We start from the raw sequence: 144,179 nt of genomic DNA, 5'->3' as shown, positions 1-144,179 counted from the left end.
AAGTAAGAGTGAGAGGGGGAACTAGTCAAGGGCGGTCAAAGAGGGCAGGTCAAAGCGAGCCAAGAGGCAAGAAAGAAGGAGAAAGAATTCAAAGGATCCAAGCCCAAGGGGCAATTAAGAGCCGACCAAGGTGGGCAGATGGGGCAAATTCAAAAGAGGTAAGGTTAGGGTAGAAAAATAAATGAAAATAAAAATAAAAATAAAAAAGGCCTAGGGGGCACTAGCGATGTTGCTAGTGCACTCTCTCTCAAGCACAAGCCAAAGAGAGCAGCTAGAGAGCAAATGGAAGCAAAGTGGCTCCCCCTTCCTAAGTTTCCAAATTGGGATGTCAGATGGGCCATTTAAAGTACGATTTCCAAAGTTGAAGACCCCCTACTACAAAAGCCATTTTTTTTAATGAAATGAGGGCTTTTTTGTGTCATTGAAGCCTGCAGAGTGGAGTTTTTTGGCAGAAGAGTGTGCCTGTCAATACCCTTTGTATTTTCTCATGAAAATGGCCATTGTGATGGCATTGTGATGGCATTGCAAGCTTTTAACATGCCTCTTGAAGTGTAATCAAGCCACTATTGCCCAATTGTGCTATCATTTCCCCTTCCCCCCTTCTCTTTCTCCTACTCTTGTCTTTCCCCGCGGTGTCGGCAGTGTGGATGTGTGTGCCCCCCTAGACTGGTGGTGTTTCATGTGAGAGAGTGAGATTGAGCATCCATGTGAGTGTACAAGGGTAGGGACTGACCGTGGTAGTAGGTGTGCGTTGTGTGGTGATCTTGTGGAATGTGTAAGCATTGGGAAATGAGCAGGTGGTGGTCTGCTAGTGTGAAGTTTATTTTTGAAGGTGTTTTCTAAGAGGATAGGGGTGTTGTGGATACCGTGAGCTATAGAGAGGCCTTTATTGTTGTGCCGGGTGTGTTCCCCCATTCCCCCTCTCCATCTTCTGGTGCCCCCACGGAGGAGCACAGTGATTGCTCCCAGTTGATAAAAAAGAAGTGGTTTTTTGCGTTAGAAGTCATGGCGGATAGAAGCTATGGACATATTTTCACAGGCGAGGAGGGCCCTGACGAAAGGATGTCAGATTTGGAGCTATATATGCTATCATTTCGTATGTTGAACGAGGATAGCAAGATGCAAACTTTTCCTTTGGTGATGCGTGGAAAAGCTAAAGTTTGGTATGAAGCTCTAGAAGGCCAGCCGAGGCAAGTGTGGCCGGCTCTACGAGGCCAGCTCTACGAGCCGAGACAAGTGTGGCTGGCTCTACAAGCAAGGTTTCTTCACGACTTTCACAAGGAGGTGTCCCCACCTGAGATGGATGCGAAGCTAAAGGCACTTAAGCAAGATGTAAACTGAAGAGTTCAATTTGTTTTTGGGTCGTTTTGAAGACTGTTGGGTAGAATTAATGACAGCCATGCAATTGGCTAATGGGGATAACTTTAAGCTAGACAAATTCATGGCATGTTTGCACCCTTAAGTGAGAGAGAAGGTCGACTTTGACAGCTCAAAAAATTACAATGGTGCAGTGGTAATTGCACGGTCAAAGAACAAAAAGATAAAGAAGAAGATAGAGCATGGTGTGTCAGGCTACCTTCAACCGTAGAGTACAAGGGAGGCTATGCATGAAGAAAATTATGGAAATTGAGTTGTAGTTGTTGCGCCACAGAATTGGGTACGTACGATGTAAGATTTGTCCGAGTAGATGCAAGAGTTGCGGCTAAGCATGATGGATAGAGGAAAACCAAGAGGAGCAAGGGACAAGGCAAGGCCACTGCCATTTAGGTGCTACAATTGTGGAGAAGAGGGGCATTATGCGCCTCACAATCCTCAACCGCCAAGAGAGAGAGAAGGTATTTACCCGCTGTTGGTAGAGGTTGAGGTCAAGGGAAATTTAATGGTCCAAGAGAGCAAGCAACGGAGAATCTTGTGCAACCACCTTTGCCAAATGGAGGTGAAGTCCCAAGAGTGAATATTATCGGGGTAGACAAGCAGGATGTGAAGGTTTTGGCTACCAAGAGGGCAAGAGCTAAGAGAGAGAGATAGAGACAAAGCGTAAAACCAGAGCTCGCAAGGGCAAAGAGGAAGTGTACGAGGGAAAGGAGTAGCCTGAAACTAGTAAAGAAAGGAGACACCGCAAAATCAAGAAAGTCAATTTCCAATTAGGGCATGGCTATCCCAAGTATAACCTGGTAAGTAATGTGCAAAATAAGAAAGAAAACATTACTTTTGGTCATTTGTTGGCTTTAAATCCAAAGTTGAGGAGGGAGTGGTCTATGAGTGTTAGCACCAGGCTGCCAAGAGCTAAAGGGAATGTGGACGCGGTGCAAAACATGGCTTTGAGGGTAGGTAGCCCAAGCCAGAAAGGAGAATTATGAAGTGGGTGTTGGAGCTGCAAGAGTTTGAGTTCGAGTTCAAGGTAGATCACATGAGTCGGTCTTATTTGGCGGACATTCTGGTCAACAAGGCTGTTGATTTGCCAGCCTATCTAAGGGTGGTGTGAGATAAAGCTAAGGAGGAGCCTGATTTGGAGAATGCTTTTACAATGTGGTTCGACGGAGCATATCGAAGGGTAGTCCAAAAGGAAGGTGGACGTGTGGTGATACTTGACCCACACAGCAAAGCTATATTTTTGAAGGCATGTGATCTAAAGGATGTCCACACCAATTATAAGGTGGAGTATCTCACTCTGCATTTGGGTTTGAAGTAGTGTATAGAGTTCTGCATTTCCAGGTTGGTGGTGAAGGGCCATATGTTGCTAGTCATCAAGCAACTGTTAGGCCAATGGAAAGTAAAGTGGGATTCTTTGAAATCACTGGTTCTTTTCCATCAAGAAGATGCTAAAGTCTTTTGAAGAAGTTCAATTCAAGCATGTGAGGAGAGAGTAGAACCAAGGGGTGGACCAGTTAGCAAGTAGCAAAGTGCAAGTGCATGTTGCAGGCCTATATGTGGCCCCAACCACTTATGCATGCAGGATGACATTAAAGGAGATTGAAGGGCTTTTGAGTGTAGGGCAGTGTCTAGAGGGTTTATCCAAGTTGCAGAGAAGAAGAGTGGTGCAAAAATCCCGCAAATTCACACTGGTAGGTGAAGATCTGATGAACTATGGGCATGACGGAGTGCTACTTGGAGAGTACTGTATAAGGAAGAGATAGGTATGGTGTTGGAGCAATGCCATAAAGAGAGCGGACATCAAGGCAAAGACCAAGTTCTATTTTGAGTGCTCAGAGCAAGCTTTTGGTGGACTTCTATAGTGAAGGATGTGCATTATTGGTGCAAAACATGCCACGCTTGTCAGATTATAGGTGAAAGACGATTGATACCGAAGTCACAGGGTGACATATTGCACAAAGTGCTTTTGAGAAGTGGAGTTTGGATGCTATAGGTCCACTCTTGAAGTCTACAAGTGGTAAGAAGCATGTGGTAGTAGCCATTGACTACCTTACAAGCTTGGTCGAGGCCAAAGATGTGAAGGAAGTGAACGCTAATGTGGTAGCCCAGTTTGTGTTTGATAACATTTGTTGCTGTTTTGGTATTCCATGGGTGTTAGTTTTTGATAGGGTTCAGGGGTTTAGAAGCAAGCTAATGCGTGCATTATTGGACAAGTTAAAGATTCAACATCGATTTTCCTCACCCTATCACCCCCAGTGCAATGGTCTAGTAAAGAGAGCTAATGGGAAAATCGTCAAAATGTTGACAAAGTACGTGTATAAGCAGGAGACTGAGTGGGAAACAAATCTAGAGAAGTGTCTATGGGCGTATAGGATGTCCTATAAGGTGGCTACAAATTTCACTCCATTCGAGATATTCTATGGTAAGGAGGCTGTGTTGCAGCAGGAATGTATGCTTAATGTGGATTTTTAGGGCAAAAAAGTCTCGAGTATGATCTAGTTAGGATGACAAGCAATGGTTCCCAAGGTGCTAAGTCAGTTATCTAGAATGTGGGGTACGATATGCTCTAGAAGTCGGTCCAAACGGCTCGTCAAATAGAGCCCTAGTGTGCAAGATATTGTAGTTTGAAGTTAGAAAGTTTAGCAGATCCTCAATGAATAGGGAAGCTAGGGACATGTGGCCCAAGTGGATATCAGTGTTTAGACACGTAGTGCTTGAATTATGGAGCATGCTTGTCTTTTTGGATTGCGAATCAATGCTCTGGATAGCAAGTTATGGCCAGTTGAAGTTTTGTCGAGGGTTGGGTTTGTGCCCACTTGACCGCATGGGGGCACCAGAAGATGGAGAGGGGGAATGGGAGAACACACCCGGCACAACAATAAAGGCCTCTCTATAGCTCAGGGTATCCACATCACCCCTATCCTCTCAGAAAACACCTTCAAAAACACACTTCACATTGGCAGACCACCACCTACTCATTTCACGATGCTTACACACTCCACAAGATCACCACACAACACACACTTACTGCCACGGTCGGTCTCTACCCTTGTACACACACAATGCTTTCTCAATCCCACTCTCTCACACAAAACATCACCAATCCGGGGGGCACACACATCCATGCTATCGGTGTTGGATGAGTTAGCTATGTTAGAGTCTAAAAGTTGACAGTCACTTCATAAAAAACAAGAAAAAATTAACGTTTATGGACACTTTCCACTACCCATGTTGCATTTTGATTAGGAGTAGGTTAAATAGTCATCACGACGGATTTTCAATTTGTCTCTCTTGAAAAAGATAATCAATGAGTTTTTCTTTGAACTTTTAGAGTTTCATGTTCTGGACTCCTAATGTAAGCTTAAAAGGCCAGCAACAAGAGTTTTAGGTCAAAAATTGACCGTGTGTGGAAGTTGTAGAAGCACCATGGTAAGTCAAAACCAACATCAGAGAAAAGTTTCAAAGGTTTTCAGAAAAAGAAATTATAATATCTTATGTCCTTTTTGCATATAAATTTGATTTTTTAATGGCTAAAAGTGCTTGAAATACACTATAAAAGACTTGATTGGCTTCAATCTTCCAAAAAAGTGCAAGGTCAAACCAATAGATAATAATCACTTGCTTTCTCTAAGGCTGAAATTGAGCTTCGGCTCAAGGGTTTTCTTGACAAGTTAAACTATAAGAACTTTTGTGAAGGATCAAGTAGTTTTGATATCATTTGACTTGGAAATTGATGCCATATCTATTTCTACTTCAGACCAATTGGTAAGTGAAGATCAAAACTAATCCAAATTTTCTGAAACTTCTTGATAGGCCATAAAATACTATGTACTAAATGTGGAACCATCGAAAGTTACCATAGTGTATTGAGTCTATGATTTTAATTTTGGTGTCATTTGAAACTATTGAGTGCTATTTACGTCAAAAGAATTAATATCAGCTAGACAAAGTAGACTAGAAACTTGAAAATAGATCCAAATTCCATGAACATTGTCAAGTGACCTATTCATAGTATGTGCAACTAGTGTGGGTCAAGAAATTGTGACAAAATCTTCATCTTAGGCCTAGAGATAATAATCATGCTTATTATCTCCTATCCCAAAACTAAATAATTTTGAGTTTTTCTTGAAGGAATTTTGATCTATGATTTCAATAGAGTGCATGTGTCAAATTTCAAGCGATTTGGAAAAGTTTTAAGTGAGAGTGATCATTGATTTATATCAAAGTCTGCAAAGTATTGGAGCTGGTAAAAACTAATGCAAAACATGTCCTTTGTTGAAATTTGATTCAAATCTCTTTGACCATATTCTTAACCAGTGGGTATCGTGAAAAGTGCAAAAAAAAAAGCTTTTATGTGTTAGTGTTAGGTTCAAGCCCTTGTCGGTCATCTACTCGTGGGAAATTCCCTTGGAGCATGCAGAGGAGAGTTCAATTAGGAGTCGAGTTGTTTTTGCATGGCTACCCAAGACCCTCTTATATATGTAAAGTTCCACATAAGTAAAAAATAAAGCGTGTGCTTTTTTTGGCTGTTGTGTCGACCTACTCTCTCTTTCTCTCTCGCTTCGTCTCTCGTTCTGCAGCACACCTTCTTGCTCACCATGGCATCTTCAAGGTGGCACCCACCATAGGCCTTCAACCCATCAACTGGTATCAGAGCCCAGACGGGCTGCCAAAGCAAGGAGAGTTCTGGATGTTACAAACTGACGAGAGCTTGACAATGGAAGCAAGAGAGGACGAGGGGTTCTGTTAGATTGGAAAGCGTTGATAGCAAGATTTTCGAAAGAAAAGCGGTGGATCCTAGTGGCATACAGTTGCTACGTGCAAGTTGAGGTGAAGGAGATGGAGCAGCGGATGTTCAGCCGAGAGAAGCGTGGAGACACAAGCGGCAAGATGGAGATGGAGCAGCGGATGTTCAGCCGAGAGAAGCGTGGAGACACAAGCGGCAAGATGCTTGCAATTAATCAATTGCTCAAGGCTTCTTGGAAATATTTGCCAGCGCATAATTCAAATATTTTAACGAGTGCTACCGTGCTATGGCTGTTGGAAGAGCAGCTCCAAGGCAGAAGCAACAGCAAGGGGAAGGCTCGGCTACGCTAAGTCATGAAGTCAGAATTGTTTGTAAATGCCTATATATGGCTCATGTAAACCTTGTCAAGCAATGGGTGCACATGCATAAATTACAGATTTAAGAAGGCAGAGCTTCATCCTTGGAGTTGTTGACACACGATCATTATTCACCAAGTCGCGAGTCTTTTATCTTTTATCTTTTATCTTTTATCTTTTATGTTATATCTATGTGTCTTGTTGCCACATCATGCTATGTCAATGGGATTATGACATATTCGAACACATCGACAATTGCAAGCACAAAGAAAAATATGCTTCGAGCAAATCTACATCGACACAATTTCTATTTTGTCTTATTTTTATGAAATTTTTGTACAGTTAGTTGTTTGTTGTTGTCTTGTCACACTCAGTAAAATTCTTGTACGGGCTATAGACACTGCCACACATATAAGTGGTAAGACCTCCCAATCTCATGAGGTTACTGGGTACACCTTAAACCCAAGGTTTGGCAGTGAACCAAAAACTCCAATCATTTTTGGTAGCTAACTTTTTTGACCTATACCCTATCTATTCAAGGGGGGTTACTCACCTAGCACGAGGCTATGGATACACCACGTTGAAAACCTAAAACTCACGGTTGACGAGTACACCAAAAACTCGAGGTATCATGAGTTGCTTGTCCAGTTTGGGCTTGAGGGGGGGAATGTTGGGTTCAAGCCCTTGTCGGTCATCTACTCTTGGGAAACTCCCTTGGAGCACGCAGAGGAGATTCAGTTAGGAGTAGAGTTGTTTTTGCATGGCTACCCAAGATCCTCTTATATATGTAAAGTTTCACATAAGTAAAAAATATAGCGTGTGCTTTTTCTGGCTGCTGTGTCGACCTGCTCTCTCTTTCTCTCTCGCTTCGTCTCTCGTTCTGCAGCACACCTTCTTGTTCACCATGGCCTCTTCAAGGTGGCACACACCCTAGGCCTTCAACCCATTAGTTAGTAGATAATAATCGTACTTATTATCTCCTATCAGCTAGAGAGGGAATTTTGAAAAATTAATTGGCTGCTAAGGGTAGAGCACCTATCTTACATATAACTTGCAACATTGGGAGTCATTTGGATATTGTTTGCTACTAGAAACCAAGATTTTAAAAATTTAAGGTTGTAGGTTGGTCCTTTGGCTAGTTCTTCAATTTGAGACTGAAAATTTTTACCAACATTTATTGTACATACTTGTAGCTAATAGAGTGACTAGAAGAATAATTGGTTTTTCAAGACTGGTGAGATCAAGTTGGAACTAAGAAATAGATTAGATAAGGAGAACTATGATAAGGATTGGTATTGGATCAAATGATCATCTCCTCAATTACATTAAGCATTGTCAATTTTTATGTACCTTAGATCAAGCTGTATACTAGCAAACTAGGGTTTTAACCAAGAAACAAAGAGCATGGTTTGACTTGATCACCATAGTATTGAGTTCAAAGAGGAGGTTGGAGCCAACAATCAGGAAACCTTCTACGTGGATCAAAATGGAACACAATACTTGAAAATTGTAAATCCTAATATTGAATGGGAATTGGAAGTTGATACACTAATTCCAGATATGAACACAAGGAAGGACCATCAATACTTTAGTTGAAGGTATGATCAAGTTGATGTAAATCCTCTAAAGAGTATCTCAACCGATAACCCACAACTAGGAGTGTACTATTGAGAGGAAAACAATACTAGAGATTTATCGTGGATAGCTCTTGCCAAGCCACGTGGATTTAGACATTTGAAGATCATGTATATATTCAAGATTAGGGAGAAAGGAATTTGATCAGGGATATAATCATGGAAATGGAACATGAAACATATAAAAAGGTTGGGCCAATGGAGATATCTTTTGGTAGTATGGCTAATCAATGGGGTACTACGGCCCATGGAACTCACCTTAGGGATGAAAATTGGGTGAAGGGAGCTAAAACCACCTTAAAGAGAGGAAAATTGGGTGACACTAGAGCCAGTAAAGGGTTACACAAGTCACCACTACCGAACAACGGGTTTGAAGGCTTAGATGGAGGACCACCAGCTAGGAGAGTAGGTGTCAAGAATAATTGAAGAGTCAGACCACCAATGGGTTTGAAGGCTTAGATGGATGACACGCTAACTAGGAGAGTAGGTATCAAGTATAATCAAAGAGTAACACGAGTAGATTTTAATAAATGGGTAAAAAAAACAATGGATATAGGGATCCATATGACCACTGCAAGCTTCAAACAATGAGCTTCATGGAAGTGATGATTTCCATACTCTCAATTTGAGGGATTTGGAATGACCTTAGAGGATAAGACTTTGACTTGGTTTCAAACCATAGGTCTTGGATCAATTATAGACTCTAACAACACTAGCCAAGAGATTTATTGTTGCTTGCACAAAATGGGAATCAAGCATAGAACAATAGCAAAGTTGAAAATTCTAACTGTGGAAAAACTTGTCTCACTATTCCTTAAAGTTCCACTCAATAAAGACTTGTATGCTATGCTTTATAGCAAGAAATACACAACCTTGGAAGCATACATTCTTGATGCAATAGACTTGGGGGATAATTACAAAATCTTCAAGAAAGAAAGCACTATGAGAGACAATCAAAGTGAGAGGAATACATCTATTGTGCTAGCACATCTAGGGCCAAGTGTTCTAAATGCCATAGAGGATATACTCAAAAGGATAAGTGACATGATGAGAAACATGCAAAGAATGCCAGTGAGAGGGCCATGATAAGGTCTAAGACTATGTACCAATGAAGAAGAGCAAACACATGCAAATCTAGTAGGATGTCATTTTTTCCATGATAGCATGTCTAGAGCATTACTAATAGCTAGCATAATATGGTGACCAATGTTGTTTGTTAATGACAAGAAAGTTGTGAGGCGATTGGATACATGCCAAAGAGATAAGATACCCACTCGAATGGATAGCATGCCATTACAACCAATGATGGGAGCAAGGGTATTTGCAAAGTGACTTTGTTAGTCCTATACAACCACCCACCTACAAATCTTAGACACAATATATTATTATGGCCACAGACTATCTAACTAGTGGGCTGAAGCAAGGGTCACTAAAGAAGAATGATGCACATACCACGGTTGCATTCCAATATGGGGTGTGTTTTCATGACATATAGAATTTTGATCAAACTTGTGAGTGATTGGGATACTCATTTTCTCAATAAGACTAAATGTTTTTATGATTATCCATAATAAAAATGCACCATACCATCCTCAAGCTAATGGCCAAGTAGAGCATACAAAGAAATTTCTTAGCTCGTTGCTTACAAAGATTGTGAGCTTTGGATGCATTGATCAGGAGATGAGTCTTCATTCAAATTTGGGCTTATAGAGTTTTTAACAAAACAACTTTGAATGCTATACCTTTCAATCTGGTATATGGACTCATTGCAATACTACCCATGGAGATTATACTTCCAACGCTCTGAGCTACAAACGTGCTAGAGTGGACAAGTCACAAATTGTCTAAGCGATTAAAAAACCTTGAAACATAAAATGAGAAAGGGCTTACAACCATTGTGTACATATATGCTCAAACAAGAAAAAAAAAACCATTTTTTGACACTCATCTATTGATCAAAATTGTCAAGCAAGGAGATCTTGTGTTTGTATATTCTTTGGAATAGCACATTCCCAAATTCAACAAAAAAGGACATGCTCCATTTGTGGGGTTGAAAGTGTTTCACCTAGTGGGGTTGTTAAGATAGCCAATTTAGATGGAGAATTGGATAAATGAGTGTTGATTATATAAATATAATCTGCTACTAACCAATGAACTACCAGTCATGGAGAATCGGATAAGTGGATGTTGATCATGTAAATATAATTTGCAACTAAGCAACAAACTACTAGAACAAATGCATGAAACAAAACAAAGTAGGATTAAGCATTAACAGGTCGTTGATGAAGCTCAAGAAGAATCTTGCATCAGGGTATTGAAGATAAAAGTAGCTATGTGACCATCCCATGAAATAGTGTCAATTAGTGCATTGAAACTTCAAGCCCTATATTTTACTCAAGCCCTAGCCAAAGATTAAGTTGAGATAGATGATGAATGGTTGGATGGTCTTGACAAGAGAATCACGGTGACATTGAAAGATGGAATCAATGTCAATGTCTAAGTGGATACATGTGCTAGGATCAATGTGTTAAACTATTCCACTTACAAGAAGGCCACTAACAACCCTTGGAGTACTGCCAAGCTAGAGTGAAAGGTTTTCACAAGGAATTTTCTCCAATCCTAGGTGTGATCAGCCTCAACCTTCTAGTGCATGAATTTCTCTACCCACACACTTTTATCTGCATCCTAGATAAACATATGAACAAAGACATGGTATTGGGAGTTCCCTGGATGAGGACTTTCAGGATTGGGCCACTAAGGTCTTGGAACTCTCTCTTAAGGGTGGACAACTAAAAGTACCATTTGCCTATAGTAAAGAGGAATAAATGGTTGAAGTACGAGCTTCCAAGTCAGCAAAACCATGTCAAAACATCACAACTACATCAAACAGGTATCCACATGTCAATTTCTGTCACCACAAGACTAACCCTCATCAAACATGCATGCAAGGAATTAGGCAATGGTGGGTTCCAAAAGCTCAACTTTAGTCAAATGCTTGTAAGATTTGGGTGACCAAGGTTTATTCCTATAACAACCAAGCTACAAACAAGCCTCAGATTTCACCATATACTACAAAGAGCAACCAAAGAGTACAACCACTTGGGACCAGATGGGCCAGGAAGTCAACAAAGAAGAGGCCAATAGAGAGACCGCTAGTCAAATCATCTTCTGAGTGGGTGTCAAAGCTTTAGCAACCAAAGATTTGTGAGGCACGGTGTGGAGCATGCAAGTGCGCATGTGCAATACGGTAAGGAAGAGGACACACATGAACACAGAGATGTGGGTGGGGAGCTCCTTATTCTTTGTGTATATAAATAATAAGGCTAGTTTATGTACACAAACTAGGCAGCCGGACATTGGATGTCCAGCCCCACAAGAAAAGGCGCGCCTTTACCCCAAAAATCTCCCACTTAAAAGCGAATGTGTCGATAAGTGAGTCCTACTAGCTAAACTACTAGTATGTACAAGAAGATAGGTGAGAGACTCTCTCAACATGTGCCCACTCTCTTGCTTTGTCCATCTCCATGAAACATAATGGCTCTAGGGATAGGTGAGTGTGCGTATCCATGATAGAGCCTGCATGCAAATCTCGCACACAACTTTGTATGGCTTGCAAAGTCCACTATGCATCATGCTAGTGTCAATCATCGTACGATTGACAACCTACTACAAATGCTTCCATTGCAGATGCTAGGTCGGGCCTCAACACTAGCAGGTCACACATAAGATGCCCAAACACTGACAAAATCTACGGAATCCTAGATATCTTATCCTCCCATGTTCTATATGCATGTGCTGCATCATCACGAGTACTCATTGTGTATGGATGTGTAACCTCCGACACTCGGATGGCTACATCCCTCTCACTCATAGGTGGAACTGTGCATCCTCACACTAACTCATCAGCCTCTAGCATGAGCAAATCACAGAACTCTGTGTCGTCATCTCTATTTGTGTCTCTAGGGAGCAGACCCGCTCTACCTCTTCTTGCATAAATTCTGACAACACCTATTGTGTCTCACTAGAGCACTGTCACTCTATCTTTGTCTCTACAGAGTCTACTGGCACGTTTGTAACAACTAAATTCTCTATCCCTTGAGCATGGTGGAGCTCATTTGCATCACTTTTGGGGATGGCGAGCAAGTCTTACACACAAAAAGAATGATACTTTTAAAAATGGAACTAATTACAACTTGATAGAATATTCATTTGATGTCTATTTTGGCAAGCAATATCAATGGCTCAACCCCCTCTAGCTTGGACAAGAGGTCTCCATAGCTCGGGAGCAGCAAGCCATTTGATGATGGTCGGGTTTGACATTTGTGTGTGTTCCAACAATGTGTAAGCAGCCTCAATCTCTCAAAGATAGATTGCAAGGGGTCAAGGGATTTAAGTTTATCTTTGTCAAAGATCCATCAATAGCCTCTCTACCTCCTTAGACCGTATCATTTGTAGTTGCAAATCACTTCCTTTAACTATAGATGCTAGAAAAGTATAGTCACACCCTGAATTTATCAATATCCATATGGTTACCAATGGTAGCAAGTATATCTATGAAAAACAATCACAACATTTTCTAGAACTCTTGCCTACATTGGAAGCACTTCTTCACTTCCTTGATGTTGCAAATTGCAACATTTAATTCGCATGATTTCAATGCTTGTGCGTGTGTGTGTGTGTGTGTGTGTGTGTGTAGAGCCTTTAGATTAATTTTCAATTATACTATACAAAATAATAAAAATTGGAGCCATTGAGAAGGACTATCTGTTGGGGTATAAAGCCCAATGTGGTCGCCCAGGTAAGTGGGCGGGCCGCCAGGTATGTACACATATTCTTTTGTTAAAAACTAATAAGAACTCACTATGCTCTACACATTACAGTAGAGCGAGTTCACCATATCGTCGTGCTCTTGTTCTCGCACTCTCTCTCGCGTCGCACTTCCGCTCGTACTCCTTCAACTGGTATCAGAGCTCAGATCGAGGCTCGGGGCAGCACTGCAGGAGGCTAGAGTCACCAACTCAGATTAGAGTGAAATTCGACAGGCGAAGACACGGCCCCAAAATCTCGTGGGAGAGTCCGAAGGGCTTGGTGTTCTCAGAATTTCATTCTGAGGTCATCTCGGCCACCGTTCGGCTTCGACAAATGTCTGCGCATGCCATTTTCGACTACGTGGTCTCGACGGGTGCAGATCCGACTCTGCAAATTTGGGGTTTTCGGCCTACGACTGCAGGTGCTGAGGATATCGACACTCCCAGAGTGTTGATTTGTGGCTGTCTACACATCGAAGGACGGCTCACAGTTCTTGGAGGCGTGTCACATACGACACGGGCGCATCTACACACAGACTGTAGGCGACATCCACTAGTTCATTAGGTAGCTTGTGTTTGCTGCTTGATATTCCAGATTTCATCCTGACATTGCAGGTACTTCCACATGGGATGTATTGTCAGAGATGATGTATGTTTGTTGAGGGTTTGCTGGCTGTGAGTCACAAAGCAAACAACCGCCGCAGCGGTTACAGCATACAGTGGGAAATTTGTGGATGTATGACTTTGTGGGAAGTCTATGTACTGTCAGATTTACTGCAACCTTTGTTGAGGGTCGAGTGAGGTTTTATTGAACTGGGGGATTCTCGAATGTTGAGATCCTTTCGGTGATACAGGTCTTGGAGCGATCCCTCGAGCACCCTTAGATAGGCAGCTAGGATGTATTTACTGTGAGTTAGACAGTTGGGATTGCATCTTTGCTTTACTGTCGTTGAGGCATTGTCGCAGTTTATGCTTACAGGACAGTGACAGGACAGTCAGAGACAGTACATGTGCAGGACAGGTTTACCCACAGCTTACAGTGTCAGAGAGACAATGTTTTTTGAGTTGTTTCTTGGTCTGTTTTTGAGTACACCAGAACCATTTTACAAAGGAGACTCTGCCGAAATTTATGCAGAATCTGAAGCTTTCTTGGTTCATTTGACAGGTTGATATTGGTTCAGAGGTCAGTTTACAGGGGAAACTCTGCCGAATTTTTCCCAGGAAAGTAAACTACTGTGAAGCGTAGCTATGGCTGGATCACAGGACACTGCTCTTTACAATATCAAGAAGCTGGATGGAACCAATTTCCAATTGTGGAAGTAGTAGATTTGGCATGTGTTGGTACAAAAGAAGCAGATAAAACCTATAAAGCTCAAGGGGATAAAACCAGAAGATATGGACGAAGATGAATGGAGCGAAATGGATGAATTGGCACTTTCTACCATTATGTTGACTTTGGCAGAAAGCGTTTACTTCAATGTAGCAGACGAGATGTCGGCTTATCAAGCATGGTTAAATCTGAGTGATCTTTATGAGAAGCAGAGTGCAGCTTCACAGGTATACTGGCTTAAGAAGCTTGTTGACTTGAACATGAAAGAAGGGACACCTATGTCCAATCATCTGAATGAATTCAACACAATCTATAGTTAGTTGTCAGCTCAAGGTGTCAAGTTTGATGAACCTGTTAGAGCTATGTTCCTGTTGATCACATTGTCGAAAAGTTGGGACACTTTTCGCACAGCTTTGAGTAATTCTGCACCTCCAGATGGTTTGAACATAGCAGGTGTAGAAGGAAGTCTGCTTACTGAAGAAACCAATAGAAAGACAATGGACAAAGGCAAAGGAACAGCCTTAGTTGTCAGGGGAAGGACCAAAGAAAAGTACAAAGGTGGAAAGAGGAACCAGTCTCGTAGCAAGTCCCGCAGTGCTAAAGGCAAGAGTGACATAGAATGCTACCATTGTGGCAAGAAGGGTCACATGAAAAGAGACTGCAGAGAATGGAAAGCAGAAAAAGGAAAAGAGAAAGCTGAAGACCATGGTGAGAAGAACAAGTCCTCAGTGAAGAAATAAATGTGACAAACACTGTTGCAAAGGATGACAGTCTAGTGTCAGGAGACATCTACTTCTTGAAGAATACAATGGACTCAGCTCTTCTTACAGCATCTGATGGAAATGCACTGAGTGACTGGATTATAGACTCAGGGGCATCACTTCATGTGTCTCCAAACAAGGAGTGGTTTACTTCTTATGTGACCACTAAAGATCATGTTCGGCTAGGCAATGGGCAGACATGTGAGATCTTAGGTGTTGGAGATGTTCAATTGAAGTTTCAGAATGGCTCTTCTTTCACGCTGAAGAATGTGAGACATGTTCCCGCAATTACAAAGAGCTTGATCAGCACAGGTTTACTTGATGATGCTGGCTACGTCACCACTTTTGGACAAAACATGTGGAAGATATCCAAGGGTTCTATGACAGTAGCACATGGAGTAAAGTCTGGAGGACTTTACATGATTTATGTATCAAATGTCTCTAAAAATGTAATCAATGTAACCGAGCAGCCGAAAGTTTCTTTGTGGCATAGCCGGTTAGGACATATGTCCAAGAAGGGAATGGAAATCTTGTCTCGTTCTGGTTATTTTCCTGGCTTTTCATTTAATGATTTTTGAATTCTGTGAACATTGTCTGTATGGTAAGCAAACACAGCAGCCACATAAGCATAGAAGCAGTAGAAGAGATACACAGTTGGCACTTGTTCATAGTGATTTGTGTGGACCTATGCCTAACCTATCTCTAGGGGGAGCTTCTTACTTTATGACATTTATAGATGAATACTCGAGGAAAGTATGGGTTTACTTTCTCAAGCACAAGGTTGAAGCGTTTAGTGTTTTCAAAACGTTTGTGACACTTGTGGAGAATCAGAGTGGCAAGAAGCTTAAATGCTTACGCACTGACAATGGTGGAAAGTATGTTTCAAAGGCCTTTCAGGACTTTTGTGAGTCAAAAGGTATAAAACGTGAACTTACTGCTCCTTACACTCCTCCTCAAAATGGTGTTGCTAAGAGGATGAATAGGACCATACAAGAGAAGGTCAGAAGTATGTTGGCTAATGCATAGCTACCAAATGGGTTTTGGGCTGAAGCTGTATCAACAGCTGTTCATCTTGTAAATAGATCTCCTAGCAAGGTTTTGCAGAAGGATTCAGTGCCAGAGATGGTATGGTCAGGCAAAATGCCCTCATACAAGCATCTCAAAGTCTTTGGCTGTGAGGCATATACTCACGTTCCAAAAGGAATTTAGGAACAAACTTAAGCCAAAGAGTAGAAAGTGCATCTTTCTAGGCTATGGTAATTCTGGTGAGATGGGCTACAGACTTTGGGATCCCGAATCCAGAAAGGTTGTCCGCAGCAATGATGTTCACCTTAATGAATCCAAATATCATTCTAAACCAGAGAGGGTTGAGGAGATTAGAAGAGTTGTCTTCCAAGAAGATGGACCTGCACGTGCAAGACAAAATGTCAGGGCTCAAGAGGAGCAAGGACATGATAGAGTGGAACCACAGGTTGTGGTTGAGCTTGAGCCACCTATTGTGCGTAGATCTGGACGTGTCATGCGACCTCCTGATAGGTTTGTTCCATCTATGAACTATGTCATGTTGACTGATTGCAATGAGCCTTCATGTTACAAGGAAGCAGTGCAAATGAAGGACTCCGGGAATTGGCAATTGGCCATGCAGTCAGAGATGACAGCTCTGCATAAAAACAAGACATGGAAGCTAGTTAAATTACCACAGGGCAAAAAGGCTCTACCTTGTAAATGGGTTTACAGGTATAAGATCACCGCTCATGATAGTCAGCAAAAGTACAAAGCAAGGCTTGTTGCCAAGGGCTTTAAGCAAGAACAAGGCATTGACTTTGATGAAGTCTTCTCTCCGGTGGTCAAGATGACTACATTGAGATGCTTTCTTGCATTGGTTGCCATATTAGATTTGGTGTTGCACCAAATGGATGTCAAGACAGCGTTCTTGCATGGTGATTTAGATGTGGAAATTTACATGCAGCAGCCAGAAGGGTTTGTTGAGAAAGGCAAGGAAGATTGGGTATGCCAGTTGTTAAAGAGTCTTTATGGCTTAAAACAATCACCGAGGGCATGGTACCATAAATTCCACAAGTTTATGCTTTCTCAAGGCTACAAACGTAGTGAGTTCGATCACTGTCTATATACAAAGAAGGCTAAGGATGGTAGTTGGCTGATCCTTATTTTGTATGTGGATGACATGTTGATTGCTGGCAAGCACTTGGAAGAAATTTCAGCTTTGAAGTCAAAGATGGCAAAATCGTTTGACATGAAAGACGTGGGTGAGGCAAGTCATATACTTGGTATGCGCATTGAAAGAGACATGATCAAAGAAGTTGATTTGGTTATCTCAAACAGAGTATATTGACAAGTTTTTGCAACGTTTCAATATGGAGAAGGGAAAGGCACTGAGTGTTCCATTGCCACCATATGTGAAACTTAGCAAACAACATTGTCCTGTGTCTGAGGAAGAACAGGCTGAAATGGATAAGATTCCATATGCGTCTGCAGTGGGTAGTTTGATGTATGCAATGATTGCTACTCGCCCAGACATTGCATTTGCAGTGGGAGTAGTAAGTCGATACATGTCAAACCTAGGCAAGAAACATTGGGAGGCAGTGAAAGGAATATTGAGATACCTGAAAGCTACAAAGAGTATGCGTATATGCTATGGGAGTCAGGAGCTAAGTGTAAAGGGTTTTACAGACTCAGATTATGCAGGTGACTTAGACAACCGAAGGTCTACGTCAGGGTATGTCTTTACATTGGCTGGTGGAGCAGTATCATGGCGTTCTAGATTACAAGATTGTGTTACTCAGTCTACTACAGAGGCTGAATATGTTGCAGCATCAGAGGCATGCAAAGAATCAATTTGGCTTAATCGACTAGTAACAGATTTGGGAATCAAAGAAGAGATGCCTGTGTTATATTGTGATAGTGAAAGTGCTATACAGTTGGCTCGCAATCCAATTTATCACTCAAAGACAAAGCATGTGGATGTGAAGTATCATTTCATCAGGGAAATGCTCGAGGATAAGCAATTTCAGCTTGTCAAAGTTCACACCACAGAAAATCCTGCTGATCTACTTACAAAAGGACTTCCCTCAGAGAGCTTTGTGTATTTTCGCAAGCAGTTAGGTGTAGGGTAGTACATCACTTCTCTACATCTCTTGTATATTAGCTTGTATAGTAGCTTCTCTCACACTTAAAGTACCACATTGGACTTTAAGTGGGAGGTTGTTGGGGTATAAAGCCCAATGTGGTCGCCAAGGTAAGTGGGCGGGCTTCCAGGTATGTACACATATTCTTTTGTAAAAACCTAATAAGAACTCACTATGCTCTACACATTACAGTAGAGCGAGTTCACCATATCGTCGTGCTCTTCTTCTCGCACTCTCTCTCGCGTCGCACTTCCGCTCGTACTCCTTCACTATCAACTTTTGAATTGTAGATGGAGTGCTTTGAAAATTTGGTTTATGATTGATTGACTTGGAGCATTGCTACTCTAATGTAGGAACAAGGCCTAGTGCCAAGAAGTAGTACCAACAATGAAGAGCTTTAGGCCAAGGGAGCAGTGGGAACTCGGGCCAGGCTAGTAAAAGTAAAGGGTTTAAGAATGTGTCTTTGAATGGAGCGGGCAAACATTTGGACTTTAGTGAGATAGGGATCCCATGGCTAGCAATCCCTTTTCCAAATACTTTGAAGAGGTCTTTTGGCTTCAAGTACACACACTCACACATTCAAGGGACCACACACTCTTATATATGCATTTCAACAATGGCAATGAGAAGAAATCTTGGAGATTTTAAGCATAAAACATGAAGAATTAATCAAGATGCCATTGATTTGATGCTTGGATTGAGGCATGAGTGCACTGGTTGGAGAGCTCTTGACGGAGGCTTCACATGCACATATGCATAAATGGGTAATTTTGCAAGCATCAAGCGTAATCAATCAAGTAAAATGGAGAACAAAAACATTCATACAACGTAATTTTCAATCTAATTAATGCCAGCCATTGGCAAGGGTAGTGGTGCGTAGAAGTGCCCAAAGGCTAATGCTAGAGATAATTAGAATTGAGTAGCAATTAGCCTAAAAAGTCATGAATCAACTTAGTGCTTGGGGAGCAGGAGAGAGAGAGAGAGAGAGAGAGAGAGAGAGAGAGAGAGAGAGAGAGAGAGAGAGAGAGAGAGAGAGAGAGAGAGAGAGAGAGAGAGAGAGAGAGAGCACTATGCGGATCTAACCAATGCAATTAGGAGATACTAATTATGTGTTAGCTCTGATACCACATGTAAGAACTATGATGGATAAACCAGTGTGGAATTAATCATTGTGTAGGCACCATAGTGCTAGAGAATTGAAAAAATAAAAAAAGAGTGTACTCAATATAATGAAATACAAGCTTGCTTGATTGATTAGAGCTTATGGGTTACAATGTGTAGCATATGTGCATAACATGAGTAGCGTGTGTTAGGGAGTTCTACATAGGAGGTTGTATCTATGCATAGAGGTGCATGCATATATTATTGCCATTAGAGATTAATCACATTAGATTGTAAGCTAAAGGTTTACCTACCCCAACGCATTTGATTTTTACTTCTTCTTGTACACCTACTTGACACCAATATTCTTCCACTTTGGTGGTCGTGGAACTAACTCCATGTGTTATTCCTCTCAATGGAATCTACATGGCCTTCTTTAAGTTAGGTTATGAAAGGGCCTCATCAATTGTAAGTAATACTTTGTCCTTGCACTGAGGATGTCAAGGTATAGTTCACTTGTAATAATTCTCCATGTGTCTCAATAGTTAAAGTCGTTGAGACCGTACCTGCATCACACCAATTGGGTGGAGAGTTTGAATTAGTAGCATCTCACAATGTCTCCAATAGCCATACGTAGGTCACTTGATTGTTTGTCCCTAGAAGCGGGAGCTATTGTTGTCTCCTCCTCTTCATTTGCTCCATGGGGAGAATCATCGTCCACTACATCATCATGAGTCCATCACTCTTCAAATCTTGAGGGACACAAACCAGAGAAGAAGTTTCATGAATTGAAGGAGAGGAATCATGAGCTAGATCTACAAGAAGAGATAAATCAGGAGATAGTGTAGAAGACTTGGGAGAAAAAGCCCCTGAAGGAATACCCTTGTTGAGGATTTTGTTGTGCTTAGTACAATCTCCTTCTTCTTTGGATCATAACGTCAATATTTCTTGGAAAGGGTATTGTGGGTGACAAAAATCATCCAATTTGACTTTGAAATCAAATTTTTCATGTTGCTTCTTCAATACATGGACGTAGATATCTCTCCCAAGACTTGAAAAATGAGAGGCATTAGGTTTGCTATAAAAGGAAGCACAGAGTCAGTTAAGGAAGCAAAGCCATAGCATATTGATCAAGAGTATAAAATACTGTCACAACTGCCTCTGCCCACCATAAGGTCTTTGATAGATCTCTATGCTCGATCATTGTCCGTGTCATCTCCACCATAGTCCTATTCTCCTGCTCCACAACTCTATTCTTTGAGGGCGCTCTAGTATTCACAAGCTCCTGATTGATGCCATGGTCTGCACAAAAATGTATAAAAGTATTGAAGATAAAATCTCTACCCTTGTTTGCACAAATTATCTTCAATATTTTGATGCTTTGCTTCTCCATGTGTGTTCACCATTTCTTGAAAATCTCAAAACCCTCATCCTTGTATATGGGAAAGTATACCCAAGTAAAGCGGTTAAAACCATTCACTAGCAACATACAGAGCTCCATCTCAAGAAGAAGTCTACATAGGTCCACAAAGGTCACTGTGAACCAACTTCAAAACTATAGTAGCTTGGCTTGTAGAGTAGTTTGAAACAGCCTCTCTATGTTGCTTTCCACAAATGCACGAGTGATTTGTCCTTGCTTACTCCCAACATGTGGTAAGACTTCTAAAATTTGATTATGAAAATCATGACAAAGACAGTCAAAGCAATAATGTCAAAGATCACTTACAGGATAACGGGTAATTATTACAAAAAGATCTTGGAGCTCGTAAAGACCTTGCTCCATTGGGCCCCCTCTGACCTTCTCGGAGTCTATGTTCGGTATGAACATTGCATCCTTTGTAAAGACCAACTCCACACCTAACTTGCAGACGTTGTGCACCAATATGAGATGGAAATCCAAATTTGGAGCATAAAAAAAACTTGGAGGTATGCATATTCCCTCTGTGGTCTTGAATCAATCTTATCATACTCTCACTATGACCAAAAAATCTCTAATTTATTTCCAATAAAAATGGAACCACAGTGTCGTCACGTGTTGGATACAGATCCTTTGAAGGTGTCATGTGCTCTATATAGGATCCACCTACAAGAATCTTGAACCGCAAGAGCCATTTCAACCATCGATGTCCTTGGAGAAGTCTTTGAAGGTAGCATCTCCAAATGAACAAAGGCTAGGGTCTTTATTGGAATGGAAGAAGTGGAAGCCTACCCAACTTGCTTTGGACACTTCCACCAATAATGTCCTTTTTTCTCACAATCGTTGCAATGCTACTCAACTTTCAAAGCCTCTTTTTCAACATACATCTTCTTTGTGTTTTTGTTGCTTTTCTTCTTATCCCTCTAGTTGTTGTTGTTGTTGGAAGAATTGGTAAAGGCTTTGGACCTTGACTTCTTCCCTGCATTGAATCACTCCTCCTGGCGTATTGAGACTATTTTATCTCAGGATATAGTGTTCAATTGGCCATTCATAATCATCAAATAATAAAATTTGTCTTAATGGGAAGGAAACTGAGCCAAAAGCTGAATGGCCATATCCTCTAAATGATCTTCTTGCCCATATGAAGTATTTTATATTGGAGTTATTGCATGTTGTTGAGAGGGTCTCTCCTGGAACTTTTCTTGGTTCATCCAGGATCCACAACTTCACCTCCAGAGGCATCCGCTTCATTGGAGACACTTGATCATACAATGAAGCAAGTCAATTCCACATCATCTTCGTGTCCTTTATCAATCGGTTGTGACAAATGATAGATGGTACACTATTGAGGATATTAAATGATCCTTGAATGTGTGCATTGACATGCTCTCAAAGCTTTGCTCCCACTGAATCCTTTGGCTTTTGAAAGTAGGTACTAACAAAGACTCTGTTCACTCATGTGAGTAGAATTGGGACTGTCAAATGAGAATCATCACCCGACTTCTTTTTCAAGAAAATCTTGGTCTAGATTGAACAAATGATGATACAATGGATTTGGATGCTGAGATGTTGATGGAATCTTGTGGTAGTAGCTTCGATTTGCTAGCCTAAGGGCTGAAAACTAAAAACTCTAGGCTGATTTGACTTGGATCTACAAATTGACAAAAGGCTAAAGAGGCAAGTGGGACTTCCAAATTGTAGTAAGATCATGTCCCACTATTGATCATATTTGTGTAAAGACCAAAGTGCATTACAATCATCAACCAACCAACAGTCTTGTATAAGAGAAGCATAGATATGCAGGCATAAATTGCATCAAAAGGAGTGTCCCATAAATTCCAATCCTGCATACGGCATCCACTATCCATCGGCGGCAAAATGGGGAGGAAAACAACCAGCATATGCTAAAGCATGTTCCAAATCTGACGCGATAATGTAGACTAAGCCCAAAGTGTTCTATTGTGTGAGAAAAAGTAAAAAAAATCCCCAAATGAATCCACCACCTCATCCACCGTATGTAGGCCACGACTAGAGAGGAAGTAAGCTTGGCAAGGTGATCAATCAACCTAGGTAAGAGAGAACACCCTGAGCCAATGAATGCTTTCCAAACACAACAAATGCCCACCTGCTTGCTGTCTGCCATGCCAAGAGAGATGATCCGTAATAGCTTTCCAAGTAGAGAGCAAGCCAGAGGTTATCAAGCAACCAAGAATACGATCAACCATATTTCCAAACACAATCTCCCAAAGGGAAGTCTGCCAATGACCAAGACGCTTTGGAGCGCGAAGTTTCTCCATTTTAACAAATGGAGGCCTTCCTTATGAGAACTAGTGCACCACAAGTGAGATACAAAGCTATACATAAGCAATGAGAGGCAGGAGCAAGGCCAGTGCAACAACGGCCAATAAAACTAAACATATGTCGTCATGATACTTTGCACAATACAAAGTTGAACATGTAGCGGCCATGTAGACAGTTTCCAATAGTGCAATTTGACATTCAATCACTGCATGACCCAATCAATTTGTTGGGTATTAGTCATCTGCCAACCAATAGGATATCCTAAGTGCCTGACCACCACATGTGAATCAAGAATCTCACCAGGTCACAGAAGATGATTCCAATCACAAAAACCAAGAGGCAAGAGTTTGGATTTCTGAAAGTTAGCCATAAGGCCTACTACAAGGCCAAATGTATCCAATGCCTACATAATCTCATGCACATCATCCTAGTTATTGTGGGGCATGAACAACAAATCATCAGCATAGGTATGCCTGTGAAGTCTTTCCCATTGGCCCGTGAAGATGACCGAGCAAAGTGAAGTGATCCAAATACAATAACAAAGTATGAGTGGCAACAATGCACTGAGTTGGAAACTCTGTTTGATAAAGCATCCAAGAGGCCACAGTTCTGTCAGATCCCCATCAAGGAGGCGTGAAGTTGTACTATGAGCATACAAGAAGTATATGACATTGACCAACTTTGGACCAAATCCAAGGGTCGCATAGTAGCGGCATATCAAAATCCTTTTTAGTGTCTACCTACATTATCAAAACATCTTGCTGGGTATAGTTGGTATATTCCATTCCAATCAATACACTAGCCAGGTTATCCAAAAGATGGCGACGAGGAATGAAGCCATACTGCGTGGAATGGATACCAGAGATTTTATATATAACCAACATAAGAGGAATCGATCGCCAATGCAAGAGCTACTCACAAAGCTCTTGTTTACGCAACAACTGCAGCAAACCCTCTTTCCTAGACATCGGCAACTTGTGTTTTGCCCACACAACATTCATCATGTAAAGGTTCTTTCAAAGGCTCCACACTGACACCAACCATGTGAATGCCATCTTTTGAGAGCAAGCAATGCTAAGTGCAATTCATTTTCTGTAAAATCCACCTCTATGGCCAAAGCATCTTGAGGCAGGACAATTGAATGCATTGTAGATAACAAAAGCTGGCATGCATGAATAAATTCAGCAGATGCCGTGAGGGGAGCCGCAAAAACATTCCTAAAATGGGACACCATGACATCCGCAAGCTCACGCTTTGAGGCTTTGCGAGCTCCTGGTCGGAGCATAACTCGCTTAATAGTTTGAGAAGCCCTTGAATGATGCAAGTGCTTAAAAATTTGTTTCATCCCTTGTCCACAAACGCTTGATGGCGAGCACGAGTCTACCATTTGTCCAATTTTTGTTTACCATTATGCTGTAGACACATCGAAGGACTGTCGATTCACTTTTTGACAAAAAAGCATGTGTCAACTAAGAGTTGGATCTATTGATACACATGCTTGGCATCCTCAATATCACCACGCAATTGAAACATGTAATGCTTTCCATAATCCTGAATTACACTCTGCACACGTGCAACAAAGCGAACCCATGCAATATCAGGATCAAGATACATTTGGGCAACCAGAGGGGGAATAACATCACAAATCATCTCACAGAATGCTTTGTGCAAAAGATATGCATTATTGATGTGCAACAGAAATTTCTTAGAAAGAGGTTGATCATACTGTAGTTGCCCAAAGTGCAACAACATCAAAACGGGAGCATGATCAGATAAAGGCAAAGAATAGTCTATGCTCGTTTTGCATTGGAAAATCATCAAATTGTTGCATGTCAAGGAAATACCACCGATCTAATCTTGCACGATATGCAGAGAGAGAATTTTGATGAAATGTGTACTTTAAAACAACAAGATGCAATAGGGTCCACAAGTACAACATCTGTGTGCATGCAACGAGATCTGTCCAAGCCTGCAATTTGATGCTCAGCATGTGCGAATGTCCTGTGGTGTTGCGCGCAAGTGCGTGCGTGCACACACACACACACACACACAGAGAGAGAGAGAGAGAGAGAGAGAGAGAGAGAGAGAGAGAGAGAGAGAGAGAGAGAGAGAGAGAGAGAGAGAGAGAGAGAGAGAGAGAGAGAGAGAGAGAGAATCCTTTCATGTTTTCGAGATGATGCCAGGCTATGGTGACATTGTACAACTATCGCGATACAGACATATAGAAGCACCCGAGTGAATGTTGGGATGGAAATGGGCAAGGAGGAAATCATCTGGTCAATGGTGAGTGGGCAAGCCACTCTGCAAGGGGACTGCTCCAAGTTTCACAATGGCGTACCACATTGATGCATGCGCAACCCAACAATTGTTGAGCTTCTACCAAGGGTTGCTTACAACAGCCATATCTCAAACTTTTGTCAAGGAGACTTAATCTCGTCATTATGTCTGCAAATACCAATACCATGGTCAAGCTTCCCACGAATTTGACCCTCCCAACTCTCCGGGGCTTGGATACACTCGTGGCGAGCTTGTTTCCAGTAGTAGACGATAGAAGAAAGACTCAAGCTCTAAGTACGTAATCTTTTACTTTGCAAGAGGGAGTCGGTCATTTACGTTCTTCAACGTGCACAATATATAGTGAGGTTGTAGGCTTGTATGTATATGCTCTTTGAGTATAAGCATCAACACTAATGCTGAATGGTTATGTTTTTTGTTTGAGCTAGATGGGTTAAACAACATTACAATGTTGATCCTCCAATATTTTATGGATTTCAATTTTGTGATAATTTAGGCTTTCATGGTGTTTTAATAAAAAATGGGCATGTCTTCCATTGGGAATTGACTACAAACATGTATCTTAAATCAAAGGACATCCAAGTGGTTGTGAGCAAAACATTGATATGAAGAGCAAGGAATTGTAAATGATGTGGGCTACTTTATTTGTGCGGTGACATGGAACATCACATGTACGTACTCTCAGTTTCTAGCCTAGAGGGGTCCTAGTTGCTGTGTCTCTTTCTCCTCATTTTACAACGACACAATTATCCCATGCTTTGACATGTGCTTGTGGCTATCATACCAAAAACACTTACTATAAGTAAGCTTCTCTAGTTTTTCTCGTGCTCCAAATTTTTTGTCTGCTTAGTTGGATTGTGTCTTTCATAGACTTCTACAAGATATTGGTGCACATACAAACATGGCTGAAAATTTCTTTGCATCAATGCATTCTTGCAGTATTTCTAGAATTATAATTGGACCACATGCGTGTTAGATATCTAATACCAACCACTCCAAATGTTCCTTGCTTAGGGAAGTGGTCTCTACCCCCCTCAAGGCTCCCATGTTGCATATAGGGGTTGCAATCTCTCATGCAAACACAACACATAAACCCCAACAACAACACAAACCCAAGCACCACATACACAATTTGGGACCACCTAATTTTTTTTGGCCACAAACTAGGACGGAGAGAGAGAGAGAGAGAGAGAGAGAGAGAGAGAGAGAGAGAGTTTAATCTATCTACAATATACATAACACATGAGATGAACTACAAAAACCAATGTCTACAGTCAAAGTCCATAATCATGTATTCCTTTCGACTGAATATCTAAAAAATACATGCCAATGCCAAGCCATATTAGGGAAAGAAGGTCCTGATAAATGTTACAGTAGAAAGTATACAGCATTTCATCCTCTCAAATAGTAGCCAAGGAAAGGACACCCTTATCTGCATCCACAGTAAGAAAACAAACCATTCGTTAGCTTCCAAACAGCATTGCAGGTAACTGGGGTGACCTAGTTGTCATCCATGTCACCAAGGTACCAAAAGAGAAAAAAATCATGCTGCTAAGGTTTAGAATTTGAAAACAACTTTTCAGTTCTGGTTCAAGTTGTATTCTTTCCTTCCATTCTTTTAAGTGAAATTTTTATAACCCAGAACAATGTTCATGCTATTCCAATTGTTTCATATGTTAATATGTAGTCAGATTTTAGTGTTATCAATTAGATTTAAATAGTCAATGACAAGGACTGTCTTTTTCTTCCAGTACTTTAACCATCATAAAGATTTCAGAGAACCTAATTTTAAATAAATTTTAACAATCTTTTGAGCCACAGCCCCATTTCAAATGAAATTCACAATAATGATAAGAACCTTTTACAAGCAGCCAATCGGTCTAGGCAGCATTTTAATTCACCAGTAATCCAGTCAAAAAAGTCCAATAAACCTTTCCCATATACCACTACCATATACTGCCAGGAGTTGGCAAAAATTATCGGCAAAAAAACAGTCAAGACCAGCAAGGGGTATCTTGCCTTTACATACCTCAATCCATGGCAAGGATCTTCACGAAACTTTATACAATCATACAAGATCCGAGACCCAAGTCAGCCAAAAGTAGAACTTTTACTCGTCCTGCTGTCTAGGCAGCATTTTTATCCATCAACAAATCAATCAAATTAGCCAGTCCACTTACCAATATACCATTTACCAAATACTGCCAAGAGTCAGAAAAAACAGTCGGCAAAAAAAACCAGTCAAGACCAGCAATAGAAAGCTTACCTTTCCATCATCGGCAAGGAACCTCACATAGTCATACACTAAAAGTCAGTCCCACCACTCAGCATTATCAGATAATGCTAAGACTTAGGGTATGTCAGACCCCTCAAACTGAGAGGGAAGAGCAGTCCAGTAGCCCGAAACTGCTCTCTGTTTCACACTTTACTCCTTGACAGATAGAGTGAGCTATGCAACAGTCCGCACCTGAAAAAGTGTCTGCAAAATATCCATAGAAAGAAAGGCAATCCAAACTGCAAATTGGCTAAGACAACATACGATAGCATAAGCTATCCTATATCAAACCATGGCAAGGATCCGATCCTTCCTTTATTTCATCATTCCCAGTAATACACCCGAACTAAACCCACCATGCCATGGATACATGGTCAGTACCACCTTTAAAGCATATTGGATTGCTTGCAGGTTCCATTACGCTATAATGATTACCCGAAATTCAAATTACCATAAGTGTAATCATCTCAACTGTCTCTTGCTCGGCAGCAAATATATAAGCAAGCAATCCAGTCAGTCTAAAAACAACAGTCAAATAATAGTGCAAAAATAGTCAACCGTCTCTTGCTCGGCAGCAAAAATATCCGCAAGCATATACCCTCACTCTATCCAATATGCCACCAACATATAGTGCCAAGAGTCTAAGCATACTCATCCCAAACAGCCTATCAGTAGTGACTGTACAGCAACCCAGTTGGTCTAGAAAAACAACAGTCACAAAGTAGTGCGAAAAAGCCAGGTAGCATGATTAAAGCACAGAGAGATATCCATTCCCATACACGCCAAGGGTTAGGGTAAGTCAATCCGACCATAAACTCAAATATAGAGAAGACCAGATCCATAGCCGGAGACCCTATCCTCTCCAAATCCAAACCTTAAATTGGATACACAGAGGCATGCTACACCCCCGAACAATACCGTCCAGATTTTTTAATATAGCCTTTATAGAGAAATACTAACCAGTCAGCTTTAGGTAAGTACTTTAGAAAGCATGCATTACCTCATACCTATCACTCAAAAGAGCATCTGAAATCTATTCTTCTTGTAGTTAGACAAATGGTCAGTCGACAACTTCTAAGGCCAGCATAGAGTAGCTCCGAGTATGAGGTAATCATCGAGCATGTACAACATGGCACCGCCCCACAGTACTCTCTGCGGTAATCAACAAATAACTATATGCCATACCCTTCTTATCCTAAAGATTATTTACCAATGCAAAAAAAATTCCGCATAAGTACCTCTGTAGAGTCGACCTGTGCTTTCTTGCTAGGAGCCATCACCAAAATTGCTTGCAGAGTACGAAGCACACACCCGTTTGAATGCACACAACAGAATAAAGAAAAAAACCTTAACCGAATGGAAGCTAAGTGAGCCGCAGCTCACCTTATAAGGTTATTGGCTGTGGAGCCCGATCCGTAGTAGATGGCTCTGCACCCCTTGAGTATCCACCCACCAAGTCAGAGGATATGCGGCGGTGCCACTTGCAACAACCCCAGAATGGAGCAGGCGGCGATCATTTCCTGCATTGGCTCGTGTATCGCTGTCACGCCAGCATGATGGCCCAAAAAAAATAGTGATACTCTTAGAGCCCCAATAGGCGCCTTAAATTTTTAGTTATTCCCCCCATGGGCTCTATTCCCACGTATTATTACCTTTACCTCTCCCCACAAGAGCCATAGGCCTAGAAAAATGTACCAAGTCCAAAATCCCAACCTCAAGCAGTGCTACACAAGAGATATTTCAAAAAAAGTCTCATTAACCGGGGTACCTATCTGATAGTGTTTTCAATCCATACGGAGAGCAATCATACCCTCAGTAAATATGAGACATTATGCCATCTTATGATTGTCAAGGATTTTAAGGTGGAAATTAGTGATAAATTATGGCAGTAGAATATCTATAGCCTGATTGTTGTACAATGGATACCCAGATACAATGTGGAAAAAAACAAGAGAGATATTTTATCAGGGTTGCGAGAAGCCCAATGATACTTCACGATAGAATTCCCAATTATTCCTATCTGGGTGTAGAGGGAAAGAGAGTTAGAGAAAAAAAGATCTTCCCTTGGAAGTTTGCAAGATAAATTTCCAAAAGGGAGATATATCAGTGTTATCAATAGTATCGAGGGGTAAAAGGTACCCCAAGTATTTACCATAGATGAAGAGTCATCTATCCATTAGCAGGACACACACACACACACACACACACACACACACACACACACACACACACACACAGAGAGAGAGAGAGAGAGAGAGAGAGAGAGAGAGAGAGAGAGAGAGCAATGTTGCAATGATATCACTGTTAGCCAATGCTACTCAAAACTTCCACCCACAAGGAAAAAAATTTAAGGGCTATGGTTGATGTGAAGGACCATGTGCATAAAGAAATTAATAGTAAGCATGGCTCAACAAGAATTGCAATGCTCAAGAAGAGAATTCTGAGGCTAAAGGAAGGGCGATTGTTCTTTTTTTTTGAGCTTTTCATTTTGATCTTTTTCATGAAATGTAAAACTATTTTGAGCTTTTTCCTTATTTAAAGCATTTTTCCTTTTTATTTCAACATCTTTTACATTCTTGCAATTCACAGAGAAATATTCAACAGGAAAATATCACCTCACATTGAATAATTAAACACCTCAAACTTACTCTCTTTAAATATGCTAGGCTAGAGAGAGAGAGAGAGAGAGAGAGAGAGAGAGAGAGAGAGAGAGAGAGAGAGAGAGAATTCAAAAAAATCCTTATTCATACTTAATCTCTTTAAATATGCTAGGCTAGAGAGAGAGAGAGAGAGAGAGAGAGAGAGAGAGAGAGAGAGAGAGAGCATTTAAAGAAATCCGTATTCAAAACAAAGCTGAACAAGGTGTCTGCATTAGTGTTTGATATGGATGTTAGAGAGAGTAGATAGTTCACAAAAGCAATGCAATTAAGATCACTTCAAGAACATGCACAATAAAACCCTAGATGTCCTATGTCAACATTCTTGAAACAAAAAATAGAGAGTGGTGTTCAATAACTGTTTCAAAAAACTATGGATGTGATACTAAACTCTCTTTTCCACATATGGACCACAAACCACCTTTTTGAGACACTCCTCATAACTATGTCAGCCCCCTCCAAGCATAAACAATATCGATAAACCTCATCACATGCCTTGCCAAGACCTCCAAATCTTGAAAACACATCTAGCACATAATCTGAGTTATCCGTGAAGGTTGCCAGGAGCCATCTACATGTGAAAATATAATACATGTAAGTCATTTTTTCACTATAAATTAAATCTATGATTATCTTCTCACCTGTAGAAGTCTGATGACCTCTCTGCTCCACCTTTTAAAGGTATATCAGAACAATGGTGTGTTCTTGATGCTCCTCCATCAAAAAAGCTTTGTGATGTAGGAAACATGCGAGGAGAGACTTTCTCCCCTGCCTCCCTATTGTATGTGGGTATAGCAACATCCGCTCGACAAAAAACTCCCACCGTGAGCTCAATTAATTACCTACATATAAGCATACGTTGTACACACTTAAATCAAAATCAAGTTAATAATGCAATCTTTCACAACAACATGGTATTTGGATTCACCTCCTCTAGGGTATCTGGGTGTTATATCCCCCATTACACATGAGAGTCCATGTGCAATGAAGTCGTAGCCCAGCCTTTATAGCATGGGTGATAATCTCTCCAATATGTTGTGCAAGACATAAAGTCACAAAAAAACCTTCATCTGCCAAGAAAGATTCTGCTACATCCATCACACCTTGCACAAGAGAAGGAAAATATATATTCCATTGCGAATTTTTTTGGTTTAATCCACCTTCGAAAAGATGTTTAGAATGAGTTTTTCAAGTAATATGGATGAAAACAAAAAGCATCAACAAAAACTTTGAGTAACCTACTCGAATTGGGCCTAAAACATCCACCAACAAAGAAGTAGAAAAATCCGCAAAGATAAGACAAAACACCTCTCGACAAAGTGCTCCACAATGGTGATAGAAGCCAAGACTTTGAGTGCTCAAATGTTTTTTAATGCTACACACAAAATGTTTGTTTCTTCGTACACCATCCACACAAAACGTTTCCTGCTTTGTACACCATCCACCTTGAACATTCAATTGATGTTGATCACAAAATCTACAAAACCTTTCTTTTACCTTTGAATGGAAAAATCATCAACATTAGCCATATCAACTAGAAGAGCATCTACCACAATAAAAAATTGAAAGCCTCCACATTAAAAATTTATCTTAATTACAAGTAACATAGTATTGTTTTGCACTATCAAGAAAACAAATACTAACAAGTAGAAACTTACCAATATTCCATGAGGTTGGTCGCCTTGATGAAGTTGGTCACTCCCTGACTGACTCAACCACTACTGAAACGCTTTTTTCACTGCTTTCTTTAGGCATGTCAATCTTTCGCCCTCCTAATGCATAGGTTGTTTTGTTGTGGTTACCCATGTTTGACCCACTCGCATGATTTTGGTGCTCTCTTTGAGGAGGTAGTGAGTGATTTCTTTCTTTTTTTCTTTGTGAGCCCCCATCCATGGTCAAGTCATGATTGTGATCCATGTCTTTTAAGTGCTCTAAAAGAAGCAGATTGTTTTTTATCTTTGTCTTTATTATCTTCCAAATACTCTACCACAAGAAAAGTTTAATGATATAACGAATATTAATTTAGCATTTACAAACTCAAGTCATTTATAAAAAAAATAAAATATTTATTTTGCATTTTTTCATGCATGAGAGAGAGAGAGAGAGAGAGAGAGAGAGAGAGAGAGAGAGAGAGGAGGGGGAGCGAGAGAGATCAAATGCTAACGAGTTCAAGAATAGTGGACTTGAATGATAGAAGGGAAATTGAATATTATAATAGAAGAATATAATAATATGAGAATAAAGAAATTTTGAGAATATGAGAATAACAAACTCAACTTTGCTTAGAATCAACTTGATGTTAAAAAAAAGTGCTATACCTACTTGCATGTAAGTCTAGTTCTTGCTTTGGGATCACCCCCAAAGGGTAGTCCAACCACCATGGGCAAATTCTGCACTCCCACATAGAAATACCCTTCTCTACCATAGAACCGGGATACATGGTATTTTCATCCTCTAGCTTTGACCAATCTTCAGTAATCATAGGCATAGTAGCAAGTGTACCATTTAAAACACATTCGAATTCAATAAGAGCCAAAGATATTGTTGGTTCATGTGATTTCACCTATATAAAATCCATTTACAAGACTCTTGTAGCTTTGGCATTTTGGAAGAGTCTCCGACACTTTTAACATCTCCTATAAGTTGAGGAAAAGCTTGCAAGCCATGACTTCTTAATTCCACCTATGGTAGTCATTCAAATCATCAAACAATGCAATAAAATCTACAGTTATTAGGAAAAAATGACCAGTTTAGAAAACAACCTTGAAAAAAGCTTCAAATCCATCTAGCAATTTGAACTCTTCAACCTCTAGCCTACTTATTATCAACAAAGCTTCATCATGCATGTGAGCCCAATAAACTTCTTTTGTAGTGTAAGCCCTAAAGTGCTTCACATCAACAAAGTGGGAAAAGACTGGATCTTTGGCCTTTGTAAGACTCATCATCTCCAATATATATTTTTTCCTTCATTATAAACCAAAAATATATCAAAAACTTAAACACCATCTTATATAAGTATATTCATATACCATTCATGTAGAAATTCTATGCTTAAGTAGAAATTTAACTCTCTTTTAATGTCACTATTTTCATTAGAATTTAAAAACATAAACAAAATACTAATAAAAAAGTATTGAAAAGTGTGATACCTTTCAAAATGTAGTTTTGAGGAGCACAAAGCATTTAACTTGTCTCGTGTGATTTTTACCATGGATGGATAATCCCAGTTCACATCAAAGAGAAACTCAATAAACTCCTCGCCATGAGCTGGATTGGCAATTGTCAAAAAATTATAACCTCTATCCTTCAATCGAGCTTCTTCTTGTTTAGTTGCCTTTTGCAATCAGCTTTCAACCTCCACATTGTCTAATCCAAGAGCTTTCAATTTTGCAGTTTCCTTTGAAATAAATGCATTAAAATCATCCTGTGTAACCACGACTACATTCAATGATTGAATCGTAAACAATATGGAAATTAAATATAGTTAATACTTAATTCAACAATTCACCTTCCAAACTAGTTGAGAATCAACAGACAAGGAGAATCATACCAAGGAGGAACTCCTTGATATATTCTATTCTCAACTGCCATCTCTATCTCAGCCCACTTTTTGTCCTCTTGAGTGAGACATGCAAGAATGCTCTCTTTATTGGTGATACCAAATTTTTGGAACATGTATATCTCATGCCCAAGATTTGGTTTCACTGTTGATCATGAAATGCTACAATAAACGTATAAACAAATGGAAAATGATAATTTAAAATCAAGATTAATTTAGAAATACAAAAGACCACAAATTTACAACTTACACATTAGTGGTGTCAAGAGCAAGCAATAGTTTGGCCTCTTTTTTGTTTCTACTTCCAAAAATTGGCATCTCACACTCACATGATATTCCTCACTATCATGCCATACTTCACAAAAGAACACCAAAGTAGTCAAAGAAGAAAGTACAACTAAATCTAGCAAACAATTAGTGCATCAAGATTACTTCTTACCTTCTTTTATGCATCACATCCATGTTTTCAGTCAATGGTTTCCATCCCATACCAAAAACAGACGCCCTCGAAGCTCTTGCCACTCCTTATTTAGCTGATTATCAAATGCAACGCTCTTTACTTGCCAAGTAGGATCCCAACTACCTTCCAGAAGAGGAGGGACAGGCATGTAAGAGCTGAAGGAATCTTTCACCCGATACCAAAAAATATCCCATTGTATCCAAGTAAGCAACATTGTAAAAAATAGGAATCAACCATGATGCAAAATTTGTAGCCACTCGTACAGCTTCATGAGCCACCAAACGACATAAAGGTATAAGTAAATAAAGGGTTGCTTCTTTATTTTAAGTAAAATTTACTTAACACATACTTCATAATACCCAACGGGATTTTTTTCCCCAAGTGTCAAGAATGTTGGGCCACATCCACCTCACCGATCCCATCATACTCTGTTAAATCTTCATCTTTAGCATCCTCACATGTTTCAACCTCCACTGTCATCCCTCGAGACTCATCTCCTCTTACATCATCCTCACTCTCCAAATGGTTAGAGCCTTCCTCCACGGCAACTTCATCAACAAAGATTTCATTTTCTATGTCTCTTTCCCCCTCGTTTGAAATGAGGACTACGAGTACGTAGCAACTACATGAGAAGATGCCTCTTGATCAATTGGATGACTTCTCTTGGAAGGACCGGATCTCAAGGTCATGTATGAAGAATCAAATGTTCTCTTGATTGACTTGCTACCTCGTCTTTTGGGAGCCATGAATTTCTACATCAATAAAGATTTGAAAAAGCGTTATACATCATCATCATACAAAAAGCAGTATACATCATCTTCCCTCAATAATTTTTTTTTACTATGCTAACATTGGAAGCAGTGAGTGTTGCTGAGAGATGGAAATTTTCAACATGTAGCCTAAACCATTCGGGAGCTGTGTTTGAAGCTCCCTTTATTATTAAAAAGAATAATGTACACCACTCTAATAATTTCTCTAATGTACACAAAATTGGCAATCCAGTATAGGATGCCCTTGAGCAAAGTGTTGTGACCTCCCACAAAAAGCCCAAAGGTGACAACAGGATTAACATGGCCGCCAAAAATGTTAACTGCAATGGCTACAGCTACAAACAAAGTCAACCCATGACAAAGCGCCACTATCACAAGACCCTCGGGGCTCAAATCTGCACCACTTGTTAATGCGGCTGCATTTCATGCCAAACATCAGTGTTTTTTTTTTCTCTTTTTTTTTTCAGTACAGGCAAGAGAAATTTTATTGCAAAAGATAAAAAGAGGAAGAAACTATTAGCTTTTGAAACTGGTCTCTCACCTTGTGTGGGATCCCGCTATGACTTAGCTTGGTCATTATGGCTCACGCTAAGGTGTGTGTTACCTGCTATGAAGAAGGTGACGCACATCTTGGCATTGTTGTCACAAAAAAACATACCTAAGTTAATCTAGTTCTTTGGAATGCGAGCAAGAGGCTAACACCGTGAATTTCCCTTACAATTAGGTTACATTTCGAGTGCATTAATTAGGTTAAAAAGCCCCCACAAGCCTACACCTAGGCACACACCCATGTACATAGCTATGAGTACACTTGCGCACACACTTAACAACACGCATTTAACTGAACGATGAGAGTATTATGTCACTTCCATAGCATGTGAAAAGCTCCCACTTAGATTTGTGTGAACATAGCTGTAGATATTATGAGCAATTTTTTTTGAGCTTGATAGAGTGTGCATTGATGGATATCTGAGTGAAGAGCATATTTTCATTTCGAGAGAGCATATTTCATTTTGTTGAGCAATGACCATACCAAAATTTTGATGCGAGTAGGTAGTCCTGAGTTGCCAAGAGCTGTCTAGATTTGTTGCGTTGTCTAGATGTCTGCTGTATTGAGTTGATGCGCTGTCTAGATTTGTTGCAATCTGTCCAGATGCCGACTTGTCCAGTTTTTTGAGCTGTCTAGAATCATCCAGATATGCATTGTCCAGATCTATGAACAGTTGTGTTGAACTACAAGCTCAATTAAAGTGCTGAATTAAGAAAACAGAGAGAAACTAGAGCTCCTCAACCGTCAGCACACGCGCTTACGATTGGGAAGCTCTTGCATCATTTCGGACGCTTACAATAAGGGAACTCTTGCATCATTTAACACATGCAGCAAGAGAAAAAAGAAAGAAAAGAGCTCTTCCTCCTCCCCCGCACCCATGCCCCCACAACTCAGGAACTGTCAGCGCGCACACTAACTATTACCGAGCTGTGGGAGCATGGGTGCGAGGGAGGAGGAGTAGATGGATATATGGTACCTTGCTTCACGGAGGCTATTGAGCTTTTGGGCAGGAGATTCACGCAGGAGATGGAGCAATCTATTAAGCAGCACAAAGCAGGGCAACATTCACTCACAAAAGTTGCTCTAGGTTTTAAAAAAATCAATTTCGAGGGCTAGAAAAATACATTTTCCCTAATCGTGAAAATAAGGGCAACTTTATAATCTCTTGGTTTTTAGGTCAAAATTCAAAGCTTATAGATGTGTTTATGTGTTAACTTATATATTTACTCAAAAACCATTTGTCCACGTTCGCCGCCATATATTGATCTCCTTCATAAATACTTATTTCTTTGTATCTTCTCCACCTTGCTAGCATGGATGAAAGAGCATCCATCATCACTTGGACAATTGGTGACCAAGAAGTTGAACGAGACGTTCAACTTAGAGATGGAAAGCTCCTCCTTAGTGCATATTTCTTGCAAAGTCTACTACCACCTCACAAACAATTTCAAACATTGAATGCACTAATACAATTTGGATCTAAATTCACCTTTGTTGAAACACCATCTCACTTTAATATGGAGGGCCATCAACATTTCATTCTTGATGCCTCTTTATTAAAAAGATATGCTATGTTGCATACAGAGAAGGAAACCAATGATGTGGAAGACTCAAAGAAAACAAACTTATTGAATGTAAGCCTTTTCTATGATGAAGCTATCAAGATATCAACCCAAGGAGACTTGCACACAAATTTGCAAAAACAATAGGACAATTATATTGTCCTCGATAGCAGCGGTGGCGGTGATGAGAAACTGTCAAAAAAGGTAAAAAGTGTGGTGGATTGGATATATCCTTTTCAACATCTCACCAATTGAAAGGATTAATGAAACAATCTCATGGGCCTATGAAAGTGGAAGAACTACCTAGAGAACACAACAAGAATTTTGTGTTTGAAGTCCCATCAACTTTTGGCAAATGTAAGTCAATGAGTGGCATGGAGAAGAAATTTGATGGACATACATGGACGCACCCCCAAAAAACCAACATCTCCTTTGGGTGTCCAGTTCGGATGAGTTATTATTTGGGCTCCTTGGAATGTCATAGAAATGTTTGTCAATACTATCTAAACAATAAAGAATTCAATAATGCATATTTTCATGGATATTTAGATAAACCAATAGGAAAAGGTTACCTTGCTCAGGAAGACAGGACAAAGATTACATTTCAGTACTACGGTAAGGTTGTCACTTGTCAAGCAATATCTCCACGCATAATTTAGTACATTTTGCCAAGGGATTGCAACATGTCAATATTGGTAGTGCATGTAGGCCACCATGAGCATGATGTGCAGAAAGGTACATCTTGTGCCACCATAGAAAAAATTCGAGGATTAGTCCAAACAATGTTGAAGATCGACAGGCCTAGTGGTCTCCCTCAAAAAAATTAAATGCTTGTGGCTCGTCAAGTTTTGATGGATTCACTCATTCTTGACAAGTGACATTCTATGGGAGATGCAAAACTTCAAAACTTTCTGAAAGAGGTGATGCCACTTGTGCAAAACCAAAGGTAAGGATACATCATTTTTGCTAATATTTATCAGTATAGTACCTAAAATTCTTTTTTCTATTGCATTACAGATTAAGGAGTATCATTGCTTCGAAAAAACAACAAGGGTCAGTGGTAATGGGAGATGGATTTGACAATATTCTCTTACTAAAGAAAAAATGTTTGTTTCCATTTTTTTCATGGGAGCCATTTCCCTAGCCAAGGAGGACTTCATGATCAATGTTTTGTTTTTAAGATGTCCACCAAAGGTCCTGGTTTAGGAGTTGATTTAATAAAATGCATGGATCATTCTGGTCAAGGAGATTTGCATAATGCTTGGGTCCATTTTGACTATACGCATCGTGTTGAAGGATGGTCAACCATGTCAGGCTCAGTTTATGACCCAAGGTGATAAATTTCTAGATGTATTTAAAAGTGATAATTTAAGCATTGACTAATATGTCTTACCATGTATACTTTCTGTCTCAGCATGAAGAGCTTGATGGTTATTGCAATATCCGAGACCAAGGAGGAAGATACAGAGTCACAAATATTATTTTGGAAAAGTCTCAATTTTGCTATGGTTGAGAATAGATATCCAATTGCAAATTTCACTGCGTTTATGGCAGATGAGGCAGATGCCAATTGGAATGCTATTCGAGCAGTCTACAATGGAGGAGCAGACAATGTAATGGACGGGGTCGTGAAAGATCATGCTTGCTCCATTCGAAGCAAAGTATCCAAAAGAAAACAAGAGCACTCATTCCAAATGAAAAACAAATGGATCATTTTTTTTTGTGTGAAAAATGGCGAACAAGTAACACTTTCTTGGAAGCACAAATGCAAGCTAGGTCAATAAAGAGATGGTGGTATGAGAATGATGTTCCAATAGAGAATCTGGTGCCTTTGAAAAATTGGTTCTCCTGGTGGGAAGATAGAATCTCACATTGAGGGGGAATTTCCATAAATGTGAGTTTTTTTGGGGTATAAATCTCACAATTATGTAGTAAATATTGTGAACTAATGTTTCTAGTCTTTCAGGATGAGTTGAGCCCATGGGATCCTGCTGCTATCCCTACTACAAACTTATCAGAGAGTATACATGCAACTTGGATTTTGGAGAGGGAGGAAAAAAAAGATCACATTGTATGATGCTTGTGTTACAGATGTCATCAACTCCTATCTTCAATGTGCAAAGAAGTTGAGATACTTCACTGGACGATACATAGGTACTAGGCCAGACATAGATTCTCTCTTGAATAGAGCACAATCAAGTTTGACTCCAACCTCGGCTACGGTGACTCGTGTGCTACATGGAATGAATGATAATGAAACTAACTTCCAAGATCCAATTTTACATGGCGACAAAGAATTGGTGCAAAGAAAGAAGAGGTCAAACCTTGGCAATAGCTCAGACCGACCAGGGTATATCATGGAGTCACGAGATTTCTCTGCCAACACGGACGACCACAAAAAATTAACTTCACAAATATGAACAATGTGACTGTGGATAACTCAGCTAGATTGCAGGAAAATTTTGTCGAAGAAGAAGGACCAACTTACAATGAAAGTACAAAATATCATAGCATGGATAATAAAGATGGTGATGATGGTGTGGACAATGCAACTCAAATTTTGGAAGAGGATATAGACAGGTCAATGTGGGCCCTTAGGTGCATGCCAATTCATTGTTGTAAAAAATGCTTTGGAAGAGTAAAAGGAAAAAAATGTGTGAATGTAATTGAGAGTCGAAGTCCTGGGTTGGTCGCACCATCATTTCGGTCAGAGCGCACATACGATGGAAAAACATTTGCTCAATGGATGTGGTTTTGTAGCCACAATTTTGAGCACACTTGGAATGTTGACAAACAAGTCAATCATAAGCCAGATACACCTACAACATGGCCAATTCAGCTTGGTACCATGATTTCAAAGGAGGAGTATGCAGGCCTTTCAAAGGCAGGTTTTCAACTACGGTGTGTAATAGTGCCAAGAGAGGGTGAATGTACAACCCCTCCTCCATCATGCGAGGAGTAAAAAATGGAGGCATGGAATCTCAAAAGAAGCTGAAAAGCGCTTGGCTACAGCTGAGAGTCTAAGTGCAAAATTGATAGAGAAAAAATAAATGGTGGCACACAATCATGTGGTTTTTTGTCTTCTTACTAGTAAATGCTATGATGTTCATACATGAGAAGATCCTACATGCACTTGTTTAGATTTTCAAAAGAGGGAGAAAGATAAGAAGGCATTTCTAGGCTGTAAGCATCTTTACTATGTATATATACGTCCTGGGTTTGGAGTGCAATCAACACATGGAAATGCATCAACCACTACTCTCTAAGAAAGATTTAGCCTTCATACTTTCTCAACCTCATCTTTTAAGTCCAGTTTCAAGATAGTGAATAGCTATTTGATCTCAAACAGATGCTCAAAGTTTTGTGCACTCAACTCTTATAGTTTAGTGGTAATTTATCCCACCAAAAAGTATTTTGGCAACTTGGACTCCCCTACTAATTACCAAATTTCATAGTAAATTCTATTTTGTTGTAACTTTTTTGTGAAACCCATTATGGTATTCAGTGAAATTTTAACAAGAAGGATTTTTTGAGCTCTATCTTTCTAGGAGAAATGAAGTATTAGATTAAGGTACCATGTCCACATTGGCAGGTCCATGTGTTGGGCATATGGTTTAGTGGTGGTTTATTTCACTGCAAAGTGTTTTGGAATTTTAGTTGTCTCTATTAATAATCAAACCATATTTATAAAGCATGTTTTATTCTTATTACTTATCAAATTAACTTTTATACATGTATTGAAGGATTATTTGTATTTGTGGCCTTACTAGTAGGAATGGCTCTATCTTGAACATTAATGTTGGATACTATATCCATATTTTGTGGTCAGTGTTTTCTAAAATAGCTTACACTAAGTGGTGAAAAGCTCAATATATATGATGAAATATGCAAAAGCTCTAACTAGGGATTATAAGGCTCGAAATTGCAAGCTTGCAAGTTTAGAACCTTCAGAAGGGCAAGGGGCAATTGAGAGAAATACTCCAAAAATGGCCTGTCTTGTTTTTAGTTGAGGGGAAAAAATATGGGTTATATTGTCGATACAAGATCCCTTTAGAATCAACTTGGAATGTGCTACTTTTGCAATTTGCAAAAGTGAAACTTTCAACTTTTTGGCTTACATAAGGCCTAGTAAACCACAAAGTTCTTGGAAGCAACTATGGATCGATGGATAATGCTTAGTGATTGGAGCCACATGAAAAGCTAATGCTGGCAAACATTTTTCCTTTAATTTTCTTGTAAGAGGGGCATTAATTAAGCATTGTCTTATGTGTATGTAGGCCATGTGAGAGATTGTCAACATTTTGTTTTTCTATCTCTATATAGAGGGACAAATAGTAGTGGGTCATGCACACTCTTTCTTATCTTCTTATATAGGCCTTTGTGGTTTTTCACCTTGTTTCTTCTATAAAAATTGGCTTGTTTGGATTTTGATAGTAAACCTCCTCTACAAGCTTTAACTTTTGTAGTAGGTGTAGGGCATGCACCCCGCATTAAGACACCCCAGATTCATTGCACCACTCAAATTGCATTGGCATGTGAAGCAGAACTACCAATCGTTTTGGAGAGTTAAGCTCACGATCAACAAAACGCAATTATGCATGGGACTACACACAGTGGAATGTTGTGGTGTGGCAAATTTTGACAATCTTACTGATGTTTTTAGCTTCACTTACAAGAGCTTGAACCCTTATGGCATTGACTACAATAAGTTTAAAGGTATTTGCTATACCTTGCACTTGGCCAGGCAGTGATGGTTTTGAGTATGCCAAGAGGTTGTGTATGAGTATGTGACTATGCACCTTAGTTGGGCTTGTGGGAGAGAGAAAGAGCTCTCATGGAGGCTTGAATTGTTGAATAGTCATGGTTACTGAATGTGTGTGTGTGTAGAGAGAGAGAGAGAGAGAGAGAGAGAGAGAGAGAGAGAGAGAGAATCGACTTCTAAAAAGGGGAGCTAATACATAAACTAAGAATAAAAATTTCTTATTTACATAACTCATACACAAAAAGGAGGGGTATATATACAAAAGGTTTGACAACCAATATCCGACAACCCTCATCTCTAGGTGGCTTCAAAGTAGCCAAACACACATATTTATCTTGTCTCACTTCAAAGCTTGCACTAGGTGTAGAAGGAGCTCCCATGCCCACCTTTCAATCCTCTCCTTGGGCATGTAATACGTAATGAAGATCCATTTATCCACACAAGATGATGTTATCCACTAAGGATGACAAGAACTATCCATAAAGGATGACAAATAATACCTTCCCTTGAATTAGAGAAGGTAGAAAAGGATCTTCAAAGTATATCTATAACCCTGCTTTTTCTTCTTTGACTACATGAACTGCTCCTTTCATTGGCTTCTTGCATTTATTGTTGTTGTTCTTGTTGATGTTACCTTGATCCTTTGAATAGCACCTAGAAGGAGGATGTCCCTTCTTACCGCAATTGCTACAGAATTTATTAACATAAAAATCCTTAGCTACATGTCCCATTTTACCACAGTCGTATCACGTTTGAATGGTGGAATCTGATGTAAAATGGATGGACGATTTGCCTTCCCTTGCCAAAAAAACTTCGTTTGTTGATGTAGATGAAATTTTTTGCTTCTTTTCCTGTGCCTAAAGCGAGCTTACGAGATCTTGAAGTGCTAGGGGAGTTGGCTCCTTTTCTTCAAGAATAGTGACTATATGGTCATAGTTGGAAAGAAGTGCACTAAGGAAGACTGTAACTTTGTCATCTTCTTCTACTTCGCATTGGATGTAGGTCAATTGTGTGCTCATGCTTTTAAGCCTATTGATCAAATTGGCTATGTCTTCCCCTTGAGCAAAGTGAGGTTGTAAAGTTGCCTTTTTAGGCTAACCTTACTCCGTTTGTCTCTAGCTCTAAAATTCTTCTCCAGAACTTGCCAAGCCTCATGTGCATATGTGCACTCATCTCTATAAAATGTACGTAATTATCATGGAGTGCAGTAATTATGATGCCAAGTGCATGTTCATATTTTTCTTGATTAAATGCACTAGATTCCTGGTTTGTATGCCTTCATGATCACTGAGAGGTGTTTTTACTACACCCAATAATGTTTCTTCATTAAATAACCCCTTAGCTTAGTTTGCCAGGTATGGAACCCCTCCCCATTAAATTTTATAATTTCTTTTTCCTCCATGATGCAAGTTCTTATGAAAAATGCCAGGGACTTGGTCTCACCGACAGAGAAACTCTATCTATGGTAGTGTCTTGCCCAATTTTACAAAGAAAATAGTGCAAGTGCAAGCTTAATAATCTCGATTGTGAAGTCACTCTTCATGAATAAAAATCATGAAGTACCTCTTCATAGGAAAGGATTAAATAATTTTTGTGTGCTTTGAGAAAGAAAAAGGTTGGAAAGCTTGATTGAGAATAACCTTGCCAATTTTTACCTGCTTAAAACTTGAAAATTGATGGCGTCAAACAGCAGGCCCCGTAGATTTGAGGCATGTGTATGTGTGGGTATGTGAGCAATGAATGCTCTTTCTTGTGCTTGTCGGCACCCTCAAGAGGTTGTGTGCGAACACACCCTCACTCAGAAATAAAAAAAAATAAAAATTGATTGACTGTCAAAGCTTGCTTTCTTTGTCAAAAAACGGGCTCTGTCAGAGAAATCAAAGTCGAACTATGTGTACATTGTTGAAGCCCGCTAATTACAGAGATGTGCGCGTGTGTGGACACACACACACCCCTTTCGATTCGTCTGCTCGTCTTGCTACTCATTGATTGTGGTTGATGCTTCCGACTACTTGCTTGATTCTTGCTACACTCGCTACTCAAACTCTCACATCACTGCCCCCAATTGCCCTGTTCAGCTTGACTCCGCCTCAATACTATCCAATTTGCTTGATTTTGCAATTTCTTGCAACACACACACACACACACACAAGAATAAGAAGAGAATTTTGACGTCATAAGAAACTATCCAAAGAGACCTTAAAGATTTCTCCGACGAGGAGAGTTGAACTCAAGACCTGTTATGAGAGAGAGAGAGAGAGAGAGAGAGAGAGAGAGAGAGAGAGAGAGAGAGAGAGAGAGAGAGAGAGAGAGAGAGAGAGAGAGAGAGAGAGAGAGAGAGAGAGAGAGAGAGAGAGAGAGAGAGAGAGAGAGAGAGCACCTACATGTTTTGGAATAGTTAGTCAAATTGCAAGAGGATGCATACAAGGAGTGGCGAAATCCATGTTGAGTAAACCTCAAACTCATGCAATCCTGGAACACATCATCAAATTGCTACCCATCATCAAATTTCTAATCATCTCATATGATTTCAAGAACACCATGCATCTTCAGGATGAGAGCACTCCCTTTTGTAGTACCGAGATCGCCTATGGATAGATGGCAAGCACAACCTTGCCTTGACAAGGAAGCTTAAATACAATGTCAAAACCCCTCACAATGGAATGCAACACAAATAGCCAAAGCTTGTAAGAGATGCACCCACCAACTACTCATCATGGAACCTGTGCAAGTGTGAGTGACTTGATTGACTTTTACAAAGGTATATGAGTCCTTTTGTGTTTAGGCACACAAGGTCAAGATAGCCACGATGATTGATAGAAGAAGGATTGCAAACCTTTGACCTCCAATATGCCACTGCCATTTGGCAGTGGCATATTGACGGATAAGCATCAAGTGCAGGTAGCACACACACATCACCATTGAAATACACCTTTCTTGCAAAAGCCTATCCTTTCGTAAAAGAGAAGGTATTCTTGTCCTTTTGAAAGAGGATCTCAGACTGCACGTTGCCTTCTTCCCCCGCTTGCATCAACAAGTCATTGTAGAACTTGATGCCCCAAAACATGGCAGTATCATCTGCAAAAGAAAGGCTTAGCATAGATACTACAACAAGACTAAATTACGAATATAACACACACACTGCATATACAGATGTCCAATGTAAAATGCCCTAATGTACAATGCATGCCGTAGTTGAGAGATTTAGTTCGAACCCAATAATTACTCAGGTAAAAAATGCAACCACCCCTTGAAGAATTTATAAGTGTCGATGGATTGGAAAATATATCTTATCAATAATCCTGTAAGGATAGGATTTGGGGCAAGAGTCTTTTGAACTTTTTGATAGAAATGACAATTTACATGTATTTTTGGAAAATTTATCCCCCAAAACCACAAAATTTTGGGTTGATCTTTTGATAAGTGATTCTGTATAATGGCATAATGATACTAAAGACAATTTAGAATAGTCATTAGGCTACAAATAGCCCCTATTTTTTTCCTTGGTTTTGATACACATACAAGCATTATCCATTACCATGGTCATATTCACAAGACCCACAAAATAATTTCAATGCTAGACATATGACATAAATACATGTGAAAGGTGGTCATGGAAACTCCTTCTACACCTAGTAAAAGCATTGAAGTGACACATAATATATACGTGTGTTTGGCTACTTTGAAAGCCACATGGATATGAGAGCTGCCTGATATTGGCTGTCAAACCTTTTGTATATATACCCCTCCTTTTACAAATAAGAAAGTTTGATTCTAAGTGTATGTATTAGCTCCCCTTTTTAGGAAGTCGATTCTCTCTCTCTCTCTCTCTCTCTCTCTCTCTCTCTCTCTCTCTCTCTCTCTCTCTCTCTCTCTCTACACACTCAGTAACCATAACTATTCAACAATTCAAGCCTCCATGAGAGCTCTTTCTCTCTCCCACAAGCCCAACAATTGGTATGAGAGTGAGCCTTCCGATCCCAAGCCCCGACCTTGTGTAATTTTTTAAAATAAAGTGAGTGGGTGAGGCAATCGCTAACGAGGGCAGGGCTATTGGATTGTAGGCAAGGGGAGAGCATCAGGCGAGCGAGTGAGATTAGGGGCAAGGTGACAAGGAGGTAGAGGTTGAGTAGGGAAGCGACTAAAAATGGAAACTTGGTGATGTGGGGTGGTGGGCGAGTTAGCGGCTTGGGTGATAGGCCAAGGGCGAGCAACAAGGTGATGGACTAGTGGATGAAGCGGATAGGAAAAAGTAACGGGACGCTACAAGAGAGCACTGAAATACCAACGCCAAATTATCGACTTCAGTAACGGGCGTCAGTATATGCAAAGCTAACTATGGAAGGAGAACCAAAAAACAATTCAAATTCTAAATTTTTGATGCCTATTTCAGCACGCATATCGATGCCTATTTAGATGCATATTCCAACATTGATTTTGGCACGCGTACTGATGCTCCTATCGATGCCTGTACCGACGAATTTTGAAAAACAGAGGGTTTTTCCTGTGCATTTTTACCTATTCCCTCTTCTTCTTGCTTGGTCTCCTCCTCCTCACTTGCTGCAGATCTGTTTCCATAGGGCTTGCTGGGACTTGAGATTTCCATTCACACGCTCCCCAACATTCATCTGTAGATTCAGATTTTCAGCAAATCAGAGAATCGGGGGACTGTCCCTGAATTGTACCATTCACTCTAATGGAGGCTTGAGAGTGGGTCTAGTGCTGTGGCGTGTTGACATTTTGGGCCATGAGTAGCATGAGCGATTGCGATTGTAGAGCAGATGGTGGACAATGTGGTTTCTTGGAAGCGCAAATAGATGAAGCAAAGTACCAAGTGAGAGAGGCAATAGGGGTTGTCTCGTGAGGGCTGCAAGATAAAGGATCCAATTTTCTGAATCTGAACCTGCATATTCAACCTGACGCTGTTGAATCAAAATGTGAAGTTGCTGAATTCAACTCTATTTGTGCTGCTGAATCAGAACTGTAGCTGGGATTTATTTCAGACAACTTGCGCAGTGCAAGAATCCTTGAGAAGTTTGGAGTGTTTCAAGTAAGAGTTATTTCAAATTTTGCACAAAGTTTACCTAGATTTCTGATTTTAGAAGTTGTATAGCATGATGAAGCAACTATGTGTCAAGATGGGAGTGGATCTAGGTATTGTATCCTATGCTCTCCACTTTCAAATTACATGTAGTCTCAGTTCAGTGTGGTGCACTGAATATGAGGGCTAACTTGTTATGTGATTTCTGATTTCTGGAAATGGGTAAAAAGAAGAAGAAGAAATGTGAGGTTTGCATGAGTAGGCAGCATGAGGTGGATGCTTGTCCGTATGTGGTTGATGAGTGCTCAAAGGGAGAGAATTGCAAAAAATGGTGCATGTTCAGATTGTGTAGAAAGCTTCGCAAAGTTGTAAAAATTTTGCATAAAGCATCATGCTTTGAAGAGATGGAGAGGGCATTAGACAAGCTAGATGACCTAGAGTATGAGTTGGAGAGTGCATATGAGTGGGTTGCTGATCATAAAGGGGAAAGACGTAAGTCATGTGCAAGTAGGAAGAAAGTGAGTTGTTTGCCAGAAGCATGTCATAAATTGAGGGATGTTTTTGAGGAGGTGTTTGAGTTGAGCGAGGATGAGGATGATGAGTGGGAATACCCAATGGGCGTGTCAACATGTCAGGGAAAGGGAGTACAAGTGGGAGGAGTGAGCCAAAGGAGCCACCAAGGACCCATAGATACCCCTAATCCGACATCATAAATTCCACCAAATGGGAAAATTCTTCACCACATACATCCAAATAACAACCATGATGTTGAAAACATGTGTAGAAGCAATGTTTTTGTATAAGATTGTCTCAGATTTGAAAATTCATCTTGTAAACCATATCAGATTTCAGTTCCAAGTCCTCCTAGAGAATACTCTGATGTTGCAAAAACCATTATTTTTGCAAGTTTTCTTGACCTATTGGAGCAAGATGGAAACACAACATCAATGCATGCTTCCACTCACCAAGATAGGACTGAACATCACCAAAAATCAGATCAGGGGAGTCAATCTGAGTGTCCAAAATCAGATCGGGGCAGTCACCCTGAATGTGGAAGACTTCATGTTTTAAGTAAGGGAGATGGCATTGATGCTGATATGTTTGTTGTTGATTCTAAGCAAGTTTTTGATCCAATTTTGAAGCCTGAGACGTACTATGGAAGTGATCCTATGGACCAACATAGAGATTTTCTGATAGGTGGAGTGGAATTTTCTGATCTAAAAACAATGTTGCAAGTACTTGATTCGAATTCTGATGTGATGCAGCAAACTCCAAGATTTCTTGGAATGCAAAAACAGATTTGTTTGATTTGAGAGACAAACTCAGATTTTTATGATGTTTTTGGGGAGGAACTTGAACAAACTATTGTAGATTTGCCAAATTTGTGTGAGGATGATGCTACTACTGTGTTTTATCGCTCTGAATCAATTCAGATTAAAGCAAAAGAAGATCAGATTGGTTATTTTCTGAATTTGCAAATTCAAGAAAGTTGGTTTTTGGAGCCTAACTCAAATTTTGAAGCAAAGTATAAGTGTTCTAAGATGTTGCAGATGTTGACGACGCATTGCTTGATGGTTGCAAAGAGGTTTTTTCATTTGAACCAATTCTAGGTCATTATGAAGTGCAATTTGATTCGTTGGAAGTGTTATTTGCTGCAAATTGGTGGCTAAAGCTGATCATGGAGATGTATCTCAGCTGTATGAGCTTATTCTCAAAGTTAGAAGTTGCCGATATTCAAAATTTTGGAGTTTTTCACGATCAGATTTCTATGTTTGAAGTACATGTTACTGATGTTCTCAATGCAGAAGTTGCAAATCATATTTTGCAGATGCACAATGTTGAGGCTGATGACTCAATGATCCATATTTCATATTGTTTAAAACAGATTTTGCAGATTGATGATCAGGCAAAAACAATTTTTTCCTTGATTTTGCAAAAGTCACGTGGAAATCAAAGGGATATGAAATTTTGGATCCTTTTCATGACAAAATTACAGAGTTTGCTGAATAGAATGATTGATTCCTATGGAAGGAGTTGTTCTATCTCTGATTTACCTAAAATTCTTGATTTTGAAGAGAAGGACTTTATTTCAGATTTGGAGACAATGCTAACTCAATGTTGGAAGAGTTTTGTCTATTGGAAAAGTTTTTATGAAGCAGATATTGCAGATTTTCAGATGGATACAATATTTTGGATGCAATATCAGAATTCTGAATTTTTGATGCAGATATCAGAATTTGCAGAGATGAAGATGCTCTTGAAGCTGAATTTATTTTCAAGAAGATTCAGTATGATTGTTGATTATTGGTTTTACAAGTTTATCTTGTATGAGGAGGATTGGATGTGTTTGTATATGATGATGTCAGAGTATTGGCATGTTGCTATATATTGGTGCACAAGTAATTCACTTGATCTAGTGAGGTACTGCGCAATACTTTGGGATATCAATGTAAGTTTTTTGGGAATTATTGGGCGGTGTCTAGTTGTTTTGTATGGTGTATGTTGTGTATCTTGGATTAAGTTCCAGGCACTACACTTTGCATCATATAGGGCTATTAGCACTGATATTTTGGAATAAGGCATTTGACTTTGATCAAGGGATGTGTGGATCCGAGTCGAATTTCTATGAAATCCACCACCGGGCTGTGCCATGTGTTGACAGGCATATCAGAGTGTCAATTTAGTAGTTAGTCGGAAGTGCTTCATCGGATGTAGTCAGTCGGATCATAGTTAGTCGGATTATTGCCGAGTCTGATATTAGTCAGTCGGATCATAGTTAGTCGGATTATTGCCGAGTCTGATATTAGTCAATCGAAATCTCTGATTATCTGATTATCTGATTATCTGATGTCTGATTCTGGTAAGTCGGATTTTGGTAGGTCGGATATTGTTAGTAAGTCGGATTTTAGTAAGTCGGATATTGTAGTGTGCCAAGATTCAGGTTGTTACAACTGTATTCAGGCCGAGCAGTTCATAACTGTGGTTTGGTGTCTTTGTGAGAGAGAGAGCACGACTTGTAACCAAAAGTGCTGATGTTGTAAGCTTTCTTGAAGATGAATACGAGTTCTGAGTTTGCCATAATCTCTTCTCCTTGCTCTGTCTGATCTTGTCTCTGTGTTATTCTGCTGAGTCTGATTCTTGTATTAAGCCTTCTGAGGACTGTTTAGCTTGTTTTTCTTTATGTGTTGTTGAACCGCAACAGGCGCACACACATTTTCCAAACAACGAAAATTTTGAAAAAACATATAAGTTTTGTAATTTTATAAATTTTATCAATTAAAATTTATCATCATTAATAAAGAAAGATAATGTCATCCGATCATTAAAAAAAGAGTTATTTTGATTTATGTTATTTTATTATTATTTTTATGTAGATTAATTTAGAAATTAATAAATTATGTTGTTTTTTCTAGTTGTGACTTATCGTAGGTGTTGTAAATGTAAATTAAAATGTTTATAGTGTTAGGTTCTAATTACCTTTGATTAACTTCATGCATTTTGCAAATCGTCGATCGGCGTTGTTATGTCGATCGCTTATGAGAAATAGACGTTATGTCGATTGGGTGTAATTGCCCGCTTTGGGCTATTCGCTTAATTAGGGTCAGCCCCTTAAGGCTAGTCATTTAGGTAATCAATCACTTAACCAATTAAAACTAGTCCGTATTTAGGTTGTTGAAGGCTAGCTACTTAGATATTCAATCGCTTAGCCGATGTAAAACCACTTCGTACCAATGGCCTTTTTGCCAGGAGGCAAATCACATAAAGTCCATGTGTCATTCTCTATAAGTGCATCATATTCTAATTTCATGGCAGCAATCCAATTTTCTGAATCCTGTGCTTCATCAAAAGACAGAGGCTCCTCAACATCATGTAAACTAGACACAGCCAAAGCATAACAATCTGATGCATAAGATGCATGGCGAGAGCCTGAACGAGTACGACTAGATAAAGGTGCATCCAATTTACTGTCACGCAAAGTGTGCACCAGCCATTTTGGCATACCTCTAGCCTGCTCATTTTCAGCCCTTTCCTCATCAAGTACATCATGTACATCTGCATCAGTAATAGGCTGTTCTAAAACATTTTCAGAAACCCCCATAGGCTGTACATTTGCCTCATTGGAACTTACATTCATATTTCCACCACTGAAAAGAGGCAACAAAGTGTCATAAATGTCCTGTGAGCTTACATTACTGTCTCTAGTACATGACAGCAAGGGCTGAACAGAATCTTCCACAAACACTACATCCCGTGAAACCAGAATACGTTTTGTTTGCGGATGATACAACCTGTAACCTTTGCTTTCAGCACTATAACCAACAAAAATACATTTGACAGCTTTATCATCCAATTTTCTGCGCTGCACTTGTGGCACCAAAGCATATGCCAAACAACCAAAAACACGCATGTGCTCAATAGAAGGCTTTCTATCATGCCATGCTTCATATGGAGTAATAGACTGCAAAGCTTTCGTAGGACACCTGTTAAGTACATAAGTGGCACACATGATGGCCTCAAGCCAAAAAGAATGCGGCAAAGCTTGACTTTTGACCATACATCGTGCCATTTCCGTTAGTGACCTGTTTTTCCTCTCAGCAACACCATTTTGCTGAGGTGTATAAGGCACTGTACATTGGTGTTTTATCCCACGACTAGCCAGAAATGCATTAAATTCATGAGACATATACTCCCCCCCTCGATCGGAACGGAGGGTGCCCATAGTACATTTTGAGACATTTTAAGCCATAGCCAAAAATTGTTTGAAGCACATAAAAACTTCGGACTTCGCTTTAAGCGGAAATACCCATGCATGCCTGGAGTAATCATCAATGAAAGTCACGAAGTACAGGTAATTGCCCAAGGACGGAGTTTGCATGGGCCCACAAACATCACTATGCACAAGCTGCAACCTGCATGTGGCCCTAACTGAACCATCCTTTGGAAACTTAGAACGCTGCATTTTACCCAGAATACAGCCTTCACAAACATGTTTGACAGGTTCTTCAAGAGGCGGCAAAGAAGCAACCATATTAGATTTCTGCAAACGCAGCAAACTGGCAAAATTCAGATGACCAAAACGTGCATGCCAAAGTTTTGCATCTGAAATAGCCCTTGAATCTGCAACAGCATTTGCAAAATTTTGTCCACACTTGTCATACAAAGTGAGCTTATACAGCCCACGGCACAAAAGCCCAGATGCAACAATTTCATCACCAAAACTGAGATCATGAACTGTACATCTGTCATCCACAAATTTGACTACAAGTCCAAGTCTAGCAAGTGCGGATACATACAAGAGATTCTTCTTGATCCCAGGTACATAAAGTGCATCAACAAGTGTGAAGGAACTGCCATTAGCAGCAGTGAGCACAATCTTTCCAACTCCCTGAACTGGATAAGAGGCGTTGTTGGCACAAGTGACTGAATTCCCATGAGGGACAGACTCGAGAGAGGTAAACAATTCACGATGTGAGGTAATGTGCTTTGTAGCACCACTATCGAAATACCACACATGTGAATCTGTAGCAACTGACAAGCATGCATCATGGACAACAGGATTGTAAGTGCACTCTGCGCTAAAAGCCCCTTCTGCATCAACATCAGCATCACAATCTCCTTTCACAGAAGACTCAACAATGGCTGCATTTGTAGTGGAACCAGCATTTGCAGTGGAACCACCCTCTTTCTTCTTAGCCTCTTTGGCCTTCAACTTAGGACACGACTTGATCAAGTGATCATTGGCTTTACAATAATGGCAACGCATCTTCTTTTTGCCCTTATCACCAGAATTGCCAGACGAAGTGCTGCCACCAGAAGCATTAGGAACAGAATTTTTGCCACTCGCAGCAGAACCATAAGAAGTGGCTGCATTACTGTTACCACCCTTTCTTTGAGAAGCAATAAAAGCCTGTTCAACTGCACGCTGCCTAGTCCTGTTTTTTCTAGAAAGTGACTCTTGCAACAGCAATGTGCATAATGCATCAAACTTGACAACTTCAGGATTTCCTTGGGTCATCAGTCTCCAAGTACTAGCAAAAGTCTGGTAGGAATCTGGTAAGGCATCAAGAACAGTCTGCACAAGGGAACTGTCCGAAATGACTTCACCTGCAGAAATGAGTTGCTCATTGATATCCTTGACACTAGCAAGGAAAGTGTCCATATCATCTTCCTCATGCATAATCTTCGACTCTAGATCTTTACGTAGCAAAGCAATTTTAGCCTCATTGCGGCTTGCATAAAGACCTGCTAGAATATCCCAAGCCTGTTTTGCAGATTTTGCTGAACGGATGTGAGGAATAATGGTGCGCTTCACAGACAACGCAATCAATGCATGAGCCTGCGCATCCTTAACATCCCAACGAGCTTGTTCTGCCGTAGGCAAAACAACTCTAACAGCTGCAATCCTTGCAGCAAGACCTGCAACATCCTCAACATCGCCTACATCTTCAGAACCAGGACGTACATCAATGCCTTGCACAATGTTCCAGACACCTTTTGACACAAGAACATGTTGCATCATATAAGCCCACATAGGGTAGTTGTCCCCATCCAACCTGTCCTCAGCAGCAAACATCTTGAACACATCTGTGTTGTTGTTGTCAGCCATGGTAAATGCTGCACCTGATGTGAAAACTGCCCGAAAATAGAAGAAATGGAGCGGGAACAACTTGTGCTATATAGCACAAACCGTAGAAGACTATAAGGCACCTGTTATGCAGAAAACGGCACTGACAAAAAATCTGCACAAAATGACGAAATAGCCTGTGCAGTACTGCTCGTAGTGGAAACGGAGGCCGAAATGAGCCCAAATCAAAATTCTGAGCAGACCGAGCTCTTCGAGTTCGCCCAAAATATTTGTCAACCTGCGAACGCTCGCCAAAGCTCACTGAAATCGGAGAAAGTGAGCAGGCGTGTGCTGGAGCAGCTGGCGACTAAGCCCAGGAGGACGTGACCTGCTCTGATACCAATTGTTGGAATTAGGGTTGCAGAGAAACACACACAGCTTGGAGAAGACGAAGGAAGCTCAAGGCACACAATTGAGAGTGTGTTACTTAGTGTGCAATGGAAAGATAGATAGCCTTAGAGTGATGGGCGTATATACAATGCACGGGGGAAAAAACCTCCTAAAGAGGGAAAAAATGCCCCGGCGGTCCTAGTGTGTTCACACACATCACTACCACATGTATATGGTAATATTAACTTGTTGGGATGAATACCTCTTTGACATGTGATTTATTTGTTCCACACCCGTCTAGTTTGGCTTGTGGAGTTGTAAGTCTTTGGGCAACAAGTTTGGTTTCCACACCCAAACTTAGTGGATCTCTTAGTTTCGGTTCTTGGTGTAGAACATACTTCCTTGGCTATAGCATATGAGTTGATTGTCGATCAAATTTGACATTCATATTTAGAATCCATACCCTTTCTTAATTGTATCGAGCGTGTATCATATTTGTAGGCATCCACATTTATGTAGTTGATTGTTGCTTCACTTGTCTTTGTTGGGCCTTTTTCTCATGCTCGTTATTCATTATGGATCTTTGATTTCTTGAAAGTTTTTTCTTGACATGCTTTGGCCTTTTAGTGGTTTTGTTAGTTTGTTCTTCTTGTGGGGAGGTTTTGGTATTTCATATCTACTTTGAATTGTTCTTGAGGTATTCTTTCAAATTCCCAACCTGTTTGGTTACTTGTTCTTTTTGCTATGTGTGCTTGGATTTTTGCTGAACTTTGAGTTGCTTTGGTAGCAGACTGGGGTCTATAAGGGCTTTAGACTCTTGGCTATTGCTCATGTTGTTTGGGTGGATGCTTCTTTTGTCTCCTCTTGGTATTTTTCCATAGCCACAACACAATGGTTGGGGTATCAAGGTTGAAAGTGTTTTCTTGACATGCTTTGGCCTTTTAGTGGTTTTGTTAGTTTTTTCTTCTTGTGGGAAGGTTTTGGAATTCATATCTGCTTTGAATTGTTCTTGAGTTATTCCTTCAAAATCCCAACCTATTTGGTTACTTGTTCTTTTTGCTTTGTGTGCTTGCCCTTTTGTTGATCTTTGAGCTGCTTTGGTAGGAGATTGGGGTCTATAAGGGCTTTAGACTCTTTGCTATTGCTCATTATATTTGGGTGAATGCATTTTCTTGTCTCCTCTTGAGGTTTTTCCATAGCCACAGTGGTTGGAGGTGTCGAGGTTGAGGCCTGTTTTGGGGTGATGATAAGCATTGACAACTTATCTAGTTCCGTATATCCGTTTGGGTAATTGGAGGTGTCAACATGGGAAAAGGTCACATATGCTCTTTGAGTTTCATTGCCATACTATACCTAATCATTCTCTCAATTGAAAAAGGCCTTATATCATTGCTACCAAAGCTTTCGGAATATCACCTTGGAGAAAATTGTAGTAGGTGGCAAGATCTAAAATCTATGGCTACACACAATGCCATTGATTGACATGGAATGTATTCATATCAAAGTGACTTGGTGCTACAAACGAGAGCGCGAAAGGCCCTGCAAATACCAAGAATAATATATTTCAAACCATAAAATACACTAATCGACATACCTGGCAATCCCATAAGCACATAATCGCGTGATACACGAACAGAGAGAGATAGTAGACGAGATAGAGCAAGGAGAACGTGCACATGTGCCTCCTAGAGTGGAGTGCCACACCGACGCGGCAAGAGAGAAAAAAGGAGGGGAGAGAAGAAACACACAGGCACTGGGCACAATCTCCCCCCGTCCAAGAGTGACCATTTCCCTCTTGAACGTATTTGATTCATAGATTTCTTGAATGGTCAAAGTGAGTACAAACTGGCCGGTTAGTCATAAATGGCCAAAGCTCATAAAAGAGCACTTGAATAATAAAATATAATATCCTTTTGCAATAGCCTAGCTCGATCAAGCCTTTTCCACCTGTCATCTGCAATAAATAATAAAATATCAATTCAATAACATACCTCTTCGTTGGAAAGCAACTGTCCTCACTTGCAAAGATAAGAAATCTGCAAACGATACTTGTCAAAAACAGTGATTAGAAATCTGTGTCAAAAAATAACATATAGTAAAAATAATGAAACTAAACAACATTGCTTATGCGTGCCGTCATCCACATACTGCTTATAATGTCCCATACCACAAGAATAAGTAGTATATGTCATATCCTAATGAATCAAGATATCATTGGTCACACTCATCATTCAATAATCTAATGTCATCAATCTCAAGTGCACTTCCATAATTACTATTGCGACAGAATCATTGTGTACCAATTCCAAATCCAAATCCAAATCCAAATCCAATTATCCTTCAATTTGTGTACCCGGGTAACAAAATCATACCAAATACAGTGGTGGCCAGCCACTGTAGCATAATTTTGTGATCGGTGTTGCCTAAACCGGCGAATCTACACCCGACATGCTGCCTAAATTGGCGAATCAGCACTTGTGCTGCCTAAACCGACAAATCTGCACGGATATTATGTAAAGTTCTAAATTTGTTGTGTGTTGTGTGCTGCCTAAATCGGCAAATCGGCATAGGATGAAGTTTACACACTGCCTAAATCGGCGAATCTGTGTGCTTGTGACCAATGGACCAAGCAAGGCATAAAAGAAAGCATTTTCCACATAATTGACACCAAATTAGAGTATGTTCCAGTACCAAAGCACTTACAAACTGTGGCTCGATATCCTAGAGCACCCTAGTTCAAATGAGGAACACCATAGCTAATGAATAATCATGACAATAAAAATTTCATACAGTGCAAGTAGAAAGCCCTTATCGTAGCAGCAGTGGAGTATACAGTTGGCAAGACAATGTAGATAAATAAATTTAAAAAAAAGGTTTGAAGTATTGGAGGGACATACCTGGAGGATATTCTGCATCTGAAAATGTATGTACCTGTGTGTTTGCCTGTGGAGTGAGCTATAATTGAAAGAGTCATAAGTTGGATGAGGAGGGTGTTGCAAATAGAATTTCTGTATAAACTAGAGAGAGTTGCGACTAATAGACTAAGACCAAAACATAGTGAATGGGGGTTTGTGATGTGATAGCATTGTAGTGAGCTTTATCGGCAAAAGTTTTACTCAAAGAAAATTTACTAAAGGCGATTGCCGATTCAATTCAACAACAATTTAATCGGATAGTAAGGACATTGACATTTTAAAAGGCAAAATAATAATAATAATGTAAAAAGTGGTATTGGCTGCTAGTAAAAGAGAATGAGAGCAGTCAACTTTGAGTGGATAATGAAGATGTTATATAAAGTTGTAGAATGATTTGTAGGGCGGGGAGGATCGATATTGGTCGTGCTTCAAAGTGGTACTAAGTGTAACCAATAACTGTTGGAGTGGGCTAAAAATAGGTCTCGAATGAGTCTCCAATTAACTTAGAATGGTGCTATAAATAATCAACATGAACTATCACCCATTGTTTGATAGATTTGCATACTTGATGCATCCACGAGCACATAATCGACGATATACACGAACACAGAGAGAGCGAAAAAATACATGCAAGCACACCTCCTAGAGCGGAGTGCTATGCCGGATTGGTGCGAGAGAAGGGAGGAGAAGAGAGAAGAAAGACATGAACACTAGGTTCAATCTCCCCCCGTGCAAGAGTGACCATTTCCCTCTTGCACGTAATTGATTTATAGATTTCTTGAATGGTCAAAGTGAGTACAAACTGGCCGGTCGGTCATAAATGGCCAAAGCTCATAAAAGAGCACTTGAATAATAAAATATAATATCCTTTTGCAATAGCCTAGCTCGATCAAACCTTTTCCACCTGTCATCTGCAATAAATAATAAACTATCAATTCCATAACATCGACACTAGTAGGTCGCACATGAGACACCCCGAATGCTGGCAAAATCTGTGCAAACTTGGCTGTTCTAGCCTCCCTTGCGCTATATGCATGTATTGCATCATCAAGACTACTCATCGCATATGGATGTGTCAAGGATGGCTATGTCCCTCTCACTTATAGGCCGAACTATACTTCCTTGCACCAACTCATCAACTTCTAGCATGAGCATATCAAAGAACTCCATGTTTCTCATCTCTGCATGTGTCTCTACGGAGTAGACCCACTCTACCTCTACTTGCACATACCCTGAGAACACATGTTGTGTCTCACTAGAGCACTATCGCTTTACCTTTGTCTCTACAGAGTCTATTGGCATCTCCAGTACAGCTAAATACTCTGTCTCGTAAGCATGGTGGAGCTCACCCACAAAGGAGACACGTTTCGTCTCTTACTCAAAGCATGCCAACAAAAACGAAACTATGTCATCTAGAACCTCAAAAAGATGCATATGATATACCAAGCCACTGCGGGCTCCTCTTACAATGTAATCAGGGGGAACACTAAAGGAAAATGTGACATCATCTTCACTGGTATATGAATCCACTGCTTAGCACGTGTGAAAACCTCATGTGTATCACACATAGATCTTCGTTGTTGCCTCATATGTCTGAAACAACGGCATCTATTGTGCCTTGTGTGACACAATGCCAACAATGCATATATCGGCAACTACGAGACCGTCGTCTCTCATGAGTCATCACTGTAGACTCTAAACTCTCTCACATGTCTGCTAAGTGGATGCCAAGATATCAAACTATGGCAAGAAATCCTGGGAGACATCTGACAGAGTCTCCCCTCAAGTACAATCTCTACCATAAACCATGCCAAACTGGAAATAGAGTGGGAGATAACTCGACCACTACACAATCATGGAAACCATGATCAAACGCATCAAAGCTTATGCTCACATATTCATAATATTAGCTCCACAAGTTGCTATGTCTGCAAGCATATAATTTGGGACAAATAGCTCAATTGAGCATAAAGCACATAACCATATAGGCAGGTAGTGTACAAAACTAGCTCAATATGCATCCCACAAGAGGAACTGTCTGCAAAAATTTGCAAAAACCTGTGAAACCTGTGACTGGCAAAGTCTATAGCCACACGAGCATATGAAATTCTTACTCCTGCGAGAGTGGATACAAGAACACTTGGCCGTGTCCAAGCTGACAAAACTTGTCAAAGTGGGAGTCAAACTCAACCACTAAACCATTAGAGAGTAAAACTGTAGATACGCATAGAAAATGGCGAGAATTTGGGAAAAATTCGACAAAGTTTCCCATGAAAATTGAGCGAAAACTCAAAAAATCTCACCAATACCGCATAAAATCATAGACAAACACTCAGTGTCTCAGTAAATAGATACGCATATGGCATACATGACATGTACCATAAGCATGGCAACTGAGCTCACTACTGCAGGAGTAGCTTTATGGACAACTCCGCATGTCCGAAACACCTATATACTTGTGAACATGGTACATGTGTGATATACATAGCTCAAGTTGTATCTGTAAATGCATACATAGCATAAATGGCACAAAATTGTGCTAAAACTAGTCTCCGAAACACCCCACACAGTTATGCAATTTGTACAAAATTGCATCCAGATGTGTAACAATCAGAAAGTCACATCCCAAAGCATCACTTGTATACACAAAAGCAAGGTGAATTCCCTCTCAAATAGCCATACATAGCCAGATGCAAACTGCCAAGCTTGGATATATCAAGGTTGCTACAGGCTGCTGCAAAAAATTCAACGCTCAAAATTTAAAAATTTTGATATGAACACTGTATCTAGAACTTGCCAAAACCCTAAGATAGACTCTTGGACCACATATATTCGAGTCCGGGTGTGAGAGATATGCCAAAAGTATTCGTTTTCGGCCCAAAAACGCAACACAAACTTGCTAATGTTACACCTGCTATATTATAATCAAAATTTTAAAAAATGTACAGCACCATCTCATCCAAAATGTGCCAAAACCCCAACCTAGACTCTTGGATCATATCTATCTGACTTCGTATGACGGAGTTATGCAAAAACATTGTTTCGAGAGTCAAAAACATAAAAAACGAGCTGGAGCACTTCCTGCTCCTGCTTATGCTCTACAAAAGTCAGCAATGGCTTGGTACAAAATCCCTATTAAGATGAATATACATGCCTAAGCTCAGATCTGCAGTCTGGGCTTCTCTTGCACTGCAATCTGTGTGTACACGATGCCGGCATAAAAGCTTTCGTGTACACGAGCAAAATCGCTTGCAAACCTATGATGCACACACATTGCCAAGCTTCTCTCTTCTCCCTTTGCTTGTTGTTGCAAAGCCGTTGAGTCGATCATTCCACTACACCCACGCAAAACCGAAGCTTTGATCCTACTTGTGAGAGCTCTAGGTGCGAAAGCGATGCACAGTGCGTGCAGAGTGCGAGGGAGGAGAAGAGTAGAAGACACATTGTGTGGGTGGAGCAACCTCCAAGAATGTGGTGAGAAGCTCCTTATTCTTTCTGTATATGAAGAATAACAAATATGTATGTACGTACAGTGGGAGGTTGGACATCGAACGTCTAGGCCCAGGGCAAAGGTGCAATGCCTTTACCCCAACAAGTACATACAGTGGGTGGCCGGACGTCCGAGCAAAGGCGCAACTCCTTTACCCCCAACAAACCATTCCTTGAAGTAGATTTTGACCTTGTAGAATGGTAAAAAATGTGGACAACCCTTCACGGTTTTGTGATGAGGAAGATTATGATATAATGCCATTCATGATTATCCAACCTCTCATAAAATCAAGCTGTCTTTATATCTCCTAATGTGCTCGAACAAGATTTTGCAAAGAATGAGAAATAGGTGGAGGAATAGCGTATCCAAATAGACTTAGTAATGATACTTAAGAAGGTGCAACAACTTACTCTTACAAGGATCTTAATAAAATCAACAAGGACAGTCTTTGAGCTGGGGGATAATGAAGCAATGGATCCTTACATCTTGGCAGACCTAGCTAACAACAAAGTGCAATAGTATGTTCTAGTGGACTCTCGACCTCATGATAACATCATGAGCCATGAATCAAGTACTTGGTAGGAGTTGATCTACATCTAGAAAATATCACTATGATTGGCTTTGCAATAGAATGAACCAAGTGCTACAAACGGGAGTGTGGAAGGCCCTGAAAATACCAAGAATAATATATTGCAAATCATAAAACACACTAATCGACATACTTGGCAATCCCATAAGCACATAATTGCGTGATACACGAACAGAGAGAGATAGTGGGCGAGATAGAGCGAGGGAGAACGTGCAGATGCACCTCCTAGAGCGGAGTGCCACACCGGCACGACAAGAGAGAAGAGAGGAGGGGAGAGAAGAAACACATAGGCTCTGGATACAATCTCCCCCCGTGAAAGAGTGACCATTTCCCTCTTGCACATATTTGATTTATAGATTTCTTGAATGGTCAAAGGGAGAACAAACTGGCCGGTCGGTATGGCCAAAGCTCATAAAAGAGCACTTGAATAATAAAATATAATATCCTTTTGCAATAGCCTAGCTCGGTCAAGCCTTTTCCATTTGTCATCTGCAATAAATAATAAAATATCAATTCCATAACAGTTGAGGTCCGACCTAGCAGTTGTAGTGGGAGCATTTGCAGGAGGGATTGTTAGGCGCACGATGACTGGCACTAACATGATTCATAGAGGAGTTTTGTAGACCATACATAATTGTTTGCAGGATTTACATATAGGCACTAGCGTGGATACGTATGCTCACTTATCACTAGAGCCAATACGGATGCATGAAGATCGACTGAGCGAGCCAGTGGGTATAGGTTGAGAGAGTCTCTCACCTATTTTCTTGCACATACTAGTTGTTTAGCTAGTAGCACTCACTTATTGATGCATCGCCTTTAAGTGGGAGATAGTTGGAGTAAAGGCATTGCAGCTTTGCCTGTGGTCGGCGCCGGTGTTCGACCGCCTACTATATGTACTTGTTAGGGTAAAGGCATTGTGCCTTTGCCCGGGAGCTCCTCACCACATTTTGGAGGTTGCTCCACCCACATAGTGTGTCTTCTACTCTTCTCCTCCCTCGCACTCCGCATGCACCACACATCGCTTTCGCACCTAGCACTCTCACATGGTTCAAGGATTATGCTTCACCCCACATCGAGCGTTCTAGAACACAGTCCTCTTTTTGTACACTACCATTTTAGATGCTTTTCACATCCAAAGATGTATTTTGGTATTCATCCATATTGATATCTCGTGTGTCTGCCTTTTGGTCGAGTTAAAGTCTTCCCCATGGGTTTTTTTCTATATTTAGTGATTTCCTTTCAAGTTTGTGTGCGTAATGACACCCATTTTATTGAGGTAAATTTAGTCATAGTGCCAATCTTTAATCATTTTGATTTGATGCATGCATTGCCTTTTAATATGATATCATAGTTTTTCTTCCCTCAAAAGTCTACCACTACAAAGGTATGCTCATACTCAATACCACAGGAGGTTACGATGACTTGTTCCAATAGCCTCAATGGTATTTTAATGTAACCAACTACAAGCTAAAGGTTTATACATTTTGTCCTTAGTGCTGGCTTTTCCCATCTTTCCTGCACTTGTTTTGTGGCAAAGGAAACCCTTGCTCCATTGTTGAGTATTGCTAAAGCTTTCACATTGTTGAAATAAGCGGGAAAAGCTATGATATCATCTTCTCCCTTGCTATATTCTGCAACTTTGTTTATGGAAATTAACTATGACATCCTCTTTGGGTTGTCTATGTAATCCATCTCATTTTCAAGCAAACATATTCCTTCTACAATTCTCATTTCCCCGAGGTATGTTGCCAATTCTTTCCACAATTTAGGTTTTTCATTCTATAGATTCACTAAAGGAATTGTGTGTCTCACCAACTTTGACAACAACTCTTGTAAGTTCTTGAAATCCAATACTGGTGGTGCCGATTTTCACTATGAGGGATACATACATAAATGCATGTATATATATACATAGATACATACATACATGTATGCATGCATGCATACATACCAAAACGTGAGTCTACAAAAAAGTGCAATATGTTTGGCATTTTCTTGTGGGATTATAAACTCTAGGTTGGTTGCAAAGTCACTAAGAGAGATGATGTCATTCACTCATTAGACACTTCCTTCACTTGCACTAGGTCCACCCTCTTCAAATGCAAGAGCAAGATCACCATAAATATATCTATCTCTACCTTACTCAATTATATTCCTATTAAGCTCCATTCTACATTCATTAAGCTCGCTCCTAAGCTATCTAATTCTTTCTTCTTGACTTTGACTCTACTAAGACGTTATCTCTACAAATTGTTCATGCCCTTTGGTAGGAGTGCAATTGGCCTTTTTCTCAGTGGGGGAGGCATTTCCTCTTTGCAAGATTTTACTCATTCTCCACCTTGCCTAGGCCTATGCCTGCATTTTGTGTCCGGTCTTGCCAATCCACACGATGCTGCAACACCTGTTCCACGAAGCATTGTTGCCTTGAATAAATGGCTATTTTTATTTGGCATGCTTTGTTCTTAACAAATAAATTTTGTAGGAGCACATAGGGCGGCCATTTGTGTTGTAGATCAGAGAGCTTCAGTGGTGCCATCTCTTTAGCTCCCTGAAAAATATGAAAAAGAGTATCTTGAACGAAGAAGTGCACACGCAACTTTTACAAATCCTTGAGGCATAGTGGATCGCCTTCAAGCCCTTCATCTTCTTTTGCTTGGACTACAAAAGCAGTGGAATCTTGTTGATCATATCGGTGATGTTCCTCTTGTAACATACTTTGTGCTTTGACAGAGGGTAAAACCAATAGTTTAAGAACCCTTAAGTGGGAGCCCGATGCCTTTTTTGGCTGCTACAGGCTTTCAAGATCTATTTTGCGCAAGCGGTAGCATGGACGAAGGGCCACTTGCAACAAAAATACTGGCTGCGATGGTGCTTGACAACGAGTGCAGCATGAGTAGATGATGTCCTGTGTAAAAATTATAGGTGCTAGTAGCGAGACGACAAGGGGGATAATCAAAGACAATAGCGTCAGATGAGATTGAGCCCGTGCACTGTCTCATAGCAATGTGACACCTCTCCTTAACAGTGCCACCTCTAGGGCTTGCTTGTCTCAAAACGGGCACTTAAACCTATTAATTTTTGGGGCTCGTCCATCTTTGTAAAGGCAAACCGTCCCATTATTGGGCCTCGTTCCCCAGTGTATATCTTGGCTACCTTTAGGAAGGGGAATTGCAACCATTTTTTTTCCATCAAGGTGAGAGAAATTTAAACTAGAAAAAAAGAGACAAAACAACTATACATCATCATTCCGGTGGGGCATAGTACGTCCACAACATCATACTGGTTATCGAGTTTACAAAAATGTTCCGAAATGTACCAACTTAGAATGTTTGCAAAAGCAGCCCTTCATACAAAAAGGGAGTCCACCAATAGCTGGATCTTTTCCATGAAATTCCCTGCTAAACTGAGGGCTTGATACGCTTCTTGAATAGCTTCACGATTGGATGATAGAATTTACTCGATGGCAGGGAGCTTACCACGAATAGAATCTTCATCTTTGTCGACAGTAGAAGCTGGGAGTTTTGGCATCACACACAATCCGATTGTGCAAGTAATAGTGATTAATCTGATTGTCTTCATCTTGAAAACCTGCAAATTAAAATTACCAAACAATACTCTCAGGCTGGGAGCTTGGTAAGCCCTCTCGAAAAACATACAATTCCTTAATTTTCACACAATCCACAAGAATTCTCAGCTCTAGTCCTGTTCCAGAAGCTACTGAGAATGCTTACTGAATCCCCTAATAGTAGCTGCTTCTAAGAGACACTGACAACTGCAAATAGGGGGGAGAGGATCCAGCCAAACTGAGGACAGGAGAGAAATAAGTGGCACAAAGTTTCTACCTGGCGGCCACATCTACAACACACACCATTAGAGAGTCTGAGTTTCATACTCCTTTCACCTATCCAAATTGCGTTTTGGAGAATTAACCAGAGTAGAACATACTTTTTTAGTTGAATTGCACAATCCCATTTTTTAAAAAACTTAAAGTTCCATTGCCGTCGATCCAAATTGACTCCCCATCGTTTGTTCAGGGTGACATGAAGAGAAGGACTAATGTCATTGAGCGGGGCCTGGGGATGAATCAGTTTGAAACCTCCCTTCCATCCAAAGGCAAAAATATCTGATGAATCCCGAGGAGACAGCTTCCATTGGTTTACTTGAGGAAAAAGCTCCATTCTGGAATGGAGAAGGGTAAGTTCCCACGGTTGTTTGCAGACGAAATTCCAACAGAAGTTCCTCATCAAATTTCCATCGATGAAAAGGGGAGGACCAGAGGTCAGCCCACGCGGAGATGCCCTTATGTGGCATCTCAAAACAGTCCTTTGATGACGAGGGAGGATGGGGGGAATAGGGGAGAGGGGCCACTATATTGAATCATATTGCCTGACAGGGATAGATCTATTGGAGTTCCACAATACTCTAAGGTTTACTCGGAATCTTTTCCAAGCCCCCCATAGAGATTTGGAGAGGTCAGAACCTTTGGCTGAGAGTTGCACTGGTCCAAAAAAAAAAGTGATCCACCTTAGATTTTTCCAACCTTTATGGTCTGTTAAGAAGAAATTAGACAGGTTTCTAAAGAGCAAGATGGCCCACTCTTGCTTGGTGTTCATCAAAGCTCTGATAATAAGCTTAACTACCATCTTATTTGCCCAACCTTTTAGGTTGGGCACTCCTAATCCCCCCTTCTCCACGGGTAAACAACACACTTCCCATTTAACTCTAGCAAGACAGTGTTTGAAGGGATCACCTGACCATAGAAAATTGCTGCAATGTTTGCTGATGACCTTTAAGTGGGCATCAGGAGGGTGCCAACAACATAAGAAAAATAGAACATAAGTCATCAGGAAGTGATTAATGACTAGAACCTTGCCGACAATGGAGGATTCAAGACCTTTCCAACGGTTGAGTTTAGAGGTGAACCTCTCCATCACCCAATCCCACCTCTATTTGAGGGTAACTCTGAAGCCAAAAGGTATACCAAGCAATCGAAAGACTTCCCCGTTCGGAATGATTTTACAGCCTTGGCTGACTAACCACTGTGTAAGAGGGGACTAGGATGATCAGACACCTGTTTTGTGATGATTGACCCTAGAACCGGAAGCAATACAGAAGGTATCAACTGCCTCCAACAAGCACGCTAAAGAGGACTCCTCATTAGTTAGAAGCGCATTCGTGTCATCGGCAAATTGAGAAAAACATTGCTGTTTATTGGAGTTAGGAAGAGGGATACCCTTGATGGTACCTTCATCCATCTTGCCCTTAACCAAGCAATTGACACCATCATCACTCACATCGAACAAGAGAGGGATAGGGGGAAACCCTATCGAATGGAACGATTTACCTCAATTTTTTTTTGAAAGGGAACCATTAAGAGTGGTTCTGGCTCTTGCATGTCCGAACAAAGTAGCTACAAACTGGATCAACCCCGGACCAAACCCCATATGTTCCAAACTGAGGAGGATGAAGGACTATTCGAGGCAGTCATACGCCTTATCAAAATCAATCTTTACAAACACATAGTCATAACCCATGTCTTTTGCATGTTCAATGCCTTCCCAGAGAGCTACGACTGCCTCGATGATCCTCCTCCCCTTAATAAAACCCTTATGTTCTGTACAAATCCACTGCATTAAAAGGGGGGTGATCCGGTTTGCAATTACTTTGGCAAACACTTTGTAGCAAGAAGTCAGCATGGTCAGAGGACGCTAGTTGGACGGGTCTTCCCTAGCACCTCTCTTGTGCAGTAGTTTTATAATCCATGTGTTAATCGAGCCAGGAGCAATATCTGGCACTACAAAAATAGAGTTATCCCTGCTGAGTTTCAACGGCAGGCTGACCTACCAATATCAGTTTCTGAAATCAAGTCAACTATTGAGCAGCTCGCCCCTCATTAGTCCCCGGGCATTGACGGCCTTCCAGCTGAATTCTTTCACGTTTTCAAGGATGTTCTTTCTCCCTTCCTCCTTAAGGTTTGAGAAGAAGCAGCCATTTTTTTGAAAAAATATGTCAAAATAAAGTGTTTATTGAATTTAAGATCCATTGCTTGAGTTTCCCTTACTAATCAGCCTTCTCCACAACAATGTAGGCCTAGGCCTAGGTAGTTTTGCTCACATTCTGTTGCAGCTTTCCACCAGAGCCTATTTCACACGCACACGCGCGCGCACACACACACACACACACACACACACACTCTCTCTCTCTCTCTCTCTCTCGTCACAACCCATTAGGTAGTACCACGTGCACAGAGCAAGTGTGTGAAGTTTCTCTCACTAATCAGCTTTCTCCACAACAATGTAGGTAGTTTTGCTCACATTCTGTTGGAGAGTTCCACGGAAGGATATATGCTACTTCCTCGCGCTCTCTCTCAACCCACTAGGCTAGTAGGTGCTCTGTGTGTGTGCGCTCGCGCGCGCGGGCTATCTTAGCTCTATCACGTGCACAGAGCAAGTGTGTCAGAGAAGGGCAACACCATGTCTTGCGTGAGGCCAAACCACCCCAGTTCTTACCTCTTCGTCCTCTTAGTAGCTCTTCTACTGACCTTCTCAGGTGAGAGAGAGGTACCCCCCAGCGCGCACACACACACCCCACCCACATGCACACTCTCTTACGCATACCCATTCCCTCGAGAGACACACACACACACACTCTCTCTCTCTCTCTCTCACACACACACACACACACACACACACACACACACACACTCTCACACACATATTCACACGAGAAATCCAAAACATTCCATCCCTCTACTTTTAAGTGCCCTTGATGATTTTTGGACTGCTTTTTTGTGCCGCAGATGCCCACGACCCGCTGGACCCGAATGGAAACATAACTATCAAATGGGACGTGATGCAATGGACGGCAGATGGATATTTGGTTAGTACGAATTGTCAAACTTATGCTAGTTTTATGCCCCAGTAATTTCCTCTTTTGATTGATGGACTTGTTAAGAGTGGGTGAACTAAACTTACGACCTCTCGTGGTGAGCTTCCAACAGGGGCTCTCTAGCATAGGAGCGCTGCAATGGACATACCACCCAACCATAGGAGTTTTCTCCATATAGACCTACCGGTGGGCTACACACCCTTGTGGCCGTCCAGGCCTCCGTAGACCTCATGTGGATGTGGTGTGCTCTACGCATCCTATTTGTGCCTGCCATCTGTGCTCCATGGTCCTACTCCTATAGCTGAGTAACAATGAAGTTTTTTGAGTTGAAATCAGAAGGCCACATTTTATAATGACTACTTATGGCACAATACTTTGAGCTATTGTACTCAAATATTGCAGCTTCTTGGAATTTGCATTAGCCACATCCCAATCGACACACGATTTGAGATATTCGTCATCTTGAAGGTGAGTGTACCTGTTGTCGGGATCCCTGGAGCCGTCGACAATATCCCATAAGCCTTTTCGTGAGAACCAGAGTCGCATGATCAAACTCCAATGAGCGTAATTATTGCTGTTCAATTTGTTGGTGGCACTCGAGCAAGGGGGGCCATGTTGAAGTTGCAAGATTTGGAAATTTGGTAAACCTTCTCGCACTCCAAGGGTGGCCGCATGAACCAAGCCCGACCACTTCCCAAACCAATCCACTTGTCTGCTACTCCTAAGTTGCTCCGCAAAATCTGCTATCCCTCTCTCACCTTCTCAGGTGAGAGAGAGGTACCCCCCAGCGCGCAATCCAAAAGTTAAGGCACCGCACGACGCTTGACACCACCCTGATTCTGGAGTTCCAAGCCTCTCTAGGTGTAGGTCGCAATTAGCGTTTTGAAACGCTAAGTAGGCAACCATTGTTTGAAGCAAGGGAGCTAGTTGAGGGTGGGTGACTATTGTCAGACGGCGTTTCAAAACGCCATGGGTATTGTTGGGTGAGGACGTCGATAGAGGGATGCAATGGGTCGCGTATTGAAACGCTGGCGGGGAGGTTCAAAGTGACACGTCACTATCGGGGGGGGGGTGGGGGGGGCCTCGTTAGTCAAGTCGGGTGTTAGCGTTCTAAAACCCTGTTGCTGCCAAGGTGTTCGACTTCTTGCTAGTTGCGTTTTAGAATGCTCGCAGAAGCCACGCCCAAGGTTAAGCAAGCGCTCTCGACTAGCGTTTTAAAACGCTAGCGGCTGGAACCGCGGCGGCAGTAGAGGGGGGGAGGGAGATCAAAATGACGTTGAGAGGGTATCTGTTTTAGCACGTCGACAGTAGTGGGTGGGTATGGAAAGTTGCCGGCGACAAAGGGAGGGTCTCATCAAGCTTCACAAGTCTACTCCTCTTCAAAGGCTCAAGCACAAAGCTCCACCAAGGGCTTTGATACCATGTCAAAGGCGACGATGCGGAAGCGTAGAGACCAAGGGGAGAGAGAGAGAGAGAGAGAGAGAGAGAGAGAGAGAGAGAGAGAGAGAGTCTCTTGAACCAAACCTTGGCAATGAATAATTGAATGCGTAATTCTATGGAGGCAAGGGGTTGCTTACATAGCAACTTCAGTAAATTGCCCTGCCCTACCCAGACTTTGACAAATAAGTAAAATAAACACCTAAAAGCCAAAATAAGTAATGGGTTCACATTGGGCAGTTCACTTGAGATGCCAAAACTCTAACACGTAGGACCTGCATGTCCGGACAGGTACATTGGATTAGATTTTCCAGTTTTGGAACCCTGTTGCATAAATGGATTGTACAAGCGTTTTGACAGATGTTGTTACACTACGATGGGCATCTGACATGACGTGCATGTAGATCTAGGTTAGAGGAACGTGTCGATCTAGTTGGTTTGTCAAATGGTTCACAAAGCAGTGAATTATCGCCCGAAAACTATGGTGTGCGCACATTTGCACATTTTTCCCGACTTGACCTAAAATTCCCGACCTTGCACTCAAAAATCACTATAGAAGAAGAACATTTTGACATGGGCCAGAATTTTGCATAAATTCGGGGAGCGCCAGATCAGCCCAGGGCTTTTGCATCTGCATACCTGGCGTTTTTGCTCCACGTTGTAGATCAGCCCAGCGTTTTCCCTACAACAACAAAACATGTGAGCGTTTATAGTTTTCAGTCCTTTCTCTTGCTGGATACGGCTCGGATCTGCTAACGCTAGCCTCTTTGTTGCAGCTTGGTACTTCGGTAGCCAATTGAGCCTCTTGGCCATTCCTCGCCGCATCGAGTGCTCCCATCGCTGTCCATCATTGGTTCCATCATCATCTGCGTTAGTGGCCCTGCTTTACGCGATAGTTCGTTGCGTTTTTGCGTGCCAGATCTGCGTTTTTGCAGCCAACTGTCAGCCCTTCATTCCTATTACATCGGGAGTGCAAATCAGCCCCAAATCTATCCCTCAGTGGCCATCAACAACCCCTCATCGAGACGGATCCAAAGGTGCATCAAATTAGCCTCGGAGGTGCTTCATTTTGAAGAGTTACCGTGGCGACATTCTCCATTCGAGTCAGTAGAGTGTGCATCGAGGTATTGCATGTGTGTACATTCCGTTTATGCAATCAAAAGCAAATACCACATCGGCAACAATATGGGGGGCCCTTGAGAGGGTTGGTTGGGACCCAATCGGGTGTCATTCTCCTTCTCTCTCTCTCTCTCTCTCTCTCTTTGTTAGGTGCAGCGGAATTGAAATGGTGAAGATCTAGGTTTTACACTTTCACAAATCCTTTACTTCTTTTCTTTGCGTTAGTGATTCCATTTAGCTTGATTGTTGGTTCCTTTTACTTTCCTTGAAGAGAGAGAGAGAGAGAGAGAGAGAGAGAGAGAGAGGAATGAAGGGCTGAAAACGCAGATCTCAATGATGCCGATGATGGAGAGAATTGGAGCACTTGATGGCGGTGAGGGAATGGCCGAGGAGAGGCTCGATGGGCTGCCGAAGTACCCGACCGCAACAAGAATGCTGCGAACGCAGAGCCAAGCCGTTTTCCGGCGATGGAAAGGGCTGAAATCTGAAAACGTTGAGACTGATCTATCGGATCTAGAAACGCTAGGGCTGAATTGCACAAGCGCTGGCTGATCTGGCCCAAAAAGGCTGAAGCTGATCTGGAGTTGAAATACGCTAGGGCTGGTCTGCCACTGCAAAAACGTTGAGGCTCTCCTCCAGCTAGCGCTTCCAAATCTGTCTCAACTGCTAGGAGCTTTGCTCCCTTTATAGGCCACATTTGCTGATTGTAAACTCCTTAAGGCTTAGGTAGTGCAAAACCTTTGTCAAAGTTTTATAAATAAAATCAATAAAATGATTTATAAACAAGTTTGACGAGACTTTATTCTGGGTAAAACTGTCGCACATTGGCCACCCATGAATCTGATCGAGGTGGGGAATGGCTCGTTTGATTCCTCTAACCTAAACCTACATGCACGTCGTGCAAGGTGCCCACGTAGTGTAACAACACGTGTCAAAATGCGTGTAAAACCATTTATGCAAGAGAGTTCTAAAACTGGGAAATTAGCTCTAGAAGTCGATGAAGCATGTCCACGTGGCACATAGAGCCATGTGCATGTGACATTCCCTCTTGCTTAAGGTGAGGTACTGGTACCGAACTCCATGATTTCTTCGCATATTTCCCGGAGTTGTTGGCGGACTACTCGGAAGCCATGCAGCTCGGTACCAGTACCTCACCATGAAAAGGGGGGGATGTCACATGCACATCTAACCCTATGTGCATGTGGACAAGCTAACTCCTACTACTAGGGTTAGGACAGCCTAGGAAGTGTTCTGGCACCCTTGTGAGCCTGTATGCAGGACGTGCATGTCTAGGCACTTTAGATTAGTTGCGTACCCTCTGATTGCACATGAGCATAGCCAGTGTCTGCTACGTGTAGGCATTGGGCAGTGTTTCCATACAATTGCATTAGTACCTAGCCTAGGTATTTATCTGCATGTGAATCACCTCTAATTAGTAGTTCATCAACTTATTAATAAGTGACATTTGTGCATCATTTTAGAAATTGTGGGATTTTAAGTTGCACTGCCCGACCCAGCTTTTATCCCATATATAAGTGACCCCTTTCTCAACCATAAGTCAGTACCTGCAGTACAAGTATCAAGTACCTGCAATACCTCATCACCTCTTTGGCGTTTTGCACCAAACCAGCGAGCGTTTTCAGATTCAGCCTATCGTTCCATATCAACCAGCGTTTCCAGTTTTCAGCCCTCAGATCAGCCAGCATTTTTCAGTTTTCAGCCATCGCCGACATTGGCGATAGTAGATGAGCTCATAGCCTCGTCATCAATTGCAAATCCTAGCGAAAATCCCTAGTGTTTTGCATTTTCAGCCCTTAGCCTTGCAGAACCAAACACCTACAGCAAGAAAGCATCTCAACATCTAGGACCATTTGTATCAACAGTTGTGCAATCTAAAGAAAATACCTCTCTAATGATAGAGAGGGGGGCCCTTGGAGGGGGGGTTTGGGACCCCATCTGGTGTGAGTCCTCTCTCTCTCTCTATCACTCAGAGAACCTTCACTCACAGTATCATTCTCTCTTTTCTCTCTAGTCTTTGCACACCTCTCATGAGGTAAAAGGAACTATCTCATTTAGTATTAAGGAACCTTGAGTACGCATTGAGCACTTATCCTGAGCATACACCATCAATCACTTCCGCTGCACATTACATCTTCACTGACTGCTCTCTCCATTCTATCCATCCTTTGCGCTTTGTTGTCAGACTATACTAGTTGGTGGGCAATGCACGACGTTCGAGCTCTTGCCATTGCAGACGTTCTTTGTCCTTTTCGCTGCTGGGAACTTTTGCTGGATCAGGTCTTTGATATATAGTAGTACAATTTGCTTTTGGTAGAAAGTGCGTATCTTTCAAAGGTTGCTGTCATCCTCTCTCCATTTAGCTTGCCAAGGCACTTTTTACTCTCTTTCGGAGAGGCTTTTTATCCTAGCTTTCAGTTTCCTACAGTTTGCCATGTAGCTAGTTGTGTCCAGTTTTTAGAGTTTCCAGATTGTTGCCTTCGTTCCCGCTTGGTAATCAATGATATTCTTGCCCTCAAAATCGGCACCATTTGGACGTTCAGAGAATTTCTCAAGTAATAAAATTCAGTCGCGCGCGAGAGAGAGAGAGAGAGAGAGAGAGAGAGAGAGAGAGAGAGAGAGAGAGAGAGGTTCCAAGGGGAGCGACTTCCACGTGGTGGGCCGTGAACGCAGTGGATTGATTTTCCATTGTGACGAACAGCCCCCTACCTTAAGCAACCAGTGTACTTGCAGCCATTTGTTGAAAGGCATGGCTATTCGCCGAACAAGTGCGACTTTTGGGCGAAGAGACACATCCTTTTGAGAACAGGGGTCTTTGATTTAGTACGTCTTCGTATCTGTAGAAGATCAAGTGAAGAAGGTAATACAAAGACAAAGAATATGTCAGAATCGTGACAGCTGCCCTACTTGTTTCGGATTTGTTTTCTTTCTACTCCTTTTTTGTTTGTTTCTTTTCTCTTCTTTCCTTGTTTCTTGGTTGTTCTTGATTGTATCTTTTAGTGTGCGTGCGCACGCGTGCGTGAGTGCGAGTGTCTGTGTTTCGTTGCCCTGTGAGGACTTACTTTGAGAGAGAGAGAGAGAGAGAGAGAGAGAGAGAGAGAGAGAGAGAGAGAGAGAGAGAGAGAGAGAGAGAGAGAATGAAGTAAAATGAAATGTTATATTAACGTCTTCAAAAGGCCAAAATGACCTATGAGACCAAAAAGTTACAATCGGTGAATTTGATACCATGTCTGAGTCTGAGTATGGAAATTACAAAGTTACAAAGAACTAACACTAAAACACTAAGGAAAAAGGAAATAGGGGGGGGGGGGGGTTTGTGGGTTCAGATGAAATCTCTCATCGGTCGCTTTTGGATCTCATCGACATTCTCCATGGTGAGTACTCTGGTTGGGCGTCTTTCATGTCGAGATAGAGTGATCTGTATCTTCTGTTGTAGTCTTCGTCAGTAGTGGGAGACCCCCCCGAGGTCGTGGGCGTCTGGATCTGCCAAGCTCAGTGACTCGGTCAAGCAGCGTACCTCTAGTATGAGTAGGCTGTGAGATCTGCTGTAAAGATTGCTCCATTGGCTCTCCTCTGGCTGGTGTAAAGAAATCTGTGATTCGTCTATGAGACTGTCTTTCCCCTGATGTCCTCAGCAAGCTCTCCCTAAGTCTGCGCAGCTCTAGTAGGAACAATCCGAGACACCTCTGATCCTTGTATCTCATGACTCTAGAAGAAGGTATGAAACCTTCTCTGAACAGGAAGTAGAAGCGGCCGCGTATCTCATAGTATGCCGGGCAGTGACATGTGTAGTGCAGCTCTATCTCTGGCTCTAAGTTACATAGGTGACATATCCTGGCTCCTGTCGGCACCCCTTCGAAAACGGCCAGTCTTGATCTGAAGTTAATGTGAGGATGTGTGTATTTGTCCAATAGCGCATCTTATCCCATGAGATAAGTGTGTATCCATGTATGCGGGCCTAGTCATAAAGCCGTCCTCCGTGAGTTGGGAAGATGCTCTCTGTAGAAGGCCATCCTCGTGCCCAACTCCTGTGTCGGCTGTATCCATGTGCTCCTGGTATCAAGCTGAATCAGATCCTGACGTATGAGTCTGGTGATCTCTGTCCGTGTGAGAGACAAGGAGGGTGCATCCAGGAAGTATTGAAGCGGAGGTAATCTATCCATGTTGATACCATGCGACTGAGACCATTATGTCATCTGTCCATACCAACATGCTGTATCGCCTTGTAGAGCTAGTTGTTGAGATGACTCTAGGGCAAGCCGAGCGTATCTGTCCCTGGGGAGATCCCATAGACCGTGCATAAAGGATACTTATCTAGTCAATGCCTCCACCACGAGGGGGGTGGGGTGGCTAGCTCGGCTCGGATAATCTCATGTGGTATTGAGGCCTTAGCCCGAATCATCCGAGCGATCATAGAGACCAGAGGCCTCTCTATACATCTCCATCCATCTGTGTTCCCAGATCTCCCATGGTAGTCTACTGAGGGTCCCCACACCTGCACTCCGTAGAGCATAGCTGGAGTCACTAGAGTGTCAAAAAGCCAAAGCTTTGTTGGCGGTTCCTGAAACTGAACGTGCGAACACATCCTCTCCAATCCTCCCAAAGCTGCATATGCTCTCGTCAGTCTAGTCTCTGATGCTCTCCTTAGTGAAAACACCGGGTCCACCGAAGACTACCCCAAGATAAGTATATGCATCTGTGTACTCCACAGTCTCCTGGCCATACGTAAATGTGGGTGATGACCTCCTGCCCCATTGTGGTGTAGCGTTGAACACCATAACCTTGGTTTTTCCCATATTGACAGACAATCCACTGTCACGAGCAAATGTATGCAGAGCATCCAAATGACGCTGCATCCCCTCTGGAGAGTCAGAAATCAGCACAATATCATCAGCATATAGTAACAACGGAATCCATGTCTCTGCTAGCTGAGCCCCCCTGTCCCCCTGACACTCTACATAGTCCGAAAACTCATCCACATACATCCCAAAAAGAGTTGGGGATAGGGGGCATCCTTGCTTTACTCCAATAGTGGAGTGGACCATGTCATTAGTGGTGCGTACCGGCCCCATCACTGTCCTGTATAGAGCTAGAATACCCCATATCATCTCTGTAGGCACACCCATGTCCTGTAGTTTGCGTATAAGTCTGGCTCTTGGCACTGTGTCAAAAGCTTTGCGGAAATCCACAAAGCTACAATAGATCCTCTTGCCATGGTGTCTACCCTCCTCAATAATAGCTCTGAGTGTCAGAATGTGGTCAAGAGTGGAGAAACCTCGCCTGAAACTTGCTTGCCTTGGTGCTCTTATGCCCTCTCGCTCTGCCCATCTACTCATCTCCTGCTCAAGAATGGATGCATATAACCTAGCTAATGTGTGACCAACCATGATGGTGCGATAATTCGCGGGAATCATGGGATCTCCCGACTTGAAAATAGGCACAATCGTAGACATACTCCAAGTCTCCGGGAAGCCTTCATACATGGCTCGATTAAACATCATAGCCAGGAGCTCTGCAAGCATATCTCTGGCATGGATGATGTGCTCTGCTACTAGACCATCATGATCATGTGCTCTCCTTGTCTTCATCCTGTCAATGGCTTTCCTTATCCTCTCGGCAGTAAGAAAGAACATGTCTCTAGTGGGTCCGGCAGAGGTAGTTGCCCTGATGCTGTGTAGAGAGATGTTGCATATTCCCCCCATGCCTCAGTGGAGGTGACTGTTGGTGGTGGTGAATGCTCGTGGAATAGCCTCCATGCTTCGCCTGAGTCCTGACGTATAAATAACTGATACAGATCCCGCTCTAGCTGAGATAGGTAAGCCCTTTTAGGCGGCGAAAGATAATCTGCGGAGAGAGAGATATGATATGATATATTAACGTCTTCAAAAGGCCAAAATGACCTATGAGACCAGCTGATACAAAGTGGTGAAACTAGTACAATGTCTGAATACAAAAGTACAAAGGTACTGAATGCAAAATAAAAATAAAAATGAGAAGTGTGTAGTGACAGTGAAAATGAAGTGTAGAGTAAGTTCTCAATGACACTCCGGATGTTGTGCTATGATGTCCCTGATCCTCTGCTTAAGTCTTTGTCGATGGAGTGCGCTCCTGTGTCTCGGTCGTGGTCGCCTCGATCTCCCAAGCTCAATCGCCCTATCAATAAGGGTGCCTCTGGTATGCACGCGGCACAACTCTGCGCTGGTGGCTGCTCTCCTGGCTTTCCCGATCCAAAGAAATCTGTGATCGGTCTTTGTGACTGTCGTGTCCCATGTTTCCTCAACAGACTATCCCTATGCCGTTGTAGCTCAAGTAGATATAAGCCAAGGCATCTCTGATCCTCATACTTCATGACTCTATCTAGGGGTCCAAAGCCCTCCCCGAATAAGCAGTGGAAGCGCCCTCGTATCTCATAATACACAGTGCAGTGGCATATGTAATGTAATTCGGTCTCTGGCTCTGTACCGCATAATTTACATATCCTGCTCTCCGGTGGTATCCCTCTGAATCTGCCCGTCTCAATCTCCAAATGGTGCGAGGATGTGCGGATCTGACCTATAGCGCATCACAAACTATGAGACAGATGAGTGTCCATGTAGCTCGGACGAATCACAAACCCATCTCTCGAGAGTTGGAGAAGATGCTCCTTGTAGAAAGCCATCTTCGTGTCCAACTCCTGCACTGGCTCTACCCATGTCCTCCTGGTGTCCAACTGTATAAGATCCTGACGAATAAGTCTAGTGATCTCCGTCCGTGTGACTGGTAGTGAAGGTGCATCCAGGGAATACTGAAACAGAGGCAGTCTATCTAGGCTGAAACCATGCCTCTGAAACCAAGAGGTCGTCTGCGCATACCAACATGATGTGTCTCCTTGCGTCGCTAACTGTCTAGAAGACTCCAGAGCCAATCTAGCGTATCTGCCTCCACGTGTATCCCATAGGCTGTGCAAAAAGGACACTGATCTGGTAATAGCCTCAATCTCTATAGGAGGGGCTGCTAGCTCCGCTCGAATAATCGCATGTGGTACGGAGGACTTGGCTCTAATCATCCGAGAGATCATAGATACCAAGGGCCTCTCCATGTTCCTCCACCTGTCATGATCCACAGATGGTCCCCACACCTGTACCCCATAAAGCATAGCTGAAGTAACCAAAGTATCAAAAAGCCATAGCTTTGTTCGTGGTTCCTGAAACTGAACGTGCGAACACATCCTCTCTAGCCCTCCCAGTGCTGCATGTGCTCTAGACAGTCTAGTCTCTGCTGCTCTCCTCAGAGAAAACCTCGGTCCCGAGAATACCACCCCAAGATATGTATATGCATTTGTGTATTCCACAGTGTTCTGACCATATACGAGTGTAGGTGCCGATCTCTTGACCCATTGCAGAGTAGTGTTAAACACCATAACCTTGGTTTTACCAAGGTTCACAGACAATCTACTATCCTCCGCAAAGCTGTGTAGTGCATCCAATTGTCTCTGCATGCCCTCTGGTGACTCTGATATCAACAATATCATCAGCATAGAGTAACAAAGGGATCCATGTCCCTGCTAGCTGAGCACCTCTGTCGCCTTCTCTGTCAATGTAGTCAGAAACCTCATCTACATACGTACCAAATAGTGTAGGGGACAGAGGACACCCCTGCCTCACACCAATAGTGGAATGCACAATGTCAGAAATCCCCTCAGGAGTGCGTACGTGGCCAATCACTGAGCCGTATAAAGCCATGATCCCCCAAATGATCTCTGTGGGCACTCTCAACTCTTGTAACCTGCGCATCAATCTGGCTCTCGGTATTGTGTCAAATGCTTTGCGGAAATCCACAAAGCAACAATACATCCGTCTCCCATGTGCCCTACCCTCCTCAATAATGGCTCTGAGTGTAAGAATATGGTCCAAGGTGGAGAAACCCCTCCTGAATCCAGCCTGTCCTGCTGCTCGTATGCCCTCATTTCTGCCCATTTACTCAGTTGCTGCTCCAGGATGGACGCATACAACCGTGCTAATGTGTGCCCTACCATAATAGTGCGGTAATTCCCTGGTACCTTGGGATCCCCTGCTTTAAAGAGAGGTACAATAGTAGATAAACTCCAAGACCTGGGCAGTCCCTCACACATGACCCGGTTAAACAACCGCGCAAGAACCTCTGACAATAAATCTCTAGCATGTATCAAGTGCTTTGCCACCAAACCATCATGATCATAAGCTCTCCTAGTCTTCATCCTGTCAATGGCCTTCTTCACCATCTCAGTGGTAAAGAAGGTACTGGTGTCTGGGCATGGCTCTGGGGGGTCTGGTAGAGGCGGTTGCCCTGGTATTGTATATAATGATGCTGCATACTGACCCCAAATTTCGGGAGAAGTAATCACTGGAGGGGGGGAGTGCTCATGGAAGAAACGCCAGGCCTCCCCTGAATCTCGACTCAAAAAGAGCTGATACAAATCACGTTCCAACTGGGCTAAAAAGGCCCGCTTCTTCCGTCGTACTAGACGCCAAAGAGCAATCCGAGACTTGTTTATATGTGATCACCCCAAGTACAAGCTCGCGCTGAATCTGAGCTCTCATCTCTCTGCACTCATCATCATACCAACTATTTTGAGGTATGCTCCCAGAACGTCTTCTCTGATCTGGTCGAGTATGTGGGTATGCCTCTGTTGCTGCCCCATGTAAGATCTCAGTCAATAGAGTAGTAATCTCCTCCACAGTATAAACTGGCTCGGCTGCCCACATCCGTCTGTAAATCTCCTCTACATACACCGAGTCGGTCTCTGGTGTAAAAGCATATCGTGTGTGTGCAATCCTTTGTGGTGTCTGAGAAGCACTGTACTGGAAGGAGACTGAAAAGGTCAAAAGAGCATGGTCCACTGCTATTCCAACAGGTCTAGATCCCACACTAAGATCCTGAATACTAGAAATGAAGCTTGGTGAAGTCATGACATAATCCACTGTACTAGCCCCATGTCTTTGCGGAAAGCATGTAAATCCCCCAGAAGAAGGAAAAATCTCTATTCCATTAAGTATGGCCAAACCATGCATAGCCGTCATCTCCATGAGATATCTCCCATATTCTGTATGCTCCCTATCTGTTGAGTGTTTGTCAAGCCCCATCTCCGAAATATCCACTTCTCTGAGTATCTCCTTTGAGGTATCATAGAATACCGTTTGGGAGTTGGCCGTCTTGGCATTAAAGTCTCCTAGGAGAATGATATCTCCATCTCTAGAAAACTCCCATATGTCATCATCAAGTATAGAGAAAGGAGATTGTCCTCTGGGTGAGGCATAGACTGAAGTACTAGGGGGAAAGTAACATATAGCAATATATAAGAATCTGCCCGTCTCAGCTCTTAGTCTCACCACATGTATCTCGCCTGGTCATCTCTCCGAACTATCTGTAATAGCGGCTGCAATTCCTCCTTGAATAAGACAGCTACACCTCCTGAACCTCGGCTCCCGTGCTGGGATCTAGCATCTGGTCTACAAGCTGTTTCCCATAAATAACCAGTCACACGCGGCATCAATTGTCCAGACATCAAATGCGTTTCTGAGTAAAAAACAATGTCTCTATCTCTGAAGCTATCCTCAAAAGCACTCACATCCAACCTATAAGATCCATTACAATTCCATGCCGCCATCCGGAGTGTGGTCCCATAGGTCTCGCACCGTCATGCTGTGCGCTTTTCCAAAACCACTACTTTCCCTCCTCTATAAAATGCAATTTTTCCTTTCTCCCTTGCTGCCTTAATCTCGGGCATCAACTCTTGCATATGTGTTATTTGCGCCAAAGTAAGGTCATCCCCCATAAATATCCCTGTGTTCTTAAGTGTTGGTCTCTTCTTTAGGAATTCCTTCCTTGATTCCATAGTTGGGAATCGTAAAATAAGTGCTTTCTCTTTGACATTTCCCTTTCCATCAATTCCCTTCTTTCCTACTCTCCAAGCACCTGTATGCGTAGGTTCCGGAATGCCCATGCGTTGCAAGAGTTCCTTCACTTCATCCTCTACATTTCTAGTGTCTTTGATACCTGTAATACGCACATGCAGGGCTCTATTCTTCCTCTTCTGTTCCTCTTCAATGGTCATATTGATGATGGTAGAAGTCTGTACAGCTTCTGGCATCTGGGCCTTACCTTTCTTTGCACCCGCAATCCATTTTTCTGCTTCGTCAACCTTCTCTTGTGTTTTAAAAAGGCGCTCCGCCCATGAAGAGGCCGCTTTCGAATTTTGCTCTTCCCCTTTGCGCAAAGTTTCCACTTGCTCCTTAATTTCCTCAAGCTCCTTCAACATCGAAGGCTGATTTTCCCTCTCCATTTTGGGCATAATCTTGCAAGCTGCAAGCTCCCCTTTAAGCTCTTCAATCACTGCATCCTTTTCCTTTATGCACTTTTCCACATTTGTTTTCCAGGCATCAAAGCTTGCAATTGCCTCATCTAATTTTGTTTGCATAATACATTCCATAACATTCACTTCTGCCCGCACTAAATTCTGCATCTCCCCTTTCAAGGATGCGTACATCTAATCATGTTTACCAAGCATCGCTTCATCCAATTCTTTCCTCATATCTGCATACATAGAATTCTTTCAGTTATCCGCATTTGCATACATCTCTTTCCTAATATCATCTCTCATAAAGCTGATCTCTGATTAAATCATTACTTGAATTCTTTCCATTAATACATCATCCTTGACTCTGATGGTTTTCCCTGCCCGTAAAGAACCTGGCGAGAGTATACTTTCTCTGTTCCTCCGCTTGAAAGTCGCTTGCATTTTTTGTGGGGTGACGAAGCTACTTGTATCATCCAACTCATCTGGTTGGTCCATCCTCAGAGAGAAAACTCCCTTGCTGCGTATCTGCTGCTCAGCACGTGGTCGTCACTTGCTCTCTGCTCCTTGTGCGTGTTACTCAGGCCAACACACAGTCGACACTGCTCAATCCAGCATGCGGCCTGCTGAACCTCAAAGCTTGCACACGCTTTGCCTGCAGTAGACTGCACGCGACCTAAGGTACTGTGTGCACGCGCGCTATCTACTGTGTGCACACGACCTCAGAGAGAGAGAGTTGCCATGTCATCAAAGGTTCTGATGTTCTCGTAATTAAACTGCTGACCCGCACGCTGTTTGCTGCTCGCTGATTATGGTCGCACGCACATCTGTCTAAGAACCCACGCTCTGCTGCCCTGCTGCCATGAGACCTGCGTGGGCTGCTGCTGTTGCGTGCTGGTGCTGAGGCTCAGGATTACGCGAGCAGGCCTACATGCTGTGTGCACGCGACCTGGAAAGCCTGAAAGCGTTTCTGCGGAGTGGCAACTGGACCCTTAAAGATCTATCCGACGAGGAGAGAGAGAGAGAGAGAGAGAGAGAGAGAGAGAGAGAGAGAGAGAGAGAGAGAGAGAGAGAGAGAGCGTGCATGCATGTCCTTCGAGTATATTGTTCTTGTTTTTCCCTTTATGTTGCTTTTGTTTTTGTTTTTGTTTGTTTGTTTTTTTTCATCCTCTTTTGAGTGGGGTTTTTGGGGTTTTTCTTGTTTTGGCTTTGCTTGCTATTGTGACTTGTTGGTTGTGGCTTGTTTGGTGGTCGGAAAGCTACTGTTCTCTCTCCTCGCTCTCCCAGGACTCTTCAGACGGGTTTAACTTGGGTGCAGTTTTAGAGCCTTTTGCATTGTCTCCCTAGAGTTCCCTATTCAGTTATGGTCTTCAAGAGCCACCTTCAGCAAGTGGATTGCTCGCTCTTTTGGATGAAAGCTCCTTGTCTGCTCCAGTGTAGTGCTTTGTTACGCACCTTTTACCATCTTGCTGAAGTCTTTTGGTGATGTCAGTTGCCTCTTCACCCTCACCTTCATTCCCAACTGCTCTCTCCCTTTTGTTTTTGCTGTCAGATTTTACCAGTTGGCGGGCTTTGCCCGACATTGAGCTTTTCGTAGCTGCTCACTATCATCTTCACCGTTGGTGGCTTTTGGTGGCTCTGGTTCTTGATTCACAGTCGCTGAATGGGTTTTTGGTCGAAGTGCCTATCTTTCAGAGGCTACTGCCATCCTCTCTCCATTCAGCTTGCCAGGGCACTTTTTACTCTCTTTAGGTAGAGGTTTTTTACCCTGACCTTCAATCTTTTCCGTTTGGCCATGTGCCTAGTTGTATCTCGTTTTACAGTTTTCCGTTTGATGCTATGGGCTTGCTATGTAAACAGTGATGTACTTGCTCTCAGAATAGGCACCATTTGGGCGTTTTGGGAGATTTTCAACTAATAGAATCAGCCTCTTTTTCTTGCGGGGAGAGAGAGAGAGAGAGAGAGAGAGAGAGAGAGAGAGAGAGAGAGAGAGAGAGAGAGAGAGAGAGAGAGAGAGAGAGATGCCCACTTGCTGACCCTTTCATGTTGTTGAGATGATGCCAGGCTGTGGTGACATTGTACAACTATCAGCAATACAGACACATAGAAGCACCTGGGTGGATGTTGGGATGGAAATGGGCAAGGAGGGAAATCATCTGGTCGATGGTGGGTGGGCAGGCCACTCTGCAAGGGGACTGCTCCAAGTTTCACACTGGCGTACCACATTGCTGCATGCGTAACCCGACAATTGTTGACCTTCTGCCAGGTGTCCCTTATAACAGCCAGATCTCGAACTGTTGCAGAGGAGGCGTACTCTCATCATGGGCCCAGGACCCATCAACAGCAGTCGCCGCCTTTCAGATTAGCGTTGGTATGTCTGGAAATACCAACACCACGGTCAAGCTTCCCAGGAATTTTACCCTCCAAACCCCGGGACCTGGATACACCTGTGGCCCCGCCAAAGTTGTGAAGCCGAGCTTGTTTCCAGCAGCAGACGGTAGAAGAAAGACTCAAGCTCTTAGTGAGTGATCTCTTTACTTTGCAAGAGGGAGGCTGTCATTTTAGCTCTTCAATGTGCACCATGTATAGTGAGGTGAGGTAGGCTTGTATGTGCATGCTTTTTGAGTATAAGCATCAACACTCATGCTGAATGTTTCTGTTTGAGTAATCGCTGGTTTAAACTACATTGCAATGGTGATCCTCCAACCTTTTATGGAATTTCAGTTTTGTGATGATTCAGGCTTGCGTGGTATCTTAATAAGAAAATGGGCTTGTTAATTGGGAAAGGACGACATACATGCATCTCGAGTCCATGTATTTCAGAAAGACCGTGAATGACAGACTTTTTGTGGTTCCATGTGGTTGTAAGCAGAATGCTGATATGAAGAGGCAGGGGGGGATTATAACTGATGAGGGTTACTTTATTTGTGCAGTGACATGGAACCTCACATGTACCTATTCTCAGTTCTTAGCTCAGAGGGGTCCCAGCTGCTGTGTCTCTTTCTCTTCTTTTTACAACGACACAATTGTCCCATGCCCGACATGTGCTTGTGGCTGTCAGACCAACAGCACCTGCTATAAGTAAGCCTCTCTAGTGTTGCCTATGCTTCTAAATTTTTTTGTCTTCTTTCTTAGTTGAATGCTTCTATCAGAGACTTCTACATGATATCAGTGCACAAAAAGATGTGGCTAGAAGTGGCTCGCAAGAATGCGTTTTTGCCGTATTTCTAGCATTATACCAGATAGGTGATGCCTACCACTCCAGTTTCACTTCACAGGACAAAAAGTAAAAGGCCTAGGGTTGATCCATGTACATAGTTGAATGCTTCTATCAGAGACTTCTACATGATATCAGTGCACAAAAAGATGTGGCTAGAAGTGGCTCGCAAGAATGCGTTTTTGCCGTATTTCTAGCATTATACCTGGACCACATGCTAGATAGGTGATGCCTGCTACTCCAGTTTCACTTCATAGGACAAAAAAGAAAAAGGCCTATGGTTGATCCATGTACATAGAGAAACTGAAAATAACAGTGGCTTTGCAATAATTGAGAAGCTCAAGAAGATAATTCAAAGGCTAAAGCAAACAAGGACAGAAAGAAATATCGTTTTACATCTATTAGAGGCCAAAGTAGGCCTATGAGACAAATCAAATATACGTGTAACAAAATCAAAGAAAGGGAAGGACAAAAAGTACAAGTATTACAAAATGTCGTCCTGTGCTAGGTGGGGGTATGGGTGCCTCTGCCTTACACCAAAGGTCATGTCTAGTTTGATTGCATAACACAAATCCACAGGATCTGTTGGGCATTGGTTCTATAATCAAAAGGTACGCGTACTGTGTGAGATTTGCATCGTCGGTCTGTTGAAACTTGAAAGTCTTTGCATCAGCCCTTATATCTCTTACAATCCTTTCAACATACTATCAAAGCTTAATAATAATTCTACAATAAAGAGGGGAACTTGCGCATGTATCATTGATATGAACTATTATAATAGAGTTTCCATCATTTATTTTGTTCATAGTTGAGGGAACAGTATTACAATGTTTGCGAAAAAAAATAATCTGCGTTGCATTACCGATGCAAGCTCCTCCGTTGGATAAAGCTTGTTGATTAGTGCCACATGGCAAGCTAATGATGGAAAACTGTCTCTTTGTTTTTTCTTGTAAGATGGGCAGTAGTGCCACATGGCAAGCTGATGATGGCAAACCTTTTTTCTTGTGAGAGGGCCATGTGAGAGATAGTTGACATTCATTTTCCTATTTCTATAAAGAGGGACATTGAACAGTGGGTCATGCACACTCTTTCTTATCCACTTATGTAGGCCATTGTGATTTTGCACCTTATACCTTCTATAAAAATTGGCTTGTTTTTTCTTTCAACAGGAAACCTCCTCTACAAGCTTTAACATCTGCAGCGGGTGCAGGACATGTGCCCCGCATCACAACACCGCAGATTCATTGCACCACTGACATGTGCCCTGTCAGATTGCATTGGCATGTGAAACAGAACTATCAATCCTATTGGAGAGTTAAGCTCACCATCAGCAACCGCAATTACGCATGGAACTACACACAGTGGAATGTGGTGGTACAGCATCCGAATTTCGACAATCTTACTGAGGTTTTCAGCTTCACATACAAGAGCTTAAACCCTTATGGCAGTGGCTACAGTAAGTTAAAAACTCTTTGCTATACCTTGCACTTGACTTGGCAGTGATGGGTTTGAGTATGCAAGGAGGAGGTTGTGTATGTGTATGTGACTGCATCTGTGCTCATGTGGTATGTCTACCATTGAAATTCTTCTGATGGGTCGTGTCAATGTGAAAATAGTAATGGATAATGCTTGTATGTGTATTGAAACCAATGTTTGTGCTGTTGTAGAATTTATGCTGAGCCTCTCTTTTGCAGATGATACTGCCATGTTTTGGGGCATCAAGTTTTACAATGACCTGCTGATGCAAGCGGGGGAAGAAGGCAACGTGCAGTCCGAGATCCTCTTCCAGAAGGACAAGAACACCTTCTCTTTCACAGAAGGATGGGCATTTCCAAGAAGGGTGTATTTCAATGGTGATGTGTGTGTGCTACCAGCACCTGATGCTTATCCATTGTTGCCAAATGGCTGCCGCATATTGGAGGTCCGAAAGCTTGCGATCTTTCTTTTGTCGATCGTGGTGGCTGTCTTGACCTTGTCTGCCTAAACACAAAAGCACTCCTATGCCTTTGCAGAAGTCAAGTCACTTACGCCTGCACGGGTTCCATGATGAGTATTTGTTGGGTGCATCTCCGACAAGCTTGTGCTATCTGTGTTGTATGACATTTTGAGGGGTGGTCATCAGCATTGGTACAAAAGTTGGACTTTACTGACATGGTCTAATTACAGAGAGTGATGGCCCTTATCTTGGCAGCTCACTCACTAGCGGTGTCATATTGACTGTTGTAATCTTGTTGTAGAGCTCAAACTAACTGTAGAGGGAAGGTTGTGCTTGACACTCTCAGGCTATCTTGGTACTGCGGAAGGGATCACAATCATCTTGAAGGATGCATGGTGTTCTTGAAAATCATATCAGAGGATGGGTAGCAATGTGATAACCAGAACTGGCATGAGTTAAGGTGAACTCAACATGCATTTTGCTGTTCTCTCTCTCTCCCTCTCTCTCTCTCTCTCTCTCTCTCTCTCTCTCACACACACACACACACACACACAAAAGTTCGGAACGGAAGACGTTTGCCAATAAAAGGACAGTTCCGGACATTGTTTGAACCATTATTTCAATACTTGATGAGGTAGACAACTTGCATTTCAAGAGTTTCACAGCAGCTATCTTTTCATATCGTTTTGATTCATTGGAAAGATTTTAATTTCATTGTCCCCAAAGAGTTGGGTAAGGCCTTGGCCTCTCAACCTACAGGTTGTGGATTCAAATCCCCCATTGGGTCACCTTGTGCTCACTTGGTGTTCATGTTCCCTAGGGCTCTTGCCCTTGGACACTCGAGTGCATCCTCCTCCTCGGGTGGGTCACTTGAGAAGGAGGTTCCTAGCTGGTTGCTACGAGTTCTCTCTGCCATTCCTAGTACATGGTGTATCAATTAGGTGGCCATGGTGATGCCTGTGCGTGGCTCTTGCTCGATGACACTTGGCCTTGCCCATCAATTAGGTGGCCATGGTGATGCCTATGCGTGGCTCTTGCTCGATGACATGCGGCCTTGCCCGACCATGTTTCATGGCTAATATTCGGAAGGGATAAGCACCTCCCCTTGTGGGCTCTCTAGTGCATCGAAAAAGAAAAGATTTGAATTTCATGAAATTGGCACATACAATTTGAATGTGCCTAAATTGGCTCCTCTACCCAACTCAAAAAGGGTGATTACCACATATCGGTGATAGAAGGGTTATTTCAGTTCCCACACACAAGCGTGCACACACTCACACATAGGAAAGAAGGTTTAGCATTGTGGGAGCAATCCCCAAGATCTACTTGACGAGTTTTGAATTGAGAACATATTACTCAAATGGGACTTGAGACAACCAATTGACCTCTCAAGTGATTGGACATAACTCTCTCTCTCTCTCTCTCACACACACACACACACACACACACACACACACACACACACACACACACACAGCCCTTAGCCTCCTAACATATCTGCACGCTCCCCACCATGCTGTAGAGTAGCTCCTAGTTTGGGGGGTGGGGTTTAAACCATAGCCCTGCCCTCCCCTCTAACACAATAAGGGCATTGCCCTCCATCCCCTCATAATAAAACCAAGGGTCGTGACATATTGCGGACCTACTGACAGGTTTTGCCGTTGCGTGGAGACAGAATCGACATGTTGCAGACAGGTTTTGCCGCTATGTGGAGACATGGCTATTGTGGCATTTTTAACGTGTCGTCGACCTAGTGCCGTCTTGCTATTTGAAGGCCCTGTCCCATAGTTATTTACTGCCCTGCGGTGGATGCCGTTTGGATTAGCCGCCTTGCCAGGAATGCTATCGGTGGTCCCATAGTCGAGCTGCCTTGCAAAGAACTCCATTATGCCCAAGGTCTCAACAAAATCGCAACAAGCCTCAGAACTCACAAGTGGCAGGTCTACCTTGTTGTGGCCCCCGGCCCCCGAAAGGATCCCTCTGCCCGCCAAGAAGCAAGAATCTCGGTAGTCGAGGCTCAGATCCAAGTCCTCATAGAGGTGAGCGTAGCCCTCAAGCAATGGCTACGCAAGCTCGAGAGCTTGCAAGAAACAGAGAGCCAAATCCTGCTCGCAAAGGCACGAGAGGTTGAAGCCGTCCTCGCCAAGGTCACAGTTGTTCAGACCTTAATTGATATGTATCCCACGGCTTCACTCGAAAGGAATCGTTGTACTGTTTTTGTTTTGGTCCTATAGGTCATATCTGACCTCAATGGATGATAATTCAATCAATCAATCTGTCTATCTCTCTCTCAAAATTCCCTCTTGAATAGTGGGTCTTGAGTTCAAGACTCGTCGGATAGATCTTGAAGATCTCTTGGGATTGTTTTCTATGACATTAAGCTTCTTCTTCTCGGATGTGTGTGTTAAGAAGAGAAAAATGGAATAACTTTACTATCATCCACATGTGGTAGATCGGTTATCCCAGTTCCCTCTTGAATGACGGGTCCTGAGTTCAAGACTTGTCGGATAGATCTTGAATGTCCAACCTTAAGGGCTATAGTCACTACAAAAGAGGTGGAGAAAATTCTCGCCAACTAGCCTTCATGGAGATATTTGGGTGAAACCATATACAAAGGGTCTCCTGAACACTTGTGAATAAACCCGACATATTTCTCTATTGCCATGACAAGGATATGGCCCTCACTTTATATTTGGAAATAACAAAGAAAGTCGTCCTCAACTACATAGTGCTGGCTAGTCCACCAGCAAGTACTATGACCTCTGAGCAATACAAGCTAACTACACTCAAGGCCATAATCCAAATGCTTAGATATTTGGGTGACACTATTTGCACTTTCTAGTTTTGGTATAGGGGCACTTAATTTCATGGGCTCATCTCTCTCTCTCTCTCTCTCTCTCTCTCTCTCTCTCACACACACACACACACACACACACACACACACACACACTTGGTCACTTCATTTGACTATAACTGCTTCATCTAGCTACACAACAAACACTTTGGCTATTGTTATAGCAAGTATATATCCTGTCTATTGATGGGAACCTTGAAATCTTTACCTTGCTATACTGCCTGGAAGTGATGCATCTAGATATACAATAGCTAGCACTTACAGGTGTAACTGATGGTTATTGTATCTTAGGGATGAATACCTTTAATTAACCATTACTTACTATAATTTGCAATTTAGATGGTTGACTAGAGCCTTCCACTTCAAGATATCTTAATGCATCTCAAAAAGATCTCTTGTCCAAGACTGAAATAAAACCCTGCTCCAACAAACCAAAAGAAGGGCTTATTTTAACAACCCCCCCCCCCCCCCCCCCCCCCCCCCCCCAACCTACCCACCCAACCCTAGACTAAAACAACCACACCAACCCTAGACTAAAACAACCACACTCCCCCTTTCCCTTTCACTTGGAATAATATTCACTTGTGCTATGAAATTGTATTACCCTATGGGTAGATGCCCTAAAGCCTTGGTAAAAACAAGGTAGTAAGTTTCTCCATAAACCTTCAAAGGTACTATCTCTTTTAAAGCCATTCCCTTCTCCCAATCGGGAGTATTAAAAAATCTCATTGTATAGCGTGCACACTCCTTCACGCCTTGTACCCGAGCAGTCTATGGAGGTCTTGGCATCGCAATCTTCTCGCTCTCTCCTTGTCTCATAACTTGCGTTGATTTTGGTGGCTCATCTAGTGGGTTTTTTTGCAGAAATTCCCACTGATATCTGGGGTTTGCATACTGTAAACAACTTGCTTCTCTCTAAGGTATTAAACATCTTGGTAATATTCGTCTATTCCCCTACTTAGCTTGTTCTGTGTCGCTGTTAGCCTTGGATGCTGAGCCGATTTTTGGAGGCTTAACTGGAGAATCGAATACTATAAGTACAGGTGAGGGATGCTTTTCCCCTCACTTAGCCTTTGCATAATTGGGTGTGTGTTTTTTGGAAAGAAAGAGAGAGAGAGTGTGTGGTGGATTGCTGTTGCTGCAATGTCGCTTGATTGCTTGTGCACTATGGAACTAGTTGAGCAACATTCGTCACATGCTGGTGCCACACTCATTACATAAAAATGATGTTTTTTTGGGGGCAAAAATTGACGTGTCTTCTTACTGTACTTCCATTCACTAATTTTGGAAAAATATGTATATATGGGGGATTGATTGAGCAAATGCAACTCCTTTCCTTGGTGTGTCAACGAGCAGTGCTTTTTTTGAGTTTTAAAAAAAAGTTGTTTTAAACAATTAGCGTGCTCTCATGATGGTTTGTTTCGGCCTTGAACTGTTGGCCTGCGGGCGTTGATGTGGTTAAAATAGTGCCCATGGATATTTTGGACTTTTTCACATATCATTACCTAGGCCAAACTTTGGTTTGGGTTTGAAAAAAACTCTCGATTAGGTCTTCATGTGAAACAATCAAGATGCACTCATGATTTTTTTGCTTTATTGGTTGTCAATAGATATATACTTTTGCATCTCCTAGGGCACTTAAACTAATCTCTCAAAAAGGCAAAAAACTCTTGTCCTATATCACATGATTAATATCTGCACAAACATAGTAAATTAAGGCATAGGGCAGTTAGAAAACCTAGTTTATTTTCTTACATACAAAAAAGTATTTTTTTGCCTTTACTTTCTTACCTAGAGTGTATCTTGTAGACTACCATATTTAGGAATGAGTAATTTTGGCCTTTACCATAAACCAAAGTGATTTTCTTTGACAAAAAATATTTTATGTGGTTCCTTTTAGCCATACTCTTTGCAATTTGTAAGAGATTATAAAAAAATAGGTTCTTCTTTTTTTAAAACCATGTGAGAATGTGACTTTGCTAGGACATTTAGATCAAAAGGAGTAACGACCTTCTGATCTGAATTTAATACATACAAACCTTTTTCAAAAGACTGAAACATAATGGAGACAAAAGAACCTATGCACACATACTGGGTCTATGTACATCTTATTAACATGAATCTTTTGAGATACCCTCTTTCTCACCCTGCCAAGCTTCATCGCTTTTGTCTAGAGGGTGTTCCCATGCGCCTCGCCATGCTTACATAGAGAAGAAGACCACTCTAGGACTCTGCATTGAGTGAATTCCCTTCGCGTGAGCCTGCAGGTTGACCTCGCCCCCTTGTCACGCTCAGACATAGAAGAACGCCAGCTAAGTGTTGTGCCCTCCCTTGCACGCCAGCTAAGTGTTGTGCCCTCCCTTGCTGTCCCTGTGCAAGATGTAGAGCTCTCTCTCTCTCTCTCTCTCTCTCTCTCTCTCTCTCTCTCTCTCTGCCGTGATAGTGCGCAATCAAAATAGCAAAAAACCCGAGGGAGAAGTTGAGCTCAACTCCTCAGCTTCCTCTTAGGCTTTGTAGAGTCCTTCACTCCTTGCTATGGCTCCATGAAGGCAAGAACCAACATTTTAAGAGAGAAATGCAAGGCATTCATCACACAATTTCCTAGGGACAAAGCAAACAAAAAAGATTTGATCTGTTTCTCTTTGACCTGCCGGTGCAACAATAGCCATGCAGACACAATGTCCTGCCCCATCGCGCCTGAATGGCCCCCCAAGCCCCCACACATCCTAGGGCGTCTGACCCTTCAACTGCCTGCCCAACACGAACACGATGAGAGAGAGAGAGAGAGAGAGAGAGAGAGAGAGAGAGAGAGAGAGAGAGAGAGAGAGAGAGAGAGAGAGAGAGAGAGAGAGATCACTTGCTTCTTAACCGCCCCATCCCCTTGGCTCAGTGCGCGCTTACAACTATGCTTGCCTTCTTGCTCTACGTATTGAGAGAGAGAGAGAGAGAGAGAGAGAGAGAGAGAGAGAGAGAGAGAGAGAGAGATTCATTCTATGCCTTCCCTTCATTTATAGATTCTTCACTCGGGCACTCTCGCTTCAAACACACCATTGCGACACGAGGCTTTGCATCCGCGACCTGAAAACGCGAACTGAAAAAAAATCCACCCCTTCTCTCTGTCTTCCTTTTGCTCCACCGCGTGCCCACTTTTTCTCTTAACTTGAAAACAAAAGGAGATCTTTCAAGATACCCTTAAAAGACCCCAAAACCAAAATTGGATGGACCTCCTGGAGGCAAAAGAACCTTGTGGGACAATAATCTTTGGGAAGACATTTGGATCAGAAGAGGTGCTGGCCTTTTGATAAGAATTTACTTTATTTAGATAAATCTAAACTCTTTTCTAAAAAAGGGGGTCACATGCTATCTTGATTTATAACCTACGATTTCATTTCAAAATAGAAACTGAAGAAGTGATGACTTTCAATGCATAAAAGGAGTAACAAAATGATGATATTGAAGAAGTATTTTTTTGCCTTTACTTTCTTACCTAGAGTATATCTTGTGGACTACCGTAGTTAAAAATGATTCATTCTTGCCTTTACCATACTTTAGAAACCAAAGTGATTTTCTTTGACAAAAAATACTTTATGTGGCTCCTTTTAGGCCATACTCTTTGCAATCTGCATAGGATTACTTAAAAATAGGCTCTTCTTTTTTTAAACCATGTGAGAATGTGACTTTGGTAGGACATTTACTTCAAAAGGAGTAATGACCTTTTGATATGAATTTAATACATATAAACCTTTTTCACAAGACTAAAACATAATGGAGGCAAAAGAACCTTGTGGGACAATAATCTTTTGGAAGACATTTGGATCAGAAGAGGTGGTGGCTTTTTGATAAGAGTTTACTTTATTTATATAAATATAAACTCTTTTCTAAAAAATAGAGTCACTTACTATCTTTATTTATAACCTATTCAAAATAAAAACTGAAGAAGTGATGACCTTCAGTGCATAAAAGAAGTAAAAAAATTTCTAACTTGTTTATATGGATGCACGTGAGGACTCGTCAGATACATCTTTGAGGTCTCTTAAGATTGTTCCTATGAGTTAAAAGACTTCTCTTCTCTCTTTGTATCTCTTAACACATCTTGAGTTCAAAACTTGTCTCTTGGGATTATATTGTGCATGCATGAATAAGTAGAGGAAACTGGATTATGTTTTTATCACTCAAGTATGGTTGATTGGTTATCTCAAGTTCCTTTTGAGTAATAGGTATTGAGTTCAAGACTTGTCAGATAGTCTTTGAGGTTTTGGGATTGCAATTTTAAAACTCTCTTCTTTTGTGTGCGTGTGTGTGCACGAGAGAGAGAGAGAGAGAGAGAGAGAGAGAGAGAGAGAGAGGCTGACTTAAGTCCCATGTACCCAATCCTATTGTTTGTATAAAATACCTCCGATTCACCATTTGTAGCCATATCTGTCAATTACACTCAAACATCCAACTACTCCAATTAAGTAACATATAGCAAATGCTATTTGATTCTTGATTGTACTATCGTGTGGCAAAATGGCACGAAATCATGCTCCCTGTTGCAATAAAAACCAGACCCAAAATCGATCAAAAAATTGCACACACATAGGCAAATCAAAACCTGTTGCAGAAAACCATACCTCTCTCTTTGATATCACTTGACGGGATTGATAGAGCACGCACACATAGAGCTACACACAGAGAGAAGAGAGCACGAAGGAGATAAGATACTATATGGTGGGGTGGTAGTCACCCAATTGTAATGTACTATCATGAGTATGTTATGTGGTAGATAAAAAAAGTGCTATACACACGGGTGACCTAGTACACTATCCTTTAACCCAACATTGTTGAGCTAGAGGATAGTGTGCTCACTCACCTATATACCGGGTAGGATTTATTCGAATGAATAATGGGAAAAATATTTTTTTTAAAAAAGCATGTATTCCTAAATAATACTTGAAGAAATGACGATTAATATCTTTTATCAACAATCGAAAGAGTATCGATAAAAAGGCAATTGTTATTTGGGAATGCATTTAATTGATAGTTCACTCTCTCTCTACCTACCTACACACTCTCTCTCTCTCTCATTTTCTTATTACCATTCTCTCTAGTTAGTGATACACTCTCTCTAGCTTGTAAACACACATCCTCTCTCTAGTTAGTGACACTCTCTCTCTAGCTTACGGACACACATTCTCTCTCTAGATAGCAACACACATCCTCTCTCTAGCTATAGTGAGGTGATTAGCCGCATTCTAAACTGTAAAAAAGGGAATTTTTAAAATGTTCTCAAGTTTTATGTACTTGTATGTGTGTTTGATGCGTCTATGGTGTGCCCTACTCGCATATGGGGTGTGTAGAGTAGATATACACTAATTATAAGGTTTGGCACCATCTAGTGCATCCCACCCTTGAGGTAGTTTAGGGGATTGGGGTTTCAACATTACTAAGGGTTTTTCTAATTTGATACAGTCTTTTACTCCCACAATAATTTAAGAAAAAGTTAGATAGCACACCTCTTGTTTGGCTTGCTAATCCTACTTGAGGTGCTACTCTAGGATGCCATAGATAGCAAGTACGTTGTTTGAATCATCATATGATGTTTCCTACTTTGTGTAGTGCTTCTTAGGGTTAGCATAGCTTCAGCATACTATGAGCTATCAGATTTCATGCTTCTCTCTGTGTTTTGATCCTTGGCATAGCCTTGTTTCTCACAAGAGAGAAGTAACGGTGCTACTCGTAGTGACTTGCTTCTGATGTAATCTTTCCTGGTGTTTGGATCCGTCGTTACTCCTTTACTCTTACAGTAAATTCTTGTGTTGAATCTTCAATTTTCTTAGGTATTTACAAGGGGCAAGATTACATGCGGTATCATTGTTTGCTTGGTTTCAATTGAGTTTGCTCAAGTGTTCGATCATTTTGAGTTTGCTTGATTTCATTGTTGTATCATTGTCACAATGTATTGCATTAGCTTGTAAGTTGTCATCATGTCATTGAAAATACTATGTATCATCTCTTACTTACTTTTTTCTAGATTTATAACTTTGTAATTGGTGCACATTTGATGTAGCTACCCCATACATCATGTTTGGCAAGCTCACAAAACAAGAGCGTCAGTTTATAAAGGAGTTTATATGCTTGAAGCTTCATTCTGCTTGAGAGGAAAATCTCCAAATCTTGTTTAAGGCTTCGACATTCAAGCCCTTTGTTGACACCTTATTCCAAGATGCATACAATGCTCAACTTCAAAAATTTGGCAAAGCAACTAGTGACATATATATTATGATAGGAGGCTAGCCATAGCAAATGAGACCTCACAAACATTTGACCAAGTAGTAGGGTTCATGATTCCCTTGACCCAATAGTGAAGATTGGACTAGGCTTTATGGATCGAAGAACGTTGGTAAAGGCTCTCAACAAGAACTAAAAAAGGAAGGGTAAACATCCATGCACTGATGATGAGCCTTGTGCCACAGGAGAGGCCAAAGAACTAGAGGTGGGGTGCTAGTAGCCGCATCACTGGATACATGCAACCTTGTCTCTTGTGTGTTGCGTATCTTGTCCATGAATTCATTGAGTACTTGCCAATTGCCAATGTTGGCAAGGGTAGATTCAACATCATGATCAATGTAAATGTGCTTGAAGAGGGATCTATAGATTAATTCTATGTAGAAAAGACTATGAAAGGGAACTTGAATGAAGCAATTAAGATCATGGCATACCATGAGGGAAATATTGTGCTTGTCACATACGCATGCATTATTTCATTAGTAGGGATTTATCCCCACCCATCATGCCCGTCTCTCTTGGTATTTTGCTTCTAGAATGGAGGCATGCCAAGGGTTGACTAGAGCAATTGCAGAAGGAGGGAAAGAATCTCCAATATATCAAGGCCTTGAAAAATTTTGAGGACACCATTGAGTAGTTCAAGGCTATATTTGAAGCATTATCCATGGTTTGCTACACACCATTGCCTTCCTACATGCAAACAATTTCACTCACAATGACATCCATGGAAGTAACATCATGCTCCACTGTGGATGGCATGGCATTTATGTGGGCTTCTATGATTGGGGGAAAGCTACCCTCTATCCCACTGAGAAGAGGTTTTCTACTTTGCCAAATTTGCACCATCTACACACAAGTGGAAGGGACATGTTCAACTCCACAATGTTTAGGTTGAAAAAGATCATAGGAAGGAATAGTGGGAAATAGCTTACTTGTAGGAACATGAGAACATATATGAAGAGGTTTAGGAAATGGCTCAAGAATGGTCTCTACAAACAAAGTGGGGGGGTGGGATTAAGAAGATCCAGTTTAAGGAGTATTCGTGGGTGCAAGGAGTGGTGGTGCAACCTCCTTACAAAAGTCAAATATTTTCTCCTTCCCTTTCCTAGTGATTGCCCCCACATAAGGTGTAGAAAAGTCTTATCGTATTCATGGAAAGACTCTCTCTAGATGGACCAATTAGAGGATTGGTGGATGTCAAGGTGCCAACAATTCCCCCATTTTGGAGAAGAGTCTAACTAAGGCCTAGTGGTTTTGCATTTTTACTTCTATGATTTATTGGACTAGGGGATGGAAAAGGGATACTCCTAGTCATCGTGTGACACATATTTAGATAGAAAATCTCCTGAGTGTGACCTCTTCCTAAACCAAGGTACGGTGCATAAGTGGAAACAACAATTAGGCAATCCTTGGAAAGATGCCCAAGTAATTTACAAGTTGTGCAAATTATCTTAGTGGGGTTAGGATTGGGGCAAGGTGATGCCAATAGGTTCTATTGACACTTCAAGAAGTTGAAATCTAAAGTGAGACTTTACATTTTCATTCAATTGGTTCATGTAATTGGAAAACATATATTTTAGATCAATCATGCTAGATGCAATGCTCTCATAACCATCCCACCTCAAGGTTGTGTGGTTGACGAAGCAACAGGTGCAGGGTTATAATGAGTAGTAATACGGTGTGTGGAGGTGGAAGCTCATGGAGCAAGAGCTGGCATGGCTTGTTGGTTCACTATAGGTGGAGAAGGTATGGTTGGAGTAGATGAGGCTACAGGTAAAACAAGTGGTTCTTGGAGTAGGGAAACATAGGAGGGAGCAGTCCGTCAATGGTTGAGCTTGAGGTATATAAGGTGGATTTGGAAATTGGGGTTGTACTTGGAGTGGTGGGTAAAGAGCAAGTTGTATATGATGTGGTTGTAAAGATGGGGCATTGGAGATGACTGGAGGTATTGTAGTTGGAGTGGGTGGGGGTGATAACCTAGGATAATAAGTAGTGGGCTGACTCCCATGTCCCGTTGGAAGAAATTTTCACATTCATTCCCAAGGTGACAACTGCATCCAAATTAGCAGGCATCTAAGCTTGCACTAAGATTTGAATGTTATGATGCAAGCCCATGAGAAAAGATTCCAAAATCATGCGTGGATCAATAGCGAAGGTGGTGGAATAATTCTTAACAAATCTTCTTAAACACTTACTACATTATTTAACACTCTCCATCTATTGCTACCTAAAAGAGTTCAATTGTTCATAGAATATTTGAGGGTTGGGTGGCTTGCAAAACGTAGCCAAGAATTTTGGATGAAAATCATTAAAACTAGTCAAAGACTGGGAGGAGAGTCCATTAAACTATGTTGCCACTTCTCCATTCAAGATGGTACTCAAATAGTTCATGAGATGTACCTCCTCCAAGATATGCAAAGCTTGGCGGGCCGTCTGAAAGTTTTTGATATGGTTATCACCTCTGTAGAAACTAGAGTCCCACGGGGCATGCCACTATTTTAGAAGTATCTGGGAAGAGAAAACCCCAACCCTAGATACCTCTAGAAGGATGATATACAAGCAGAGAGAGCTAAAGTGTGCGACTAGTATTTCTTCCAAGGGATATGGTTGTAGCGTGTGATGTGGACACAATAAAACACAGTATGTATGACACTTTAGGAATGGAAGAGAATCCACAAAAAAACACTAATAGAGGATGAAAAAATGCTGTCATAAACTCAAGACACATAACATAATGATGAAAGAATGTAGATGACTCTAGATATAGTGCAAAATGTGCCTTGTATTGATTTGCATGCACGTGTTTGCAATTTTTCAAAATCTATACACAAATATAGAGAACAACAATAGGAGACTTATCTCAACTTGTGTGTTGGTGGGTAGCACTTTGCTGGCAAAACTATGCTTTATGAAAGGTGTGCATGTTTTTTAATGTTATTTATGAATATCCAGATTTCCTTCAACACAAAACCTGTATGTTACCACTTTGCTTTGATTGCGGTCAGTGTTGTTAAGGAAAACCGATTCACTTTAAGATTTTTTGCTCCAAAATTTGTGGCTCGCAGTCGTCTCTTTTAGAATGAGATTTCTCTTTCTCACAAAACATGCCCTTGCGGCTCACATATGCAACACTCTCCTTCTCTATCTCTACTTGGAATGTTCTCTTCTTGGAATGCAATAAGGGATTCAATCTCTCTCCCCCCCCCCCCCCCCCCAAGCAACCGAACTAGACGGGCACCGGCCACCTCTTGTAAAATATGAGTTGTAAAGTCTAAGTCTAAGTTTGAGTCTTGTAAGCCGGCCACTGGCGAAAAGAAGCCCTAGGTATAAAATTCAGTTTTTAAAGTTTGAACATAATCATCATTATCAAAGATTTTGGAGCTTTGAAGCATACAACTGAGAGCACCTACTCTCATGCGACTTTTAATCCGTTTTTCTTGAGCTTTGGTAATCCAAATTCATCTTTGACAATTGCATTGTGCCCCTTGTCTACTTCTCTTTAATTTAAGTGTGATCATTCTTGATTTTACTGTGGTTTGCGATGACCTATCTGTGAGGAGAGTGTTTCTAGACCATAGGACGACCTTTCTAGACTATTCTGTTATAATTTTTAAGACCTTGATCATGACTGATCATGATTTTGGTACCTTTTTGGATTGCAACCAGACTTGGTAGGATAGTGCCCCTAGGTGTCTTAGACCTCCTCCTAAAGTTAAGTTGCATTTGGAATTCATTTGAGTGCCAAAATGGCATGACAACCGAGAGCAGTGAGACAAGACATAGGCAGATTGCTTGACTAGAAAGTGATAGAATTGTTAGTGCTAGAGATGACTTTGTTCCGTAGGTTCTCTTCTTGAAGTTGACACCCTCAAAGAGTCTCCCTTCCCCATCTGAGTCGCTTCCCTACGTATTGGCATTATATAAGTGCCAGACAGCTATGCTACAGACATTCGATCGCAGTGACCCACTAACATTGGCGCTTTTGCCAGGGATGGTGATCCTTCGGGGGTGAGTGACTTAGTAATATCTTTTACTTTTGAGACCTTAGATTTTTATTTCCATTCCACTTAAACCTTAACAGTCAAGCAACTAGACACAAGGTTTAATTCTTAGTAGAGGCTAGAAGTTGGGGACTTGCTAGATCTACTCTTGAGAGGCATAGAAAGTTGTGAGATACTAAAAGCATTTCATTTTGCATTTTCTTGATGCTTGGAAAGTAGTATTCCATCATCCGTTTTACTTTCAATTTTGTATTGTTAGTTTGCTTTTGTTCCTAGGAGAATGCAAAAAGGAGTGAAAAATCGACATCTACATTTTGCAAGCATTCAACTAACCAAATTTCATGTTTAGATGTGGTCAAACATGGATCACGATCCATGTATCTTTTGACCATCTGAGGTTGATATTTGAGGAGTAGATAGTTGACAGCATTTGAAACAACTTTTGCAAAGGCCACCATAGCAGAAAACTAACAAAAATCGACCAAATAATCAAAAACCAATTGCTAGTCAAAAATCGCAGGGCAGATACAAAGTTTTGCTTTTGATTGACAAATTTTTTTGAATCCAAATATAAGTGGTGAAGTAGACTACTTAGAATGCAATTAATCACCAAGCCAAATTTGGGGTCCAAATTTGATGGAATATGGATTGTGATCCATGTAACTTTTGTGTTTTTTTGGGACAAAGACCATACAGACTTGTAGCAGAGACCAATACAAACAAAATATCGAAAAGCATGATAGCCAAAAAAATTCAAGAAGTAGGTCAAAAGAGGAAAAAATTACTTCAAGTCCAAAAACTGCCAAACAGACCTAGGGTTTGACTTTTGGGTAACCTAAATTGATCCAAATCAAATAAAACCATATAGCAGGGATTAGTGTCCTAAAGGGAAGTTGTGAGCCAAGTTTCTATGCATTCTGACATAAAGATACATGGATCGCGACCCATGTCCCCCTGTGAGACAGATTGAGCTCAAACTCATACCATAGCTAGCACTAATCCCTAGGAGCATAATGGTCTTTTCAAAACTCAATTTGGATTTGTATTGTGGAATTTACAAGTAAAACAATAAATTCTATCAAACGTGCGATAAAATTTTGTTGGATTCAAATTTTGACTAACAGAGAGGCTGTAAACTGATAGCTGTCACCATGGCCTCAGGTACCACATTCCAAAATGGGGAAAACCATCCGAACCCTTTCTGCCGTGATTGTCTGACGATTTGAACTTGGCGTATCTTGGTGCCCACAACTCCGATCAATGAGCCGCAAATTTTGGTTGACTCCCCATCTTGAATGCAATTTTCCAGAACCCCAGCGAGATAAAAAAACTAATGTCGGCGCGCCTACCAATGCGGCTTGGTGAGCACATACCTGTCCCCCTGCAAATATTCCACAGGCCATAACTTGCCCGTCTGAGCTCCAAATGGCAATCCAAAAAGACCAGCATGCTTCCCAGCTTGAGCAATTCATGCCTATCCATTCGCATCACTTTATGCCACCTATCCCCGCCTACCCTGTTCGTCGGGGGATCTGCAAAGCATTCTAACTTTGAACTTCAATATCTCTCACCACCTTGGGGCTTCCTTTGACGAACCGTCTGTACCAACTTGCACAACGTCTTAAGGATCATATTCTAGAGAACCAAATCGGCATCTCAGGCACCTTTACCTATCACCCCAACTAGACCATTCTGGGGCCTTTTTGACCAAAAATACCGCATTAGACATACACTTCCACTATCATTTGCCTACCCAGGTCCTCCACATTGGCCTTTTGTCCTGCACCTGCTAGCACCCATAGCTTGGCATAGAGCGCTTTCCTGCATAGACCGACTTTGGATGCACCATCATTGCCCACCCCCCTATTGAACATTCATGTTCAATCAAAAGTAGCCTTATTGAACTTGAAACTTTCAACACTTTGTAAACACCTAAGCACACTGGAAAGCGCACAACCATATGCACAATATGTATAATATTTACAAAATTGTATGTATGCTACTCTTGAGTCCTTCAAGTGGGTTGCCCAATCCCCTTGGTCACAATCTGATTCACATCGGGCAACACTCCCCTATCAAAGTACAGCTTGAGCCGTACACCATTTACCCTATGCCTGAGAAGCTTACCATTAGCTCTCACTAGCTGATAGGTCCCATTCAAAAAGGCATTTTGAACTTTGTACGGATCCGCCCATTTCTTTTTGAACTTCTTCTGGAAGGTGATGTCCAAGTAGCTCTCGTATTTTATTACTAGGTCTCCTTCCTCTATTTTTTTTCCTGGCAGACTCTCATTGACTTTGGCCACTCGTCTCTCCTGTTGCTTCACGTAGTAGTCTACTACTACTTCCCTATCCATTTGCAATGCCTCAAGGCCAACAATCCTATCTTGTAAGACGGCTTCTGGAGTGGCATTGATGCGCCACATACCTTTGAAAGCTCCCAACTGTGCATGCACTGCCTCCTTACCATAAACCAACTCAAATGACTTTGTACGATGTCCTGTAGGCCCATAGGCACTTTTCTAGATTGATCTCCCATTCTGTCTCCTACTTATACACATACTTTGTCAGCATCTTGATGATTTTGCAATTGGCACTCTCCACCAGATCATTGCATTAGGGATGATAAGGCAAGGAAAATTGATGGTGAATCTTTAGTTTTTCCACCAATGCCTACATAAGCTTGCTTCTAAATACTTGGACTCTATCAGAAATGAGTACCTACAGAACCCAAAAGTGGCAACAAATGTTATAAAAAACAAAGTGGGCTACAACCTGTGCATTCACCTCCTTCACAGCTTTGGCCTCGACCCACCTGGTGAGGTAGTCGATGGCTACCACAACATACTTCTTGCCACTTGCCAACATAGGGAATGGACCGATAACATCCAAACCCCACTTCTCAAAAGCATTCTGAACGATAATGGCCCCTTGCGATGATTCAACTACACACCAAACGCCGAGTCTCTTCCATAGTCTGGCATTCATGGCAGGTCTTGCACCAATAGTGCACATCCTTCACTTACTGAAGGCCACCAAAAACCCGTTCTCAACACTCAAAAAAATACTTGACCTTTCCCCTGGTGTCCACTCTCCTCATGACACTGCTATAGCACCAAGTTAATCTCTTCTTTATAGAGCACTCTCCTCAACACCCCGTCTCTGTCGTAGGTCATTAGGTCTTCACCTACTAATGTAAATTTGCGAGCTTTCTGAACTATCCTCTTCCTCTGCAGTTTAGACAACCTTGAGGACATTGCCCTATACTAAAAAAGTCTTCCACCTCCTTCAATGACTCCCTACCTGTGTATGTGGCTCGAGGCCACATATATGCTTGCGACATGTACCTGCACCTTACTGCTTGCTAGCTGGTCTGCCTCTTGGTTGTGCTCTCTCTTCACATGCTTGAACTAGATTTCTCTAAAGAAATTCAACAGCTTTTTGATGGCAAAGAACCAATACTTTACCCCAACTAGACCATTCTAGGTTCTTTTTGACAAAAAAAAACCGCATTAGACATACACTTCCACTATCATTTGCCTATCGAGGTCCTCCACATTGGCCTTGGCCCTTTGTTCTGCACCTACTAGCACCATAGCTTTGCATAGAGCACTTTCTTGCACATACCAACTTTGGATGCACGTGATTATGCTTGATAAATATGGATGACAGTACTCTGCCATAAACCGCAAGGAACTGGAGAGATAAACATAATTTGGGAGACCTCTTCATCAATACTATGCCACTCCTAGTCCTCATAGGCCAACTGTCTCTGAAACAAGGCCAAATACCAAGGAGCAAGCTCGACAAAGAACTAGAGTGGAAGACTCATTTAGTCGGCCACATTTTTTTGAACCTATACCGATGGGATCCTTGAGTTTGAGGGTTGCAATGACCACGCATCGGGGTAGTGAGGATCCAGACACAATTTACACTACTAGGGTTTCTAATGCGAGACTCGAGGGTAGAGACACAAGACCTGTTGAGAGAGTAACTGATTGAACTCCCTCTAGAGCACCAATCAGTGGATATGAGGTGAGGGATTTTGTATTAGGGGAGCCTAGAATGAAGAGAACGGTGGCAAAAATACAAAGAATGCAACCATTTCAAGTGGCAAAGTGTGTGTCCAAAAAGTACAACGGATTGGGACATCATGCGCATGTTTTACTCTTTAAGCAAGTCTTAAGAGAAGAACAAGTCACGAATTTTCATACACAGTACGAAGGATTTGGTTTGACCTTGGAAGGAATGGCATGTTGACTTGGTTCCAATCATTGAACAATAGAGATTTCCTAAATATTGATCAACTCTTGCAGAGTTTGCAAAGGAATTCTCTAAAAGAGGAATCAAGAACAATGCAATTTTCCAAATCTATGCTTTTAAGCAAAAGGAGAACAAAACGGTGAAGAAAGCTTTGCTTAAATTCAAACAATATATCGAGAGATGTCCTATGAGAGAGTTACTGCAAGATGAACAATTGTCAATTCTCTTCATAGAGGGCTTGAGAAATAAAATTCTCAACACTTAAAGGCATGCACCACATTTGAACAAGTCACTAGAGAGGCATTTCATCTAGTCAACAACTGCAAGATGTATGGAGAGGTAGCCAAAGATGTGGACACGACCACCAATAGGATCTCTTCTACCATTAGTGAGTCATGTACGAAACGTAGTGCTCCTGCTTCAATCACACAAAATATTGTGATCAAGTAGTTGAGGAAGTGATCCAAAAGATTACCGACATAATCCCAATCTGCGACAACAACAACCACAAGTAGCGAATGCTTCAAGAGTATTGAAGTGGCGTACAATTGAGTAGAAATATACCAACCACAGAACAAGTGAGTAATTTTACAACCAAAATTATGTGAGGAAAAGGCCATACACACCTCCAAGGTTTAACAATTTCCACCAGTTTTGAGGTATCAAATTGGACCTAACAACACAGCGCAAGGAGAAGACAAATTACAACCTTTGTTGGGACAATAGCCACCTTTACCTCTAGACATTTGGGCTATTGTTCGATACATGTAGCCGGTAGAACCACTCATGAGTACACCAATGATACAACCAATGGTCTATTATGAAGAGCCCGTAGAAAATCATGTGAGAGACCTTGAGAGTGTAGCATACGCTACTAAGGACTATCCGTATTGGGCAAGGATAGATGAAGCTACATCACCCTCATATGTGGCTCAACCAACAAGAAACCAATATTCAATGGATGAGAACACACTCATGTTCATAGCAAATCAAATTTATAAACCTAGAGGATATCCTCCTAGGACAGGACAACCAATGGGAGCACTGCCAACTGTCAATCCGAAAGGTCCTTGCGATGAATGTGAAGGTGACCATTGGGCTAGAGGTTTTCCAAACAAGGACAAAAGAACAAAAACATTGGATTTTGTGAGGTTGTGGAAAAGAGCACTTGATTCAACACTATGCAAAAAACCAAGACAACAAGGAAAAAGCAACCATGAATGTCATTAAAGTTCTACCTTGTTCTAGTGGATCCGAGTCAGAGTCGACAGTTCTTATCAAGGTGGTGACTAGAGCTCAAGCTCAAGAAGCGGCCAAAAATAAGCTAGTGGAGGACGAGCTAAAACTTTTAGAACAAACCGAGTTTGAAAGTGGGTCAGTGAGGGCTCAACAAAAATCGTGGAAAGAAAAACGTGGCAGAATGAAAGCACAGAGGCTGAAGGAAAAGACAGCCTTAGAGATAGAACTAAACCAAATGAGGGAACAACTCAAACGTGAATAGGAGAATAAGGAAAACATCAAGGGGGCAAAAGTGCCAAAAACAATATTGGGCGGTTTAGTCTTGGTTGAGAAAGTGAACAAGCACTTAGATGCCATCTTGCAAGCCTACGAGGCAAGGCTGAAAAACAACCCAACATCAGAACAAATATTGTTGACCTATCCGCATCATGAAATAGAAACAAAAAAAATGGAAATGTATAGAAGGCTCGTAGAGATAGCTGCCCGATAGCTGAAGCTCTAATGCAACCAAAAACATTGAAAATCCTTCAACACCTAGTGCCTGTGCCAGAAAAGGAGAATGCGAGAGCACTAAAAGAGAACAACAGGGATGTACCAACCAAATTGAAAAATGAAAGACCATTGGATACAAGGGTAGTTGCAAAAACAATAGATGAGGCCAAGTATCACAAGATGTAGCCCATCCTTAAGTGGACAAGCCCTGGACACAATCCTTATGGGAATTAATCAGAAACAGAAAAGACACTAGTGCCACGCTAATCCTAGAGATCAACATGGACCATGAGATATATCTTGGGGATCGAAAGTCATTGTACGGATATACAGGGATGAAAGTATCTACGGTGAGTAAACCTAAAACTTTAAGGACTTTATCTTCCTTTATAGGGAAACACGAGAGAAAATTTGAGGTGAGGGTTGTGCCATCTCAATGGAATCCAATTCCACAGATGATTGACACAAAAAGCCTCCATGACCTGATGTTGTGTCCTATAAGATGAACCATTACAATTGTAAAACTTCTAAAGATTAGGCCACATTTATGGGGTCAAATGAGCACAAACCTGGAAAAGATGGGGTTGAAAATCCTCCCACATGATAAAATCATGGAAACAACTCAACTAGAGAAACCAAGAGTAAAGTCTGTACCCATGAATAAGGTGGGTGATTATTACAAAAGAGAAGAAGAAAAAACTTACATCATAAGGGCATAACAACGAGGGTCAGTACAAATGACCATAGTTATAGAGACGTAAATTGCACCCCCATGGAAAACTTTGATGTAACTACAAATTGTGAAATACAATTGCCTGCTTGGTTGATGAAGGAAGCGAATGTTTGGATGTACACAACATCGGAGTATGGAAGCCTAAAAAATAAAGATTGTATCTTAGAGAGCTCGATATAGTATACATACTATATAAAAGAGCCATTTCTAGAGGACTAGTTTGAACCCTTTGGATGGGAATAGATACTAGCGACTCTAGATGTTTGCATAAATGAGATAACCCCCACAAAACTATGTGATAAAGATGGTTACGACATAATGCCCTTCCAGATGGTGAATGCTTTCTTGGAACTAGAAGAGAAAATCAAAATGACAAAAACTAACAAAACAATTGATTGCAAATGAATGGTGGAAGAAGTTTCTGTTCAAGATCTTAGTGAGACGAGGAAGAGGACGAGTTCCATGATGCACGGAGTGATGACCTAGGGAACAATCACCTAGGAAACGATGCTAAAGATGAAATCTCGAGTGGCTCAAGAAACAAAGACGCACCAAAACTCGATGAGTCAATCTTTTACAAGTTTCCTAACCAAAAAATTGAGGAGACAAAAGAGATATCAAATGAAACAAACGAGAAAACAACAAAGTCAATTTGGGAAACCAATGCCTTGATTAATGACCAAAATGCAGCATCTCATGCTCGTGGGAGCAGATGATTGTATCCGAGACAAAATTACCAAAAAACCTTTGAAGTTAATGACTTTTTGAGCAAATCCAAACAAGCAAAGCAAAGAGAAACCCAAGGACACATCCGAAACATCAATAAAAATGTCTAAAAAAAAAAAGTGAATACCAAAAGCTGAAACAAACACTCAAAGAAGTTTAGACGCACCCTCTCACTATCAAAAGTACACCATGCGGGACAGGAAAATCATGATACAACAACCAATGAGAGAACTCAAGGATCCAAGTACGTCGTAGGATGGACCTGAGAATGCAAAAAGAATTGACCTAGCTTAACCAGGGGAAGAACCAAGACTAGCATACATAGCCACAAATCTCATGGAAGAAGAAGAGCAACTTTTGATAACTACTCTTAAAAAGTATAGAGATGTGTTTGCTTAGTCATACAAAGATCTTAAGTGATTGGACTCGAGTATATGAAAATATACGATACCCTTAAGAGTGATGCTAATTTGAGTAGACAACGTCCCGGGTGTTGTCTATTGTGATAGTGTCCAAAAAGAACGGTAAATTAGAGGTGTGTGAATCTCAAGTAGGTAAACGCTGCCATGATTAGAGACAACTATCCTTTACTCATCACATATCATGCGACAGAGAGAGTCGTGGGCAAGGAAGCTTACAACTTTCTTGATGGCTTTTTGGGCTACAATCATCTCACAATAAAGTTGGAGGATCAACACAAAATGGCCTTTGCAATAGAATGGGACATATTTGCTTATAGGATGATGCCATTTGGCTTAGCTAATGCATCTACCACATTTCAAAGGCTGATGAGTCACGTATTCAAGGAATATTTAAGACAATTCTTATTAACATATATGGATCACTTGTGTGTGCATTCTCTAGTGAGAAAAAAAAATGTTGAGCACTTGAAAAAGATCTTTGAGAAGTGCAAAAATTATCGCATTTTTCTAAACCCTAAAAAATGTGTCTTCATGGTAAGACAAGGCAAGATTTTAGGACACATTGTGTCTAAAAATGGTGTTACCACAGATCTTGAGAAGACACAAGTGATTGTTTCTCTTCAAAAACCCACAAAAGCTAGAGAGGTACAAGCCTTTATGGGCCATTGCGGCTACTATCAAAGGTTTATCTATATGTTTTGTAATCATTGCAAAACCTCTCTATGTCCTCATCACAAAATTTGAGTGGACTAAAGAATGTGACAAATCGTTTCAGCAATTGAAGCAGAGATAAATTTCTACTTTAGTTTTGAAAGCTCTTGATTGGAACAAGATCTTCCATGTCCATGTAGATGCATCTGCCTTTGCAATCGAATGCATCTTAGCATAACATGGAGAGAACAATATGGATTTTCCAATATGTTACTCCAATAAACAACTCAATAGTGTGGAGAGAAATTACAGAATCACAAAAAGAGAGGGGTTGGGAATGATCTATGTTATCAAAAAGTTTAGGCATTATCTTCTTGCAAACAAATTTGTATTGTTTGTGGATCATCAAGCACTATTGTACTTAGTGAATAAAGCATGCAATACTGGCCGAATAGTTTGATGGTTCATTATATTGCTAGAGTTTGGTTTCACAATAGTGGTCAAGAAATGGACTACTCATTAGAGGACGGACCATTTATCTAGATTAATTCATGGGAAAGCACCTCTTGGAGTTGACGATATCGATGATCTATCAAATTTGTATCTTTTCAATATACAAATGGTATCGAGGTGAAGTGAACATGTGATTCCATTTATCACCATTGGTTCTCTACAGATTGAACTGTAGTTGTAAACATGCTCTCTTATGCTTATAATAGGGCGACTATATAATCTTGGAAAGGATGGAATACTTAGGCTATGTATAGAGCCATCTGAGAAATAATTGTACTTGAGGCAAGCTCACATAAAAACATTGGAGATTCACAATGCAAAAACGAAAACATTATAGCGACTAATGCGGCTTGGGGTGTATTGACCTCACATGCAACACAGTGTCCATGATTATGCTAGTTCATATGATACTTGTGCAATTAAGAAGCTAGTTGAACATGCTACACTGTTTAGAATAGTAGAGGCATCCAAATGGGATAGCTACATTGTGGATTACCAAGAAAAAGGAGTCATGCTAGAAGACATGAGCATATCTAAACTACGCTCAATCTAGAGAGAAGCAAAAAAATACGTAACCATTGAAAATCACCTTTATCGGAGAAGGATTGATAACAACTTGCAAATTTGTGCCATAAACTGCAAGTAATTATTGATCCTTGAGCAAGCACATGATGGACCAATAGCAAGTCACTTTTTGACAGTTAAAACCACAAAAGTAGTACTTTTTACAGGGATCTAGTGGCCAACTCTGTACATGGATGCAAAGCAATATGTCAAACAATGGGACAATTGCCAACAAACAAAAGTACCTATGTGAGGCGATGAAATTCCGTTAAGACCAATGATGGGTGCAAGGGATTTGGCAAATGGGGAATAGACTTTATTGGACCTATCTTGCCATCGACCTATCAAACGCATTCTCTATACATCATAGTGGAAACAAATTGTTTGACCAAATGGGTAGATGCCAAAGTGACACAAAAGAATGATGTCAGAACGACAATGCAGTCCTTGTACAAGAATGTTTTCACTTGATATGGGCTTTCGATAGAGATAGTGAGTGATCAAGGAACTCACTTCATAAACGATATGGTCGACTAACTATTGTGAGAATTTATGGTGATTCATTCAAAGTCGGCACTATATTACCCTCAAAAAAGCCGGCAAGCTGAGAGCACAAACAAGCTCACCAAAATTGTAAATGAATCAAGGGCCGTTGGGACTAGAAAATACACTCAAGTCTATGGGTAAATAGGGTAGCATACAAATACAATACCTTTGAATTAGGTGTTTGGGACTAACGCCATGTTGTCCTTAGAATCCTTGATTCTTGCATGCACAAGACTTAGGATGGAATGGACATGAGTTGTCTGGTAGACTTGAACAACTCACCAGGTTAGATGAATTATGACTAAAGGCTATCACAACAATCTATGCACGAAAACAATAGATCAAAGAATTTCATGACCAACACATGATGAATAAAAAGTTTCAAAAGGGAGACTACATGTTAGTCTACACCTTGAAGTCTATAGCTTGAAGCAACACTCCAAGAAATTGAAAAAGCTTGGTAATAGCCCATTTTTGTGATGAATGACATATCATCAAGAGGTGTACAACTTGCGACATTAGAGGGAGAGGAGCAGGGATTTAATATTTACGTAATTACCACAGAGTTTATGTGATCACAAGGTCTTATTGACACATTTACATAATCACACTTAACATGATCACAAAGAAGCCGGTTTAAAGTAACCTGGAAACCCACCAAAAGCCCGCTGGGCATACTAGTTTTCCCTGCGGGCCCGTCAGGAAAATCAAGAAGCTCAATGGGACCGCATAATTATATATACAGGGCCCCAATTGGGCTCGCTAGGTGTTCTTTCTTGAGCCATCTTTTGTGTGTGTGTGTGTGTGTGTGTGTGTGTGTGAGAGAGAGAGAGAGAGAGAGAGAGAGAGAGGTCGTGTGGGAGTGTGCTCTGCGTTGCAGTACGCGGAAGTAGCGGAGTACCCGACCACACGACCTGGGTATGTGTTGTGTGTGTGTGTATGCATTGTATGGTAGCGTGCCTTTTGTCGTATTGCACGGTAGTGATAAGGTACCTTACCACACAATGGGAGTGTGAGCGCAAGCTGTCCTATGGAAAAGTGCTTACCACAGGGGCATCACCTCGGTGACGCGAGGAAGATGGTGTCCTTGTGGTAAGTGTTGGCTTACTGTCTGGGTACTACGTCGGTAACGCGGCAAATATAGTATCCTTATGGTGAGTCAGCTTCCCTTCCTCTTTCCAAAAAAACATATGGGTATCGGTCGGTAACGCCGCTATATGATGTTTGTATGCAATCCATTATTTCTCCTTGGATTCGGGTGGCACTCAATCGGTAACACGGCTTATCGAGTGTCGTTTGTTAGAAGCATTTGTTTTTGCATGAATGTGGCTGTCACGTTGTTAGCCTGGCCATACGAACGCCATATAATTTGTGTGTGCATGTGCATGTGCAGTTCATTTTTTTAAGTATTAAGTGTATGAAATACTTGGTCGATAACATGGTCGTGAAGAGTATTTCATATACAAATGTTTGAATTGCTTGATATTGTTGTTTTTAAGTGTTCTTATGAAAATATATACTAGCTAATCATGTTCAAAAAATGCTTTATTCATCAATTATCATCGCTATTTTTAATACTACATTTGCATAAATTCTATGTAAAAAAGTATATGCACACAATTTGCATGGTAAATATTCTTTTTTATCTTTTTAAAGAGCAAGACGTTCTTTGCAATTTCTTAGCCGAGTTTGTATACTTTCAATGTTTTAAACGAGCTAAAATAGAAGTGACTCTTTTTGCATAAATGTGGCTTTCAGGTCGTTAACCTGGCCGTATGAACGCCATATAATTTGTATGTGCATGTGCATTTCATTTTTTTAAGTATTAAGTGTATGAAATACTTGGTCGGTAACGCGATTGTGAAGAGTATTTCATATACAAATGTTTGAATTGCTTGATATTGTTGTCTTTAAGTGTTCTTATGAAAATATATACTAGATAATCTTACTCAAAAGAATGCTTTGTTCATCAATCATCATCTCTATTTTAAATATTACATTTACATAAATTCTATGTAAGAAACTATATGCACACAATTTGCATGGTAAATATTCATTTTTATCTTTTTTAAAGAGCAAGATGTTCTTTGCAATTCCTACCTCGGTTTTGGATTAAATTACATGTTTTGTTAGATCTGAACAATTTTATTAGGAGTGACTTATTTTTATTGAATTTTACACGAGTAAACATACCATTTTAAAGTCAAATTAATCAGAACAAATGTAATCTTGAACAATTTTCTGAGGTCTTTAAGTCAGTTTATGCTATGTTTGAACTAGTGTAAGAGTGCACATTTAAAAATATAAGTTAAAAATTCTTTAGTGAAATGTGAAATGCTATTGTGCGTTAGATTTTTAACATGTGTTGTTTGATCTGGATGAAGTTCTTATAAACTACTTGTTTGCTCTGCATTTCACGTGTAAACATTGCATTTTAAAGTGAAAATTATGTCCAAAGTTTATCGATATATTTGTGCACATTTCTTAAAGTCTTCAAGTCATGGTTATGGTTTGTCTGATCTAGAGTGAGAGTGTTAGTGCAGTGTGCAACCATGAATTTCTATTTGATATGTTGTTTTTTATTGTCCACTGCTAAAATGACGCCAGATCAAAAGAAAATTATTATGCGTGCCATTTGAAAAGATTGTATTTTGGCAATATCATCATGTGCAGATGGCCGCATATAGCAGATTAGTGAAAGCGGCATCTTCGTCAAAGACGTCACTAGCGCTATATGGGAGAACACATAGCGGAGGCTGAGAGGTATGAGTTACTGATTTCAACTGGGATTCAAGAATTTGACCCCCACCACAAGGTTAGGACAGTATTGGGCAACATGAAAGTCTGTACAAGGACTTAAATGAAGATAACCCTCTTGCCTGCGATATGACAAAATTAGAGCTCTCGGAAAAATTATGGGAGGAACAGAAGGTCAAGATGAAGTGTGTGAAAGCTTAGGACCAAACCTCCTTACCCAAGAGATTGAAGATGGCCCAAGATGCGCAAGCAACTGTGGGTGGCCAATCAGATGCCAGCAGCACTAGCACAATCATGCGCACGGCTTTGAATGCCGAGTGCGCGCATCTAATTGGCATTCCCCACGAGGCCTTGGTAGAAGGTACATGGGTTGGAGCAGGCTCTTTTGGTGTGTGCACATTGTACACCATCAAAGACATCTCTTTCTTTCCAGACCACATTACATACGTGGAAAAATGCTACAAGGAAGGGAGTGAGGCAAAATTTGACAGCTCTAGATAGAGCAAGGAATGCAAACGCTTCACCCCTCCATTGTAAGATGCATTGGATTTACCATCGAAGCCCCCTGGATCACAATATTTCCATACTACAATGGGGGCACCTTGGGAGACATGATGTGCCACTTGCCGTTCGTCCACGGAGCGTTCAGACGACACATGCACATGCTACAACATGGTTGGATGTCATTGCCACCAGCAAATCAACACTTACCAGAGATAGAGACAACACGGATCAAAGCAGTGATTGAGCAGATGCCAACAATCTATCACGCCTTAATTGATGGCGTTGCGGCTGCTCACTCGGGTGGTATAGTCCACGAGGCGATCAAAGAAAATAGTAAAAGGATCTACTTGGAATTTTATGGTCATCCACTGCACAATGCGGATTGTGTGTTGTATTTTGCAAAGATGTTATATGTTCATTTTGTGCAACAGCAACCAATAGACTTTTCGTCGAAGGAGACAATTGTTGCCACCCATGATATCAGGGAAAGTTGTTGTCACTTTCATCCGAGATGAGCTAGCATTGATAGTTGAAGGCGCCGACCTATAGTTAAAGAGAGAGAAAGATATCTACATGACACAATTGGCAGAGAAAGATGTAGAAATAACACGACTTTCTATATCCACCCAAACACCCCAACCCTCGAAGGTCTAGATGGAGAAAAGTATTCACCGTTTAAGCCAAGACGTTCAGAATCTGACATAGCAAGTGAACCCTCCGCCTGTACAAGGGACACACATCAGTCACCTTGTCCTGCGTCCAGATTTGGTCCCCTCATCTACTTATGATGCATCTTCATCATCCCAATGTCCAATTTGCTACAAGAACTTTTATCTGTTCAACAGATATTCCACAAGGAATATAGGTTATGTTTGGCATGGAAAATGAGTTTAAATTCAAGCAAGCCCGCCAAGATACCCCTAGCATAATTAGAAATCTGTTTGGTGACCAAGATGCTAGTTTTGAGCATAACAATTAAGATCGACAAACTATATATAATCGCGAATATGAAGCATTGTATGTTGATCAAAACACATTGAATACAAGCTCTTTCCTAATGGTTTTTGATACAATCTTCATGAACTACTCTCAGGCTATATAAAATCTGTGAAGTTGTTATCTGGTTCTAAGTCTGAGTGTTGTGGGTAAGTCTGTTTCCACATCTATTACCAGGTTCTCTTCTATTTCGTCTATAGTGCATTGAAATACACCGACATTGAACTCTTCTTTGTCTTCGTTTTGACAATCATACAACCAAGTTGGCATTTCCTCCTCATATCCAACACTTTCAATGTGATGCAATGTTTTTTCGTTGCAAAATATATACACTAATTTTTCCATCCTATCTAGATATGCTAATAGTCTTTTGCGAATAGTGCTATAAACATACTTGCACATACTCTTGTTTCTCTTTGAACTTGAGTTTGCTACACATTGTGCCAATACTTCCATTGCAAGGGGACGTAAGGTTGAGTAATGCTCTCCACCATTCATCATCCACCACCCTTCCATGCAGGTTGCTCTTTTGCCATTGCTATAAAAATCATTCGCAAAAGGATCCTCTTTTAATCTAAATGCACTCATTTCTTTGATACAATCAACTCGATCCTGAACGTTGGAGTAGAATGTGTTGACCACGTGATAGAAATCGCAGACCACCTCTGTAGTGGACATCATATTTAAATTCCAATACTCCAGATCGAGCATGTAAACCACACTATGGAGTGGACTATGAGCGCTCTTCCATCTTGCACGAAAATACTTGGCCAAAATTCTTCGCTGTTTGCCAGAGAATGGTAGTCGCCACTCCAAGTTCTCTACTACAGACTCTTTCAGCTCCTCGAGATTTTCAAGTCTCTGTTGGACTAACCACCATGTCATCCACACTTTGCCCATATTTGGCACCTTTTGATCAAGGTTGCAAATTGCGAACATAACGGGCATCATTACATGGTGTGCATCCATTACACTCCTCCACCAAGCAGCTTTGTTTATGTTACCATGTAGATATGTAATTTTCTCTATCACTTTTTCTTTCGCTCAAGCTGCCATTCATCAAAGGCCGTGCAACTGAAAGTGTCAATCACAATGTACTTATTGCGAAGAAGTGATTTCATTGTATAAAAATGCGTGCAAAACCGAGTTTTAACAGGAAGTTTTAACATCACTGACATGTGCATTTTGTACAAATCAAGCACTCTTTGTAATTTCAAGATAAATTTGACAACCTGAGGCGCTGTGTCAATTATTTTGGCAAACCATGTGGTTTCTTCACTAGTCTACCAATGTTTTAGCACCAAGTTTAATATGTGCGTATTACAATCATTGGTAAAAAATGTGTGAAAAGCACTTCTTTATTAATTTACTAGCATTTTTATAATTCTTTGCATTGTCCATGACTACTTGAACGACATGTTCAACACCAATTTTTTTAATTACATTAATCAAGAACTCAGAAATGTATTTACCACTTTTTTTTTTTTCCGAGAAAAAGATCCTTCTATTAGTTAATGAAAGCTGCCCATAGGGCTACATCCACCTCTGCAAGAGAGGGCTACAACACACATGATGGGGAGACTCTCCCAATGAAAAAAAACAGCATATATACAATGGGGCTAAATCAAGAGATGGGAGGAGGGAAAAGCCACACAGGTGGACAATAGTGCCATCTGAGCACCCCCTGGACCGTGGAGTAAAACGGCCCAGGGCGCCAGAGACAAAGGAAAGCCTCGCGGCGCTCCCGCATGCGGTCGGAGCTGCCCTGTAGTCCCTCAAGCTGTCCTCTGAGAGTGTGGATCAGCTCTAGCCAAAAGTCACGAACAGTCTCCGCTGGTGGTACAGGGCGAGCCTCAAAGATGCGGAAACAACGGGCCCGCCAGATGAACTAGAGAGCTAGGCCGCTGATGAGCTCCCAACACTCCGCTCTCTCAGTGCTCCACTCCTGTGGAGTAAGGTCTGTAGCAGGCTGGAGTGTAGGTCGACCCCCCTGTAGCACTATCATCCTGCTGGTGGAAGATGGCTCAAACTGAAGTGCCGGGCCCGTGAGGGTGGACCAAGCCGCCGCCCCCCAAGTGTACTGTCGAGCCGTGGAGAGGGCAGGCATCAGCCGAAGAACTCGTAGCCACACCTTGTTAACCCTCGTGGCTCACGGACACCCTATCGCCTACGACGGACACTGTAACCATATTATGTATTATTTAGAGTTAGGTACCGGGCTTGTCGGACCAATAGGGAAAGGTAGAGTGATCGCCGATGAGAGGCGCACTCTAACACGAACATGCTAGGGTTAGTTGGCTAAGCATGGGCGCCCAAGTGTGAATGGGGTGAGCTCCTATAAAAGCCAACTAAACCTAATTTTTACTCATTCTCTCATTTGTGCAATAGAAGAGTGCTCTTGCTCCATCTCCATCTCCATCTTCTTCTTCTTCACCTCCTTGTGTGTGTGTGAGAGAGAGAGAGAGAGAGAGAGAGAGAGAGAGAGAGGGAGAGTGTGTGTGCGATCGAGCATTACGAAGGCACGGCGGCGGCGAGGCGGTTGAGCGCGGCACGACTGCAGCTTCTTCTTCATCGCGGCGAGGAATCCACCACGAAGGCGAGCGTAGAGCGGTGAGTGACACACCCTTTGTTCTCTTGAGCTTGCTAGTTTAGGCTTGTTGTGTGCTTGGAGCCGTTTGTGGCTCGCACACGGTGTATTGGCAAGTCCCTTGCTTCGACAGTGCGGCAAGGAGCGCACATTTTTGGCGCCGCTGCCGGGGATAAGCCCTACACTAAGCTCGGTTAGCACTTTACGCTTCCTTGTGGTGCAATTTCTATCATAGGAAAGGCAGGAAAGGAGTGTGTGGAGATTTTTGTTTTTTGCGTTTTCTGCATTTGCTGTCAATTTTCAATTTCTGCAATTTTCTGCATTTCTGCGTTTTTTCAATTTTCTGCAATTTCTGCATTTTCAAGTTCGGCGTTTTCAATTTCTGTATTTTCTGCATTTCTGCGTTTTTTCAATTTTCTGCATTTCTGCATTTTCAATTTCTGCGTTTTCAATTTCCGCGAGCGAGCGGCGGCTAAATTTTTTGAAAATAAAAAACGTGACTCTTAAAACGTACGGGTTGGTTGGTATAAAAGATAGATCGGGATCATTTCCCCAAGCCCAAGCCCAAGCCCAAGCCCAGGCCCAGGCCCCAGGCCTCAGTCTTATGATACATACTACACTCACTCTTATATATATACCCTACTCCCTCAAGAGAGAATGAGAGCATGTGGGACAAATCCTCCACTCTCCTCCTTTCTCTTCCCACTTGCACCCTTAGACTTTCTAGTTTGGGCCTAGTTCCCTACTGGAAATTGACAGTTTTAGGGATTCCGAGGGCATAGAGTGACCAAACGGAGGGCTGTAAAGCACGGCACGACCCTCTGACCGATACGCTCGTTTCGAGCTATCACACGGCCCATTCCATGACACGCTCTAAAAAATCTAGCAAAAAAACAAACAAAAAACACGCTAAAAACTAGTCACAAGGCCTCCTAGAGCAGCTTTTTGACACCTTAGGGTATCAAAAGCACATGCACTTACGCTCTGGGCGGGTGCTAGAACACGAGCATATTGAGGGTGCCTCTGTTCATACGGACACCCATTACCCATCCACGATAAGCTCTAGACCCTCAGCGGGGACACAAGGTAGCACCACCCAAGACCCTAAAATAGCCGCTAGTGATTCCTCCTCCGACTCAGAAATCATGGAAGCATACCCTACCCAAAACACTGAGAGAGAAGGCCATGCACCTCCCGAAGCTTCACAGCCTAGTACTAGTATGTTTAGCCGTTTCATGGAAACATTAGGTAGAGCTACTCGCTCGGAACCTGATGCAAATGAAGCACACGAAGGGGGTGGGGAAGTGGACTCTCCTTTCACATCGCACGTGGACCCCACACCCCCAAAGAGTGTCCATGTGGATATCCTACCAACTTCTTACCAAGAAGGCCCTGTTGAGCTGCCTCCTTCAGAAGTTCCCTCTAGAGTACCGTTGGTGACAAGTAAAACCACGGGGAGCCACATTGCTTCTACCTCACAAGAAACCGTTAACACGTCGACTCTAGAAGGATTGTTCATTAATGATCATTGGACATACGACCTCCACACTGAGGTGTTGACGGATCTACACTCTGGCCACGCCTACCATGTAGGATGGATAGAGATTGTAGAATCCACCTCTAGTGCCACGAGCATCGAAGATCAACAGAAAATGATCTGTAATGTTATCCATGGCATTATTCAATTAGAAAGGCAAAACCGAGGGGTAAATATACTCTCAACTGGCCCCATGAGATTTCTGGATACGAGCAAGGCTCAACAACCTACTCTATCACAAATGGAGACTCCTCTAATGAGCCCCATGGACCCATCTTACGTCATTTCACCTGGGGTCTCTATGCAATCTGAGCCTCCGAGCGAAAACTTTAGCTTCCCTAACTTGGCTCAACCCTCTATCAAGGAAAACACAGTGCTCACTCCAGGGATTATCCTAACAGAGAATGTACCGATGACATCTACGGTTAGCGCAGTGCCACTACCTAGTGTTGTAGTACCTAATATGGGGCCTCGATCGTATGTGCCTCTAGCCCCTTATGCACACATGGCCCCCACACCCCCAATTGTACCACTTGCTTATGCTCCTCGAGTGCCGCTCCCTAGCTCTTATCCGAGTGGACCTATGCCCGGTTATGTTCCATATCTTGCATCATCTATACATATGCCAAGACCGGTACCCGTTCCTCTCCCACATATGATTCCAAGAGTACCTCCACCGGCCCTACCTCCTCACATAGGTGACTTGGCAGCGTTTGCTCAAACCATAGGTCGATCTATCGCGGAAAATATGCGCCATGCATCTGATAGAGAGCCTAGAAGTAAGGCAGTACAAATTGCCAAACTCACGCAAAAATTCAATGGGGACGAAGATGCTAGGAAACACATTGAAGTGTTTGAACAAGTATGTGATTCCTTAGGGGAACGCAACGAACTACATAAGTGCAATGCCTTAAGCTTGACATTAAGTGGGAAGGCTGGAGATTGGTATAGGACCCTAAGGGTGGATGAGAAAACAATCTACCCTACCCTTCGAAGGTTGTTTCTAAAGGAGTACATACGAGAAGGTGTGCTTTGGGGTGTAGCATCTCAGCTACAGAAGGCCGAACGTAAGGAAGGAGAGTCAGTAAGGGACTTCATTAGTCGTCTAAAGCACTTAAACTCTCGCTGCCCTGTAAATGAGCGCTTCAACAATAACCAACTGCTTGATCGATTCATTCGAGGGTTGAGGAATGAAGGAATCTATAATGGACTAGTGATTAGAGGTATCACAACCTGGGAAGATGTCACTGCCAATGCAATCCAATTAGAGGACAACTTGATGATAGCAGGCATGAGGGTGTCTACTGACACGAGATCCACTAGCTCACAAGCCATTGAGTATGAACCCATGACTGCAAAGCCCATTGCCAATGAGCCAAAGGTATTTGAGACATTCTTGACAGACCTCACCAAGGCAATCCAAGAGTCTCTTAAGGATAATCGACCCCCTCAAAATAGTCACATGTATCCAAGAAGGGAGCAACAATGGTGTTCCATTTGCTTAGGTCCACATAGCACTAGTGAGTGCCCTACGTTTAGAGTAAAATTTAATGGAACTTGCAACGCATGTGGTAGGTATGGTCACCAAGCTAAGGATTGTTTAATGATCAAACGTATGATGGCAAATAGACCACCTGTAGCCTGGACGGATGCGCCTCGAGCTGCTGTATTGATGCCTACTCCACCTGTTGAGCAACTACCGCAACACATGGTCCCTAGATCTCAAAATGTTGTACAAACTACACCGCTACCACCTCCTGTGCTAGGACCGCAGCCCCCGCATCCAAGAGTCGCCCCTATGAACCAAGTGGGTTGCGAGCCATCAAATGCTTATGCAGATGGCTGTGAGGAGGAAATAGACACTAGTATTGCCTACGGACTTGATACATTGGAAGAATGTCCTATATACTACATGGAAGATTGTTGGGGACAAGTCAAGTCGGTTTATCAAGCTGCTGCTCTCGCATCCAGAGGTCAAAATATCAACACCCAGGCTAGGAGGCCACCTCTTCAATGCTACGAGTGTGGTGGACCACATCGAGTAGCGGAGTGCCCTATTAGGCTGCAAAAGAATGCTGCACAGATGCAAATGAATCAAGGGAGCACGTCTGCAATGCCAATACTCACATGTAATCGTTGTGGCATAGATCACTTGATTGCCCAATGCCCCTATAACCCAAATGCGCCTAAAATCACACCCCTAAATTTGGTCAAAATTGCTAGTGTGACGTCGCCAATACCACCCGTCGCACCCGCTTATGCGATTACACGGTCCATGCTCCAAGGGCCAGGCCATATCCTCGAAGAGAGAGATACCGCGTCAGTTATCCAAGCAAAGAAAAAGAAGACACGAAGGAAGAAGTCGCAGAATACGGAAAATTCAAAGCCAAGTTCCAAAACAAACATAGGAACAGGAGATGACCCCGTGTATATGAATGACCTCGAGGATGATTCAGATTCAGTCGAGACAATGGAGACTAGAACCAATACCACAAAGGGAAAGACCGACAAAGAAAACCGTAACATGGAACCAAATGAAAACCGAATGAGAGAAAACCATAAAGAGCCTCTCAAAACACCACAAGTGGTTCCAAATCCAATCCAAGACCCCCAAGATAAACCACAGGGGCAAAAAGGGAAGAATCGTAAAAAGAAGATTGGGACGTACCCAAACCCAGTAGACGAGATTGAGCAGGTGAAACATCTAAGAGGTTTAGTGGAGGAGACTCAAAGGAAACTAGAACCAGAACCCATGCAGGTCAAAATTCATGACACAGTGTTTCCCACGCAAGTTCATCCACCCCACATGAACCATAGACCGTTAGCCATATCTAGTATCATCCAAGAAGGGAGTGAGGACAGGACATCAGAAAGTGAGCATACACCCTTCTTGTTGGAAAGGATGTTTAACGAAGGAATACCTGATCCCATTGAGGAATATGAGATTCCATCCTCACCAGTTCCTAGTCAAGGACCTACACCCTGCAAAACGCCAATGCATGCTGCCAAACTAGTGGACTTCATGTCTTCTGAGGTCCGAACCACGATCATAGCAAAGCTGTATGGAGATCCTGAGTTATTCCTTGCACTTCGAGCATTCCTTAACAGAGAGCTACGAACGGGATTACTGCAGTTTGCGCAACCAAATAGGCCTGAATCGATTATGATTGATGAGGAAAATCATGTGCAATCACTTGACTTAGATGGACACGAGTCTGTGATCGAGGTACCCATTAACGAATTAGGGCAGTATTTTGAAGGCGACGAGTCTAATGCGACCCTACCCATCACTACCAAGGGATTAACTATAAAGGGAATTCTTGATGGTGGTGCGGGAGTTAGCATCGTTACAAAAGATTGTTGGGAATCCATGGGAAAACCCCGCCTCAGTGTTACTAACATTGTGGTAAAGATGGCAAATGGTACCATAGCCAAACCTATGGGGATGCTCAAGGATCTTAAGATCAAAGTTCTAGGACACAAGGTACGACATACGTTCATTGTAATGGATTTCTCTAAACACCTTATGTCATATGAAATGATTTTAGGACGACCATTCATGAGGGAAGCACAAATGGTTCACGATTGGTCTAAAAATCATGTCTATTTGCAATTCCAAGACTCTGTCCTTAGAGTGGATTTGGTGACTGGTAAGGTACACCCCTTAGGGAGTAAAACCATTATTGATCATCGCTCTGACACCACAGTTCACTCGGCCACACTACAATATTGTTACACTTGTAAGAAGGATACAGACATTGGCCAAGATTCTCCTTATATGGATATCCTACCTGGGATGACTGAGTCGGACAATGGGGATTGGGTACACCTAGCATCAACCATAGACACTTGGGGAAATAGGGGGACGACCTGGGTAACACCTGAGGGGGATGAAATGCCTATACCCTTAAATATGCTACAAGCAATGCATATCGCTTCTGACAAGACTCATCCTAAGGTAACGAAGAAAACATACAAGTGGGTCCCTAAAGCTTCTTTAGTGACCATACCTAGTGCTAAAAAACAGAAGCCTTGTAAGAAATGTACCACTCGCTCCAAGAAAAGTAAGAAAATGTTGCGATGGATCCCTAAACGACTATTGGAAGTCCAAGGCTACTATCAAGGAAATGATCAAATATGGGTGCCAAAACGTAGATTGTGCTCTTACCTATCACCTGACCCAAGTGAGCCCAATCCCGTAGCTCCAAAACGAATCAATGATTGTGGAAAGAAAAAAATCACAGAATGCTACACACCTGCTCCCGAGCTAGTTTGGGTACCAAAGAAAGAACGATTTGTTCCACCTAGCTCAAGAAGGGGGGAGTCCCATGAAGATTCTAGCTCCTCATGTAATACATCCATAGAGGTAAAAGCTTCTACACATCCTCCATCTATAGTAGCGGACCTCCATGAAGCTACAAAAGAATCCACACCTCCCAGTGTTCAAGAATCACATGATGAACCACTTCAAGTTCGATCCTGGGAGAGTACCTTACCACCCTTGCAGCTTGATGAGGCACCTAGGGTAATAGAAAACTACTGGAAAAAATCCTCACCTATTACCAACTGGAATAATTGGTTTCAAAGGGTGACAATCTCATTTCAAACGGTATGATCTACCCAAGGAAGGGGGGAGTGTTTGCTGAAAGTCATCATTCATTTGTTTCCCTCTCAACCTTTTTCCCTGACCTCTCAATTCCAATCTTAGGGAATGTACATATAAAGCTTTATACTCACAAAAAAAAAAAAAAGAGCAAGAGCAATTAGCAAACGAGTATGCACATTAAAGTCAAAACATTGACTCAGACCTACACATGTCACATTTGGTACAGTGAAACAGAAACCTATGCCATAAAACACCTTTGATCCTCATCACTTGAGTGATGGAGGGTAGGTAAGATTAGTACGATAGGAGTGTTTTTGTTTTAGATTTGAGTGATTAGCAAAGATCTCTTTTCCCACTAATGTGCCTCCTGGAGGTAGTCCTTTTGTTTTCTAGTGTGTACAGGAGCGTGTTGCTATTGATAGGATTTGGACCTTCATGGAACCTTCAAATCAAGCACGACCATCAACACAAACAGGTGTTTCTTGTCCATTAGCATTGCCGTTATCTTTTTGCATCTATGATTGTCTGCTTTGATTGTGATTGGTAGCATAATATTCAGTGCATTTGCTTAGTATCAAACATTTAATTCAATGTAATGTTTTGTCATAATCACTTGTCTAGGTTTAAAAATCAAGCAGTCCGACTAAGCTAGTTTGACCAAGTTAGGTGTTAGAGATCTTCTCTTAATACCATGGGGAATGCCTTCCTAATAAGCAATGGTTACTTAGGTTCTTAATCCGATTTAGGCAGCATTGTGTGAAATGTACTAGGGCTTTCTAGTGGGCTTAACCCTATTGACCTTTAGCTTAAGTATTATAAAGGGAGTTTACTAATGTGATGAGCCTGGGGAGGGTAACAGTGTTATATGACCCCCCGAAGTTACAAAATTAAAATGCTGAAAATGAACAAACAAAAAATCAAAGTGCCACAATGTAAAATTTTAAGCTGGAAGAGAAATCTCAGCTTGATTTGGTACTTCACTCACATGTATCGCCTATGGTACTAGAGCCCTAGAGGTTCCCAGTGTGGGCGCTTTTCCTTGAAAAGCAAAAAACCCAAGGCATACAAAATAAGCACACACATCATAATTGAATCAATGTGAAAAGACTTTGGGGGGTCAAAGGAAAGGTAATCAGTCAGGCGATGATTTCATGAAAAATTCCTTTTATGGTAGCTTAACTACAAGGTTTTCTAGATATAGCCTCTAGTCAGCCCTCGAACATGAATACTTGGCTCTCGCGATTAAACAACTTAATTGACCACAGAAAATTAAGAAGCTTACCCATGGTATTAATATTCGATCTCTAGTGCCTTTTGACCGTCAAATTAGAGACCCCAGACTTGTTTAATTTTCTACCTTTACATCTGTTTATGCATTTGATTACATTGCAATTTAATGTTCATTGCTAACAAATTGTTTGAAATTCTTTTACCAATCAATTTGTCTACCTAAAACTGCATATGCTTTTTAAGAGAATGCAATTACTGTCCAATGTTGTTTGATTTTGCAGTGACTGAAGAAGGCTAAGGACATTCATCTCAAATGCTCTTCCACCTCGACGAACCAGCTTCAACTCAATAGCTTCCGAGGACGGAATCTACATCAGGAAGGGGGGCATGTTAACCCTCGTGGCTCACGGACACCCTATCGCCTACGACGGACACTGTAACCATATTATGTATTATTTAGAGTCAGGTACCGGGCTTGTCGGACCAATAGGGAAAGGTAGAGTGATCGCCGATGAGAGGCGCACTCTAACACGAACATGCTAGGGTTAGTTGGCTAAGCATGGGCGCCCAAGTGTGAATGGGGTGAGCTCCTATAAAAGCCAACTAAACCTAATTTTTACTCATTCTCTCATTTGTGCAATAGAAGAGTGCTCTTGCTCCATCTCCATCTCCATCTTCTTCTTCTTCACCTCCTTGTGTGTGTGTGTGTGTGTGAGAGAGAGAGAGAGAGAGAGGGAGAGTGTGTGTGCGATCGAGCATTACGAAGGCACGGCGGCGGCGAGGCGGTTGAGCGCGGCACGACTGCAGCTTCTTCTTCATCGCGGCGAGGAATCCACCACGAAGGCGAGCGTAGAGCGGTGAGTGACACGCCCTTTGTTCTCTTGAGCTTGCTAGTTTAGGCTTGTTGTGTGCTTGGAGCCGTTTGTGGCTCGCACACGGTGTATTGGCAAGTCCCTTGCTTCGACAGTGCGGCAAGGAGCGCACATTTTGCAGTGACTGAAGAAGGCTAAGGACATTCATCTCAAATGCTCTTCCACCTCGACGAACCAGCTTCAACTCAATAGCTTCCGAGGACGGAATCTACATCAGGAAGGGGGGCATGTTAACCCTCGTGGCTCACGGACACCCTATCGCCTACGACGGACACTGTAACCATATTATGTATTATTTAGAGTCAGGTACCGGGCTTGTCGGACCAATAGGGAAAGGTAGAGTGATCGCCGATGAGAGGTGCACTCTAACACGAACATGCTAGGGTTAGTTGGCTAAGCATGGGCGCCCAAGTGTGAATGGGGTGAGCTCCTATAAAAGCCAACTAAACCTAATTTTTACTCATTCTCTCATTTGTGCAATAGAAGAGTGCTCTTGCTCCATCTCCATCTCCATCTTCTTCTTCTTCACCTCCTTGTGTGTGTGTGTGTGTGTGTGAGAGAGAGAGAGAGAGAGAGAGAGAGAGAGAGAGAGAGAGAGAGAGAGAGAGAGAGAGAGAGTGTGTGTGCGATCGAGCATTACGAAGGCACGGCGGTGGCGAGGCGGTTGAGCGCGGCACGACTGCAGCTTCTTCTTCATCGCGGCGAGGAATCCACCACGAAAGCGAGCGTAGAGCGGTGAGTGACACGCCCTTTGTTCTCTTGAGCTTGCTAGTTTAGGCTTGTTGTGTGCTTGGAGCCGTTTGTGGCTCGCACACGGTGTATTGGCAAGTCCCTTGCTTCGACAGTGCGGCAAGGAGCGCACATTTTGCAGTGACTGAAGAAGGCTAAGGACATTCATCTCAAATGCTCTTCCACCTCGACGAACCAGCTTCAACTCAATAGCTTCCGAGGACGGAATCTACATCAGGAAGGGGGGCATGTTAACCCTCGTGGCTCACGGACACCCTATCGCCTACGACGGACACTGTAACCATATTATGTATTATTTAGAGTCAGGTACCGGGCTTGTCGGACCAATAGGGAAAGGTAGAGTGATCGCCGATGAGAGGCGCACTCTAACACGAACATGCTAGGGTTAGTTGGCTAAGCATGGGCGCCCAAGTGTGAATGGGGTGAGCTCCTATAAAAGCCAACTAAACCTAATTTTTACTCATTCTCTCATTTGTGCAATAGAAGAGTGCTCTTGCTCCATCTCCATCTCCATCTTCTTCTTCTTCACCTCCTTGTGTGTGTGTGTGTGTGTGTGAGAGAGAGAGAGAGAGAGGGAGAGTGTGTGTGCGATCGAGCATTACGAAGGCACGGCGGCGGCGAGGCGGTTGAGCGCGGCACGACTGCAGCTTCTTTTTCATCGCGGCGAGGAATCCACCACGAAGGCGAGCGTAGAGCGGTGAGTGACACGCCCTTTGTTCTCTTGAGCTTGCTAGTTTAGGCTTGTTGTGTGCTTGGAGCCGTTTGTGGCTCGCACACGGTGTATTGGCAAGTCCCTTGCTTCGACAGTGCGGCAAGGAGCGCACATTTTGCAGTGACTGAAGAAGGCTAAGGACATTCATCTCAAATGCTCTTCCACCTCGACGAACCAGCTTCAACTCAATAGCTTCCGAGGACGGAATCTACATCAGGAAGGGGGGCATGTTAACCCTCGTGGCTCACGGACACCCTATCGCCTACGACGGACACTGTAACCATATTATGTATTATTTAGAGTCAGGTACCGGGCTTGTCGGACCAATAGGGAAAGGTAGAGTGATCGCCGATGAGAGGCGCACTCTAACACGAACATGCTAGGGTTAGTTGGCTAAGCATGGGCGCCCAAGTGTGAATGGGGTGAGCTCCTATAAAAGCCAACTAAACCTAATTTTTACTCATTCTCTCATTTGTGCAATAGAAGAGTGCTCTTGCTCCATCTCCATCTCCATCTTCTTCTTCTTCACCTCCTTGTGTGTGTGTGTGTGTGTGTGAGAGAGAGAGAGAGAGGGAGAGTGTGTGTGCGATCGAGCATTACGAAGGCACGGCGGCGGCGAGGCGGTTGAGCGCGGCACGACTGCAGCTTCTTCTTCATCGCGGCGAGGAATCCACCACGAAGGCGAGCGTAGAGCGGTGAGTGACACACCCTTTGTTCTCTTGAGCTTGCTAGTTTAGGCTTGTTGTGTGCTTGGCGCCGTTTGTGGCTCGCACACGGTGTATTGGCAAGTCCCTTGCTTCGACAGTGCGGCAAGGAGCGCACACACCTGCTGGGCCGAGGGGCAGTCCCAAAGACAGTGTCGCTGACCGTCCACCAACTGGTCACAGGCTGTACATGCGGCCGAGAGACCACTATGTACAAGCCAGCTCCCTACTGCTGTGGCTCTGTGTGCAACCAACCACTGGAACAAGGTGACGCGCCTCGGCTGTCTGGAGTCCCACAGCCTCTGCCAAAAAGCTGCCAAGAACTCAACTGTGAGACCCTCCTCCTGCCAATGACGTGCTGCAGCGGGGCGGGCCTCTCTCTGTGCTGCAAGTATATGACGTCCAAGCCGAACAGTGTACTGAAAGAAAGGGACTCCTGGGCGGTCCCTCCATAGCCACTCACTAGGATCCCACTGTACTCGTGCCAGTGGACAGCACTCCCAAGCCCATAGCCTCCAGTGTCCTGTCTCAAGAGCTGCTGGGTCAGGGTCTATGACGCAAGTCCTCCCACAGATGCCCACAACTCGGATCCTCTGGAAACAACACTCTGCTACCTGCGGGGCCTCTACTGCAACTCTCTGTAATCGTCCCCCACCTTGAAGATCGAAGAACAGGGCTGGGACAGTCTCTGAGCAAGACCTGACTGAAATGAGAACCTCCAGTCGTGTGAAGGCTCCCATCCACCGGGGTGCTACTGGCTCAAGAGGCGTGAGCCAATCAGCTGGAACTGACTCTGAGATGTCCTGACACATGCTCTGAACCCCTCTCATGCCCTGTAGCTGGACAACCTGCACCTCCTCTGACAAACCTGTGAACTCTAGCCAGTCACCTAGAGAGCGCGCTGGACCTGTTGCCATGGGACCCCAAGAAACATGAGGCCTACTCCCAACCAAGTGGCCTCTCTGAGTGCTAACCATGGGGTTCCAGACGAGGGGCTGCCGTAGGCGCTCCTCCGTGCACGTCGCCTGCCGCTGCTCTAGGCCACGCCGCAATAGCTCCCAAGAATGAAGCAAACTCACAGCGAATCGGTCTTCCAGTCTCCTGCTCAAACCAACTCGGCGCAACTCTGTAAAGATCCATCTGGTCGAAGGTTGCCAAGGGCCTCCTGACTGAGGCACCCTGGCACGAAGCCTCTGCAACAAGAACTCCTTCCAGGGCTCCTCGCCTGGAAGAAGTCCTCTAACGACGAACTTCCCAAGAAGGGCTCTGCTGTGCTGTGCTGGATCAATGATCCCAAGCCCTCCCTGAGAACAAGGAAGTGTGATGACCGACCAAGCCACCTTGGCTCGGGCAATCTGAGTGTCGCGACCAGACCAAAGGAAGTTCCTGATCAACCTCTCTACCTGGCCGATGCAAGAACTCGAGAAGATCCAGCAAGAAGTGATGTACCACATAGTCGCCAACAACACCTGGTTGGCAACTACTACTCTACCAGCCAGCGAAAGTCGTGCTGAGCTCCAATGTAACAGCTTTCTCCTGATGGACAGGAGAAGAGGAGCAATCTGCTGCTCGGGGGACAAATCCAAACCAACCTGACAACCCAAGTACCGAACTGTAGTCCCTGGAGGAATCCACCTGAAACCCTCTCCTGGCATTCAATCTGGCATAGGAGCACTACCAACTGAGAAAGCCACTGTCTTTCTCCAGTTGATCAGTGCGCCCGATGCACAGCAGAAGGTCTCCAAGGCCTGCCCACATCTGTGTAATTTGGCCTCCTGGCCCTCTAAGTACAAGGCTGAGTCGTCGGCAAACTCATCGTCCAGAAGCTCATCTCCCCGTATAGGGAGTGCTAAGCCCCTCAAACCAACCTGCTGTGACACCAAAAATCTGCTCATCGCCTCCGCATAGAACAGAAAGAGAAAGGGGGCAAGAGGACAACCCTGTCTGACCGATCGTGTGAGCATGAAGCGCTCACCTCTACCTCCTGCCAAAAGCACCTGACTGTGGGCCTGCCTGTACAAAGCTGACACCCCTCTGATCCAAGCCTCTGAGAAGCCCATCCTACGTAGCGTGCCCTCTAGAAAGTCCCAGTCAACTCTGTCGTATGCCTTCTCAAAATCGAGAAGAAGAATCACAAGGTCCTCCCCACGGAGCCGTGCAAGGGCAGAAGCCTCCCAAAAAGTGAAGATGTTGTCAAGGATACTGCGTTCCTTGAAAAAACCTGTCTGAGTCCCATGTATAAGGCTCTCTAAAAGTGGCTGAATCCTCAAACTCAGAGCCTTGGCAAGAATTTTGTAGGCTGAGTTGAGAATGGTGATGGGACGCCACTGTAGAATCTCATCCAAGGAGCCACCCTCCTTTGGAATGAGGTAAATCAGGCCCTCACTCATGCTATCCGGCATCACTCCTGTGTGTAGAATGTACTGAAAGGCACTACAAAGATCTGGGCCAAGCAGGTCCCAGTACTCCAAGAAGAAGGTGAAAGTCAGCCCATCCTCACCTGGACAGCTACCACGAGGGAGGGCCCTAAGGGCCGTGTGCAGCTCCTCAAGCTGAAGAGGTAACTCAAGCCTCTGCCGCATCTCTTCAGTCACAAGACAAGGCATCTGTGCCCAGACTTGCTCCCTGCATGCATCCTGTCTCTCTGACTCGGGCTCAGCCGACAGTAGCTCACGGTAAAAGTCAGTAGCAACTGCACGCATATCCTCTGGCTCACAAACAACTGACCCATCGGGTCTCCTCAACTGATTGACCTTGGCATGCGAGTGCCAAGGTCCCACTGTCTCAAAAAAAACACCTGTCACTCTGTCACCCACCTGAGTCCACTGAGATGCCTGTCGGTGGAAGGCAAACTCATGGCGCCTCTCCTCTGTGCAAGCAAGCTCTTGTCGAGCCTGCTGTAGCTGCTCCTCCAACCATGGACTGTTTGGATGCTGCTCCTGCATCCTCTGTAGTGAAGCAATGCCTCGTCTGAGACGCTGCTCCTCCTCTCTCGCTGCAGCCCGTCGAGCCAAAGACTCCTGGAGAAAGAAGTGGCTAAGCTGAGCTAGGCCTGAGGCCACTCTGTCTGCAGGTGGAGCCTGGCTGTCCATGCCCTCTGTCCATAGAGCCTCGACCCTCTCTCTGAGTGCTGAGTCCAACAAGACCCGCTCTGGAATGCAAAGCATCATGCTCCCACTCCTCTGCCTGTCTGCCACTGTGAGGATCACTGGTGCATGGTCCGAGAAGGATGTCCCTGCCAGGATGCCCACTGATCCCCCCAAGTCACTGAAGTGGTCACTAGTGTAGAAGCGATCTATGCGCGATAGATTCACTCCTCCCACTCTGCGGTCCGATCTAGAGAAGGCAAGACTCTCTGGAGGCCTCACAAAGCCATAATGCTGCCATGTATCCGAGACCCTCAACGTCATACAAAACCTCTCCCAAGCTGCTAACTCGACTCCATGCAAAGTAGCATGGCTGCCTCCGATCCTGTCAGAAGGGTCCTCCAACATGTTGAAGTCCCCTCCTACACACCACTGGTCAACCTGTGGCAAAGACTCAACAATCTGTGACCAAAACTCTGCACGAGCACTCGCCACATTGGGCGCATAGATGTTCAGGAAACCTACAAGGCTACCCTGAACCTGCATAGTAATCCACTGAGCCCTGCCTGGTACAATAATCCCTCTGCCCACAATGGCCTGCTGTAATGAGTCCGCAATAGTCATACATACCCCACCCTGGATGCCTCCAGGTCCAAAAGCAGCTGACCAAAAGGTATCATAGCGTCCACGCAAAATCTGACCACATCGCCGAATGCGGCTCTCAGACAAATGGTGCTCTTGAAGCATAAGGAGATCAATCTCTCCTCCCACAAGGCAACGCTGAAGCTCCTGACGCAATTGGCCCCGCTGTCGTTGAAACTGGGGCCCACCTAGTCCCTGCACATTCCACGAGACGATCCTCATGGGGAGCGAGAGAGAACAGATGCTGCCGCAACAGCAAGACGAGCTATCTTCGAAGCAGGCTTGGATGGGGAGTAATCCGCATCCGCATCCGAGCGTCCTCTAGATAGGCGAGACTGCAGTGAGTGCCTGGTCCAAGCCCAAGTAGAGCAAGCCGTGCGTAAAGCAACCTCCTCTGTCCAGGAGTCCTCATGAATGAATACATAGCAAGGCAAACACTGCGTATCAGCAAAAAAGTACACCACAATGTGTCTACATCCTGCAGAATCTGGGGTTGTCACCGCAAACTTGGCCAGTGGCCACAAAGTCTGCAGCAAATCTATAATGCCAAGTTCTCCCATGTGGTGAGAGAACTCGAGAACCTGTGTATGCAACCATCCCACCACTGAGTCAAGGGACCACTCTGTCTCAGTCTTGCCACATAGGGGGAAGGAGAAACCAACTGCTGAGTCCAAGGCCTCTGTCCCCCTAGCGGCGAGGAACAAAGCGTGGACTCTGAAGCAGGCTGCCTCGTGGTCTGCTGCGGAATCGCCAAGAAAACGAGTAAACCCGTAATCGAAGAAATCCCAGCGGCGTCGGAGGTCAAAGCTCGTCAAACCACGAGGGATAGCTGCAAGAGGAGAAGTCTGAATCTGCAGTGGGGGCCGCATGAAGGGCTGACCCTCTCTCGCTAGGCGACTCGTGGCGAAGGCGCTGCCAAGAGATCTCCTGGCCGCCGGCAAGGGTCCAGTCTCCTGAGCCGACTGTGGTACTGAAGCAGGAGGAGGGGGAGAAGGGACTGGGGGGGGCGGGGGAGAGGAGAAGCGGGGTGGGGCGGCAGAGACATGGGGGGGGCGAGGTGGGGAGTGAGCGGTAGCAGAGGGCGGGGGAGGGCATGAGGAGGAGGAGGGGAGATCGGAAGGCGGAGCGGCTGGCGAGGGTGAAGCGGAGGTGGTGGCTGGCATAGGGGGCTCCTCCTGCTCAAGAGGACCAAAGCGGTTCCCCGTGAGAACCACTTTTAATTTCTCCAAAACTGTCAATTGCCTTTATGAACGTTTCTCCCCTTGGACAAACCAACATTACATTGATCAGTGGTCATCTTTGAACATTTGACCAACCATCACTCACAATTGTGCATCTTTAAAGTGAAATATTTTCAAGTATTATTTTTGCCAACACGCTCTTCGACTTCGATGTAACATTTATCAAGAGAAAATTTCGTATCATGTGATAAGAGGGAGCTGAAAATCCCATGCCAAATTCAGTGATTTTCTTGTTGTCTACCATGACTAAAGCACTTCCACTGAAGAACATTGCTTTGGTGAGTGCAGTTTGTGCTTCTTCTGGAGATTGCACCCAAAAGATTTGACGCAATGATTTTTGCCGCATTTGACCAAGTCCACCTTCATTGTGACGCTTAAAAGGAATGTTGCTTGATATTTCCTCTCCCTGTGAAGGCTATTCTCCAAGGTTAGTTGGTGTCATCAAAGGATCAACAGAGTTAAAATTTGGCTCTGACTGCTCTTGACTTGCATCCATAATAGAGCTAAATGTCTGTTGTCTCTTGCCACCTTTTTTGGCGAGCTCCTCTCTCAAACGCTTTGCAATTGCAGGTGCTTGAGGATGTTTACATTTCTTACAAGTCTTTTTATTAACGCTACCCAGAAAATGGTCCATGATACAAGGTGCACCACTTGATTTTGTTGTGAGACAAAATTTACATTGCCACTCCATATATCGATCGCATATATTGTGAGCATAATCCCACTCTTTGCCCATGAGCTTTTTTATTCTTTGGTTTCTTCGTACCACTTCTGCCGACATTTTGCGCCATTGCTTTTAAATTAAAACTGAAGACTAAAGAACTAGATGTTCAATTTTTAATATAATTTTCTTCTTTTCAATATATATTAAATTTTTCATTCACTAGAAAAGTAATCAAAACTGCACGATATGAGATTTGAAATGCACGCTAGTCAATCCTCATATTGATCACCTATGTTGTGAGAAAACGTACACATTACGATGCACTCTCTACACGGTATAATAGATACAACAATGCTATGAATTTCTCAATGCAATTATTATTATGATCATTATTTATATGTCCTCTTTGATTTGCAAAAAATAAGAAATATCTAATTTCAAATGCTACAAAGAATAATCAACTTTTAAACTGAACGATGCTAGTTGTTTGCAAAAAACACACGAAAGCAATAAAATCTATGATTGGTCATGTCATACACTAATAATCTTTCATAATACATAATGCACTCTGTGTATAAACCAATGCATGAAATAATGCAAAGAAATCTTCAATATAATCACACAATTGAGAACTACTTGTAACCAGTCAAGGATTGTAGCCCCCTTATGCAACCAATTCAATATATAAAAGCTATTTTCACCGAATTAAGGATTATAGCTCTTATATTGTGCAGTGACAATGTATATCAACTCAAATCTATGATGGTGAAAAATGCAAGACTTCAAGGATCTTTATATGCCTAGTACACTAGTACAAGACATCCAATCCTTGACTATCGACTCAACATTTGCATATACTCATCTTCTAAAACCAATTACAACCCTCATTTGGACCAATGGCTTCATCGCAATGAGCACGACTTTTCAAATTTTCAATTGTTTTGGTTTCGTATCTTTATGTTTGGTAAAGGAATTAAATATTTTTAGAAGTGGTTACCGAATTAAGAATCACGTTCAACACAAAAAAAAGGACCTGTGACTCTGTAAAATTGGGTCAATTCACGAAAAGATGACATTACCCGGCACTCGGATACATTCCCCAGGGATTTTCCTAGTTAGAGCACAATGGTAAGCTCGTTGTTTACTATATATAATTAGCTGGATGGGCTTTTTTATTTTCCCAACGGGCCCACCGGGTATTGACTTTTCCCCGGCAGGCCCGTCGAAAAAAGTCAATACCCGACGGGTCCCGCAAGGAATATTCTTTTACCCGGCGAGCTAACCGGCTCAGTGGGTTTTTGCAGGTCATCATCAAAGTCATGTTAACAATTAACGTGATCACGTGTTTTTTGTGTGCAATTACTAGAGTTATAAACGTAATCACGCGATCGTGATCACATCAATGAAATCCCTGGAGAGGAGATGACTAACTAGATTAATGGTTGTAGATTAAAGAAATACTATCTATCTCTCACTACTAACATGTTAAAGAAGATTCATGAAGCAAAGAAAAGGAAGCAAAAAGCTCAAGAAATTCAAGAAAAAGTAAAGGTGGAAGCGAGGTTGCGAATTTTAAAGCGCAAAGAACGGTAGAATCTAGCTTCAATTCAACAAATAGAAACACCATCTCCTCCTATCATAGTAGTCCATATCAAGCAAATTTGGTTGGGAGGTATGGATGTACACATCAATGTCTAGCCTACTGATGGAACAACAAAAAGAGATTTTGTGGATATTGGAGTACACGTTAATGCCATGCGGTATTTTACGTACCATCTCTCATTTGGATCCCTTTACCATTGGCCCCATGTTGAGATAGATATGTAAGCACATGTCTATATTCTAACCCTTGTTCCGGTTTATTCTCTCACATTAAATGATCAATTTAATATGAGAAAATCATTTGGTTGGCTAAGTGTACTTTCTTCACCCAATTATAGTTTTTAGCTTTGTTTACTTCAAACTGTCATAAAATCTAATATCTAACCAATCTAAATGATTTTCTCATATTAAATTTATCATTTAATATGGGAGAGTAAACGGGAACAAGGGTTAGAATATAGACATGTACTTATGGATCTGTCTCAACATGGGGCCAAGGTTAAAAGGGGTCCAAATGAGAGATAGTATGTTAAAGAGAAATGCTATCTAATGGAGCTTAAATACCGTAGGGTTAGCTTCATTAAAGACCTCCAAAAGTTAGTGCTCAAAAGTCCTTTGACCTTAGGCAAGCTAGGGTTCATCTTGAGGTGGGAATCCTACCCAAGCATGAGGTGCTTGTTGGCTTGCTAAGTGTTAGTGGGGCCCTTACCCAAAAGCTGGAGATGTTTCTCACATGCTTAAATGACTATAGTTCTTGAGGTATTCAATTCAAAGATAACTCTCAAGAGGCATCAACGTTTCCATGCTTGATTGATTAGGTCCTTGAAGTATTCAATTCAACCAAATGACTTCATAAGCATAAAAGACACATGTTCAAATGATCCTTCACATGTGGCTCTCATGATGTTCTTGAATGCTATTGAATAGGTTTTAAAGGGGTCCAATGAGAATTTAGATACATAAACATAAATAATTAACTTATTTGTCTCAAAGAGGACACATGTCTAAATGAAATAACAAAATAACAAGAGAGAGAGAGAGAGAGAGAGAGAGAGAGGTATGAACCAAGCATGAGAGGGGGGTATAATCTCCCACACACACACACACACACACACACACACACACACACATTCTTTCATTGTGTGGAGTGCAAAGTGCAAGAGCTGCATCTCCTTCTCCAAGTTTGCTTAGAGCCTACACCAACACTCTTTGCTATGGAATGAAAATCCAACCAAGAGCCATGCTTCAATGCTTAAGCTTGCCATCTTCTTCATCTTCATTACTATGCTATTATGCTATGCTAAGCAAGAAGAGTGATGATAAGTAAGAAACTATTTCTTTCTCCTATGGATGATTCTTCTTCCTCTTCCCTACCCCCATTCCTCGCTAGCTCTCTCCACCTTCGAAGGTGTTTGAGGCCTTGGGATTGAGGCTTGGGATAGTTAATGATTTTTGCAAAGTTTATGCTGAGCTCGTGATGCATGAAGCTTTCAATATTCATAGCATCACCAAGGTCACAAGTAACACAAAGATTGTATTGTAACAAGTCTCTCTTGATGGGAGAATCTATAATACAAACGCCTTTTGGAGGGGGGACCGGCTTCAAGTAAATCCGGTCCTCAACTATTGTCATATTCTCTAATACTCTCTCTCTTGCAAAAGTATTGTTCATGCCAAGTTAATTAAGTACTATGTTTATGTTGCTACCATCAATTAAGTTCACCCTCCATGTTCTTAAAGTAATCTCACAAAAATGCTCACTCTAATTCTCTTAATTCCGCTATTCTCAAAGTTCATAGGCCATTTCCATTACATTGGTATCAGAGCATTTGGTTTCTCTTTTTTTTGCTTAAGAAAAAGAGGTCCTTAAGTAGCTTATTAATGGTTGATTTTGTTAATTATATTAGGGTAAGTGGAACTGGGATCTATTATCGATTTTGTTGAGCCCACTATGTGGGATATAGTGCACACCTCGGGAGCTTTGGTATTAATAATGGGGTGTTTCTAGACTTGCCTACGGCTTTACCATTATTGAGCCATACGAAGTTTAAAAGGAGCTATCTGTCGGCAATTTTGCTATGTTAGACCCACCTACTACTCTCTATAATTAACCAATTTGAGCCGTGGGTGTAGATATTTAAGTGCTTATTTTCAAAGGCTAAGAGGAGTAGCAACTAAGGTTTTGAGTTACCAAAGAATACACTAAGTAAACACATAAGTGCAATTAACATGGATGCCAATAACCAAGAGAGTAGAATGAACGTTGATAACTTTGATTTTTCACATGAAGGTGCTAATGATGATGCCCCCATGTTTATCAATTATCTTGTTACTAAGTGGCATCAAGCTATGGGCAACCCTACTTTGCAAGCCGAAGTTACTCAACAACTTAGTGATTATGGGATTTCCCTTCCTCTCCAAGAGGAGAGAGAGAGAGAGAGAGTTTAGGAGGCCTCTTGATCAGACCCCCAAAAGAAGACTCTCTCCCATACGAGATTAGGAATCCAAAGAACAAAAAAGTAATGAATCCCTAAGTTCCTCTGAAGATGTGGCTCCATGAAGACGGCGGTCTAGACGATCGCCGCCAACTCCTTCCATGAGGAAACGGTCAACACACAGTTCTTCTCCTCATCACTCCAAAAGGGAAGAGAGGAAACGAAGGAAGAAAAGGTCAAGAAAGAGGTCACCCTCTTTTTCTTCTTCTTCACCTTCCTCCTCTCCCGACGAAAGCTATGGCTATTCTCCTAGAGAATACAAGAGGGGAGGACATCACAAATCATACCCTACATGGTGAAGATCACAAAAGCTCAAGAAATTCAAAGAGGGAGGAAAGAGTATCTCTTTTCTCACCTATGATGGCACCTTTGGTGCCACTAACAAAGTATTGGCCTTCATCCAACAATTTGATGCGGCCTTTGGAGACGAGGGTTTCACGGAGTCCTCCAAGCTACACCATGTAGCTATGCACTTCCAAAAATCGGCTCGTCAATGGTGGGCTAGCCTTCGTGGCAACGGTGAATCCCCAAAGACATGGAAAACTCTATGAGTTTCCATCATGAAGCAATTCCTTGCAAGCAATGCGAAGGACAAAGTACTTACCGAATGGCACAGTTTGAAGATTCTCTCACATGAGTCTATTCACAAATATGTGGACAAGTTTTGGGATTTACATCTCAAGGCTTCTTTCTCTTCCGCTTCGTGTTGCATTGGTCACTCATTCCCCTTATCCTTACCCTATCTTACCTGTATGTAAGAATTTGGTGACACATAACATATTTATCAATAAGATGTTACTGGTGCAACTATGTCAAAATTGGCATACCTACAAAAGGCCTTGCATAGCTACATGTAAGAAAAATAAATGTTGCACCCATGAGCATGCATAAGGCAGAATCATTTGTAAAAGTAAATGATAATTGTGCATCACATAACCACTATGTAGCATGCCTTGCAATGATAAATTACTACCTCCTTTCTCTAACTCACCCTCCCTTTGTTGTGCCACAAGCTTCAATCCACCTCCCCACCCTCTATTAATATTTATGTACATGCAAGGTCATGTGTAAGCTCTTGCAACTCCTTGCCATCACACCTTGCTACTAATTGCAAGCTTATATGGCATGTTGCAAGCCCATCTTGACACCCTGATCGTGTTGACCTATTGCAAGTTGCTTCCCCTCTAATTAGCTTGTTGCAACCTATGCCCTTGCCATCAACCCATCTATTTTTCAGAAGTTCCTACAAATATTCATAGAAGAACCACCCAACCACTCTCACTTAGGACTCTCAAGTATGTCTTGCATCTTTCTCACACCTACCATTCACATATGGGTGCTCCTTATCACTCACTGTCCACATCCAAACACACTCCTTACCTCTATTTGAAAGTGAGTTGTCTATAGATGATGGAAGGTCACCCTTTACCTACAAATTGGACCAAAGCTCTCTGCTTTGCTCCTCTCTCTTTCTATCTCTGTCATCTCTACCATCTATGGAATCTAGTTTGTTTCTTGTATTGGTTTATCTAGCTAGCTAAGAACTACACGATTGTACCATTTTTGGAAGCCCACACCTTCTCACATTCTACTCATCTCTTTTACTCAAAAAATATAGATAGAATCTGCCTCTAAAGTTTTCTTGGGTTGTACTTTCAAGCTGTTTCAAATTATGAGAGATATTTATAGAAAATTATGATTTCTTTAGGTGGAATTTCCGTATTGTGCATGAATAGTTTTATATGTCTGCAAGCTCAAAAAAGTGCTATTGGAAGTACCATTTGATGGATTAGTTTTTGTGGAGCTTCATCATCATATCGCATGGCCATGGTGAACCTGAGTTATCATGGCCTTGCCAAGTAAGATTTTGAAGGCCTTGATAAGCAAGATTTCTCACTTAAGTGTTTGTGGTTGGGCTTTTATTTTTCAAGCATGTTCATGTAATGAAATTGATATTTTATTATCTAGTGCAGGTGAGAGGTGGAAAAGGCTTGACCAAATCTAGGCCTATGTGAACATATATACATTTTGTGTATTGTTTATTATTCAAGTGCTCTTTATGAGCTTTGGCCATTTATGACCGGCCGGTCAGTTTGTGCTCACTTTGACCATTCAAGAAATCTATAAAGTGAATACGTGCAAGAGGGAAATGGTCACTCTTGCACGGGGGAAGATTGCACAAAGTGTCCGTGTACTTCTTCTCTTGTCTCCCCTCTTCTCTCTCGCGGTGTCGGTGTAGCACTCCACTTTAGGAGGTGTACCTACATGCTCTCTCTCTCTCTCTCTCTCTCTCTCTCGTGTTTTACAACGAACCTTCTTTTCATCTCTCATTCTCTACCACATAAATGAAAGGTCATTTCTCTCTCTGTTCTGCTACGGCCGCCAACCAACCCAACCCATGCAGTGGCTCTTCACAATCTATCTCTCTCTTACTCCCTCGATAACCACCCGCTTCTCTCTCTCACCCTCATGCAGCTACCTGACCCTCAATCTCTCTCCCTCATTTGCTTGCAGTGGCAACCACACACACGCACAGTCTCTCTAGACTCCTGCTTTACCAACCACCATAAAAAATATCTCTTTTTTCACCAACAAATGTTTTTTCTCTCTCTTTGGGTCGTGTCGCATTCTTCTACCATCACCACTGCATGCAAGACTATCCACCACCCTAGACACACGCTTTTTTACAAACAATGTACACCCGGAGCTGCTCATAACAGGTCTATGTAAGCAACATTGAGCGAGGTGCATTTACAGTAATCTGAGCATCGCCTTCCATAGGTGACTGCCCCCCTCTTCTCCCTCCCTTCGGACTTCTTGCATCCATCATTGTAGAGTCTTACGTATTCAGAGCACAATGACTCACACAACTTGTTGCAAATTCATGCACCCACAGGGAAACCACCCACCATGATCAAATGGCGCCGTCCGTTCTGTTTGCTATGCTACTCACAATGTCGTCTTCTCAATTGTGCAAATGTATCAAGTGTCTCCCACTACGACTATGTGCAGCAGCGGACATTGACAAAGCTCTGGAACGACCGCTGCACTCCTTTCTCAGTAGATAAATTCCCAATGTAGAGCATCCTCGGGCATTGAAAATGCTCATGCTCAAGCTCTGCCAGATAGTTGATTCAAGTCCTTGCTCGCTCGGGCACTCGACGTATCACTCGCCGTCTACTTTTCATCGGCATGCCGTTATTTTTGGTAGGTTTTCACTGGAAAAGACCGGTTCACCTGCTCGTGTAATTCGACATACAAATTTTGAGATTTACTTCTAAATTTGTTGCTCAATATACAATTGAGGTGAACTATGGTCAGCTTGGCAATAATCTTCTCTTGCCTCATGATGCATTTAACCCAATCAAAGGTATGAAGGTGGGCATGGTGGTGATATATGATTCCCATCTTGAGTGTGTGCTTGCAAATAGCTTCATGTTAGCTCACATCAATGGTCACCCTCTGTCAATGGATTTATTCGAAGGGACTCTGTCTCATCTCTTGAGATCCTCTTTTCATACTAATTTAATAGCGCATGTGTTGAAGCCAATGTTAAACTTCTTGGATGATACAAGATCCTTCTTTCTTATAGATGGTTTTTTTTAAAAAAGTGGAAAATAGTAATAATAATAATAATAAATATATAAAAATTGCAAGCAACATCTCTCTCAACTTTGCTCTTTTTGCACCAAATGCAACAATCTATAAGATACCATTTCTCATGCTTCTTACACTTTCATCAATTATTACAACAAATTTCACAAAAGCGGAGGAACATGTGTTTTTTGTGGGGCTGCCTATCTCACCACAGAAGATCCAAGTTAGGTTCCTGCAATTATGCACCGACTATTGTATAGATTGCATCCACTCAAGGCTCGAGGGTTGTTGTGACACAATTCTTTTTTTTTTTTAAATTTGTTTTTAAATTTCAGCACCCGTTGCATTGATTTCAATAAGATCCTAATGGATGAGAGCAATGTGAATGGGTCATTGTCAATGTCAAGCTTGGTGCAAACAAGCTAGCTCTGCTAAGCATATGAGCAAATAATGGGCATCATCTTCACTTGTGTAACCTACTTTATGATCATCTTGATTCTTGCTTGCCTTTAAAACTCTCATTGGCATGCACATCATGATATTGAACCTTCAGAGAGGATACCAAACAATTCAAAATGACCTTTTTTTTTGCCAAAGACTCAAGTTTAAAGTGAAGATAACTAAGATATTGAATGTTTGACAATGTTGTGTCAACTTTTTAGCATTTTTTTTTGAAAAGCTGATAGCCAGTGCGATATCATCATGACAACATTGTTAGCTCATGCATCAATGGTCACATTCACTTATTGTTTTGCTTCGGATTTGTAACACGTGATGCAAAATGTTTTACTATTATCCGCTTGTTTTTTCTCAGGTCTGTCTATTTAGGACACAAACTTCGCATCAATTTTATCATTAATAGCCTATAAAATGTTAATGTCTTGAGTGTGCACTTAGATTATTGTTTGATTTGACAAAAAAAAATCATCTTTAGTTAGTGTCTTTGAGAAACATGTTGCAGATAAAACTAAGTCCAATTCTATCAGAGAACCTCCAGACATACTCACAACTCTATACCCCAGCAACTTTGCACAAGCAACAATGCCATTAGACACTTTTAGAAGACATAGGTTCTTTCAATTGTTTACTATGTTGTAAGCTACAAAATAAGTTAATTTTATGTCATTTCTACATCATGGTTTGTACTTATATTAATTGAAACTTATATATCAAGATGATTAATGGTGAAACTATGTGAGCTGAGTTGATCGTCAATATTTGATACACATTTCTGCATTCCAACATACTCCAACTTGGTACTAAGTAAATGTTTGTAATTTTTATGTTTTGTTTATTCCATTGGTCACGTGCGCACATATTCATCAATTTAGGCAGTGTGTAAATGCTCATCTTTGTGTAGATTTACCAATTTAGGCAACACTTGTTGCACGTACAGATTCACTGATTTAGGCAGCACACTGCTAAATAAGACATTTACTATTTCCAACAATATTAAGTGCAAATTTGCCGATTTAGGTAGCACGTTGGGTGCAGATTTGCCAATTTAGGCAACACCGATCACAAAATCATGCTATAGTAGCTAGCCATTACTGCCCGATGCTTTTTGTGAAGTCTCCAACCTCGGGAAGATTGGGGCGACTTGATAGATGGCCTTCCTTTATTCTCCTTTTTTGTTGACGACACCCTACTCTGTTTCCACAAAGTAGAGATACAAGCAACAGAAGAGAGGAAGCCCTCTATCCATCATGTTTGTGGTTATAAGGGTTGTACACCACAAGCCAGGTCAATAGATCAAGGATTCTAATGAAAACTGCTTCCTAACATAAAGATGAAATCCCATTAACATATTTAGAATTCATAAAGAATGCCTTTTTCCCCACGTTTAAGAGGCAGGGCCGCCATCCATAAACCATAATATGATATAATACTTAGTCTAAACTAACTAGTAATCTTGTGAAAAGTACTAAACTAATTGGATCCATAGCTTTCAGGGACACGTAAATTTGGGTCATCCCGACTCTTGGCACAATGAGTCTCTAATTTTACTTCTCTTAATAAGAAGAAGTGGAGAGTTTCTTGACTAATCGAGACCACCCATCCTTGACTGACAACCTGAGCCAGTCCCCACTTTTCACCCCACACTCACACTTTTTACCTTGTTTTCTAATTACTATCACACTCTTTCATATACACAAACAGTATTTTCTTAATTCTAGGCACAGGTTCTTTCATCTAGCCCTTCAAACATTACCAAAACATTTCTTTCTCAAACATGGTCTAATGCAGACAATCCTACAATTCAACAAAAATGAATCTTTCAATTATTCTTGTAACATTGTATGGCCTAATAACTTATGTGTAGAGGAAATTAGCATGAACATAGTGGGCATTTTATTAGAATAGATTCTTAATGAGAATTACAAGAGTGCTTGGGTGGAGAGAGCAACAAAAATCATAACACCTAGTTAGATAGCATCGACAATACTTTCAAAAGAGAGAGCAATTAATCTATTGACAACAGTTGAGGAACGGATTTTCATGGAGCCGGTCCCCCCTCCAAAAGGCTTTGTATTATGGTTTCTCCCATCAAGAGAGACATTGTACAATACAATTCTTTGTGTTCCTTCAAGACTAGCTAGTGCAATGAAGATGGAAGCTTCATGCACCAAGCAAAACACTTAACAAACACAACTTAAATTATCCCCGTTCTCAGACCCAAGACCTCACACACCTTCGAAGATGGTGAGAGCTAGCAGGGTATGAGAGTAGATTGAGAGGAAGAAGGAGTATCTTACGAGAAAGATGTACATCTCCTCACATAATCACTCATATGTAGCATAGATTAGCTTAGTAATTAGCTTGGTAGAGGAGATGAGCATGCATTGAAGCTTGGCTCTTGGTTGGATTTGCATCCACATGCCAAGAGAGTGTTGATGTAGGCTTCTATCTCACAAGCTTGGAGTAGGTGATGAGTTCTCCATTAAAGCTTGGGAAGAGATAGTCTTCTCTTTTTTCACACATGAGCTTGTGTGAGTGTGTGTGTGTTAATGCCTTGCAAAAATCAGCCCCCCCTCTCTCTTGGGCGAGCCCTTGTTGCTAATTTGGTCTGGCTTTTGCCTCATTGGACCTCCCCAAGTCAAGCCAATGGGTCTTAAGCAGCATGAGTGATAGCCTTCTGACATGTGTCCCCCTTTCCCCTTTTGTGAGAGATTTAGGTAATTAAATAATTAAACTAAACTCTCATTGGACCCCTTTGCCTCCTGGCCAATAGAAATCAGGCAAGCCATGGGGCTTCTGAATGCTCATTGGACCCTTTGGGAGACTGCCCAATAGTCTTCTAGGAGACTTAATTCTCATTGGTTTCTTTTATTAAATGTTTTTAAATTAATTAAACTAGATTTACTCTAGCTTAATTCTCATTGGTCCACTTCAAGGGTCATCCAATAGAAATTGGGCACACCTTGTGGGCATCTGGCCTAGGGAGCTGACATGTGTCCCTCATTCCCTTTGTGTAAAGGGAGCTTGTGTGTATGTGTGTGGCTTTCTCTCTCATCCCCTACCTTTAGGGCTCGCCCCCTCCCATGTAGGGATGTGCAAAGACTTTTAGGGCACACACAAAGCATCCAATTTTCCCTAGGGTTGACCTTTGGACACAACCTTTGAATTTTGGAACCTTAGCATTTTGGAAGTCTTAATGGGCTGAACCTTAGGGTCTTTTTAGCCCATTGTTGCACATGGCTCTTTTGCTGATGGCCCCCCCTTTGGATCCCTATTTTCCCTCCTTTGGATCCCTACTGTGGCCGGTCTGCTAGCTTAACCAATATTCTAGCTTTTTCTCCCCTGGCCTTCCCCACATTAAATGATCAGTTTAATATGAGAAAATCATTTATGAGAATTAGATATTGATTATTATGACAATTCTTAAGAGTTTTCCACTATCCGCGGACATTCTCTGTCTAACCAACGAAGCCTTTGCAAAGGATTTACTTATTTGCTAGCCGTGAAACGTGCATACTTTTCCAATCGCTAACTGCAAGGGGATATCTCGCTAACCATAAGGCATCTTGCTAACCGCAAGAGACATAAAGAGAGATGATAACCTCAGCTTATTTTCCGCTAACTGCGAAATCATCTCGCTAACCGCGAGTCCCATCTGGAAACAAGATATTCTTTCAGTAATTGTTTTCTTTAAGTGATTTCTCAAACATGATTAATTAACTTCTAATATCAAACAGAGACAGTGTATCAAACAGTAACTATAAATCAAACAATTCTTTCTCTACTCTATGAAATCATATGATTGTTTCTTGTGATATAATCACGTTTCTTGGACAGTTTAAGGAAAATTTTAGGCTTGACTTACCGGTCATCATGTATAACGATGCAGAATTATAAATTTATCTTACCGGATTAGCAAAACGTTCGACTACCTCTTGTGATTGAGGTTGGGCGGCTTTGACTTCTTCGACAACCAATACCTCTGCTTGGAGTAGTTGATGTCTTCCTCTACACCTTTCTTGGAGGTGGAGCGACATGAGCATCCTTCAAACTTTGAGTCACTTGCTTCGGGGCCATCATATC

The 144,179-nt window shown here is 42.1% G+C and overlaps 1 protein-coding gene, 1 long non-coding RNA gene and 2 pseudogenes across 2 annotated transcripts; 2 read left to right on the top strand and 2 right to left on the bottom strand.

Annotated features, from left to right (window-relative positions):
• Window positions 1–25,161: 25,161 nt before the first annotated feature.
• Window positions 25,162–46,978, top strand: LOC147418118 (COBRA-like protein 2; annotated as a pseudogene).
• LOC147418119 (uncharacterized) lies at window positions 30,466–31,704 on the bottom strand. The gene is made up of 3 exons (XR_015187336.1): window positions 31,131–31,704; window positions 30,844–31,044; window positions 30,466–30,773 (listed from the first exon to the last, which is right to left on the bottom strand). It is a non-coding gene; the product is annotated as an uncharacterized LOC147418119 (long non-coding RNA).
• Window positions 46,979–66,980: 20,002 nt separating the features above from the next.
• Window positions 66,981–86,272, top strand: LOC147418116 (COBRA-like protein 2). The gene is made up of 7 exons (XM_086506685.1): window positions 66,981–67,407; window positions 67,658–67,737; window positions 82,697–83,153; window positions 83,566–83,713; window positions 85,019–85,305; window positions 85,544–85,770; window positions 85,862–86,272. The coding sequence occupies exons 1-7, from the start codon at window positions 67,332–67,334 to the stop codon at window positions 85,955–85,957; spliced, it is 1,371 nt and encodes a 456-aa protein (XP_086362811.1). The 5' UTR covers window positions 66,981–67,331; the 3' UTR covers window positions 85,958–86,272.
• LOC147418117 (uncharacterized) lies at window positions 76,164–78,383 on the bottom strand (annotated as a pseudogene).
• Window positions 86,273–144,179: the final 57,907 nt, after the last annotated feature.

The sequence above is a fragment of the Adiantum capillus-veneris genome, chromosome 30 (genome assembly GCF_014529385.1).
Source record: "Adiantum capillus-veneris isolate H3 chromosome 30, ASM1452938v2, whole genome shotgun sequence".
In the NCBI taxonomy this organism is placed as follows: Eukaryota; Viridiplantae; Streptophyta; class Polypodiopsida; order Polypodiales; family Pteridaceae; genus Adiantum; species Adiantum capillus-veneris.
This window is presented reverse-complemented; position numbering and strand designations above follow the sequence as displayed.

What these genes read in the sequence shown, in the direction of transcription:
- LOC147418116 (XM_086506685.1), top strand. Translation starts at nt 67,332, where the DNA reads ATGTCTTGCGTGAGGCCAAACCACCCCAGTTCTTACCTCTTCGTCCTC. An exon ending in TCTTCTACTGACCTTCTCAG is followed by an intron (nt 67,408 to 67,657) that starts GTGAGAGAGAGG and finishes TTTGTGCCGCAG; the next exon opens with ATGCCCACGACCCGCTGGAC. An exon ending in CCCTTATGGCAGTGGCTACA is followed by an intron (nt 85,306 to 85,543) that starts GTAAGTTAAAAA and finishes TCTCTTTTGCAG; the next exon opens with ATGATACTGCCATGTTTTGG.